The 143,841-nt window shown below is 49.0% G+C and overlaps 1 protein-coding gene across 4 annotated transcripts; it reads left to right on the top strand.

Annotated features, from left to right (window-relative positions):
* Positions 1 to 35,129: 35,129 nt before the first annotated feature.
* On the top strand, positions 35,130 to 138,414 carry SYNDIG1 (synapse differentiation inducing 1). Of its 4 annotated transcripts, none has more exons than XM_086331188.1 (4): positions 35,130 to 35,545; positions 84,901 to 85,458; positions 106,433 to 106,570; positions 137,261 to 138,414. In XM_086331188.1, the coding sequence occupies exons 2-4, from the start codon at positions 84,979 to 84,981 to the stop codon at positions 137,417 to 137,419; spliced, it is 777 nt and encodes a 258-aa protein (XP_086187314.1). In that variant the 5' UTR covers positions 35,130 to 35,545; positions 84,901 to 84,978; the 3' UTR covers positions 137,420 to 138,414. The 4 variants fall into 4 exon arrangements, with proteins under 4 accessions (XP_086187314.1, XP_086187316.1, XP_086187315.1 ...); XM_086331190.1 differs by lacking the exon at positions 35,130 to 35,545 and adding an exon at positions 35,674 to 36,014; XM_086331189.1 differs by lacking the exon at positions 35,130 to 35,545 and adding an exon at positions 35,674 to 36,035.
* Positions 138,415 to 143,841: the final 5,427 nt, after the last annotated feature.

The following is a 143,841-nucleotide window of genomic DNA, read 5'->3' as shown; positions in this document are numbered from 1 at the left end:
GCTGCATTCTGAGGCTCCTTCATTGTCGGTTTCCAGCCTGTGCAGGTCCGGAACTCCTCCAGCTCTGTGTCAACACAGCAAAGAATTGGGGGTCTACCAGCCCTGAACTGCCTGTTTAAGCAGACAGGTCTTTGGCTGTATCTACTCCTAAAACAGCTCACGTGAAAGATGGCTCTCGGGTTGGCCCTAAGTGCAAAGGCTCGCCCAGCCCCAGCCAGCAGCACTACCCTGGGCAGACAACCTGTCCTCTCCGAGCTGCAGGGTCCTCACTGGCAGATGGAGGGCACAGAGGATGATAGGGTTTACCTCATCGAGCGGTTGTGAGGATTCAATGGAAAGCAGCCTGGAAGGCACGTCTGCTGAGGAATCACATGAGGCCCGGAGCAGCCTCCAGCCTGGGCATCCACTCTCGCCTTACATAGCACCGGGATGCCCACGAGGCTCCTGCACATGGGCATCAAAGGGAAGCCCGGATGGCCTGATCCTGTTGTTCAGCTGCCGTCCAGCCACTCAGGCCAGAGGCTGGCTTGCCTCAGGAGGATGAGTCAAGTCCACTCCTGCTCGCCGTCAGGCTGATGACCAGCTCCAGAGAAGAGGACCCCAGCCCCTCAATCCTGGGTGCCACCTGCTGGCTGAGGCCCAGATGGGGCAGGTGCTTCGGGGATTGCAGGAGAAGAAAACCACTTCCTCCTGGAACCAAAAGCCTCCCTCTGAGCATCCACTGGGCCTGCGGGAAGCAGGAGGGCTCAGGGGCCACCTGCTCTGTGAGTTCTCCTTCCACACAGACGCCACTGGAAGAAAGTGGTTCTCACCCAAACGTGTTCATTAATAGAATGGAAGAGCTCTGACACAGGGCAGTGCTTTTAGACCGTGAGCACATGACTCATGCGGGAGGGGCTCCTGTAAAGTGCAGGTTCCGGTTCAGATGCAGATGAGGGTGGAGCTGAGGGGCTGCTCGTCCAACAAGCCCCCAGTCACTGCATCGAGGCAGGTCTGGGAACTGCACTATGACTATCGGAATTCCAAGACCCCAGAATCTAACACAGGCGAGATACTGCTATGGGTGAGGACTTAACCGGGAACTCTCTGGAAGCAAGATTCCAGAAAGATTGACAAAGCTGAGTGTGGTGGTGGTGGTTTAGTTGCTAAGTCATATTTGACTCTTTGTGACCCCATGGACAGTAGCCCACCAGGCTCCTCTGTCCATGGGATTTCCCAGGCAAGAACACTGGAGTGGGTTGCCATGCCCTTCTCCAGCGGATCTTCCCGACCCAGGGATCAAACCCCAGTCTAGGTTAACCAAAACGTTTGCTGGGGTTTTTCCAGTCAAAAACCGGAGAAGGACATGGCAACCCACTCCAGTACTCTTGCCTGGAGAATCCCATGGACAGAGGAGCGTGGTACGCTACAGTCCATGGGGTCGCAAAGTTGGACATGACTGAGAGACTAAGCACAGCACACAACCCAAGATTTTTAAAACCTAAGCTGGATTTGGGCTTCCCTGGTAGTTCAGCTGGTAAAGAATCCGCCTGCAATGCAGGAGACCCTGGTTCAATTCCTGGGTCAGAAAGATGACCTGGAGAAAGGATAGGCTACCCACTCCATGGGCTTCCCTGGCTTCTCAGATGGTAAAGAATCTGCCTGCAGTTTGGGAGACCTGGGCTTGATCCCTGGGTTGGAAGATCCCCTGGAGAAGGGCACGGCAGTCCACTGCAGTATTCCTGCCTGGAGAATCCCATGGACAGAGGAGCCTGGTGTGCTACAGTCCATGGGGTGGCAAAAGTTGGACATGACTGAGAGACTAAGCACAGCACACAAGCTGAATTTGGAGATGAGTTCAGAAAGAGAGACCAGTCGAAGCAGCATCCAGCCTTCAGAGAGAACCAAACCCTGAGGACTTACTATAGACCCTGGCAGCCCCGGGCACAGGAGTCTGGGAGTCTCTTAGCAAAGACTCCAGTTTGGCCTGGGAGGGGAGCTTCTGTCCAGAGGGAGTCTTGGATTTCTCCACTGTGTCTCTGGTGGGTGCTCTTCTGTTCAGTCCTGGAAGCAGGGCCAGGAAAGGCCTCTGACCTAGGAAAAGGCATCAACATGTGCCTTGGAAGGACAGGGTCAGGGGTCAGAGGTCAAGTGGAGTTCAGAATGAGGCTCTACAGAGGCTCAAATAAGAGATGACTAAACCTGCCAGGACCAGGAAATGGGGAGGACTTTAAAAGTGAGAGGAGAATGATGGGGGAATCTGCCAGAGAGGACGAAGCAGCGCATTACTCCACATCTGTCTTTCAGGTCTGAGTTCTGTCCCCCAGCCTTCCAGGGTTCATATTTCTCAGGAAAAAAAAGATGACTCGCTGTGCATTGCTTTTATAATAAATGAGGTATGAAAGTACTTCAATAACTTTAAAATATGATGCAAATGCCAAGTGGAGCTATTTTTATTTGCCTGCATGGAACTCACAGATTGTTTGTGTTCAGCAGGTAAGACAGATTAAAACGCATTCAGAAGAATTTGCACTTGTTCTTGCTAATACAGTCAATTGAGGACCTGGGTTTATCTCAGCACCTGAGGGTGAATAAATCTTTCATTGCAGTTGTTTTCATTCTCAAGCCAACAGTCACTAAATGCCTGCAGCAGTTGCTGCTGGTGACCTTTAACTGGGCTTGGGCAGCCAGGTCCTAGTTGCGTGAGCCTCTCTGTGGGGCGGCTCTGGGCTCAGGCAAACCTGGAGGGGCCCTGGGAGGCTGCCCCAGCCCCCACCAGAAGGGCCCCCAGCCCCCGACTGGTGATCTGGGGTTAGCAGTCCAGTCCCTTTCTCCGGGTGGATGAAGCTGCCTTGGAACCACTCACAGCCCAGAGCTCGGCAGGACCAGGCTGAGGTCACACTTCTCTCTCTCTTTTTTTTTTAATTTTCACGGGAGTATAGTTGATTTACAATGTCGTAATAGTTTCAGGTGTACAGTGAAGTGAGTCAGTTATACTGACACACATATCCATCTTTTTAAGATTCTTTTCCCATATAGGCCATTACAGACTATTGAATGGAGTTCCCCATGTTATACAGTAAGTAGATCCTTGTTAATTATCTATTTTATACATAGTAGTGTATGCACTGGAGAAGGAAATGGCAACCCAATCCAGCGTTCTTGCCTGGAGAATCCCAGGGACAGGGGAGCCTGGTGGGCTGCCGTCTATGGAGTCGCACAGAGTCGGACATGACTGAAGTGACTTAGCAGCAGCAGAAGCAGTGTATATATGTCAGTCCCAATTTCCCTATCACCTGATAACCATAAGATTATTTTTTACATTTGTGCCTCTACTTCTGTTTTGTGAATAAGCTCATTTGTGCTGTTTTAAAAAATATTCCACATATAAGCAATATCATGTGATACTTGTCTTTCTCTGTCCGACTTAACTTCACTCAGTATGACAATCTCTAGGTCCATCCATGTTGTTGAAAATGGCATTATTTAGATTTTTTAATTGCTGAGTAATATTCCATTGTGTTTCACATCTTCTTTATACATTCTTGTTGATGAACATTTAGGTGGCTTCCATGTCCTGGCCATTGTAAATAACGCTGCAGTGAACCCAGGGGGTATGCTTCTTTTTGAATTATGGTTTTCTCTGGATACATGTCCAGTAGTGGGATTGCTGGATCATATGGTAGTTTTATTCCTAGATTTTTAAGGAACCTGCATACTGTTCTCCATAGTGGCTGTACCAATTTACATTCCCATCCACAGTGCAGGAGGGTTCCCTTTGCCCTTCCTGCTTCCCTCCTCCTCTGCAGGCTTCTCCTAAGAGCCTGTGCTCCATAAATTACATGCGAAGGCTCTCCTTCTAGGGAACGACCTCTGCTGCTAAGTCGCTTCAGCCGTGTCCGACTCTGTGTGACCTCATAGATGGCAGCCCACCAGGCTCCCCGTCCCTGGGATTCTCCAGGCAAGAACACTGGAGTGGGCTGCCATTTCCTTCTCTAATTCAGGAAAGTGAAAAGTGAAAACTGAAAGTGAAGTCGCCAGTCGTGTCCGACTCTTCGTGACCCCATGGACTGTAGCCTACCAGACTCCTCCGTCCATGGAGTTTCCAGGCAAGAGTACTGGAGTGGGATGCCATTGCCTTCTCCGAGGGAACGACCTCAGACAATTCTAAAACACTTTACTGAAAGATCTCCTTTCATTGTGAAGTGCGTACATATACATAAGGTATACACACACATATGCGTGCTGTGCTGTGCTATGCTCAATCGCTCAGTCATGTCCAACTCTTTGCAACGCCATGAACTGTAGCCTTCCAGGCTCCTCTGTCCATGGGATTCTCCAGGCAAGAATACTGGAGTGGGTTGCCATTCCCTTCTCCAAGGGATCTTCCCAACCCAGGAGTCGAACCCATTGCAGGCAGGTCTCCTGCATTGCAGGCAGATTCTTTACCAGCTGAGAGACCAGGGAAGCCCCATTTCATATATATAAATATTTTAAATGGAATCTTGAATTTTAGGTTGAAAAAGATATCCTGCCTCCTCCATACAGTGTGCAGCATGGGGATTGGCTGGAAATGGTCCCACAGAATCAGAGAGCGTGAGGTAAACGGGCCCTGGACTCCTACAAGCCCCTTTGCTGACTCTGCTATTGTGGGAACTAGTGAACCTTCTCAGTGTTCGCCCAGCTGTTGGTACCACGATGCGATGCCTCCCACCCACAGCCCACCACTCACAGTGCTCCCCTCCCCCGCCGCCAGGGGGATCAGACCCGACAGAAGAGCTCCTCTCAAATCTCTGAAGCCTGTGCTTTAGGCCTTGCAAGCGACAGCAATGGAATTCCAAGCTCTCCATTTAAGTGAACGGTAACAGAATCACTGCTTGCTTTTCCTTGGGCTCCTTCGCAGTGCACTCGTTCAAGGACTCAGAAAAGGGGTCTCTTCCCTTTCTCCTCAATTCCCAGGCCACATCTGCAAACTTTGCCCCAATTCTCCTGACTTCACACATGACAGATTGTCCTCAAATCTTCCGAATGTGACTCCAGAAGTTGGATGGGGAGTCCACGTCTGGTCAGAGTGATCACAGGGACAGTGACTGTCTGAGCAACCCCAGGCTGCAGCCCCATTGCCTTTGGGAAAACCTTTGCCGCCTCCTCCCACTCAAGGGAGGCTTGCGGGAGTGCCCAGTCTTCAGTCTTGATGACCCTTTTGAGAGTTTAAGGCACCACCGGATAATGCTTCCAGCAACCGGACCAGCATCCTGGGTTTCCAGGATGGCGGTGGCAGACCACATTTCACTAGCCCATTAAAGCCGACCCCTTGAAGGAGAAACAGGACAACTCCCCAGGGGCAGCCAGAGGAAGGCCCTTTCAGGAGCTTCAAGCCAAATGGAAGGTGAGGACAGAATTTGGCAAAGTGGGGAGTCGCAGGCAGACCCGGGCCCTTTCTGACCCTGACATCTCACTCTGATTCTTCTTCCTTGGAAAGGCTCCTTGTAGACAGCAAACAGCACCTGCCCATGAGCAGTGGGGACATTGCAGAAGGTGCTGGCTGGTGCGTACCCGCCAAGGGAGGCTTGGCTTCCCCTCTAGGAGCTGAGAAACCTGAAAACAATGGCCTAGCATACAGTAGAAAATTATTAGATATGCAAAAAAGCAGGAAAACATGACTATAATCTAAGGGGGAAAGCAGTCAATATAAAACACCCTGAAAGCTAACACAGATGTAAAAATTAGCAATAAAAGCATTTAAGTAATGCTTATAAAAGCACTGAAACATTTAAAGGAAAAGTTGAATTGTAATGGTGGAACAGAGAATCTCAGTAGAAATGGAAATGTAAAAGAGAACCAAATGGAAATTCTAGAACTGATCATTACAATATATAAATTATAAATTCCCTTGGGTTATGGAAGCAGGTTATAGATTGCAAAAGATAAAGGTCATTGACTTCAACCAAGGATCAGCAGAAATTTTGTAATCTGAAGAACAGAGGAGAAAAAACTTTGAAAAAATATAAACGGAACACAAATGACCTGTGGCATAATATCATTTGGGTGATTGGAATTTCAGAAGGAGAATAGTGAGAATGAGGTAGAAAAATATTTGAAACCATAAGGACCAAAAAGTTCCTTAAATATGGAAAAAAACCCAATTTACAGATGAATGAATCTCAGCAAATTCCAGTCAGAACCAGAGCAAGGAAAACCATCAGACCTTAGGTACACCTTAAAAGCATCCAGAGGAAAAAGATGCATTATTTATGACCCTAGTGATGCAAATAATGATGACTTTTTATCATAGTCATAGATCAAAAGGCAATGCAATGACAGCTTTAAGGTGCTGAAAAAACTGCATCAATCTATACTCTGGTAGCTCAGTTGGTAAAGAATCCATCTGCAATGCAGGAGACCCTAGTTCGATTCCCGGGTCAGGAAAATCCGCTGAAGAAAGGATAGGCTACCTACTCCAGTACTCTTGGGCTTCCCTGGTAGCTCAACTGGTAAAGAATCCACTTGCAATGTGAGAGACTACCTACTCCAGTATTCTGGCCTAGAGAATTCCATGGACTGTATAGTTCATGGAGTCGTAAAGAGTCAGATACAACTGAGAACTTTCACTTTCATAGTATAGATAGATAGATAGCAAAAAATATTCTTAAATATGACAGTGAAATAAAAACATATGCATGTAATTAAAAATCTGGAAAAAGTTGTTAACCAACAGACTTTCACAATAATAAATAGTAAAGGAATTCATCACTTCCCTGGTGGCTCAGATGATAAAGAATCCACCTGCAATGCAGGAGACCTGGATTCGATCCCTGGGTTGGGAAGATCCCCTGAAGGAGGGCATGGCAACCCACTCAAGTATTCTTGCCTGGAGAATCCTCATGGACAGAGGAGCCTGGTGGGGCTGCAGTCCATGGGGTCACAAAGAATCAGACATGACTGAGTGACTAAGCACAAAGGAATTCTTCAGGCTGAAGGGAAATAATACCTAGTGAATAAATGACTCCAAAGGAAGGAAAGAAAGCATTTGAAATATTAAAGGATTAATTGCCTGGGAAGTCCCATGGATGGAGGAGCCTGGAAGGCTGCAGTCCATGGGGTCGCTGGGAGTCAGACACAACTGACCAGCTTCACTTTCACTTTTCACTTTCATGCATTGGAGAAGGAAATGGCAACCCACTCCAGTGTTCTTGCTTGGGGAATCCCAGGCAAGCGACTTAGCAGCAGCAGCAGCAATTTGAAGATTATATACTTTTTCTTCTTGCTGCTAAGTCACTTCAGTTGTGTCCGACTCTGTGCGACCCCATAGACGGCAGCCCACCAGGCTCCCCCGTCCCTGGGATTCTCCAGGCAAGAGTACTGGAATGGGGTGCCATTGCCTTCTCCGTTTTCTTCTTATAACTTTCTTAAAAGATACTTGAATGTGGGGAAGGTGCAGAATAAGTGAGGAAGAGATGCAAACTTCCAATTTAAAATAAATCAAGCTGTGGGAATGTAATATACTGCCTAAGGAATATGGTCAAGAAAATTATAATAACTTTGTAAGGGACAGATGGTTACTAAAATTATTGTGGTGATCATTTCATTAGGTATGCAAATGTCACATCACTGTAGCACCCTGGAGACTAACATAATATTGCATGTCAACTGTATTTCAACTAACAAAAGATACTTGAATATTTAAGGAAAATAGAATAACATGATCTAGGGGCTATAACATATTTAAACAGAAAAATGTAATAAAAATATGAATTATATTGTGTAACTGGAATTATTCTGCTGTAATATTTGAACATTTTCTATAAAATGATGCAAGGTTAATTATATGTAGACTGTGGCAAATGAAAATGTATAGTGAAATTTCTAGAAAAAACATTAAAAAATAAAAATTATAGTAGACAAAAAAAAATAAGATACTCATAATGTGATTAGCTCAAAGGAAACTGCCTAGGAAAGAAATAAGAAATAAAAAATGAGGACCCAATAGTAAAAACTCAATTAGTAAAAGTGGTTAAGGTGGATAAGTATAACATATATTTATAGTTATAAATATGTATATGAATATGATAGCTTACATCATATAGTTATATATACTTATATATAAACATAATGTGTATTATACATAAGAGAATTTATGAAATATAAGACTCTGTCACTCAAAGACACTGGGACGACCCAGAGGGATGGTATGGGGAGGGAGGAGGGAGGAGGGTTCAGGATGGGGAACACATGTATACCTGTGGCAGATTCATTTCGATATATGGCAAAACCAATACAATATTGTAAAATTAAATAAAATAAAATTAAAAAAAAAAAACAAAGACAGGAATCAAGTTTCATCCAATCAACCCACTGAAACTTAAATGTAGGGGAAATGCAGCCTAAAAATACTTCTCACTGGTGACCAGTGGTGAAACTAATAAAAGCACTGCATCCATAAAACAAGAACAGGCTGCTATAAATAAGATACATTCAGAGAATAGATAGCGGGCAGGAAAAGTTAAACCTCTATTGCTAGTAGTTTATATGCATGTACAGATGCGTGTGTGTGTGTGAAAAGCAGAACGGACAGTAGTAAACAGAGTCACACAAACACAACCAGGAAGTATTCTTCTAGAAAGAAGAATATAAAGGTGAAACTGTCCATTTTCCAAGGCCCTAGAGACAGAGCTCAGTTTAACTGAGATCACAGACTCCACCCCAGCCTGCATCCTGCCACCACCTAGGAAACTGTCTTCTTCTTTCCCCCCAGGACCCTTCCACTGGCTTTCCCTCCATGCAGATTTCCCATAAGCAAGGTGACAGCTCTGCCCACTGATTTCTGAATAGAAGTGCAGTTTACATCCTACTGAGATGCAGGGGGTGGAGGGCGTGCAGATAGGAGGATACCAGGGTAAAAACACCAAGGAACTCGTGACAGGGGAGTTCTTGATATTCTATTCAGATCTACAGCAAAACAATGCACTTCATGCTTTTTCTAATCACTTCCGAGACACGTAGAGACAGCCCAGACCCAAGGAAGGTCAGGACCCCTCCTCAAGAGCCCTGAGCTCCTGTGAACCCACGGAGAGACAGCCCTGAGCAACTGTCCTAGGAGGCTGGAGAGGCAGAAGCGGGGGCATTGGGATCCCTGAGCAGACAGAAGAGCATCCCCTCTGTCCCCTCCCTCCCTCACCAGATTCCCCTCCCTGTGGGGAGGCCCCAGCAGCCCCCCTCCCCTTCCCCACCTTCATTCTGTTTTCTCCTGGATAAATTGGGAGTGGGGTGAATGAACCTTCTTTGAAAGAAATTATTTAACTCTGCCTTTTTTCTTGACTGCGAAAAAGCCTTAGGGCAAAACTGTACGATGAAAAGAAAATGATTAACAACCATAATTTGTGCTTCTGAATTCTAACTCCAAATATTTGTCCACTTAAGAACTCCGCCAGAATCAACAGACCGAGTGGGGGGACTAATGAGGGCACCAAAGGCGGCTTGGTAACAACTCCACACAAAACCCAGCCAAGCTGCCACTGGCAACGATCAGGAGAAAAGGAGATGGCATTCAGGAGTGCAAACATAATAAAATACCCAGGAATAAACCAATTAAGAAATGCATAGACAGCAGGTTAAAAAAACCCATACATGCATGATTTGGTCTCCCTTTACAGAAGGACAAGGACGTGAGAACAAGAAACACGCTGATATGCCCAGTGCTATAAAAGTGGAAATACTTTTAAACCCATCAGTAAACTTACAAATTGCTATCAAAATCCTATGGTGATTTTTAATGAACCTTGGCAAGGTGTCTATAAAGTTCATATGGAAAAGAGAGTATAAAAGAAGAGTAAGAATTTTTAAAACATCAATATTAATGAGGTACCTGCCATACCAGATGTGAAAGCAGCTTCAGCAGTCTGAGTAGTGACATCTGGGTGGTGCTGACACAGGTCTAGACAAACGGATGAGCCAGAGAAGACAGATATTCCAGGAAGAGATCCCTATGTGATACAAATAGGATGCACAAAAATGGGGAAAAGATGGATCCTTCAGTACACTGCATTTTGGCAAATCCATTCTGTTTTGTGGTAAGCAGAATAATAGCCCCCATGCTACCCCCTGTACTTTATGACCTTTCATGGCAGAGGGAACTTCAACGATTCTATTAAGATCATGGACCTTGAAATGGAGAGCTGACCCCAGACCCCTGGGGCTCAAACCAAACCCGAGAACCTTTGAAAGCAAAACTGTCCTGGCTGATGTCAGCCACAGAGACACTGAAGGAGGAAGGGTCCTGAGATAGAGGAGCAGTGGTCCCTCCAGGGGCTGAAAAGGCAAGAGCCTGTCCTCCCCGAGGCCCCAGAAAGGAAAGGGGCCCCTCACGACCTCATCTTGGTCCATTGAGCCCTGTGGAACTCCTGGTCTACAGCGCTGTGACACAGTAATTCCAGTGATGTAAGCCACAAAGTCTTTGGTGACTTGTTACAGCAGCAACAGTAAACTAATACAACTTTGAAAAAGTACGGTTTCTATCGTTCTACATATAAAGATAAATTCTAGATTCATTATTGAGTCAAACATAAGGCTTCCTTGGTTAGCCCAGATGGTAGAGAATCTGCCTGCAGTGCAGGAGACCCAGGTTCAATCTCTGGGTTGGGAAGATCTCCTGGAGAAGGGAATGGCAACCCACTTCAGTATTCTTGCCTGGAGAATCCCACAGACAGAGGAGCCTGGTGGACTAGAGTCCACAGGGTCACAAAGAGTCAGACACAGCTGAGCGACTAACACTTTCCCTTTTCATAACAAAACATCTGGTTTGAGAGTTACAGACACACATGTCAGTGAGATGTGCACAGTGAGGCCGGAAGAGAATGTGTGTACACCCTTGAGGGAAGAGAAAGCCCTCTCAGCCACACAGGAAGCAAGATAACAAAAAGATGGATAAATTTGACTTTGAAAAAATTTTTAAATGTTCTCAGGGAGAAAACAAAATGAACAAGAGCAGCCTGGCATATATACTTGACAAAATGATTTCTAGCATATGTAATCGGCATAGGAATAGTATCTTTATTGCACACAAAAAAATTGTATAATCTTTATTTTCTTTATAGTACAAAAATATTGTACTACAATATTAAAGAAAAATAACAGTAACTGGATGGAAAAAATTATAGAGTATGAGAGTAGGTAATTCCCAAAATAAGCAATTTACATAGCTAGGAAATATATAGAAAAGAATGGAATCCAGGAAATAGTAATGAAATTGACAAAGAAAATCAAAAGTGCCATCAAATGGCAAAACTTTCAAATATTGATAACTGTTACTGATTGAACATTAAAGATTTTTCTTTTTTTTCATGGTGTGTAAATATATGAAAAGATATGAAAATGAAATACAGTAAAACATTTTTTTATCTAGCTTATGCTATGGTTGAGTCAACCCTAATTCTTTTCCTTCTATTATACCAGACAAACACATGTGCACGCGCACATACATGTCCGTGCACACACATGTGTGCACTGACAAACAGTACATGCATGTACAGACGTGCATGCAAAGGTCAGAGCTGCTGAGCTGAGTCTGCAGGATCTAAAATTCCGGAGGTGAGAAGTCAGATGCCCAAGGCTTAATTCTGCCATGTTTGCAAAGTGTGTAAGCCACCTACCTGGAGAGACCTCAGAGCACATCCAGGGGAGACCTGCTTTGATTCTTGCTGCCCACCTGCCCTTGCCCTGTGGCTGGTGGGTTCTTCCAGCCACCAGTGGTAACACTTTGCTTTTGTCCTTTTCCCTTGTGGAAAAGGGAACTTCGAAGGGACTTTGTGGGTGGGATAAAATAAAACTTGAAGTTTATTCAATTGAAACATTTCTTGTGAGATTCTCTGCCTGGGACACAGCACCTAAGTCTAATTAAAGGACTCAAAGTAAGAAAACCATAATTCAAAAAGACACATGCATCCCAATGTTCACTACAGCACTATTCACAATAGCCAGTATGTGGTAGCAACCTAGATGTCCATCAACAGATGAATGGATAAAGACCTTGTGGAACATATATAAAGTGGAATGTTACTCAGCGGTAAAAAGGGACAACATTGAGTCATTTGTGGTGATGGATGGACCTAGAGTCTGTCATACAGAGTGAAGTGAGTCGGAAGGAGAAAAACAAATATAGCATATTAATGCATACTATGTAATCTAGAAAAATGATGCTGATGAACCTGTTTATAAGGCAGGAATAGAGGCATAGACGTAGAGAATGGACTTGCAGACACAGTAGGGTAAGGAGAGGGCTGGACAAATTGAGAGGGTAGCATTGACATGTACACACTGCTGTGTGTGAAATAGCTAGCTTGTGGGAAGCTGCCGTGACAGCCTAGAAGGATGGGATGGGGTAGGTTGAGGGAGGGGATATATGTAAACTTTACAGCTTATTCATGTTGCTGTACAACAGAAACAAACACAATACTGTAAAGAAATCATACTCCAATTAAAGAAAGAAAATAATAAAAATAAAAAGGACTCAAAGTAAAACTTGAGAACCCAGGTTCCAGCCTCTCCACACTGAAAAGAGGGAGAAGTCAACTCCTTTGGGCAGTGTGAGTCCGCGCAGCATTTGGCAGAGTGACGGCGTCTCGGCTGTTCCTGCAGGAGAAGAGAGATGTCACTGCAGCTTGGTTTATCCCAAGAAGGAGGAAACTGGAAATAAGTCAAATGTTCATGGCGGCAGCGAAGGCTGAATACATGATGCTTCAGCAGTAGGTCCTACTTGGTGTGCATACACCGTGGGCCTCCTTCTACAGGCTGCCCACCCGCCGTGCAAGGACAGAGGCAGGGGGCCTCCACTACAGCCATTAAACATATCCAGTGCAGATGGCAGGGGCTTCAGCAGGTGCTGGCCCGGGGCACCCTCACCTGCCTGCAGGTAGTCCTTCCTCCTCAAGCAAAGCCATGCATCAGCAGGTGTGTGGGAGGAACAGACAGCAGAGTCCCTCTTACAAGAAATCATGAAGGGAGCTGCTGCATTCGTCACTTCCAAGGATGGGAAACAGGAATTTCCCCAAATGAGCAGAAGACGCAATGAAGCTTCAAGCTTTGGCTTTGCACTGTTTGCTAAGCTCGCGGCACTGGATGCTGTATGTGAGTCTCTGAACTGGCTGTCCATTTTACAGAAATGTGTAAGTGATCAAAGTGGGTAAATACATGTGAAATACCTGATGGTGCAGAACGTGGGACAAAAGCCTGCTGCCTCTTCTCCCCCGGAGTCCATCTCTGCAGTCAGCCATGGGCCAAATCCACCTACCACTTGTTTCTGTAAATATTTTATTGGAACACAGCCAACTCCCTTGTTATGCATTGTCCATGGCTGTTTTGAGCTATAAGGGCAGAACTGAGAGTTCACATCAGAGAACATCCGGCCCACCATTTCTTTTTTTTAATTAATTTTTATTCGTGTATAGTTGATTTACAATGTTGTATTGGTTTCTATTGTACAGCAAAGTGCATCCATTTTATATATATAGGTAAATAGATATATGTATATACACTCTTTTTTAGATTCTATTCACATCTAGGACTATGGAGTAGAGTTCCCTGTGCTATACAGTAGGTCTTTATTAGTAATCTATTTTATATATAGTAGGATGTATGTGTCAGCCCTAATCTCCCAGTTTATCCTCCCCCCACCCTTACCCTTTGATAACCATAGTTTGTTTTCTACATTATAACTCTGTTTGGTAAATATGTTCATTTGTACTATGCATTTAGATTCCACATATATGCGATATCATATGATATTTTTCTTTGTCTTACTTCACTCAACATGACAATATCTAGGTCCATCCATGTCGCTGCAAAAGGCACTATTTCATTTTTTATGGCTGAACAGTATTCCATTTATGTATTTCCACATGGATAAAGATCCATTCCTCCACCAATGGACTGGCCCATCACGTCTTAAAATCCACCCATATTTCTGGAAAGATCTAAGAGAAATTAGTGACATCATTTGCTTCCAGGAAAGAGAATTGGCTGGTCGGGGGCCACAGAGAGAGATTTTTAGGTGACTATCCCTTTGCATTTTTTATTGTTTTATGATTTACCTATTCATAAAGCCAGATAAAGTTTAAATTAAAGATTAAAAAAATATCTGGCCCCCAAGCCAAAGATATGCACTTCTTTCTCTAACTGAAAGAAAGTCCCTGGACCATCAGATGTTTTTGCCATCTCCCTGCCTTTCCTCAAGTTAGTGTCACAAAATGACTGCATAAGTATGAAAATATGGACTGTCCGTTTATGATATGGGCTTTCTTCATACTTTTACTGGTAATGGCACTTTCAACTTCAGCTAAGTCATTTTCTACTGGAGCTTGTCGGAATATGATAATAAACTGAATTTCCTTATGTTTTAGATTTCGTGCATCCTTTATTGAAAGAAGGCTCTAAACTCTTTCAATATATTCTCAAAAAGACAGTTTTAGTCAAGGCACATCTTGTCAAGTAGGATATGCTCGGCTGCGAGGAACAGAGCACGCCATCCAGAGTGCTTTACGAATGCAGTGCTGATTGACTTCAAAACCTGGGATGCCCAGGGGTCAGGGCTGTCTACATGTCCAGGGGTCCCGTGGTCTCATCGTTGTTAAATCCAAGTTCATGCACCCAACTCACAGTGAGGTAAAACAAACTTAAACATGGGAGTCTGGAGCAGAGCAAAGAAGGGAGAATGGACAGCTCAAGTCCTAAAAGTGGTTTGGGGGCAAGAGTTGTTATAGACACAGTTTGGGGGGAGGGCTACATGGTGTGTGACTATTCTCCTAGAAGAACTCAGAGAGAAACATCAAATTGTTTTATACATACCTGGAGGAGGAGCCAGCACCAGGCTCCATCCTACACTGCTATTTCTCTCTGTTTTCCTCAACTCTCCTAGCTAGTCACTGCTTGAATCTGCCGTTTGGAACTCAGGGAGGGTCTGGCAGGCTGAAACCTTCTTCCTTCTTACAAGAAACAAGGGACCTGGAGGGGCTTTTGTGCCCAGTATGGGGGGCCAGAGCCCTGCTTAGTTTCTTTATCAGTGATCTCAGTTCTTTTTATCCTGCTGCTCTGCCATCCTTGGCACTTTGGAAAGAAAGGCTAGTCACTCTGTCATGTCCGACTCTTTGTAACCCCATGGACTGTAGCTCACCAGGCTCCTCTGTCCATGGGATTCTCCAAGCAGGAATACTGGAGTCTGTTACCATTTCTTCCTCCAGGGGTATCTTCCCAACCCAGCAATTGAACCAGGGTCTCCTGCATTACAGGCAGACTCTTTACCATCTGAGCCACGGGGGAAGCCCTTGGGGCTTTGGATTATCATCCAAATACCTCTGTGCTTCATTGTCAGCTCTAGACACTCACGAACAAAGACAAGAAGCAGAATTGGGGAGGGATGGGGAAGCAGGAGCAAAAAAAGTCTTCCCCTTTTGCCCCTCTCCCGTTATTAGAGAGAAATTTCCCCCCAGAAATCCTGTAGCAGCCCTTCACCTCACCTCTCGTTGGTCGGAACCGAGCCACCTGATCTCCGCTGGCTGCAAAGGGTGCTGGAAATGGGTGTCTGGGTTGAGACAGGGACTTGCCTATTTAGACGAGGATTTACCTATTTAGACAGGTATTTGCCTATTCAGGAAGGTTTTTGAGTTTGATGCCCATCTGGGTTGAGGGAGGTACAGATGCCCCTGTGAGCAAATGAGAAGAGTCAGAGGTTGGGCAACACTACACAGGTGGACTCACATCCTGGGTTATCAGGCTGCTAACCCTCCTCTTGGTGGGTCCTAGCCTCCACTCCCCCATACTATCCGCATGCAGTCATTGGGTATTTTCGAAGGTGGTTTTTCAGAAATGGAACCAACTGTGATGGTCCGTCCTGTGCTCAGAAAACGGGAGCTCGTGGGTGTGCTCCATGTCCCTCCCCCTGCTTTTCCCCTGGTCCCCTGGAATGACGGGACTCCTCACCCAGTGACAGGGCCCCAACCAGAAGCCACCATGCTCTGTCCCCTCCTCATTGAGCCCAGCTTCTCCTCCAGGTCGAGGTGGACAAGTGTTTCCCCTTCCCGCTGAGCATCGGTCTCGTCCATAAGTGAGATTTTTATTGCTTTTGGCCAAAGGCCTGCTGCAAGATTTATTAGGAGCCATAGGCTTGTGCAGTCTTCAGAGCTGGAGGAAATTTCAGAGCTGGGAATTAGCTGTATTGCAGAAGTGGTGTTGACTCATACAAGGAAACTCTGAGGTCTGGGGCCCGACTTCCCCGAGGCAGCTGGTGCATCGTGTCAAGCTTGCAGTCCTGCTGTGTGAAGAGTCCTCATTATACTGAATGTCAAGTTCCCTTTGGAGTTCCCCAGTGGCTCAGTGGTAAAGAATCCACCTGCAGTGCAGGAGGGAGAAGGCAATGGCACCCCACTCCAGTAATCTTGCCTGGAAAATCCCATGGACGGAGGAGCCTGGTGGGACACGATTAAGAGTCGGACACGACTGAGCAACTTCGCTTTCACTTTTCACTTTCATGCATTGGAGAAGGAAATGGCAGCCCACTCCAGTGTTCTTGACTGGAGAATCCCAGGGACAGGGGAGCCTGATGGGCTGCCATCTATGGGGTTGCACAGAGTCGGACACAACTAAAGAGACGCAGCAGCAGCAGCAGTGCAGGAGACACAAGAGACACGGGTTCGATCTCTGGGTCGGGAAGATCCCCTGGAGGAAGCAATGGCTACCCGCTCCAGTATTCTTGCCTGGAGATTCCCATGGACAGAGGAGCCTGGCAGGCTGCAGTCCATGGGGTCACAAAGAGTTGGACGTGACTGAGCACGCACATACACACACAAGTTCCCTTCTGACCAGGTGGACATACAGACGAGGATGACAGCCGTGCCCCCACGTATGTCCACAAGGAGGAACCTGATGTGATGTCACAGTAACCTGACCTCTACCCAGGTCAAGGAAACACACAAGTTCAGAAAATGTTTTTTTCCAAAAAAGAGTCACAGAGCCTCCAGACTCCCAAACCACTGTTATTAGATGTTGATCCTTGCTGTGTGTTTCTTAAGAACATCGTATATGTATGTCTGGTATATATACATATGTTCAGTTCAGTCGCTCAGTCATGTCAGACTCTGTGACACCATGGACTGCAGCATGCCAGGCCTCCCTGTCCATCACCAACTCCAGGGGTTTACTCAAACTCATGTCCATTGAGTCGGTGGTGCCATCCAACCATCTCATCCTCTGTCATCCCCTTCTCCTCCCGCCTTCAACCTGTCCCAGCATCAGGGTCTTTTCAAATGAGTCAGCTCTTCGCATCAGGTGGCCAAAGTATTGGAGTTTCAGCTTCAGCATCATTCCTTCCAATGAATATTCAGGACTGATTTCCTCTAGGATGGGCTGGTTGGATCTCCTTGCAGTCCAAGGGACTCTCAAGAGTCTTCTCCAACACACAGTTCAAAAGCATCAATTCTTCGGCACTCAGCTTTCTGTATAGTCCAACTCTCACATCCATACATGACCACTGGAAAAACCATAGCCTTGACTAGACAGACCTTTGTTGGCAAAGTAAAGTCTCTTCTTTTTAATATGCTGTCTAGGTTGATCACAGCTTTCCTTCCAAGGAGTAAGCTTCTGTTACTTTCATGGCTGCAGTCACCATCTGCAGTGATTTTGCTGCCGCTGCTGCTGCTAAGTCGCTTCAGTCGTGTCCAACTCTGTGCGATCATAGAGACAGCAGCCCACCAGGCGCCCCCGTCCCTGGGATTCTCCAGTCAAGAACACTGGAGTGGGCTGCCATTTCCTTCTCCAATGCATGAAAGTGAAACATGAAAATGAAGTCGCTCAGTCGTGTCCAACTCTTAGCGACCCCATGGACTGCAGCCTACCAGGCTCCTCCGTCCATGGGATTTTCCAGGCAAGAGTACTGGAGCGGGTTGCCATTGCCTTCTCCGGCAGTGATTTTGGAGCCCCCCAAAATAAAGTCAGCCACTGTTTCCACTGTTTCCCCATCTATTTCCTATGAAGTCAGGAGACCAGATGCCATGATCTTAGTTTTCTGAATGTTGAGCTTTAAGCCAACTTTTTCACTCTCCTCTTTCACTTTCCTCAAGAGGCTCTTTAGTTCTTCTCACTTTCTGCCGTAAGGGTAGTGTCATCTGCATATCTGAGGTCATTGATATTTCTCTTGGCAATCTTCAGTCCATCTTGTGCTTCCTCCAGCCCAGCATTTCTCATGATACACTCTGCATATAAGTTGAATAAGCAGAGTGGCAATATACAGCCTTGATGTACTCCTTTTCCTATTTGGAACCAGTCTGTTGTTCCATGTCCAGTTCTAACTGTTGCTTCCTGACCTGCATACAGTATTGGATGCAAATTTTCTAAGTTGTTTTGCAGATGTGAAAACCCCTCACCCAATGAAAGATGTTAACTACTTGATGACCAGGAACAAACAGCCCCAGGCCTCCTGGAACCTAGTGAAGTGTGAAAGTCACTCAGTCCTCAGTCCTATCGGACTCTTTGTAACTCCATGGACTATAGCCTGCCAGGGTCCTCTGTCCATGGGGATTCTCCAGGAAAGAATACTGGAGTGGGTTGCCAGGCCCTCCTCCATCCTGAAGCCTAAGAACTGCCAATGTTCACCCCTGTAACACCTACCGGCTGCCTCACCATCAGCGAATCAGAACTGTACACAAGCTGATCACAGACCCTGCAACCCTCCCACACACACACAACAAAACACACACCTGGCTTTTAAAAATGCTTTGCCAAAACCCTTCTGAGAACTTGAGGCTTTTTAGGGCATAAGACGTCCCATCTACTTGCTGGCCCTGCAGTAAACCTTTCTCTGTTCCAAACTCCGAAGTTTCGGTTTGTTTAGCCTGAACACATGAACTTGTGTTTCCATCATTTTCTGATGTTGTGGTATTTATATTTGCTTGTTTGTGTGTTTTGGGTAATACCCATCTTCATGAGTTTAGAATATCTCACCGTGGTTTTCATTTACATTTCCTTAACTACTAGTGATGTTGAGCATGTGTGCTTATTGGCCATTTATTTATCTTTGGAGAAATGTCTTTCTTTGCCCATTTTTACTGGGTTATTTGTCTTCTCAATGAATTCTAGGGGCTCTTTAGGTATTCTGGATGCTAACCTCTTACCAAATATATGATTTTCAAATATTCTCTCTCTTTTGGGTAGCTGCTTTTTCACTTTGTTGATAGTGTCTTTTGATGCATGAAAGTGTTTAATTTTGGTAAAGCCCAGTGGATTTAATCTTTGTGGCTGTTGTTACCTGTGTTTTTAGTGCCATATCCACTGTACATTTTAGGTATTTGGAATGAAGTGCGTTTCCATCTGCAGTAAAAATATTGGCAAGCTTTGCCCCATTCTCTGTTTCTGTAGCACCCACAGTTAAGCCTTGGGAATCTCCTTTCTTTTTAATATTTGTTTATTATTTATTTAGATGTGTGAGGTCTTAGTTGCAGTATGTGAGCTCAGTAGTTGCGGCTCATGGGCTTAGTTGCCCCGGGAATGTTGGATTTTAGTTTCTCAACCAGGAATTGAATCTGCATTCCCTACACTGGAAGGGGGATTCTTCCCATGAACCACCAGGGAAGTCCCAGGTCTTTGGAATTTCTTGATTATCAAGTCGGTTGTGATTTTTAGCATTTCTGAGTTATCTTTCTTCTTATCATCTTTCTTCTTATTTGTCTCCCAACAAAAGGGTGCCTCTGATGAAAAGTAGCAACCTTTCAAATTTCTCTATGACATTTCCTGGGGAGATATCCCAGATCTCAGTATGTTTTAAAATTAATTGGATAAATTGAAACATTTATTTATTTTCATTGTGGTTTGTGATGCTTTTCCATGCGAATTAAATAGGCAAAATATTAGTGAAGTGTTACAAGGCGTGGATTCCTTCCAGTAAGTGGGGCTGTCCAGCCACTGTCAGCCCTGAGCTCCAGGAGTGGCCAAACATTCACGAGATTCCTCGTGGGACATGCCTGAAGGTCCCTGTAGAGGGTGTTTTACAGGCATCAAGCACCAAAAGTGACCTTACTGTCTGGTAAATGGGGCCACAATGGATGAAATAGAGTTACGATCAGACAACACAATGTAACCTGAGAGTAAAGCACACGGGGAACAAGAACCAGGCCAGTTTGAAAGGCCTGCAGTTTGAAAGGGACCCTGAGACACAGAGACAGGCCACGTGGACCTGCTGTCCTGCCCTCTGTCATCTCCCCCTCGGGCTGAACAGCCCAAGTCATGCCCCTTCCCACACGGTGCACCCTCCATCTGGACAGCCCTCCCCTGCCTGGCCTCATTTCTCAGGGTGTGATAATGTGATGTTCTGGGAAAAACAAAACTACAAGTATGAGTCTAATTTAACTTAAAAATATAAAGGCAAAAATTGTAAAGGTGCTAAGTGTGACTCTACCTGAATTTTACTTTCTTATAATTTTTCACGTTTCTATAGAAAATATATATGGCTATGCACTGATTTTCACATTAGAAACAGAAAATGTTTGTTATAAGAATGCACCCCGCTCCTCCCCTTCCTCCTTCACCATTCCCTCCCTTGAGTGTTGGAGCTCCGCAAGGGCCCTCCTGGCCTCCGCAGCCCCCCAACCCATAAGAAAGAGACAGAGGACCCTTTGTGCAGCCCTAGAAGCAGGTGCTGTCACATTGGCAGAGACACGGGAAATGCAGAGATCTCACCCAATTTCACCACGGAGTAATTGTAAAAGATATTTTAGGGGGACTTCCCTGGCAGTACAGTCATTAAAACTCCATGTTTCCAATGTGGGGGAGGTAGGTTCAATCCCTGGCCAAGGAACCAAGATTGCACATGCCATGAGGTGCAGAAAAAAAAATTATCTAATTGCCATAATGTATGTGCAGGTGCACTCAACCGCAGCAAAAAAAAAAAAGATACAGGTTGTAAGAATAACGTACAGAAGGCATTTCTTTCTTTGGGGGCCACTTATTTCCTCCAGAGGCTACCAGAAAGCTTACCTACATTTTCTTTTGTTCCCAGCCCTGACCTCCAAGTTCCCTTTTAACTACCGGAGGCTGAATAAATGCCCAGACACCTGCGGTTTTCAGACAAGAAATCTGTGTCCTTGGCCCCAAGCCACTCTCCTGCCCACCCCAGTTCACACCTCCTGTGACGTGACCCACTGACCCTGCGGTGTGCACAGGCCAGCACACCCACAGGGCCACACGGCCTCATTTCCTCCACGCAGGACACCTGTGCCCTCCAGCCTGTGGTCCCTGCCTCAGGGAGGGTGGGCCCCTCATCCTCCCAGTTAATACAAACAATTCTGGTCTCATTACTTTCCCAGAGACTGGTTTTTGCTCCAGAACCCACCACGGGTCTTCATTTCCCTGCCGTGTTTTCATGCCCTGGAATTTATGTACTGAAATGTGTGTGTGATTATCAGAGCTTCCCACCTGGTACCTCTCCCTCATATGATGATTAGGGTATTAAATCGATTTGAAATTTGAATTCTTTGAAATGATGCATGCATGTGAGTTGAATCATCTAGAAGCTTCATTTTACAAGGTTAGAGTGGATGTTAGTTATTTTTCCTAAAAGTGAGTTGAGGACCAGTGCTGTTACTGAATCTCTCTGACTGTCTGAATCAGCTCCCTTCCCTGGGTAAGAAGTATGAGGCCTCAACTCAGCTATCTTCTCTGGGTTTCGTTTACCCATAAAACGCTGAGATGCTATCCAACAGTTCAACCGGGGTATTAGTCAAAATGGTCCAGAAACCAGAAAACTGGGTCTTCAACCAGCCATGTGAACCAGGGTCATCAGACAGCTTGCAAGGCCAACAAAGAAGCCTTACCTGCAAAGAGGTAAGGTAAGGAAAGTCCAGCCACCCCCTTTCTCTTGTCTGCTATTGTGCCTGGTGGGGAGCGAAGACCCTGTCTGGAATTTTCATGGCCTCACTGTAACCAAGCTTTTCCTTCTCTCTGGCGACCTTCCCCTGAAAAAGTGCTAGAAATCACAGCCACGTCCTAGGAAGAGGAAATGGAGGCACAGAGAGGTTAAGCGACTTGTCCAGAGTCACAGAGCTTGGATGTGAACCCAAGTCTCTTACTGCATCCTGCTGAGGGTGCTTTTACAGGTTCTCTTTCCAGAATTCTGGCTTTCTTGCTGTGTTCAGGTGACAGTAAAGACTCTGCATGGAAGGGAAGCAGCACACTTGGCCCTCTGTCTTGCCCCGGAGTGTGTGTGTGTATGTGTGGAGTGGGGGCGGATTCTAGACCATAGGGGCTGAGGCAGCCCCTCCCTCAGGAGCTGTTCTCCCCTCATGTCAGGCACTTCTGACCCTACTGGAGACACAGAGACGGGTCATGAGGACCTGCTGTCCTGCCCTCTGTCGTCTCCCCCTCAGGCTGAACACCCCGAATCATGCCCCTTCCCCAGAGCCCACCTATCCATAGGTGCACCCTATCCATCTGGACAACCCTCCCCTGCCCAGCCTCACTTCTCAGGGTCCCTTTCAAACTGCGGCAGCCAGGGCCATCCTGCTAAATTTATTCTTCTCAGTTTGGGGCCAGCTCCTGGCTTTCCCAGGCCATTTGGAATCCTGCAAGTTTGTTCAGAGAATCAGCAATGTCTGTCTGTCCTTGCACGCCCAGAATGTGTGTTTGGGTCTGAATGTAACAGCAAGAGCCAAGCCGGCAGCACAAGGACAAAGATCCTCCCCCTTCCCCAGCTGATCCCCGCCCCCCACCACCTGCGCACTCACACTCACATTTACACACTTACACTTTCACACTCACACACTCACGCCACTCCCAGCACTGCCCGCCCCCCACTGCCCCTCCTGGACACACCCATTCCTCCATCCTCTCGGCCACCTCTGCTCTGTCTGCTGTTCCAGGTCCTCTGCCAGCCTCACTCAGATTTATCCTGAAAGAAGTCCAACACCTAACCCACTTTCCAAGGGCAGGTCTAGGAGGGAATAATTGCTGTTATATAGGGCGAGCCCTGGCGGCTCTCGGGAGATGCCCTGGTTTCTATAGAGCTGGTGCTCCTCTCACCCCCTGCATGGGTGCTCCAGCCCCACCCCCACCCAGAACCCACTGTTGAGAACAAAGATAGAGTCCTCCCAGCAGGAAAGGGGACCCTCCTGGCCAGCATCAATGTTCAGAGGGCAAAGTCTGCAGATGCTGCTCATTGGCTATGGGGCCCAAGCGCAGGGATTCTTGGCAAGTGTTGAAAAGTGAGGAAGTGTTGGAACTGGGCAGCACATTTGATGAAGCAGCCTTGGTTTTGGTGGGCACAGCACAGGAAGGTCTCAAAGGAGTCCTGAGAGCAGAGTCTCTGTTGGGACTCACCTCCTAGGAACAGGGTCCCCCCACACCCTGGGAGCAGGTGCCCTGGCTGTTGTTTTGTCTGGGAGTTTCTGTGCTTGATTCCAGCCTGGTGTAACACAGGGTCAGGAAATCCAATTGGTTTCAGTGCTCGGTATTAATCAGAAAGAAGGCAAGCTTGAATCCATGCAAAAGGAAGTCCATTTGGGAAGAGGTAGATGACAGTCCATACGTCCACAAGGAAAGAAGGGATCAAGGATCCAGTGGTTAAGACTCTGTCTGAGCTTCTAATGCTAGGGGCACAGGTTCAATCCCTGGCCAGGGAACTCAGGTCTCAGCCAAAGAAGCAAGAGGGTCAGACGAGAGAAACAGTGGCCTCCACGGTCACAAGGGAAGCAGACCAGAAAGCATCCTGCCCCTCCAAATTAGCTACTAATTTTTATTTTAATGTTAAACCATGGCATTATTTACCATCGAACTCCACCTGTTAAGCACAGTTTAATGAATCAATCCAATATTTTTACAACAAGTGAGACATATTAAGAATATGAATGTATTAGTGAATCAAACGATTTGTTCAAAATAATGCGACGTGTCGATGGTGCATCTAATTAGAAATTAAAATCAGGAAACTGATTAGAGGCAATTGTAAAAGTTTGTAGATTTTGTTAAACAAGTAGAAGGTGGTAGGCTAGGAGAAGACACACAAGCCATTCAGGACAGTGCTTCGCCAAAGGTGAGCAGAAGCAGAGGCGAACCTGAGGCTGAGAGCTTCACCTGTGGGCCTCACCTGGGCCTCAACCAGAAGGCTCAGCTGTGATGTCACAGCCCCAAGGTTGACCAGGAAGATGTTGATAAATGCTTTCTCCCAGTCTAGCCACCACAGCTAACTAACACCTCACTGAGTCTGAGCACCAAATCAAGCGTCTTAATTTCCATCCCTTCCTCTGCAGATTCATAAGGTCATAAAATAGAATCTTCTTTCTGGGGGAAAAAAACACTTTTGTATCATGAAAATATTTACACTGATCACAAAGTTATATGGAAATAAAATAAAAGGCTATGTCTGTAAGTACACCTAGTTTTCAAGTGTTTTAGATCAAATGTTTAATGTTCTTGTGAGGAGACCATTGGCCTCACCGCATGGGCCTGGAACAGCTGGCTGGGCCCCGAGGCCACCCCACTGGTGGGCAGGGCCCACCACACCACAGCTCATCTGTTCTGCAGAGCGCACCTCTCTTAGCTTTGCACATTCTTGGCCCTGTCTCCCCAGTCTCAGCCTCCTAGATTAGGAGCCCTCGCCAGGCAGAGGCTGAGTTGGAACCATGTCTGTATCCTCTGTAGCACCTAAGGAGACAAATGGAGAGGGAACCATGTCTCCCACTGCCCGCTGGCCTAGAGGAGGGAGGGTTCGGTGGATTCAGACCCACCTCCAGTCACAGCCCGGAGGTCGCTCAAGATGATGAGAACTCAGCCAGCCCTTCAGGAGGATGGCCTGACTACGGGCTAGGAAAGGAGACAGGAAAATATAGTAGAAAAGAGCCGTTGTCCCAGCCAATTGAAATTCAGCAGATCCCCTGGGGATTCATTTTCTAAATGGCTTCTAATTTCCCTAAGTGTTTTGTCCTTTTCTGTCTTATATTCGGGCATCCAATGAGCAGGCCTTGGTGCCATAAATTTCTGACATTCCATCCCTGGCGAAATCCGCTAATTATAAAACACCGCTCGCCACCGAGAGCCTGAGGGAAGAGTAAATGACTTCACTTTTGTTTTTACCATCGACTCCAGAGATGACTGTCTTCTCATCCCCGCAGAGCGAGGCCATCCTCATCCTTCCCTTTGTAGCCGGTGCTGGACACCTGCACTCAGCCCACAGCCCCGGTGATGGGAGGCCTGGAAACTGTCCGGCGTATCCCACTCCCGGTGACCCTCTGCAGAACATCAGACAGGGTCCCCCCAAGGGTGGGTCTCACCACCTTCTCCCAGCCCTGGGCAGCAGGAGAGGGGTCCTCCCTGACACAGGTACCCTCAGGGTCATGACCTCAGCAGGACAGGTATGAAGGACAGAGGGTTAAAGTGAGTTGAATGCCAGAGGGGGATGGTGGGGGGGCGGGGCAGGGCGCTCCAAGCATGTTTCACAAGGAGGCATTTAATCCTCCCAACAGAGAGGATTAAATGATGAAGAGACACTGTTACTGCCCCCATTTTACAGGTGAGAGCCAAGGCTTGGAGAGATTAAGTGTTCGCCCAGGATTTGTCTTTCTCTCTTTCACAGACACATATCTGTGCACACACAAACACATGCATACACACACACACATGCACACACATATATACAGTCGCTAAGTGCCAGCACCGCCTTCTGACTGGGTACCTTCCTCCTGTACGCAATGTCTTACCCCTCATAGCAGCCTCCTTTTGTGATCTTGGCCACAGAGCCTCAGGAAGTTAGAACTGATGGAAACTCTAGTTCAAGTGAGAAATCCAAGCCTGGGAGTGGGTGGACAGCACACCAGAGGTCACTTGGAAAAGGTTTGCCAGAGAGACAGTTGGAAAGGTGAGCAAGTCCTGAAACACAGCATCTCAGGTGGGTCTCACTGAATCAGCCTTGAGATGAGGCCCCATGGGCAAGTGACTGATTATAGCACAAGGCCCCGTTGGGGGTCAGGAAGGAAGCAGAAGAAGGGACAGGAAGGGAGGCAAGCCCGTCTCAGGGACGGGGAGGGCATCCTGCAGCAGGGAGCCTCATCGGGACCCCCAAGGCTCTGGAGGGTGGGCAGCACCTCGGGCTTCACCCCGTGTGGAAGTAGGGGAGCCAGACTGTGCCTCGTCCATCCTCACCAGCCTCCAGGGAGGACGTCGCCCTCAGGCATGTCCGGCTCTCTGAGTTCGCAAGGCAAGAAGTCCCTGTGACCTGAGTCTTCTGAAGACAGTACCCACGCTGGCTTTAGGAACGTGGTGTAGGGGGCTCTTTTTACGGCCATCTCAGCAGAGGATCTTCAGTTCAGTTCAGTCACTCAGTTGTGTCCAACTCTTTGCGACCCCATGGACTGCAGCTTGCCAGGCTTCCCTGTCCATCACCAACTCCCAGAGCTTGCTCAACCTCATGTCCATGGAGTCGGTGATGCCATCCAACCATCTCCAACCTCTGTCATTCCCTTCTCCTCCTGCTTTCAACCTTTGGAGGGTCTTCAGTGCCTGTCTTAGACCCCTCCCACTGGGAACAGTGGCAGTCATGAGAAGCCTTGCCGTGTGTGGCAGGAACACAGATGCCATCAGAGCCCAGAGCAAACAATGGAGGATCTACCAGGACTACTTGAAAGGAGAAGTGCAGGCCTAGGCCCAGTGGAGGGCAGCACTCAATGCTGCTCAGAGGGATTAAAACACTCGTCTGCTCGAGCAGAAGTCACGTTGAGTCAACGCAGTGGCGTGAAGGGTCCCCCCGAGGCACCCTGAGGATGGACTCTACTGCTTGTTTCTTCCAGCCATTGAAGAGGCACCTTGACCACTTCAGGGCCGTGTGGGTCCCAGGTCCATCATTCCTCCACTGTCCTGTGGGGACGGTGGGGGTGGGGGGGTCATAAGGCACAACCTGGAGACTAGCACCTCCACTTTATACAGAACCCGAGAAAGGATGGGATTCCCGTTTCTTGAATCCAGAGCACGAGCAGGTTTTGCGCCTGCTCCTCGCCTCCAGTCTCACGCTTCTGCTCCATGAGCCAAGTCTCCAGGGCGCTTCCCTCCTCTCCCTGCTCTGACTCTTTTCCCCTCAGACCCAGTCCTCCAAGGTCAGTGAGTCAAGGTGCAGACCATGGTCTGGAGAAAACCCAGAGTCAGGAAGTCCAGATGCAAGCATCAATCCTACCACTTGGTAAATGTGACCCAGGGGCCCGGCTGGGATATTAAAGGCCACAGGAAGCTCCAAGGGTGGCCCATCCCACTCCCAGGAAGAGCGCTGAGCCCCAAGTTTGCAGGCAGGATGGTTGAGGTCTGGCTCCAGACCTGCGGTGGGAGAAGCTGAGGTCTAAAGCCAGAATGTGGCTCGAGGCCAAAGACCAAGGAAAGGGGGAGATAAGTAGATGGGTGAGTTGCCAGGAAAGAGAGCAGCCAAAGGAATCAGAGGCCAAACCGGGCCTAGGGTTGTGATTCAAAGCCAGGTTCCTCCTCTTCGCTCCACACAACAACCCAGGAGCCGCGCCTCTGCACACAGGTCATGATGCCTGCAGAGGAGACGGCCTGAGTGTATAGCCCTGGAGCCCAGAGACCAGCCCAGTGCCCAGGGCAGCCCAGCGCCTTCTCCCAAAGTGGTCAGCAGATGTGCTCGTCCATGTGCCCAGAGTTCATCCACACCCCACAGCAATGCAGAGCCCGGGGAGGGGAGGGAAGGAGACACAATCCAGCTGATACTGCTCCCATGGCCGCTGGACCGCTGCCTTGGCCAGGGTCCATCTGCCCCTGGGACGGGGATGTTATCTCGGCCTCCTCCAAATGACGGTGGGAAGACACCGGGTAATTCTCAGGTCACCATCTCGGTTTGGTGAGCAGGCTATTTATAGGAAGATGAGGGCTCATGAGTCTGAAGCCTGGGGCTGGGAAAGAACTGAGGAAAGGCAGGGACGCACTGCTGGCCTGGCACCTAAACTCCCCGGGCGTTCAGCATGGAGGGGAGGGCCCACCCCCATCACCGTGGACACCGGAGGCACTGGACACACCTGGGCTCCTCCCTCTCCTCCCTACTTGAGCCCCTTGGAAGGGAAGCTGGCTGAGCTGAGGTGACCTGGGGCAGCCAGAGCCAGAGGCACCAGAGCAGAAATAACCAGAGAGGAGACTCCGGAGGGAGACGGACTAGAACAGACTGTCTCAGCACAAGCCACTGCTTGTTCAGGAAGGACGGCCCAGCCTGTCCCATGGAGACGGGGCCGCCCTCCTCTGCCAGGTGCCACCCCCACCTCTGGCCACCCTGGCTGTGCTGGGACATCTGTCCGTGAGAGTGTGGTGTCCAGTCAGTGGAAGCCACGTGACCCAGGAGCTGCTGCCAAAAGCCCACAGCAATTAAAAACCTCCACAGAATGTTTCAAAATTATTGTTATGGCTAATTTAAGTTTTTAATTATCAAATGCATTTGCGTGGGAGGGAAAAAGCCCTATAATACACATAAATTCTAGGACATGCGTAATTTTGCAGCAAGAACGCCCCATAGTATTCAAATTGTGTGCACCCTGCTCACTTCTGCTTCTCTGCTGCTACCATGGACAGCACCTGGGCAGCCGCAGCGGGGACCCTGGGGACAAACACAGGCCGAATAACCCCGTGCACACAATCCTCCCCTCCCCATAGAGGCCTTCCAGGCTTGCAAGCAGAGCAAGTGAGATGGATGAAGAACGGAATAGTGCTCCAGGCAGGAGGCAGTCTGGCAAACAGACACAGAGGAGAGGGACTCCCTTCCTGAAGGGAGGCCGAGGCCCCAAGGTTGTGTCCAGGAACTGGGGATGTCGGCAGTGGGCCTGCTTATGGGTGGACGCAGTGTAGGCCAGGGGCGGGTGGAGACGCACGCCCGACCCAGAGCACAGAAGCAGCCAAGGAACTTGAGATCTGTCCTGAACTAGGGGCTCGCTTCATGGCACCTGGTCCAGAAAACACTCTTTCCTTGTGCTGTCAGCCCCGAAGTGGGTTATTGTTGTGGCCACACTCAGCCCCGGCTGTGGGAGGAGACCCTCGTCTTCCTGCATGCCCTGATATCCAGCAAAGCATGTCCAAGGCACCCCAGGAATGATCAGCTGCTGATGTGTATGACAGTCACCCAGGGGAGCAGAGCCGGGCACAGAGGGCAGGTTCCAGCATTTGTCCGAATGAGTTCCTTTGTTCCAGAAAGGAACATTATTTTCTTGAAAAATGAGTGATAAACTGGGAATCACAAAGACAAAATTGCTTACCTTTGTGGGTTTTCCCCTCCAGTTCCACATCCTGCAAAATTACAGAAGTGGTTTTTTTGCCACAGAATTCACTTTTTTTTTTTTTTGCAGAAAAAAAAGCACAGACAGCAAATATATATAAATATATATTCTTGAGCCAAAAACGAGTTTGTAGGCCTTTTAGAAAATACCAGAAATCATGCTAATAATTAACAATGTGTTCAAGTGCTTAGTTCTGCACCAGCAATGTTTTCAAGGACCCCAACCTCTCAGCTTCTCGTTAGTTTAGATCGGTATACACAGTTCTTTCATTTGGCAAGAAAAACACAGTCTTCTTTCATCTGAGTGAAGGAGGTGCAGTGTCCACTTTGGTGCATGGATCGAAGTGGATTTACGAAGCCCCATTTTGAGGCTAGTGTTTCTGAACGCATTGATGTAAATTCTGGCCTCCCAGTCCATCCCAATAGTAAGGTTTTGTAAAGATCAGTTTTTCCTAATTATTTTTCTGTCCAACCATCCTGGAACCAATCCTATTTCCAACTTTCAGCTAAAATACATTTTATGAAAGATACCGATTATGCTGATACTATCCTCTGTCATGATAATAGATATGGGTTATGGACCATTAACTGGGTCATGGAAATGAGTCCCTAGATGAAGAAGTCACCTGCTAAGGCAGGTCAGGGGGAGCACAGAGGACCAGTGCTGCTGGCCACAAAGGTGTGACAGGCTGGGTCATCATCTGACACCACATATCCAGGAGAATGCGAGGCCAGATCTGTGCTCAAGTCAAGTGACAGTCCAGGAAGAAGAACTAAAGTGTCAAAATCAGGAGACAGAACGGGCGAGGGTGGGAGACTCTTAGTGGAAAGGGCCCACGATATCTGCCTAGAGAAGAGGCAGGCCCTTGAACTTGACCTTTCCCAGACGGTCTCTGGCTGCCGGGTGCATATGGGCTGTTTTCTGGGAAAGGTGTAGAATCGACCCCTGATGGACAGTGTCACCAGGCCTGCCCCTTCATGTCCCCCCATGAGTCCCGTGTGTGTCCGGTGGTCCTAGACCCACTGGGTCATCTCTCCAGGCTCTGGCTTTAAAGTCTGGAGCTGAGTGGAGCAGAAGCCCACAGGCTCACATTCTGATAGGAGAAATGAAGGCTGTCCCAGGAAAAGAGACTGAGACATATGCTGGTGTGAGTCCTGAGCAGCAAGGCCCACGGAGCTGCGGGCTGGCAGAGGGACCCGGGGGATCTGATAGGTGTCAGCTTCGCTCAGCCTCTGTCCCTTGAAACAAAGAGGCACTTGGATGAAAGAAAACATCAATCGCCCTCTCGTGTGGCATCTGAAGGCCTTCTAGCAGCAGCACGCTTTGTGCCGAGAATCTAGATTTTGCCATTCCCCTCGATTTCCTTGAGAAAAGTCCCCAGCAGCCCTGGCAGTCTTGCCAACTGCCTTTGCGAACAATAACCCACCGTCCCTGCCCAGGGAACAGCCGGTGCACAGGGCACACGCCCATCTGTACATGGCCGGGCAGCAGGTACAACAACCACAATCATTAAATGCGAGGAAACCTCAGGCTCCCTGCCTGAGGACAGGCAACAGCAGTGGCAGACACTTACTCCCAGGCTCGCTGAGCCCCTCACCGTGGTACGCCGTCAGCCCACTCTGAGGCACACCCTATGTGAAGGTTGGCTGTTCACAGAGCCAGAAACAGACCTGACCTGAGCTCCCTCTTCACTCCCTAGCCGTGAGACCACCGTGCCCAGCACTCAGCCTCTTCCTCTCCTGGGGTCAGTCCTGCCATCCCACCATGCTCTGATCAGGATACAACAGCAGCTGATTGCAAAAATAGCCCAGATGCCTCCCATTCTCATGCATCCGATCTCCAGTGGGAGCTCAAGGCCCCACCATCAAAGGCTTGAGGCTATCTCCCACCTCTCGACCTTGGGCCATGTGATGACTTTGGTCAGGGAGACCTCACTATATACAACGTGAGCTTGGAAGGCCGTGTGCACTGGGCCCGAGGTGCTGGGCGCCACCAGCCTGGGCCTATCACCCCAGTCTGCAGTCACCACCCCCAGACAGGTGAGGAAAGCCTGGCGGGCAGCAGACCACGGATGTCCGCGGGAGCCCAGGTGACACCATGGGAGTCAGAGGTGCCCAGCAGTTCAACCAGAACCACCACCCTCAGAGATGTGAGCAAACGAAGGGTTGCCATTTTCAACCACAATGTTTGGGCTGGTTTGTTTGCAGCAGTGGGTAACTGATCCACTGGATCACAGAGGTGGCTCACAATGTGTTAGCTTCCTGCCCTCCTTGACTCATTTCCAAGTGATGCAAGGAAATGGCACAGATAGAGTTGCTCAATGCAGAGCTTCCTCGAAGCTTCAGTTTGTAATAATAAAAAAAAATTTGTGAAGCACAATAAAGCTAAGCCCAATTTTTAAAAGTGATGTGAGGGATCCAGAGGCCAGACCACAGATCTGAAAGTTGGACCTGGGTTTCACACCCCACTCAGGCCGCCTGAGGACCAGAGGGCCATACTAGGTGAGTGCCAGGAACTCCACTGACTTCCATGTTCTGGAGTTCTGGTGCATCTTTTCCTGTTTTAAATGCCCACTTCGACGTTGCCTCATAATTTTTTCTAGGTTCAGAATCTCTCTCCCTTTATTTCTGATACCAAAATCATTTTTTCTTAGAGCCTTGCCCATCAATCCTACAATACTTTGGCCACCTGATGTGAAAAGCCAACCCATTGGAAAACACGCTGATACTAGGAAAAGATTGAAGGCAAAAGGAGAAGAGGGCAGCAGAGGATGAGATGGTTAGATAGCAGCATTGACTCAATGGACACGAATTTGAGCAAACTCTGGGAGATAGTGGAGAACAGGGGAGCCTAGTGTGCTGCAATCCAGGGAGTCGCAAAGAATCAGACATGACTTAGCAACTGAACACCTGACTGGTCATCTTTCTGTCCTTCTGAGTCCACAAGATTCTCCTGGGACAAGACATTTTCAATTCCTGGATGTCATCTATCAAGACAATTTATGTAATAACAGATTGGAGGGCTGGAACAAGATGAATGACACTGCCTTAAAATTGGATACACCTGCTCTATTGCTCTATCCTTAGTATTACAATCAGCACATAACAAGGCTGAGCACTTCACACGTTTGATCTAAAGGTGGTTTAAAAGGGGCCTGCTGAGCTGCAGGCACCATGCAGGGCACTTTGGAAGCTCTGCCTGGGGTCTGGATGCTTTCAGCTCAAGATGTGCTGAGGAATATCTCCTACCGGAGATCTCCAGTCCGTGCGTCCTTTCATCCTCCCGCCTGCCTCTGGGCACTAACAGCTTCTCCTGAAAGTCATGCAGAGCCTGACAGTGGCTGGCGCCTGAGCGACAGTTCACAGCACAGGAACTGGCCCCCGACCTCTCTTAGCTCTGCAAGTTCTGTAATCGCTCCTAAGAGATAAGCCTTGTCAAGAAGGTTACTTGACACCCAGGAGATCCGGTGACTTCTGCTGTGTCCCGCTGCTTGGTATATGACAGTCCCTCTTGTGTCTTCCTATCTCAACACTCATCACAGCGTTAACAGAGATGACGACATTCTGAGCAACACCTCGGGATCCAGGCCCAAGAGAAACTACCCTGTAGGTGTGGCTGCCTACCATTCCAGACCAGCCAGGTGCCCACCTGGCCCTTGGTGCCTTCCCCGAGTGGGCACATCTGCCCGGAGCAGGAGACACCCCTCTGGTCATCTGAGATTCCTGGCCCTGGCAGGTTGTTCATGCAGTGAATGCTGACACCCAATGGAAATGCAGACAGTAAAAGATGTCTGTGCACGTGTAGGGGTGGGATCTAGAAAAGAATATACTTCTAGAATCCTTGAAGCTATGTGAGTGGCCTGGGAGAAATGAACAATAATAATAACTCACCACATCGTGAACTTTCCCCTTTTCCTTCAAATTACCGTCTTTCCTCAGAGACATCTAATTTTACTTATGCCACCCCCATCTAGTGCAGTCAATCACTATTTGTTCAGGATCTGGGATGCTCTGGGACCAAGAGCCGTATGAGAATAAAACATAGTGATCTAAGGGGCCCACCATATTCATTCCACAATAGAAGACCATCAGACTGTTTAAATGCTAAACTGGGTGAAGTGTGTTATGAAAACGAAGCCTTAGAAAACGTTCAGAAATGCACCACACTGACCCCACATACCCACTCTCCACACGTTACCTGGAAGAGCTTGGGGACTGAGTTCCAAAGCACCGGCATGGAATGTTCCAAAGTACCAAGGACACGACACAGAGGCGAACCACAGAACTCCACACAGAAGGCCACTGAGAAGAGGCTCCCTTCCTTGCTCTCTGCACCCCTCACTTCTGGAGGGAGCACCACGCAGGCAGTCAGCACAGCCCGGGGTCACATGTTACACCACACTCACGAGGTACCTGCCTGCTCTATCCAGAAAAGGCCAGTGGAAAAGGTATGTCGTGCTCTGGAGACACGGGCAGGTGCAGCTGCGCCCCCATGCTGGTGTTCTCTGGAGCAGAAAACAAAACAGGCCCCCGAAGCCAAGGCAAAGCCTGGACAAGTACAAGTGCAATGAGAGCTGAGAACCCAGGTCAGCTGTATTTTGGTGGCTGCAAAACCCCCAGGTGATAAACAGGAGTCATGCCTGTCCACCTCCAATGAGTCTAACAGTATCTGCTCAGCCCAGTGGTTCAGATGACAGAACGTTCTAGTCAGGAAAGGATCCAGGGTCAGTGGCAAGTTCACTAGGGTAAGATGGCATCTTCCTCCCATCCGAGCAGTTCCTCTAGTGCCCTTTCCAGAAAGTTCCAGACCACACCCCTTTCAGGGACCTGGAGGAAGAAGCCTGGCTGCACTTTGCCACCTTGCAAAGATAGAGAGGGGTGGCTTTCGGGTGGATTAAGACAGAGCACAAATGGAGCCGGGTCTGCTGACCCATGCCCCCACCCCCGTGCCCACTTTGAGCCTTCTCTCTGGGCTGCCAGGCACCCAACAGGAGCCAGTCCCTCAAAGGGAACTCGGGGAGAGACCTATGTTCTGCCCCACCTCCCATCCCAGCCATCCAGAAACTCCACCCTAGGCTCCTGGCAGAGGAAGAGATGCCTTCTTGGGGGCAAAGGGTTGGGGTGACCAGGCAGGAACAGACAGTGCACCGTGGCAGGTCTCCTGGACGAAACAGACCATGACCGCCAGCGCGTGGCCAGTGCCTGCCCGCCTGGCACCTCTGTGCCTGGGACAGAAGTGGGCTCACAGATTCTTTCCCTAAATCACTCTTTCTGGTTATTTCTTTCGTCTTCTTTCTCTGTGAAATCCCAGCTGAAAACACCACTTCCCCCGCCTTCTTCAACCTTGGAAATGCAGACTATCTTGGGAGGTGCCCTCCCTCCCTCCTTCCCTCCCCACTACCCACTCTCTTCATCAGGATTATGCCCACCCACCCCCATCTCCTTCTTCACCCGCCCTAGTTTCCTCTCAATCCCCAAGGCCCAGGCAGACGCTGTGCCCGGGACCCGAGTCTGAGCCCCATGCCGGGTTTCGCGAGGATGGCTGGCTGGGCAAGACTCGGGCAGATCAGGCCTGTAAAGGGGGTCCTTAGAGACCTCAAAAAGAACGAACCAGAGCCTGGGGAGGCCTTTAGGACCGAGGGGAGCCATCTCTCCTCCCAGCCAGGAGGCAAATCCGCCCCACTAGTTTCCAGGGGCCTCCCCCTTCCCCCCCAGCCTCCGTCACCCACATTCCCAGACACCGGCCCGGGCCACCTGCCAGACGCGATCCCCCGCGGGGCCCGGCCGCCCGGGGCAAAGTTGGCGGAGCCTTCACGCGGAGCCGTTCCCTCCTTGCTCCTCCTCCTCCCTGCCGCCCCCCGCGCCCGTGGCCGCCGCCTCAGGCACGCGTGTCTCTAGGCTCTGCAGCCGAACCAAGCGGCGCGCCCCGGGTGCCCCTCGCCCACCCGCCCGCCGGGCGCGCGCCACGGGAGTCTCCCCGCACCCTCTTCTCCCGGGGACTGAGGGCCGGGCTCCGCCCCGCCGCCGCCGCTCGCTAGCTCAAGCCGCCCGGGCCGCCGCCGCTGCCCCGCGTCCCGGCGCTCCAGGACGCGCGGGGCAGCCGGGGGCGCGGGCGGCGAGCGCAGAGCCGAGCTGCACGGAGGGGACGGAGGGAAGGGCCGGGCGGCGGGGGAGGGAGCGGGAAGCAGAGGCGGGCGCAGGATCCCCGGCGCCCCGCGCGCTCGCTCGCTGTCTCCGGAGACGCGCGGGCCGCCGCCGAGCGCACTAGCGGGTCACCTTGTCCAGGAGGTAAGTCCCGACCGCCCCGGCCGCGCGGGCAGAGGAGGGGCCCGCGGCAGTGGGGCAGGGGCCGCGGGCGGGAGGCGGGGAGGCGGCCCCCGCGCGGGAGGGAGTCCTGGCTCCGCCTCGGAGAGCGCAGACCGGCGGCGGCGTGGCGCCGGGGTGAGTCCGGGCGGTCCGGGCGGCGGGACCAGGGAGGCGCGGGGTCGCCAGGCGCCTGGGAGAATCGGAGCAAGCGAAGAAGATGAGAAAGAAGGGGCTGGGCGCCGGCAGCCCGGGCTGCAGCCTGGCGCCTCGCCACCCTAGGCACCCGGGCGGCGCCGAGGGGCCGCTGTGAGAAGTCGGAGGGAGCTGCTGAGATCGAGACCCGGGAGCGCGGTGGAGCAGGGCTGCCCGGGCGGTGGAGGCGCGCGGCAGGCATTGGTTCTGCGGGTCCGGAGACCCCTTCGAGTGACTCACAGGAGACAGTCGGGGGCTGGTGAGCGGGGCCGCGGCGGAGGTGCGGACCGAGGTTCATATGGGACCGGGAAGGGAAGCGGGCTTCGCTTCATCAAGCGGAGGGAAAAGGGAAGGCAAGGGTGAGAGCGCCCTGGGGCCCGGGACCCGGGAGCCCCTCGCGGCCGCTACCGCCCGCAGCCCCGGGAGCTGCCAGCAACCGCGCGGAGAGGGCAGAGAGTGGATGCGTTTGGGGGTTCAAGTTGTGGTCACAATTTTCCTTGGTGCGATTTCTGTCTCTTCGTGCGCGCTCTCGGAGGTGAGGAGCGAGGGATTTGGGTTACAGGGAAAACTGGGCACTTTTCCTAGGGAAGGGGCTTTGATGGCAATGCGTTTGCGGCGGTTCCAGTGGAGTGGGCGCTTCGAGTCCTGCTTTGGGAAGGCTGCCAGTGGGGTCGCTCGGCTTTTCTGAAGGACTAGAGGAAGGGGTCGTCTGGTTGCCTTCCTTTCCTGGGGTGGTCCCCGTGCACGCAGAGCCTTAGGCGCCTGTCACCCAGACTCCAGGTGCGCACAACCCTTCTGCGGCGTCAGATGCTCTGGCGCCCGCCAGGCTCCTGGCCGGACTCCTGTCTGCGCCTTCTCGGCCGCGTCCTGGGTTCAGGTTCGGTGCGGCAGACACTGGCCGAGGGTTTGGCCGATTTAGGGGCCGGGAGTAGGTGGCTCCGTGCTTTAGTTAGAATCAGGCTCAGGCAGTGGGGTGAGCCCCCGGGTCTGTGGATCTTGTTGACCCCTCTCCTGCTGGCCAGTGTGTTTGGTCAGAGCCCAAAGGGAGCGGCTGCTGCGCTGCAAAGACCTGCAGCCCGTGGGGTGAGCCTCCGGTAACAAAACCGGGAGCCGGCCAACTTTTCCTTGCTGAGGAGAGATCGCCGGGCAGTCAGACTTGGTGCTGGGATGTGGTCTTTTGAGGGGCTTTGACTCGCTAAATGCTCCGGGCAACCAGACTGCAAAGCCAGCCGGGCGGTGGTCTGCTGTCCATTCTGGCTAGGACAGGAAGTGGCTGGAGCAGGTTTGGGATGAATTATTGCATGCTCTGTGCCTGGTGGTGGTGTGGAATGTCTTTCTGGAGATCAGACCACAGGTGCTGGCCTGTGAGCCGTTTGAGGACGAGTCCTCACCTCTCTCCCTCCCTCTCTTTCTGCAACACCCCGGGGTCCCTCTGCTCCCAGCAGAGGTTAGTTTATCACTCATCTGCTGCCCTCTCCCACCCTGCCCCCACCTACTGCATGGAAATGGAATCCCGGTCATCAAGAAGGCCTTATCAAATACAGAAAAAACTGGGGAAATCTCTGTCTGAAGTTTCTTACGATGGAGAATGTCAGTGCCCCTCCTCCAACCCTGTTGCCTTCCCTCCTGTTTACCACTCTCCTTCGAGTTGGAGGCCATGTCTGAGGAAGGGTTTGGAAATCCATTCGCAGCTCCCTTCACCGCAAAACACGGCCCCATGAATCTCCAGCCGATGACGTTTCATTTCATTTTCACTTAACTGGGGCAGAAACAACTTCTTCGAATGATTCTATGAGAAATAGGTGATGTTAAAATAGAAACAAAGATGCCCCCATGTCCATTTTGGGGTAGAAAAGAAACCTGCTAACCTCCTGGAGGCCCAAAGAGGGGAATTGAAGGAGGAGAGAGAAAAATTCAGATGCCGAAAAAAGAGATATGTGGAACAATTGCATTTGGCTCGTGCCAGTGGCCGTGCAAGGGGTAAACAGATCCCAGTTAAACCAGGATAAGCAAAAGAATACGTTTTGGTAAAAAAAAAAAACTTGAATCATTAAGCAATTTCTCCCACATTAAAAGTGCTGCACTGACTTGGCCTCAGCTCCTCATTAGCTCTAATGCATATTTTCTCAGGAGTGATTACCATTGTAATAGAATAAAAAGCTATTTTCTTATGTAAGTTTTCTATGAGAGACACTAGTCGGTGCTATTCTGAGGTTCGTGAGAGTGCTGACATTTCATCTCTCAATTAGAAAGCATGTGCTTGTCACCTGGCCACATCTGGAAACTACTTGCTCTGATGGGTTCCGAGTGTGGGGTCTGTGGGCTGGAGAGGGTCTCCTGGGGCCAGCCTCCAGAGACCGTGGGAGAGAGCCCCCACACCTGCACACCCTTCCCACTCCCCATGCCTCTGCACCTGGCTTTATAGAAAAGCTGCCCCTAAAAATTGCCAATAATGCGCTTGGAGGACTGGGCGGGCTTTCCGACACCTTGATAAGGTGCACTCTTGAACCAGATCCTCAGCCAACCTGCTCTGATGTGAATACAGCCTAGGCCAGCCCTTTATTCCTCTGCCCCCAGCAGACAAAACCTCTGCCCCCAGCGCCTTGCATTGGCCTTTTCGGGACCCACGCACAATGGGGATCCTCACAGCCAAAGGGGCTGGTTGAAACGCTGTGACCTGTAGTCACAGCAACATCCTCGGACTGGGCAGGCAAAGGTGAGAAGATTGAAGGATGGTGTGTTGGTTTGTCAACATCAACACAGTCTCGGGCTAATGAGAAGCAGAAATGCCTGGTCTTTCGGTGGGAAGTCACATGAGGCTGTTTGGAGGGAAAAGGCTGATCAGGGGTGACATTGGGGCCACAGCTTTGACCCAGCATCACAGAGCTGGAGGCCTCGTGCCAACACGTCAAAAATAAAAATAAAACATGAAAGGTATTCAAATATTAAATATTCCAAACATTGACCCAGTTCCTGCTCATGTCACCAGAACTGGAATAACACAGGTAGTTCCCAGTGGTTTAAACAAATGTGATTTTTCTACATTCTCTGTGCAAGATATTAGGACATTTCACATTTTTTTCAGAGAGCTTATGTTTTAAACAGGAACAGCTGTAACTCTTTCAGGCTGGACTATAGTTCAGTGCCCTCAGCCTGGCTTAGTTCAGGTCAGACAGCCTGAGGACTTGGTCTGGGAGGGAGGAGAAAGGAGGGAGGAGGAGGAAGGGGAAGGAGGGAGGAGGAGGAAGGGGAAGGAGGAGGGGGAGAAAGCTTGGTCTGCCCCAGGACACCTTCTGGAATTTCTGTGCCCAGACAGCCTCTGCTGTTTGCCCGTTGACTAAGCTGAGCTCACTTAACTTTCCTGAGATTCTGTTTCTCTCCCTCCGTGTTCTTCCCAGGGTTTTGAGAACAAAATTTTAAAGGCTGCTACCATTTTTTAAATGGGAATGACTCTGGTTTAGGAGCACTTCAATTAGAGTGTTAGGGTGTCTCTCTGGGTGAAGTTCTCATCCCTGTGGTTCTCAGGACATAGTGTGAGCCCCAGCCTGTCCATGCTCCTGCGCCCTCCAAATTCTTGTTGGCAGGAGTCAGGATAAGGTTTGGGAGGGGGCCACCGATCCACAGGGACATGTCCTCAAGTAGGAACCTCCTGAGCACTGTCAACATTGCTGCTGTGTGGGTTCAGAGGACGCACGTGGGAAAGGCTCATGAAAGATGCCTCTAACACAACTGTGTTTAGGCTCACATCAACTTAGAAAAGTTACCTTAGAAAAGTGAAGTTTGTTCTCTAGGATGAAACATTTTAAAGCAGATCATCAACCAACCACAAACATTGCTTATCATACTCCATGATTTAATTACAAATGTTTCGATCAAAAGTCCAAGTCATCTTCAACCGTGGTATGACAGACAACCTGTTAAATTGCATGAAATGAATAAAATCAAATACTAAAGGAAAAGAAAAACAAATAAGCCTTGGGACCCAAGAAAACCATTAGAACTAAAACCAGGAAACAATATGTGTGCCTAGAAAATAATAAACAAAAAGGTGCTTCTGAGAGACCAGCCCAGGGGACAACTCTGCACTTTGGCTTGCTTAAAAAGAACATACCACCGAGTTCAATTTACATTATCCCAGAGAGGTGGGAGTTTTGCTCTTGGGGGTCAAGTCAGCGTTCAATGTAAAACATTTTGAGTTTTTAGCTCCCAGCCGTATCTTGTGTTCATCACAGTCATTTTTAAACATTGGTCCTAACAATGCTACAGTGACATTCTGGGGCCGAGACTCTGAGGGAGAGAACGTGGGTGTTAACTGATTGCAATTGGAGTCTTTCATCAAGGGCCTGCTTAGCTTCAAGTCACATTTTTAAAACATATTACTTCTCAAACATTTGACCTGATTGAGTAATCACTTTTCAAACCTGCCTTCCATTCCTTCCTTGATTTTTTTTGTTGGGAGACATCAGTGCCCAAAACAAAAGCAAAAAGCAAACAAACGTTTCAGACAATTAGAGCCACAAAGGTTTTATTCCATTGCCTCAGTTTTAAATCAAAGATACTCCTGAAAGAAAAATACCTTACCTCAAATACGTTGAGGCTTTAGCCCTGCTCAGGAAAGCAGAGAAACAAACATATGACATAAACTTAACCTTTCTGCCCTGGTACAACATGCGGTTTTTATGTGACCCTCATGATTCTGGCCTTCTCACCTTGGTGTCATGGGCTCTCAACTCTGTAGTGTTTGAAATAAAAGGGTTTGCTTTTGAGGATTACAGTGTGATTAAGTCCTAGGTCGGGCCTGGGAAGGGCTTCCCAGGTGATGCTAGTGTTAAAGACCCCACCTGCTAAAGCAAAAGATGTAAGAGATACGGGTTTGATCCCTGGGTTGGGAAGATACCCTGGAAGAGGCCATGGCAACCCACTCCAGTGTTCTTGCCTGGAGAATCCCTTGGACAGAGGAACTGGAGGGCTACAGTCCAGGGTCTCAGAGTCAGACATGACTGAAGTGACAGCATACACGCATGCAGGGCTGGGAAACCCAGCACTAAGGGCTGGGCTTAAGCTCCCTTTAGCATCAGAAGGGCCCCACAGATGTCCAAGTCATGCCACCAAAGATTGCTACCTGTTCTTCTCTTGTTGGCAATGTCTCAGGTTGCCTTTAAATAAAATATTCACAGGGATTTGCCTAGTGCCCCAGCAGTTAAGATTCTGTGCTCCCAGTGCCAGGGGCACGGGTTCAATCCCTGGTTAGGAAACTAACATCCCACATGGCAAGTGATGTGGCCAAAATAAATGTTCCCCATAAAGAGTGGGGCAGAAATTTTTTAAAGATGTAATGGTAAAGGTAAAGTCTTTGCATTTCTGTAGCCAGTTTTAGTATCTGAAATTTCGGCCCTGGCTCTTTCCCTCGGGTTTCCTTTAGAGGGAACATTTCGGTGTCAGTTCGGGTAAGGCTGCTGTGTCCTGCAGGTCAGCAGCAAAGGTGAGCTGAGGTGGGTCAACAGTGTGCTTTGGGTCTGAGACACCATCTGAGCACAGGGGCTGGCCTGTGCCCATGGCTCAGCCGTTGGTAGACTCAAGAGCCAGGCGTCTGCTCCAGACTGTGCCCAGTGTGCGCAGAGACAGTGGAGAGGACCCCGCACTGGGCAAGCCCACCCCTCCTAGCCCAGCCTGGAAAGGCCTTCCAAGACCCCTGGCCTGCAAACAATCTCGTCCTGTCTTCTCTCTCCCACTCTCTTCCTCTCCCCTCATGTCCTCCCTGCAAGCAGCTGCAAAACGCAGGCTCCAAGCGGATGAATTAGCACGCTCACTGCCCACAGCTTTTCTTTTCTACACTGAACCCAGAGACACAGAATGCCCGGCTCAGGTCTCAGTGCAGGGCCATACCCCCAATGCCATCACTAAGAGGGATTCCTGTTAAACATTTAACTAAAGGAAAGTCATCTCTTTTGTTCTAAGTTCATTCTCTGCCTTTCACCCTTGATATTCTGTTGGCTGTGAATAGAAGGTCCCACCTGACATGTGGGGACCCTCTTCCTTGCCCCCTTTGCTCAGAATGAGATCTCAGGGCCCTTGCTGGCATCAGCCCTAACATCCCCTGCACTCAGCACAACACACCTGCCCAGCGGCTCAGAACACAAGGACCACCAATGTGACCATGTCCCAGACCCTGTCATCCCCCTTTAACCCCAGTGTTCTTGGCAGGATTGTTGATCTGAGTGTTTGGGGTGCAGGGTCCTTAGCTGTGAACAGGGCCACTGAGTTTATTTGGCCATCACAGTCTGTTCTGAAGCCACGAATGAAAATGGGCTGTGGCCGAATAATGCACTTTCCTTCTCCATTGCTGGACTCCAGCAGTGACTTTCCAAGTCCCTTTCTGGGAAGAACACGTACTTCAGGTTCTTGGGTGGTAGACATGAGTTCCTGCCCAGATTCTCATTGTCTCTGCTTGTGTGTAGGACAACCCCCGCCCCCCACCAAGGTGAGTGGCTCCAGTGCAGCTGTGACCACTTGGCTGTGCCCACTGCCCACAGGTACTTGATCCTGGTCCAAAGTAGAGAGGTTTTCATATGTTCAAGTCCCCAGCCCCCACGCTCCATCCACCAGGAGAGTGGACGCTTTGAACACACCACTGTCCCCTCTTCCTATTCCCTTCTTTGGTCCTTGACTTAGAAGCTCCTTGGTGGGTGCAGCTCGGGGGACTCTGAACTCATCCCGCCTGGAGCTGCTGTGCCTCCGCCAGCTGCTCTGTGGACAGACAGCAAGACAGTGGCAGCCAACCTCCCAGATGTGTGAGCAAAGGGCTTCCCAGTGACCTTGGTGAGGGTGGGCTCCGGAGCTATGGCCTGTCTAGACCTGCCCACACAACGCTGCAGCTGCCCCAGGTTCCTGGGCTCCTGCCCGGATGTCCAGTCACTTTCACATAGTCATCACCTAGTCCACTCTAGAGGTGCAGCCCCATCACACTGTGGACTGGAGAATGCTGCCCACTGGGAGTGCACCTGCTCCGTCTGCCGTCAGCTCTTCTGTTCTACTCGGGCGTTGGAACACCGTTGGCAGGCGGTGGCTGGGGGAGGAAGGGAAGGGGGCAGACAGCTGTCCCTTCACTGGAGCTCTGGGCATCCCCTCTCTGCTGTTGGGGAGGCACCACTGATCTGTCCCCAGGACCTTTCCAGGACACATCTCCCTCCCCCAGGATCAAGGGTCCCTGCTCCATCTGTAGAATGGGAGCACCAGCTGTAGAATGGTCTCCGCTCTTACAGCCACCCCGCCTCAGAATCCATGCTCCTGGCTTGTCCAGCTGGTCCCTGGGAAAAAGTGTGTGACTTCTAGGGAACATGAACCCAGCCAGACCTGTGGATGTCTCTCCATCTTCAGGCTGAGGGCCTGGGAGCCTGTGGACACGTGTGGGGGCTGAGGGCAGTGTGGGCCTGACATAAGGCTACTCCAGGTGGGGCTGAGCTTGAGAGGAGAGCAGTGATCAAGGTGCCCGGGGCCTTCTGGACTGTGAACCCTGATCCACCCACAGGCCAGGACAGTGAGTCCCACAGCCCTGCCCTCCTGGCTGCAGTGGATTCAAGACGCAGGGGAACTGGCAGCCCTTCAGTGGAAATGAGGGCTGGGGGTGGGGGTGGAGAGAGGAGGGAGGCGGGGTCCAAGGAGGCCAAGAGCCCCTGGAAGGGCCCCTCCTCCACTTCCCCTGACAGAGGCTCCCTGGGGGCGGGGTCTGGAACCACCGCAGGAACTCAGCCCTTGGCTTCCGCTCCCCACTTGGCAGCCCTTCTCTCTGTCTTTTCTCTGGTGGAGCTGCTGTGCCCACCTGAGCTATGGTGGACTGGTTGCACTAAGGGGGCCCCATGGCCCAGTTTCCTAGGGAAGTAAATTGAGTTCACGCACTTGGAGAAGAAGCATCAGCACACGTCTGAAGGGCCAGACAGAAGCTTTCACAGCACAGCACCTTCTTCGGGGCTTCTTCAGGGAAACCCACAGAAGCTTCTCCCGTTTGCCCCGTGTTGCATCTCCCTCCCAGGCCAGGAAGAGAGGGTGACCATGGAAAGTGTGTGTATCACACGGATTTATACAGATCCCCCTTCTCACACTTGGTGGGGTGAACCCCAGGGGGTTCCCCGCTGGCTGTCTGGCCCTCCAGTTGCCAGAGGATGGGCCCAGTGCATGGACCCTTCAGGGATCTGTTCCTTTGCTGTTTGTCTCAAGGTCACGTTTGCCCACCCCCACACTCAGGTTTCTTGGTGCTGCGCTTAGTGTAAAGCTCAGGACAGTTGCCTGTCCTGTGTCATCTTGGACTGACAGACACAGACAGTTCCATTTTGTGATAAAAGCCAAGTGGGGCAAACATCACTGGGTCGTCTGTCCCTCTGTGCTGGGTGGTGGTTTCCTGGGAGAAGAGTGTCCATGCAGGTGAGCAGATAGTGACCAGGGGTGAGGGGAAGGCCAGCTGTGGACCGTCCAAGGGGTGCGTGCCCACAGACGTCCCGGAGAACAGGTGTGTCCTGTACAACACACGACAGTCAGAGGGGAAGCTGCTTCCTCTATTGCTGCAGGCTCCAGATGACACAGAGAATGTCTGGAGACATAAAACAGTGTGGGAGGTGACCCAGCAAGACCTGCTTTCTGCTCTGGCACAAGGCTTTTCCCAGAAGTTAGAAATGTTCTTAGATGCTGCCCAAAAAGGCTGGTCTTCCTAGAATTTGTATTCAGAGCTTCAGATGTTTAAACAATGCATTTCAGTGAGATGGGACTCTGCTTGTTGCTTCCCTTTCGCCTTAAGACCAATTGTCCCTTTCTTGGAGAATAAAACCAAGCTGAGCTTAGTTGTTTCTCAGGGGCACAGATCAGAGGGCCATCGACTCTGCTGGAGTTCAGCTCAGCCTTAGAGGACATCTTGGGAGCACAGTCCTGATCTACACCTCTCTTTCCTCTGAATCCTCCTTCCCCACCTTGACCTCCTTAGATTCCCTGACCAGGTCCTCTGGGCCAAAACAGGTGAGACTGGCAGGAGCCCAGTGTTTGTACCCTCCTCATACTTTGAGCAGCAGAACTGTCCTGGAAACATCACACATCTTAATTTCAAACTATACTACAAAGCTATAGTAATCAAAACAGTATTTATTGACATAAAAACAGACATATAGATTGATGGGACAGAAGAGAGAGCCCAGAAATAAATACATGTGTATATGGTTAATCAGTGTATGACAGAGGAGACAAGAAAATGCAATGGGGAAAAGACAGTCTTTTCAATGAATGGTGTTGGGAAAACTAAATAGTCACATGCAAAAAATGAAACTGGACCACTATTTACACGACACATAAAAAGTAACTCAGTATGGGTTGAAGATTTGAATGTAAGACCTGAAACCATAAAACTCCTAGAAGAAAATGTACGTGCTAAGCTCCATGACATCGCTCTTAGTGATGGTTTTTTGGATTTGACACCAAAAGCAAAGGCAACAAAAGCAAAAATAAGCAAGTAGAACTCCACCGAAGTTAAAAACCTCCGCACAGCAAAGCAAATCATTCATTGACAACTGACCTACTGATTGGGGAAAATATTTGCAAATTATATATCGATAATTGGTCCATATCCAAAATGGATAAATACTCTACAATTCAATAGCAAATAATAATACTAATGACCTTATTAAAAATGGGCAGAGCATCTGAGTAAAGATTTTTCCAGAGAAGACCTGCAAATGGCCAGCAAGTACCTGAAAAGGTGCTCTACTCACCAGTCATCAGAGAAATGCAAAAGCTAATAGAGTTTTACCAAGAGAATGCACTGGTCATGGGAAACACCCTCTTCCAACAACACAAGAGAAGACTCTACACATGAACATCACCAGATGGTCAATACTGAAGTCAGATTGATTATATTCTTTGCAGCCAAAGATGGAGAAGCTCTATACAGTCAGCAAAAACAAGACTGGGAGCTGACTGTGGCTCAGATCATGAATTCCTTATTGCCAAATTCAGACTTAAATTGATGAAAGTTGGGGAAACCACTAGACGATTCAGTTATGACCTAAATCAAATCCCTTATGATTATACAGTGGAAGTGACAAATAGATTCAAGGGATTAGATCTGACAGACAGAGTGCCTGAAGAACTATAGATGGAGGTTCATGACATTGTACAGGAGGCGGTGATCAAGACCATCACCAAGAAACAGAAATGCGAAAAACCAATACGTCTGTCTGAAGAGGGCTTACAAATAGCTGTGAAAAGAAGAGAAGTGAAAAGCAAAGGAAAAAAGGGAGGATATACCCATTTGAATGTAGAGTTCCAGAGAACAGCAAGGAGAGATAAGAAAGCCTTCCTTAGTGATCAGTGCAAAGAAATAGAGGAAAACAATAGAATGGGAAAGACTAGACATCTCTTCAAGAAAATTTGAGATACCAAGGGAACATGTCATGCAAAGATGGGCTAAACAAAGGACAGAAATGGTATGGACCTTAGAGAAGCGGAAGATATTAAGAAGAAGTGGCAAGAATACACAGAAGAACTATACAAAGAAGATCTTCAAGACCCAGATCATCACAATGGTGTGATCACTTACCTAGAGCCAGACATCCTGGAATGCAAAGTCAAGTGGGCCTCAAGAAGCATTACTATGAACAAAGCTAGTGGAGATGGTGGAATTCCAGGTGAGCTATATCAAATCCTAAAAGATGATGCTGTGAAAGTGCTGCACTCAATATGCCAGCGAATTTGGAAAACTCAGCAGTGGCCATAGGACTGGAAAAGGTCAGTTTTCATTCCAATCCCAAAGAAGGCTCAAACTACCGCACAACTGTACTCATCTCACATGCTAATAAAGTAATGCTCAAAATTCTCCAAGCCAGGCTTCAAGAGTATGTGAACCATTACCTTCCAGATGTTCAAGCTGGATTTAGAAAAGGCAGAGGAACCAGAGATCAAATTGCCAACATCTGCTGGATCATCGAAAAAGCAAGAGAGTTCCAGAAAAACTTCTTTGCTTCATTGACTATGCAAAAGCCTTTGTGTGGAATACAACAAACTGTGGAAAATTCTAAAAGAGATGGGAATACCAGACTACCTGACCTGGCTCTTAAGAAATCTGTATGCAGGTCAGGAAGCAACAGTTAGAACCAGACATGGAACAACAGACTGGTTCCAAATAGGAAAAGGAGTATGTCAAGGCTGTATATTGCCACCCTGCTTATTTAACTTATATGCAGAGTACATCATGAGAAATGCTGGGCTGGATGAAGCACAAGCTGGAACCAAGATTTCCAGAAGAAATATCAATAACCTCGGATATGCAGATGACATCAATCTTATGGCAGAAAGTGAAGAGGAACTAAAAAGCCTCTTGATGAAAGTGAAAGAGGAGAGTGACAAAGTTGGCTTAAAGCTCAACATTCAGAAAACTAAGATCATGTCATCCGGTCCCATTGCTTCACAGCAAATAGATGGGGAAACAGCGGAAACAGTGGCAGAGTTCATTTTTAGGGGCTCCAAAATCACAGCAGGTGGTGACTGCAGCCATGAAATTAAAAGACGTTTGCTGCTTGCAAGAAAAGCTATGACCAACCTAGACACCATATTAAAAAGAAGAGACATTACTTTGCCAACAAAGGTCCATATAGTCAAAGCTATGGTTTTTCTAGTAGTCATGTATGGATGTGAGAGTTGGACTATAAAGAAAGCTGAGTGCCGAAGAATTCATGCTTTTGAACTGTGGTGTTGGAGGAGACTCTTGAGAGTCCCTTGGACTGTGAGGTGATCCAACCAGTCCATCCTAAAGGAAATCAGTCCTGAATATTCATTGGAGGAACTGATGCTGAAGCTGAAACTCTGATACTTTGGCCACCTGATGGGAAGAACTGACTCATTTGAGAAGACCCTGATGCTGGGAAAGTTTGAAGGTGGGAGAAGAAGGGGACGACAGAGGATGAGATGGTTGGATGGCATCACCGACTCAATGGACATGAGTTTGAGTAAGCTCCGGGAGTTGGTGATAGACAGAGAGGCCTGGCGTGCTGCAGTCCATGGGGTCGCAAAGAGTTGGACGTGACTGAGGACTGAACTGACTGATGAGGCATCACCTCACACCTATCAGAAAGGCTTTTATCAAAAGGACAACAAATCAGTTGTTGAAGAAAAGGGAACTGGTGCACTGATGGTGGAAATGTAAATTGGTACAGTTGCTATGGAAAACAGAATGGAGATTCCTAAAAACATAAAAATAGAACTACCATACAATCCAGCAATTTCACTTCTGGGTTTATCCAAAGAAAATGAACACAGTGGCTCAAAAAGATATATGCACCTTGTATTCACTACAGCATTATCTACCATAGCCAAGATATGGAAGCAATTGATAGACGGATAAAGAAGATGTGATATAGACATAGCTATAGACACATATATAGCTATAAATATGTGCACACATATATACAATGAAATATTATTTAGCTATAAAAAGAAGGAAATCCTGCCCCTTGCAGCAACTTGGGTGGAACTTGAGGGCACTGTGCTAAGTGAAATAAGACAGAGAAAGATAAATACCATAGGATCTCACTTGTATGTGGAATCTGAAAAAAAAAAGAAAAACCAAAATGAACAAACTCCAAACTCATAGGCAGGCAGTGGTGGAGGAGTGGAGAAAATGGGTGAAGAGGGTCAAAAGTTACAAATTCCAATTATAAGATGAATGTCATGGGATATGCTGTGCAGCATGGTGACCGTAGTTAACACTACTGCATTGCATATTTGAAACTTGCTCAGAGGGTAGATCTTAAAAGTTCTCATCACAAGAAAAACATTGTAATTATGCCTGTGACGTATGTCAGTTAGACCTATTGTGATCATTTCACAATACATACAAATGATCATATGCCACTCACCTGAAAGTGACATAATGTTATATGTCAATTATGCTTCAGTAAAACAAAGGCACAACCGTGGCAAGGGTTGCTTGGCTGCTTCTTGTACTCAGGAGAACCCGTCTCTGGGCACGAGTGGAGGTGGGTACCAGATGACCCGGAAGCCCAGGGGGTGTGGGTGAGGCCACCCGACTCTACCCCTGCTTTCACAGCTGTAAAATGAAGATGCTTCCCCACTGCCTTCTTGGAATTACTGTGAAAATGCAAATAAAGGATGAAGTGGAGAGAGAACTTAGGTAGGCAACTGGGGAGGTTTGGAACTGAGGACGTTCGATCCTAAAAAAAAAAAAAATTTTAAGTAGTTCTAGAGATCTGTTTGACAACAGTGAGAATACCCTTAGCACTACTGAACTGTACACTTGAAAATAGTCCAGATGGTAAATTTTATGTTGTGTATTTTTACCACAATAAAAAAAGACTCATTAATTGGAGCTCTAAGGTTCTAATTACTAGCAACTAATTGATGTGGACTCTTCTGATATAGCCTCAGGAGTAACTCCTGCCACATCTCATCAATTATGTGTGAGTCACAAGTCACATTGTTTCTCAAAAGTATCTTCTAGAATGTGATGCTATCTTAGGCCCATAATCAGAAACTGGGGCAAAGATTAATAGCAGCGATTTTGCACATTATGTGGGTGCATTCGTTATTATGTGATTGAATTCTTGGTCTTGGGGATTTTGTTCAATTCCATCATTCTCCAGAGATAAAAGGGACAGGTGAGAAAAACAGAAGTTTCATGTCCTCACAGGTCTAAAAACTTCTCCAAATTTACGCAGAAATCAGTGGCAACGCTGATTTGGATCCAACCTTTTGCCTTTACATGTCTTGTTTTCTCCTTTTCCTTATTTGTGTGCAAAATAAAAAGACCTGTTTGAAGAATTGTGTGAGTCCATAGGTTAGAAATGAAGCAGCAACAATAACAGAGAACCAGGGTCATGGGAGCTGAACTATAGGGGTTATTTTTCTGATGTGATATAAGCCAAGTGGGAGGTTGTGACTTGGCAACTCAGTGGAGTCAGGGCTATGTCTTTCCCACTTCTTGGTTCCCAGGTGGCTGCTTCAGCTCCAGACATCACATCTGAGATCAGGGCAAGAGGTGGGAAAGGTGGACACAGCCCCTCCAGAAGACATTTGCCCACAGCTGTCTTGGGCCTGAAGCTGTGTGTGTGACCACTCTCGGTTATAAGAAAGCCTGGGGTAAGGAGGAGGATTTAACTTTTCCAGCCTCCAGGTGAAGGTGGGCGAAGGTGATGTCCTGTGGCGGGTTCTCCATTCAGCCAGTGACTGTCATCCCCCTGTCAACAAGAAGAGTGCCGAGGGGTATTCTGGGATGCAGTGGGGTGGGAAGACCACACCGTGTGTACACACGAACAAGCTCCATTCCAAGAGTGCGGTTGTAAGTCCAATTTCTTCATAAGTTCAACAAACATAGCTTAGGTACCCAACTGACATAATCAGCGGCACAGTCCTGTACTGTAATAGTTTATGGTGCTTTTCACACAAATAATACATAAAAAAGACATTAAATCATGTTAAATCTTACAATACGATACCTTGAAAAGTACAGCAGTACCAGCTATATCATGCTTTCATGCTTGCTTTCAGACGTCCTGGACTTGAAATAAAGATATCGTATTACTGTGCTCTGTAACATACAGTAAAGCGCACACAAGCCCGACCACCTGTAGGGGATGCACGCACGCCACAATGTACACCAGACAGCATGAAGTAACTTCTGTGACTGGACATGCGAATGCACACTTGCTTCTTTGAAAGGGAGCGTTTTGAAGGTTCATGTGTAGGAGACTTACTGTACGTGTAAACACAAGGGACCACGGTGGTTTGCTGGTGACAACTCGCGTGTAGTGTGCAAGGGAGTGATGGCAGGCAGGTGGAGACAAGGGAGGTGACAAACCTTGGGCTTGAACCCAGCAGACAGGACCAAGGCTGAGCAGAGCTGGCTCAGCCCAAGTGACCACATGCATCTCCTGGGGGCTGGTAAACACAGGGTCTGGGGCAGCAGATCGGAGCAGGGGACCCTGTGTCCCCCCCAGGCACCGAGCTGATGCTGTTGCCTCCCTCTGAGTGGCCCAGGTCCAAGTGGTTCTCAGAGTTGGCGGCACAGTGGATTCACCAGGGGATGCTGAAAACTGGTTTATACACAAATAATGTACAGAATACAAATTGAGTTCAATAATGTTTAAAGGAGCAGCTGAGTCGGCTTTTCTTACCGAAACACCTGTTAAAGCCACACTCGCCAAACTCTAACGCACACGAAACCCTCAGGGATTTGCAGACGGGCCGAGCCGGGCTCAGCAAGTCTGGATCAGAGCCTGAAATCTGTGTTTCTAACAAGTGCCCTCTGATGCTGCTGCTGGTGGTCCCAGGTCCCCCTTTGCAAGCAGGTGATGAAGGGCTGAGAGGGTGGGAGAGGGTGGGGGCATAGAAGAGGCGGACCGTATCCCTTGTGCCTGGTGTGAGCTGAGGAAGAGTCCCAGCTGCGTAGTGGGTGAGGCCAGCATGCTGCTGACCCTTATGTGTGGGCTTATTCACTGTATGTAAACTTACATGGGGCTTTCCTGGTGGCTCCATGGTAAAGAATCCACCTGCCAAGGTAGGAGAAATGGGTTTGATCCTTGGGTCGGAGAAGGAAATGACAACCCACTCCAGGATTCTTGCCTGGAAAACCCCATGGACAGAGGAGCCTGGTGGGCTGCAGTCCCTGGGGTCGCAAAAGAGTCAGACAAAACTGAACAACTAAACAACAACAACAAACTTGCAGAGCCTGGATTTAGGGTCAAGAAGTAATATATATTTAAAATGTATCTTGTGTGATATTTTTTTAAAAACAAATGCTAGAGTTGGCAATTGTTGTGCCTCTGGGTTGACTGGGGTGAGTGTTGCAGGTCGCATGGCTATGGCCCAAGCCCAGGGGGGCTGTCCCCCCATCCTACAGTCTCTAACATCTGTGCTCTGCTCTCTCCACTTCCAAACCAGAGACCAGTGCTGTTGGTGCTAAGAACGTGATAGACCATCTCACAAAGGCTCCAGGGCACTCCTTGGCCGCAGGGGGGCTAAATAAACACAGTAATGCAAGTGTGTAGACACCCACAGTGGGTATGTGTTCACGTGTGCATATGTGCACATGTGTGAATCATGCATGTCTCCTTCCTTCCATAATATCTTGACCCGTGGGAGGTACAGTAGTTTGTTTGCAGACATGGGTTACAGCTTCCCGGTCCCAGTGGAGCCCCAGCGATCACAGCCTCCTGAGTGATCCCAGGAGAGACCAGCCAAGAACCAAGGAGCCTGGCTCAGCCCACCTGGTCACCCAGAGGACCTAGAGGCAAATAAAACAGCTGCCATTTTAACCTGCTAACTTTTGGGGTGTTTGTTACACAGTGAATAATGACTGATGCCCGTGGCTAGAAAAACCTGGGCTGGAAATATATCTGCATAAAAATATGTGTTTGAACTGCATTCAATACTGCAGCCCTGTTCTTTGTTTTTTAAATTTTGGCCATGTTGCACAACTTGCAGGATCCTGGGATTGAACCCAGGCCATGGCAGTGAAAAGGCTGAGTCCTAACACTGGACTGCCAGGAAGCTCCCAATACTGCAGCCCTTGAGCGAACATCAGATGGGAGTTCAGCATGCCACTCGCTACCCTGCAGAGAGGAAAGGTGGGAAGTGACACGGCCGGCACCCCTGAGCCCCTGCAGAGGACCTGCCCCACGTGAGCTGCTGCCTCCTCGGGGAACTGGACCTAGCATCCCAGGCAGACATCACTCCTTCTTCACCCCCACAAAGTGTTCAAAACAGTGCCGTGTGGACTGACCTCCCTGTCAGTGACCTAATTGTGGCTTCACTGCCCCGGGGTGGCTTGAGAACAGGTAGACCAGATGGATGAGTACTGGAGCGAGGTGGTGATAATCATCTAGGTTCTAGACTGTCCCCTGGGCTCCAGGACCAGCTAAGGGGGGACCAGTGTCTTCTGTGGCGTGACCCAAGGATGTGGGTGCAGGGAGCCCACCCCGTGGGCACACTGGCTCTGCCTAGAGAGTGGCATCCCCCTGTGTCGGCCTTCGCTGAGGACTCTGCCTCCTGGGCCCACATGCCTTACCGACAAGCTGAGTGGGACTAGGTGTGAGTGTCTGCAGAACAAGAGTTGAATACGGAGACACTCTCTCTGCCAGGATCCTCAGCTAGAAGCATGGGTCTGGGTCAGCCAGGACTGAGCCCGGGCTCTGCTGGCTCTGGGACAAAAGGGGGTGACATGTAAAAAGCCTCCTGGGTTGTCATCATTTCTCTGGTGGTGACTCAGCCCTGTCCATGGTCTTGGCAAGTCTGAGCTGCCTGTGGAGGCTGAGATTCCTGCCGGCGCCCTACCTAGAACTGGACGTCCAGCTCCTCGTAGAAGACAATATGTTTGGCAGACAAAGGTCACGTTCCTTCCCTGTTCCTTTACACACACACACACACTTGCATATGCACACACTGACATATTCACACACGTGTAGACACACACATAACATACCAACATAAACATGGGTACATTCACTCACAGAAACACACACTTACACCCTGAGCAGTAAACTCCACCATGTGAACATCACTGCTGGACAGAGCTGTTTTGAGGGGGCGAGCCAGAGGACAGTCCTGGGGGACACAGAGACGCCTCACGGGGCTACTCGATTTCTCATCAGGCAGCCCTCTCTCCAGGGCACCAGAGCTCCTGGCTCATCCGGCTGGCAGATCTGAACGTGGCCCCCAGGGGTGAGTGCCTGCAAACAACAGCAGAGGGATGGTAGGAGGGAGGGGGCAGTGGGAGCCTGAGCGCACATGTCAGGCAAGGATGTGGGTGGATCTGGGGCCCAGGTTTTTAGGTAAACAGATTCTCTCCGTTCTCCCCTCATGATGAGCAGCTGCAGGCAGAGTCTGCAAGGGGGTCTCTTCTGTTGTGCTTGGACCTCCTTGTAGCTGGTCTGTGTCCACATGGGATTGAGGTTGGGGTTGGGGGAAGAGTACAGTTCCCAGAGGAGTTTATGTAAGGCTTGTCTTTGCAGCTTCTTGATTTTTATAGAGAGAGTTATTGCACCCAAAATAGCAGTCATGCTTTGCCTGTGAGCTCTTGGGATGGGGCTTGCTTGGGGTGTTTGGAAACTGGAGAGAGGCTGGGCTGGAGGGGCGGTGGTGGGGAGGCGGGGGTGCACAGAGACTGTGCTGGGGGCTCTGCGGTCCACTTGCCCGGGGCTAAGCCCTGGCTTATCCCGTGCCCTTTGCAAAGGTATTCAACTTCTCTGTACCTCGGTCTTCCTATGAATGAAGAGGAGGCCCCAGTTGTCCTGCCTGGGGTTGTTACGTGAGCTGAGATGAGGCAGCACTCAGTGATGTCAGCTGACGTCAGGGCCAGCTCAAGGGGGCGTGCACTGCCTCATATGGGGCCTTGACCAAGGCTGGGCTTTGCACAGGGGGCCAGGCCATTCTGGAAACCTGGACAGCCAGGGCCCAGGTGGGCACAGAGGAAGGCAGGACAGATGCCCAATCAGCAGCCACTCCAGATGCTCTGTAAACTTGAACCATCTGTGTGGGGCTGAGCCAGGGAAAAGGCGAATCCCAGGGGATCCTGACCACCTCCCAGGCCTGGTAGGGGGTGCCCAGTACAGATGGCCCTGGACTTCCTCAGAGCCTGACTGCCATGAAGGTGAGGGTGGCTGTTGAGAGCAAGTGCCAGGAGAGGGCTTCTCAGGTGGCACTAGTGGTAAAGAATCCACCTGTCAATACAGGAGACAGACCTGGGTTCGATCCCTGGGTCAGGAAGATCCCCTGGAGAAGTGCACGGCAACCCACTCCAGCATTCTTGCCTGGAAAATCCCATGGGCAGAGGAGTCTGGTAGGCTACAATCCATAGGGTCACAAAAAAGTCGGACAGGACTGAAGCAACTTAGCACGCACACACGCCAGGAGAGGGCAGGTGGAGTCCTGTGTAACATGAGGCTATGGGAGCATAGTCCTCAGGAAAGTTAGGGAAACCCTGACTATTTTGTAAATATCGTTCCCTTTCCAGTTGCTGTGAAATCAGTTTTGTTGGAAGAATTAATTACACCAGCAAACCTGACCACACAGTCTTCCTTGCTCAGAAAGTCTGTACATTCATAATTATCTATAAACCTTGTTCAAGGTTAAATGAACTCACTTCCTAGGTCGAGTTCCCCTTGGGGCAGGAAGCCCACATGTGTACACACTTCTTGAAGTTTGGTTCCTAATTTTAGTGTATTTATTTTTGCTATATTTTCCTCCAAATCCAAACTATCCTTGAAGTGAAATGAAAGTCGCTCAGTTGTGTCTGACGCTTTGCAATGCCATGGACTGTAAAGTCCATGGAATTCTCCAGGCCAGAATTCTGGAGTGGGTAGCTGTCCCTTCTCCAGGGGATCTTTCTCCAGGGGATCTTCCCATGCAGAGATCGAACCCAGGTCTCCCACATGGCAGGCTGATTCTTTACCAGCTGAGCCACATCTCCTGTATTAATATAAGTTCTGGAGGTGTTCAGATGGCCTTTCCCTAGAGTCTCCATGTGGAGCTGTGGTTGGTCTGATTTCCTCAGGCTGCTCTGCTGACCAGGGACCCAGAGCTGGCACTATTTCCTAGTCACTGCTGAGTCTGATATCGTGGACAGGGTGAAGCCAGAGCCTGGCAGCAGAGGCACGTTGCCCACTCACAACCAGACCAGGTCAGAGCAGGCTGAGTGTGACCAGTGCCCTCTTTCAGGCCCAGCAGTGGCTGGTCTGGTGGTGAATCATGAACAAGCAGATTCAAGCAAATTCTCAGGTGTGAATGATCATGGACATGAAGCAGGCACGTGGGACAGTGTGGGCTGGAAGCTTCCAGAAAGACCACTTCTCTATCCTGTGGACCACTGAGCGTTTTTATGGGCCAGGCTATGATGTGAGCGACCAGAGAGTGAGGCTGGCGTCAGCCACTAGGCGGCGTGGGGCTGGATAAGCAGTGTAGACTGTGGAAGAAGTCTGCAGGTTCACATGACAGGTAGACAGGCCACTGTTCAGTTGCAAAGTTGCGTCTGACCCTTTGTGACCCCATGGACTGCAGCACGCCAGGCTTCCCTGTCCTTCACTATCAACCAGAGTTTGCTCATTCTCACGTCAGTGATGCCATCCAACCGTCTCGTCCTCTGTTGCCCCCTTCTCCTCCTGTCCTCAATCTTTGCCAGCATCAGGGTCTTTTCCAGTGAGTCAGCTCTTCACATCATGTGGCCAAAGTATTGGAGCTTCAGCTTCAGGATCAGTCCTTCCAATTAGTATTCAAGGTTGATTGCCCTTAGGATAGACTAGTTTGATCTCCTTGCAGTCCAAGGGACTTGAAAGAGTCTTCTCCAGCACCACAGACAGGCCATTGGAATGGTATCTATATAGTGGCCATGGATGGTATCTGTAAGAAAATGACTTTGGAGCTGAGAGCCTAAGGACAAGAAGGATCTGGCCAAAACCAGACATGTGTCGAGGGTGTTGGCACAGCAGATGAGACCGAGTGGACCTCACAGAGCTAGCCTCACTGATGAAGAGGTGGGATCACATGGCATCTCCAGGCGGAGGGGCCAGACCCAGGTTGTGTTCTGAGTCCATCAAGACCCTCATGGGCGATTGGAGCAGGAGAAAGAGGCTCTGGTTCCTGAGTGGTCCAACTCTGACCATGAAGGGGAAGCAGGTGGGTGGGGCAGGGCCAAGGATGCCTGGTTGGGATTGGGCTGCCGGTGTCACACAGGAAGAGGCAAGTGAAGGATGGCTCAGGTCTGGGACCACGAGACTTGGATGTCTATGAGACTTGGATGCCCTCGAGGCTGGGCTCCTGTCCTGTTTGCTCACTGCCCCATGTCCAGGGCCCGAAATTCAGAGGGTGTTCTGTGCTGTGCGGAGGTGGGGGAGGAATACAGGGAAGGCGGGCTGATCCCCTGAATTACCAGGGGGTACCCAGCTGGCTGCCAGCTCAGAAGGGACATGTTGCCTGCCAGTGTGGACACCACCAGCACCACCAGGCTCAGAGGAGGGTACTGAGCCCAAGGACTGGCTGAGCCTTCCCCGGAGGAGAGGGAAGAAAGGAAAGATGAAGGAAGGAGCTAGAGTTCTCCTGGCTTGTAGAGTCTGAATCCTGGAGACCCAGGATCAGCCCAGGAAACAGAAATCAGGAGCCACAGAGTCCTCAGGCTCCGCCCTTCGAGATCTCAGGCCACAGGGGCCCAGGCTGGGGGCTCAATCACCCCCTTCATTTACTGAGTATTGGGGCCAGGGAGGCTGGAGAGGAACAGAGGCTTCTCCAAGAAGGTGAGGGAATTGTGCGTGTGAGTGTGGTTTGTGATGGTGCATCAGAGATCACACTGTGGGGTTGGAGTGTGAGGTGATCAGACAGTAAGAGACGTCCGGTCCCTGGGTTGGAGTTCAGCGCTGGGGGCGGTGATGGAGGCTTGATGCTCTGGAGGGAGAATTCAGAGAGGGGAGGGAACCCCTTGAGAAGCCAGGAAGCTGGGTGAACCCTGAAACCACAGAACAGTGACATAAGGGGTAATTGGTGGCAGGTGTGACATCGCCCACTTGTGAGTGTTCCTGCAGGTGGGATGAGGGAGCGGGCAGGGAAGGGGCTGCCAGGACCGGCCACAGGGAGGACCCGGGGCTCCAGTGTGGTCACTGTTCCCTCTGCTGTGCAGAAGCCCAGAGTGGGTTGACAATTGCCCAGCGGAGCCCCTGCATGCTGGGGAGGGGACCCTGAGAGGGCACCACATGGTTCTGGCTCTCAGGAACCCCTAGGGTGGGAGGCACTTGGCAGCCCTCCTCCTCCTCCAAGGTGGACCCCCAGATGCCCTCTATCGCACAGGTGCATGTGAGGTCCCTCCCAGCACTCAGAGTGTCTCTGTAGGTGCCCCTGCTAGGAATGATTTATACTGCTCAATTCAAGGTCCCAGAAATGCCAGTTCTCATTTGTTACATAGCATCGGTCAGTTAGAAAGAATTTCTATTTATCGGGACAGTCACTCTTGTACCTACTATGATTGTGGTCATTGACACTGTACTTATTACACTTACCCTGAATAAGGTAAGGCAAGGATCTGGCCTGGCAAAGAACACATGTATCCGAGTTCCACTAAGACGGGATATGCCAGCTCAACTCTATGACCTGAGGCCAGGGAGAGCAGGTCTCTCTAAGCTACTTCAGGTGACAGGCCTGCCCTCCGTGGGCAGGAAGCATCTTTCACACCCACCTGCCTGCTGCCCCACCTTACTGGAGGTCAGCTACATGACCACCCTTTGGGGGTACCCTCTACATTGCTGCCTTTTGGGGAGATACAAACATTCATCCTTTGTTGCCCTCACCCCACTTATGTCTTGAGCTTAATCCAGTGTATAATCTGAACCCATGTCATTCCATTCCCCTGGTTACCTGGTTTATGAAGGGTGATGGCAAGGAAGCTGGGGTGTCACCTGGGTTGGGACGGGAGGCAGCTTGTGTGAGACTCACCTCACTGACAATCCTAGCCTCCGACAGTGTTGGTTAGGTTGGAACAAACACGGTGAAGAACTTTCCTTTATAACAAACCAGTGGGGTTTTACTCAGACCTAAGGTCAGATCCTAAAACTTGGCCTTCACTTTCTTCAGACTTAAAATGGGAGCGATTCTGAGTAATCCCAAACTTTTGAGGGCATTGAACAAGATCACCTGGGGGAAGTATATGAACCCCTAGCCTAACAGTGACTCTCCGGTAGGTGGGATTGTTACTGTTTTGTGTTCGGTAGCCATCAGGCTGCCCTACATTGCAGGAGCAGCAGGAGAGGAACCCTATGTCTTGCATTTCTGTGTGCATTTTCGGGTAAGTTTGTCACTTTCCGCCCAAAACCCTGCTTCATGCTGACAGGGTTGCCCAGAATCTGCTGGCTGACCTGCGGGCCCTTCCGACCATGCAGTTTGCAGTCCGTGAACACAGAGTGTCTCTGTCTTTACTTAGTTCTGTAATTGCTTTAATGGTGTCTCGAGAGTTTTGGGTGAACACATTTCAGCTTCTTTTGTTAAATGTATTTTATCCTTGATTCTCAAAGCATGGTGTTGTGTGTGATGGTATGAGGGTAGGCTTCCAACAGACCTGGGTGTAAGCTCTGCCCCTGTTCCTGACCAGCAGCTTGAGACAGCTTCTCTCACATCTTCTTCCTCCTCCATAAAGTGAGAGTCAGGTCCATTAGTAGTGGGGTCAGCAAGGTGATGACCCAGAGTAATGAACGCGAGAGTGCTCAGCACCGAACAAGTAAATTCTAGCTGTATCCTTCCTTTACTGAGTGTGCAGTAAAAATTATGATTTTTTTCCTACGTATGACATCTTGCCCCCATACGCTAAATTAAAAGCCCCAAATGAGTCAAAGAAAAAAAACATCTACTTGTACTTTAGATATTTTAAAACATTCTTTCATTTTTTCTTTTGAGTGATAAAGTTTTTATCTATTTCTAAGATTTGGTTTCTCTTTATCTCCCACTCCTGAAAAATCCCTTTGAGTTTTTTTTTTTAATTTTATTTTTGCCCTTGATCCAGCTTTTATGGGCTGATTAAAGAATTTTTTCTCTTCCAAGTAGCACGAATACAACTTCCTCTGTTTACTACCTCAGTGCTGGCTCACGTGTTCTCAGAAGCGTGGAATTTTTACAGGACGTAAAATCCAGGGCAGCACTCACATCCAGGCCCCGCAGGGCACTGTGTTTCCCGCATGGCTTTACCGTCTGACTCTGTGAGGCGCTTGGTTAAGCACGGCCTTAAAGATGCTGACACAGATCAGCGTGTCTATCTAACATCAGCGCTGCCCGGGGAGGAGCGCAGGACAGCGGCTTGGAAGCCACTGCTGGGGGAGATCCATTTCCCACAAAGCAGAATAAGCCACGCACAGTGGGGACCTGTGTTCAGGACCCCAGGGAGGCCCACGGGAACGTTTTTTAATTAGTGGAGAAAATTGAAAGCAGAAGCAGATGGCTTACCAACTCTACCATACAAACACTAAAAACACGGGGAAAAAATGAGATTTCCTCAAGCTAGCAAGCATCTGGAATAATCTGGCACAGCTTTTAAGAAAAGAAATATATCTAGGTCTCCTGATCTAGGTACTGAGGGTATTTGCATATTTCATATATTTAAGTATGTTATTTATTTTATACTTTAAATAGTCATATCTATCTTTGCTTTGGATATAGTTTTATAGATAATATACTAAAACTCTTGAACATTCCTACTTAATGGTGGTACAGGCTGAGTGTTTGTATCCCTCCCAAAATTCATGTTCGAAGCCTCTACTTCAGATGTGATAGTATTGGTGGGTGGGGCCTTGGGGAGGTAATCAGAGAGGGATGAGGTCTTCCCCAGTTGGGTCAGTGGGTAAAGAATCCACCTGCAGTGCAGGATTGCCAAGTTGCTTCAGTCGTGTCCAACTCTGCAACCCCATGGACTATAGCCTGCCAGGCTCCTCTGTCCATGGGATTCTCCAGGGAAGAATACTGGGGTGGTTTACCATTACCCTCCTCCAGGGAAATCTTCCAGACCCAGGGATCAAACCCAGGTCTCTTATGTCTCCTGCATTGGCAGGCAGGTTCTTTACCAGTAATGCCACCTGGGAGGCCCTCATGATGGGATTAGTGGCCTTAAAAGAAGAGGAGGAAGCAGGTCTCACCCTCTGTAGTACAGGCACCCAGGAAAAGACACGGGGAGGAAGAAGCCATGGCAGACAAGGAAGAGACCCTCGCTGGAAACCCACCACACTGGCCCCTTGATCTCAGATTCCAGCCTCCAGAACTGTGAGAGGATGCATGTCAGTCATGTAGGCCGCCCTGTCTCTGGTGCTTTAATGGCAGTTCAGCTGACTTTGTACCGCCCTTGACACCAGCCCTGGGTGACAGCTAAGATATCATCCAGCCTTCGTATTTGTTCCAGGCCCCAAACAAGTCTGTGCACAGCCCAGCCGGGTCCATGTCTGTGTCCAGCTGCCTTCCTGACATGGTATCTGCATGGAGAAGAGGATGAAGACAGGCTCTGAGGCCACATAGGCCATTTACAGGATGTCCAGGACAGATAGGCTGTAAGGAGCTTGCCCACTTCATCCCCCTGTTACCACCCACCACACTTCGGCTGTACCCATGGAGGTAAAGAAGACGACCACTCGAAGTCTCATCCAGGAGTCTCGTGTGCAGGTGCCTTTGAACCTTCAACTCTGGGAGTCCAGGCTCCTTAGAGCAAACACCTGCCACTTCCTAACTGTCCAGCAATAGAAGCCCTCAGCCTGCAGGCTCACAGGGCCAGGGAGCAAGGGCTGGAAGTGACCCTTGACCAGTGGTGGACCAGGGTCAGTGTGCAGAGGCCCCTCAGGTGGGATAACTCCACCTGCAGGTTTTGTACAATCCCTGGACTCCCTGGTGAGATGGGGTCCAGCTATCAGCGGCAGGAACAGTTTAACAATGCACACCTTCTTGCCCTCTGCGTTGCTCCCCTCTACCTGCTCCACATTTCTGGAACCTCCTCCCTGATAAACCCTTTACACGCCAGTCCTTGTTTCCAGCCTGCCCAGCAGACTTGGGCATCACTGTGGATGTGGAGTTATAGCCCTACTAAGATGGTGGTCCTGCCAAGATTGTGCTTCTCTGCTGCTCAGGAGGTAAGCTCTGTCCCGGGCCAGTGAGGGCAGGGCTGGTGTGTCACTGGAAGGCAGTGAGCCTTGGGAAGCAGCCTTGCTTGTGCACGGTGTTGTTGCTCTGATTCACAGAGCATCACAGCCTCTCAGGATGAATCATCTCCCGGGCACAGACGGGAGTAGATCTGGAGGAGACAGAACCTCTCCAGATCCCCACAAAGGAGCCTTCTCCTGCAGAGCCAACATGACTGTGAAACAACTATTCCCTGTCCTCTGCAGGCATTTCAGTGACTTTTAAGGGAAAGCATCAATCCATGGATGGCCCAGCCAGAATCCCTTAAGAACATGTAACTTGCATTTCCAGATCAAAACCACATCCCTACGTGCAGGACCATTTGTCCTCAGGTTAGGAAAGCATGAAGGCCTGCCAGGCTGTCCTCTACCATCCAAGGTGACAAAAACCAAAGGTCATAGAAGAAAGAAGAGAGTGCCAGCAACCGTGTTGCAAAGCATCAGCTTCCAACATGTCTGGAAAGCACCTCGGAGAGTTTTATCTGTATCTGTGTTTATTCCGCTTTCAATTCTGACTAGTTAAAGTCATCTCTGGATATTAACTCTGACAGATCCACTCTGCGCTGATTCAGAAGTCATGACATTGAGCATGACACCCTGTGCTCCAAGTTACCCATGGAGGTAAAGAAGACTACCACTTGAAGTCTCCTCCAGGATCCATTCTTTGCCCCAGATTCATAGCCGGGGTCCCAGAAGCTCTGTGGCCTTGAAGCAAAGCTGGTCAATGAAACACCCTCATCCCTCCTCTGAGTTGCTCCTCCCTGTGGGCCATGGAGTGGGGCTGGCTTTCCTGCTGCTGATGGCCAGGAATCTACCAGATGGGTCATGCATGTTATCAATCACCTGGGCATGACAAGGATGCTTGGCAGTTAACAAGACTGGTTAACCAACCATCCAGCTAATCCATAGGTGATACTAATGGGTAAAGAGAAAAGATTAGGAGAAAAAATGAGACAGAACCTGGAGAGAGGTCAACGCCCCACATCCTATCATGGTATCCAAAGTGACCGAGAGCTCACAGCCACAGTGCAAAGGAGGGAGACACTGTGAGCAGCATGACTCACAGTGTCCAAGTGGTAAAAATAGCCTGGACTCATGCGAGAATCGTCTATTTCTGCTCCTGAGTTGAGATGCAAAGTTGTCCTGGAAGCAACATCACACTGCGATGCACAGCATCTCCCAAACACCCTGGGTGCCTCCCCACCCCTCTCCCAGGCCCCCTGCCCTACTCCACACTGCCCACAGCTCACAGCCTCATCACTCAAGTCTGCCTCCCACCCTCAGGTAGAGCGTGGGTTTCACAAGAATGGGGCTTCCTCACTCGGCCCCCCATGTGGCCTTCAGCACCAAGGACAGCGTCTGCCGCTGTTACTGACTGACTGGATTGAAGAACTCCCCTTCCATCAGGTATGACCTTGCAAAGAAGATCCCAGGGTCTATCTGGAGCACTGTTCCCACAAACCCAGGAAGCCCCAAGCAGGACGGTCAACTGACCATGGTCCCTCATAAGAAGAGCCCTGGCCTGAAGGGGCCATTTAGGCATAACTAGAGAGAAGAGTCTGGGTCTCCTGAAGGCACATATGGGCTTAAAAACAAAGGCCAGAAATGAAGGAAAGAAAACCCCCTAAGAAGAGAAAGGGATAAAACAGACTACCGGACTTCCCTGATGGTCCAGTGGCTAAGACTCTGCACTCCCAATGCAGGGGGCCTGGGTTCAATCCCTGGTCAGGAAACCAGATCCCACATGCCACAACTAAAGAACTCAAGTGCCTCAATGAACATCAAAGATCCCAGATCCCACATATTGCAGCTAAGACTCGGCAGAGCCAAATCAATAAATATTTTTATTTATTTTTTTTTCCTTCTCTTTTTTTCTTTTTTTTTTTATTCTTTTTAATTTAAAAAAAATTATACATGTGTTCCCCATCCTGAACCCTCCTCCCTCCTCCCTCCCCATACCATCCCTCTGGGTCGTCCCAGTGCACGACGATAAATATTTTTAAAATAAATAAATCTACCTTTTGGGGAAATTAAAAAACAACAACAACAGACTAAGGAAATGGGAAGGAGGTTAAGGGTTGACTCAATATTAACAGTGGGGAAATGGAAAGTTAGAACCAGGGGTGATATTTAACTATCAGATAACTTAAAGCTCCAAGAAGGAAAAAAAAGGCAATGAGTTAAAAAAAATTGAAAATAGATGTGAAAACAAGCAAATAAAAAAAAATACAGGCACAAAACTAAGAGGAAAGCCAAAAGTTAAAGATTAAAATTTTAAATAAAAACAAAAAACAAATGAGCAAACATATGCTAAAGCAAGAATAGAAATTGAAAGCTAAATAGATACAGTTCTTCAAAACAACAAAAAATTTTTTAAAAGGACATGATTTTTCCAGCTCCCAACCCCTCCTCCCCGCACTCTGGAATGATTGTGAGAATTGAAGGGAAAAGAAAATAGAGGTAGAAATAAGGAACCTACAGATTAACTAAAGAGTACTGCTACCAGGCCAATAAGAAATAAAAACACAATTGCCAGGACACCGGGGCCTACAACAGAATGCATTCATTGTGATTTAAGAAAGTAACACAGCATAAAAAGACCATAAATAAAATATATGAAGGACAGCACAGCCTTGAGGAGTAAATCTCTCTCTGGAGTGAATATCAGTTTACTGTAAGATGTCACTGGGTCCCTGTAATTTTTGCAGAAACCCCTGGCACAGACACCAGTCACTCAGAATTTATGACCCACTGGGCTGCAGGCATGTTGTACTCAGTCCCAGAGGGACTCAGGGATTCAGTGAGTGCACGTGGGTGCACACACACAGACACACGCAACTTCAGCTCGTTGTCATTTTAAAGTAAATCTGGGTCTCTGGATTCTTGTGAACTGTTTATTCTTTTTTTTCTGCCCTCAACTTATTTAGAAGGTATACTTTTTATTCACATTGCTAGATGTGATTCTTAAAATGTTATGTGTACTCCTTAATTAGTGCTGCCATCATCCTGCTCCTTAATGATGTAAGTGAAAGTGAAGTGGCTCAGTCGTGTCTGACTCTTTTCGACCCCATGGACTGTAGCATCCGTCCATGGCTTCTCTGTCCATGGGATTTTCAAGACAAGAGTACTGGAGTGGGTTGCCATTTCCTTCTCCAGGGGATCTTCCCAACCCAGGGATCGAACCCGGGTCTCCCGCATTGTAGGCAGATGCTCTTACCGTCTGAGCCACCAGGGAAGTCCTTAATGATGTAAGGATTGTAGAATTCTCCTCCCATCTTACGTGATTGTTCAGAATTTCTGTTCCCTCTCACTCCTCTCAGAATTCGTCATTACTGCCGCATGGTTGCGGTCATCTTCTGTAGTCAATGCTTATTAACGATTGACCACATTTCTCCCTTCCTTACACCTTCATTTCATTTCTTCATTCTGTGATCAGTTTTCTTTGGCTGGAGGACATGCTGCAGTAGCCCTTTCAGTGAGGGTCTGTTGGTGGTTCTCAGTGTTTGGCCAAATGGAGTATGTTCTCATTTGTGAAGAATAGTTTAGGTATTGAGTTCTAGGTCCAGTGTGTTTTCTCACTTTCTCTGACATCTTGTTGATTTTTTTTTTTTTTATGATTTCTATGACTGTTGGTGAGACATCACCTCTTGGTTTGCCTTTTTCTTGGAGACAGTCTATACATTTTCCTCTGGTTAGGATCATCTTTCTGTGTAGTTTTTCTCTAAGATGTATAGGTGTGGAATCACCTGCATTATATGCTTCTTTCACTAGTTCTGTGAAAGTGAAAGTCACTCAGTCATGTCCGACCCTTGTGACCCCATGGACTGTACCCCTCCAGGCTCCTCTTGTCCATGGGATTCTCCAGGCAAGAACACTGGAGTGGGTTGCCATTTCCTTCTCCACCACTAGTTTTGAGAAAATCTCAAATCTCCTTAGACGTTGCCTCTTCCTTTCTCAGTGTTCCCTCATGCTGGAACCCCACCCTCTCCCTGCAGCGTTTCTATCAGTTGATTAAAGGACATTCTCATTTTATCTTCCTGCCTTCTCCTTGTGCCTCCCGTTTCCCACTGTATGCTGACTGCAGGCAGTGTCAGCACCGCCATGCTCCTGTGCTTTAATTCTCTCATCAGATACATTCAATTTGCTCATTAACTCATCTGTCTTATTTTAAACTCAGTGCATATTTTTACTTTAGGAAATTCCAATTTGCCTCATCTCTTTTGAAAGTGTGCTTCCCCCTTCATGATTTATTAATGCTTCCTCCTTGCATGCCTTGAACATCTTGAAAGAGACTTACCAAATCACTTCTTACTGTTCCTAAGTTCTTGGGAGGCAGCTCTGTCCACTGACATAGACACATGGTGGGTGGTTTCTTGGTAAATTGTAAATGTTTATACTGTGATCCTTCTCTGTGGAACTCTGAAAATTCTAGCTGAGAATTTCCTGATGGGAAGGTGTGTCTGGTGGGTGCCCCAGGGATCCCTGACTTGAGACCATGTTGTTTTTTTAATGTGAATCTCTCAACTTGAGAGATTTCCTGACCACATGCATATTAACATCTCAGACCTCAGTTCCACATGACATGAAATTTCCGGCAGAAAACATGCCCCAGTCTCAGGCCCAGAGGGTCACCCCCATTGTCCCCTTCCCTGTGCCAATGAACAGTGATTTTAGGCAACACTTTCACCGGACAAGTCATCCTTTGAGAGTCCCATCTTAATGAGGGGCATCCGTTCCTACTCCTCCTGGAGGGACCACTACAACCCAAGCCTCGTTTACTGAGACTGACCTCTCCACAGGGAGGCAGTAGCCTCAGCTCGGGTGTCAGGCTCTATATTTCGTGTCTGTCTTTAACATCTCTGCCCCGGAATGTTCCCCTTGCTCTCTCATGCGCTCAGCTCTGCCTTTGGCAGCATCTGCTGCTACGCAACCTGGTCAGAGGCTCTATCACAGGAGGTTACACGTCGCACACACGGTCTGTCTCAAAGCAGATTTCTCCCAAGAAAAACAGTGATCTGGTGACACCAGGACTGAAATAGGCAGAAACAGGGTGGGGCAAGTGCCCTGGGTTCAGCCTCTGGTTTATCACTCGGAATACATCCTGGTCTCCATGCTGGCGTCTGTGAGCCAGGCTCTTGTGGTGCCTGTTTTTCTAACTTTGAGGCTTACTATGTCCAGGCCCGCTAGCTAAGGCCAGAAGGAGCACAGCCTGGGATCAAATTAAATTGGCCATATTCAGCCACTGCCGCAAGTCAAGGGGGCTGCATAGACTGGTGGCGGCACCCTCAGAGGAGGAGGGTCCTGAGAACTGGGATCGGTGCTCAGTGATTCTCAGGAGCAATTGGGGAGGGGGCAGCAATGGGTGTGACTTTGCAGAGAAGCTCGGACTGTAATCTGTGTCCAGGCAGCCAGGTTGGGTGTGGGAGAGGGCGTCACTCAGAAGCAAAGCTTGAGGCAGGTTTTTGGTTTTTTTTAGATTACATTATTATATTTTTATTGAAGTATAATTGCTTTGCAATGTTTTGTTAGTTTCAGCTGTACAATGAAGTGAATCAGCTGTGTGTATATATACATCACCTCCCTCTTGGACCTCCCCCCAGTGCCACCCTATCCCACCCCTCTAGGTCACAGAGCACTGAGCTGAGCTCCCTGTGCTATATAGCAGCTTCCCATGAGCTATACATCTGACACATGGCAGTGTATATACGTCGATCTTTTTAAAATTTATTTAACTGGAGGATATACAATATTGTGATGGTTTTTGCCATACATCAACGTGAGTCAGCCATAGGCATACCTGTGTCCCCTCTCTCTGAACTACCCACCACACCTCCCTCCTCACCCCATCCCTCCAGGTTGTCAGAAGAGCTCAGGTTCCCTGCATCATACATCAAACTCCCACGGCTGTGTTTTACATATGATAATGTATATTGTTCAATGTTGTGTCTGCAGTGGATTTCTCATGCAGAAACAAGAATTTTTGCAGGATTTCTCCCTGTCCTGGTAGAAACATTGTTACCACCAGCAGGGCTGGTTTTTCCTTTTCTCCCTTCCTGGGACTTAGCTAGCCTTTCAGGGAAATGTTTTCAACAAAGAGAAACTCCTTGTTCTGAAGGAAAGCCCGGCTCTTCTGAATTCCTGGCCCTGACTGTGTCCCTGCCTCTCGTTCTTGCTACGTTCTGTGTGTGACCCACTGGGAGCTCTGCATCTTCGCTCCGTAAAGTCTCAGCCATCGAACTTTGAAGAATTCCCCTGGGAAATAGCTGGTTCTGCTCTGCTGAAAGCTAATGAGATTGACGAAGCAGCAGGTGACCTGCGATGAGGATGTCCCCCCCGCCGCCAGCCTCCTAAGGTCTTCACCTTCTGCCATTGGTCCAGACCGGTCCGTTACTCCAGTTGTGTTTGCCAGGTCTGTGAAGACGCCAGACTGGCAGAGAGGCTGAAAATACACGGCAGGGAAAAACCTGAGACGTCGCCTGGGAAGGCTGGGCTGAAAGGTGGCTCTCTATCTCTAAGGCATACTCTGGCAGGTGCACGTCAGCTACAGATGAGCTGGTCAGTGCTTCCCCCATGAAGGTCTAAGGTACCTGAATGTTTACTGTGTCCATTAATTAGAAGGTGGGCCAGAGACGCAGCATGAGATGGTGCTTCCGTTTCTGAATCTTTGTAATAAAGTGTGTTTCTGGGTTGAAGAAGCCCTTCCTTATGAGGAAAATGTGAGGGAATATCACTTTTAGTTTTTAGGCTCTTAGTGTACTTTAGCAAATCTGAGATTTAGGAAAACCTCGTTGTACAGGAAAAAGCAAACCCCATCTGTTTTCGTGGGTCCCTAAGATCGTATGCTGTCCTATAGGTGTCTTTTAGTAGCCAGTTTATGGTGTGAAGGAGGAGCTGGCCGTGTTCTCCTTCTGGATTTATTTCTGCGAACTTGGGAAGGTAAGAAGCATGTCATCGTTGCAGCCTTCTTTTTACCCTTTTCCATGAAATGGATCCTAGCAACAGCCAATCCACAGCCCACTTCAGTGCGTCTTTTCTGTGGATATGGATGGGCTGCTGTGCTGCTGCTTTGATCCTTTGGTAATTTTATTCCTCGTCAAACTCTGGTCTGCTGGGTGCATGGTCGAGTTCTCTCTCCCTCTGTCTGTCTCCCCTGTGTGCATGCTCTTACACACACACACACACACACACACACACACACCCCTGCCACCCCTCAAAGCACAAGCTGTAACTCCTGCAGGTGACGCCCATTTATTAACTGGCCAAGGTGGAAGGATTTTCTGGGAAGATGTTGCAGTTTGAGGTTCTGTTTAATATTTTATTTCTTCAGTTCTAGCATGCACAGTCTTCACACTTCAATGTTTTTCTGAAATTCTGAAATAGGGATGTGTTTTACAATCCATGGCTACTGAGACTTGCTGAGTTATGACAAGGATCTTCCCTGAGCATATCTTTATGTATGTGGGCAAATTTAAGTGAATATTGACCTCATTAAATAATAATAAAATAATTTAGGGTTTAAAATATATGTACTTCATATAACTATATGTTTTTAAAATAATATTTTGTATATATTATATATACACTTTAAAATAATGCAATCATAATACTAAATTGGGAGGTCATAATCAGAATTAACATGTTCTAGAATTCTTGTACTTTCCAGAAAATGATAAAAGAAATAATTTATTTTAAACTCAAATAACTTTAAATATACCATATCTTATTGGTTAGGACACCAAAGTCACTGCTTCTTGTTTTGAAGAAAGCAATTTTTTAAAGTTTTTTTTAATCTTCATTTATTTATTTGGGTGCACCAGATCTTCGTTGTAGCACACGGACTCTCTAGTTATGGCCTGCAGGCTCAGCAGTGGGAGGCGCACGAGACCACGGATGTCAGTGGACTCGTGGACTCTGCGGTGCCCAGACTCAGTAGTTGCAGGACAGGGCCTCTCTAGTTGTGGTGCACAGGCTTAGCTGCTCCACAGCTTGTGGGATCTTCGTTCCCCGACCAGAGATTGAACCCATGTGCCCCGTGCTGCAAGGGGCATTGGATGACCTAACCACTGGATGACCAGGGAAGTCCCCAAAGTCATTTTTTTTAATATGGTAAAATGCACATTACTTAAGATTTACCATTTTGACCATTTTTAGATATGGAGCTTCGTAATGTTAAGTATTTTCACACTGTTGTATAATCATCACCTCATCCATCTCCAGAACTTTCTCATCATCCCAAATTGAACTTATATTTATTAAATAATCATTCCTCATCCTTCTCCCCTAGCCCTTGGTAACCACCACCCTACTTTCTGTCTCAACGAGTTTGACCAAAAGGTATCTAATAAAAGTGGAATCATATGGTATTTGTCCTTTGGTGTCTGGCTTATTTCACTGGGCATGATGTTCTGAGGTCTCCTCTGTGTTATTAGAATTTCCTTCCTTTTGAAAGCTGAATAATATTCCACTGAATGAATGTAAAACATTTTGCTGATCCTTCATCTATTGATGGGCGCGTGGGTTGCTTCCCCCTTGTGCCTGTTGTGAATAATGCTCTTATGAACACAGTGTACAGATACCTCCTAGAGACCCTGCTCTCAGTTCTTCTGGGTAAATCCCACAAGTGGAACTGCTGGATCATCTGCTAGTTCTAGGTTTAATTTCTGAGGAACCACCAAACTGTTTCCACAGTGGCTACACAATTGTACACTGCCAGTACCCATGTACAAGGGTTCCAATTCCTCCACAATAAGTGACTTGAAAATTATTTTTGTGGTTGTTTTGACTTGGATAACAAAGATACAGCAAGATATTAAGTAGTAGACAAAGATAGCGGTGAAAAATTCAGACCTCTCACCTTGAGTCCTAATGTATCAGCCATATCCCCAACCTGCTCTCCAGAGGCCACCTGTTCCTCTCGACAGCCAGCACCATGTCTGGACTGCTGGGTGCATCTAGTTTTTTCTTATTCCATTGGCTTTATATTCTGTCCAGTAAACCTCTTGTTTTGAAAGGGGAGAGTTTCACTTACTTATGGCTAGAATGTAGATCACTAGAATTACTGCCCATCTCCTTCCCCCAAGCTTTCTGGTGTATAATTTTGAGTCCTTCCATCCATCACTATTGTATCTGTAAAAGGACTTGATTAAACCCCCATCTCCCATCTTCCTACCAGGCAAGAGAAGGCTGTGGGCAGTGCGCTTGCCCACTCCTCCTCCCTCATACCATGTGCCTTCCCATGAGCTCAGCTGTGTCCTGACTTTACACCAGAATGAATGAGTCTCACTTAATGGCTGTGAGTCAGACCCTGAAATCAGGCTTCCTGGATGTGATTCTGGCTCTGCTCCTAGGTGATGGCAGGAAGCAAGGTACTCATCCTCTTGGTCCTTGTCAGTGGAATGAAGATAATGGTAATACCTACCTCAAAAGGGTTATTTTGAAAATTAAACAGGATAATCCAGAGGACGACAGAGGATGAGATGGCTAGATGGCATCACTGACTCAATGGACATGGGTTTGGGTGAACTCTGGGAGTTGGTGATGGACAGGGAGGCCTGGCGTGCTGCAGTTCATGGGGTCGCAAAGAGTTAGACACGACTGAGTGACTGAGCTGACTGACTGACTGATCCTTATAAATACCTTAGCCCAGTGCCTGGTGTTTAGGAAATGCCCAGCACTTCTTGGCCAAAATGATGATGGTGATACTGCTGATGACAACTTTGTCAGGACTGGTAACCTTTCAAATCTGTTTTTTAATTATGTAGATTCCAAATGTGGAATTATAAAAGCTATCATCATAATTCTTTAAACATCGTTGACTGTAAACCCAAGGTGTAGTGATAAAATACTGTTTCCTTTACACTAGTTGCCAGTATCAGACCCCATGTACTGAGAGAAGAAATATTCTTAGTGTCCAGGTCAAACAGGATCTGCCTTTTTATATTCCATAGCTGCTTAAAATAATGGGAAGTTGAGGGGGAGTGGATTTTTGTATTTAGACTCACGGAACTCCGGCAGTCTTTCTGGCTGTGCGTTTCTCCTGGAGTTTCTGAATGACCTTCTTTTAACATTGAGGGAAGAAACCTGTGCCTTCTTCCAGCATCACTGACGCCTTCCAGTGCTCTGTTCTCTTTCCTGTTGTTGACGGAAACAATACAACGAACACAACTTGCCTTTGTGAAGCCCACAGATGTTCGTTATAAATTGGACAGATTGCTGCAGGCCAGCTGCTAGACAGGGATTTCTTTTTCTCATTTCTGGATAGTCACTGTTTCTTTTATCTCTGATTACCCGCTTCTTTGGTTTTCCACTGTCTGTTTTTTTTTTTTTTTTTTTTCTGGAGTAAATTTGTGAGCTACTTATTTAGAGCGGGTGTGAGTGAGATAAATTTTCTGAGTGCTGAAAATATTTACTGTTGTTGTTTGGCTTCCTTTTTATTTTTGCTCACTGAGTGATCGCTTGTGAGGTGCATAACTCAAAGTTTGTCTCCCAGCTTTGAAGGCACGACCCCACTGTTCAGCGTGTGCTGTATTAATGGAAAGTCAGATGTCAGCTTGTGTGCCTGTCTCCCCGGCCGCCACTCACCTCCTCTCAGATTCCAGGCTGGGGCCATCTCGTCCCTTCCAGTACTTTCCTTCTTTAGGAAAGAAGAGGAAATTTTGCTGTGGCTTTTCATCCTTTCAGTATTTGCTACTATTTTCTCTCCTACTACTATCCTCCTACTAGGATAGATTCTTCCGGGCACTTGTATGGTACTTCCAGGCCTTACTAAGGCCTTTCTTTTTTTTAATTAAATTTTTATTGGAGTGTAGTTAGTTTACAATGTTGCGTTAGTTTCTGCTGCATGGCAAAATTAGTCAGTTGTACATACACGTGTATCCTTTTTTAGATTCTGTTCCCATGTAGGTCATTACAGAGTATGGACTAGAGTTCCTTGTGCTATAACAGCAGGTCCATATTAGTTATCTGTTCTGTATATGTGTGTGCATATGTCAATTTCCCAGTTTATCCCTGCCTAGAAGATCTTTCTCATTCTTTCAGTAGTATTTTAATGAGGTTTTCAAGACACAGAAGACAATCAATGTGCCAAATCCTCCTCCCGGAGTCAGAAGCCCGGCTCCATCATAGCCTTTCATCCGGGCCACCAGAGGCTTGTTTTCCAAAGAACAGACTGGCTTTGCTGGTTCCCAGTGTCAAGTCTCTGCTTTCTGTTTCACTATTTTTGCTCTTATCTTTGTTTCTACCTGTCACATGTATCTTTTCCCTTCATTATTATTGTTTTGGCTAATTTATCAATTTGGATGTTGATTCATTTATGTTCTAACCTTTATTGTCCTAATATGTGCATGTAAAGCTGTTTTGTCTAAGTACCTCTTCACCTGCACGCCTAGGTTTTGGTATGTAGTTTGCTTTAATACATAGTTTTTTCAACAGGATTCAGTTCTAAATAATTTTATTCTTTGCTCCAATGATTATTAAGAAAGTGTTTGTTTTTTTCTTCACTTCTAACTGAGAGTGGCTTTTGCTAAATGTATTGATTTTTTTTTTTTTTTTTTTTTTTTTGCTGCACTTAGTTACCTGACCCGGGCCCTGAGCAGTAAAAACACAGAGTCCTAACCACTGGACCACCGTGCGTGCTTGTCCAGCTCTTTGCAACCCCCATGGACTGTAGCCCACCAGGCTCCTCTGTCAATGGAATTTTCCAGGCAAGAATACTGGAGTGGGTTGCCATTTCCTCCTCCAGGGGAATTTTCCCGACCCAGAGATCAAACCCGCATCTCCTGTGTCTCCCACATTGGCAGGTGGATTCTTTGCCACCAAGCCACCTGGGAAGTTTCCTAAACGTACTGACTTCTATATCAACTGTACTGTGGTTCCAAAACACAGTCTGTAAGATACAAAATGATATGAGATGTGTAGTTGCTTCATGGCTTAGTACTTGATCCACTTTTGGAAGGAAGAGAGGAAGGGAACGGAGAGAGAGAAGGAAGGAAAGATTAGGAGAAACAGAGAAAAAGACAGCATACAAGTGCCTGGAAGAATCTATTCTATAATTGCTGGATGCAGAATTTTCTATGTACGCATTGCTTAAAATTGCTACTGTTGCTTTTTGAATATTCCATATCTTTCTTATTCTTGGTCTATTTATTTCTTAACATGGTTTAGAGAGTGTTTTCAAGTTTCTTGTTCTGCTGGTGAAGATATTCCATTATTCCTGTAATTCTACCAGTTTTGCTTTGAGACCGTGATATGAATTGATTGTGTGCCGGGAAGTCAAGCAATGAGCTGGGTGGATTGAACCCCCTACTATGTAGCATCTATGTTACTAAGTGGTAGCTTTTTTACTCCTTGATGTCTACTTTGTTTTATTTATCTCTTTAAAGATTTTTTTGGACAGTGGACCATTTTTAAAGTCTTTATTGAATTTGCTACAATATTGCTTCTGTTTTACATTTTGGTTTTTTGGCCTTGAGGCATGTGAGATCTTGGCTCCCTGACTAGGGATAAACCTGTATCCTCTGCATTGAAAGGTGAAATCTTAGCCACTGAACCACCAGGGAAGCCCCTTCTACTTTGTTTTAGATTCATTAAGCTGTGCCAGCTTCATTTTCTGCCTAGGATTTTTCTTGTATACATGTTTTCCATTCTTCTGTTTTCAGAGCTTCCACTTCCTTATGCTTTAGGTATGTCTCTTATAAATAACATATGTCAGGATACTGTTTTAAACCCAGAGTGAAAATTAATTTTAACTAGCAATTTCAACTAATTAATGGCGATTGTGAGTGCTGATCTATTTTTACTTGTTACCTCAATTTTTATTTTTATTTTTGTCCTGCTCTATTTTTTTTTTCAGCCTTACTCCCTTTTTCTCTCTCCTAATTTGAAATGTGTATAGTATTTTTATTCATTTGGTAGTTATCCTTGAAATTTACCCAGGCATATTTAACCTAAGCCTAAAACTGAATAATTTAACACATTTCTAGAACACTGAAAAGATGTTAGTATCACCCACCTCCTGATTTACATACTATTGTTTTCCAGTGCTTAATTTTTTTAAATGAACCTCACAGTTTAGGGGCAGGGGTCATATAGCCTTGTTATTTGTTTGGATTCATGAACAAGGTGTTGGTTTCTCTGTTCACCAGTTCTTGCTCCCTAAGCTGCCCACCAGCATCGTTTCTCTTCCTCCTTTAGAATTGTGTTTGGCTCAAGTCTCTTCATTTCTTAGTCTATCTTATTTCACTTTGTTCTTGAAAGACAATTTTCTTGCGTTCAGAGTTGGCAACTAGAAATATGGATGGACCTAGAGACCATCATACGGAGTGGAGTAAGTCAGAAAGAAAAGCAAATGCTGTACATTGATGCATATATGTGGAATATGAAAATAAAAAACTGGTGTAGACAATCTTATTTACAAAGCAGAGACACAGGTGTAGAGAACAAATGTATGGACACCAAGGGGGAGAGAGAGGTGGGGTGGATCGGGAGACTGGGATCGACATGTACACACTATTGATTGATACTGTGTTTAACATAACTAATGTTTAACGTAACGTAGCATAACCCACTGTACAGCTCAGGGAACTCTACTCAGTGCTCTGTGGTGATCTAAATAGGAAGAAAATCCAAAAAAGGGGGAATATGTGCACACATATAAACAATTCACTTTGCCATGCAGTAGAAATGAAGGCAACACTGTAAAGCGACCATACTCCAATAAAATTTTTTTAAAGACACAAAAAAATTAAGTCGGCAGCTACTTTCTCTCGACACATTGTCATTCTGATGTTTGTTGCTGAGTAAATTATCTGCTTTTTTCCTCTGACTACTTATAAGGTCTCCATGAAGTTTACATTCATCAGCTTGACTACAGCATGTCCGTGAGGCATTCCTGTGTTTATCTCTCCATTCTTTCTGGAACTCTTACTAGAAATGGGTTGAACCTTCTTATTCTGTACTCCACACTCTTAACCAACCTTTTATATTTTCTGTCTCTTTTTCTTTTAATAGTGCAGTCTGGATATTTTCCTCAAAAGTACCTTCTAGTTAATTTTTTTTTCTTCAGCTGTGTCTATTTTGCTATTTTTAATTCTGTTGAGTTTTTCTAACAACTGAAATGTTTTCACTGTTTAAAACTCAAACTTTTTATTTTTTTCTGTTTATTTCTGATAGTCTCTTATTACTTGCTCATCTTTAAATATTTCTATTTCTTTTGTAAATATTTCACAAATTATTTCTATAAATATTTCCATAAATATTTTATAAACAATTGTTCTATATTCCTACTGTCTAATATCTGAAATCCTTGATTGTCCAAAGCTATTTTTTCTATTGGTTCTCACTCACAGGGACATGAAGTCTTTGTGTGGGAGGAACCTTAACTGTCAGCTTATTGCTTGATCTTATTTTTTTTAATATTTGTATTTTCTGGCTGTGTCAGGCCTTAGTTGTGGCACACAGGATCTTTTTGCATCATGCAGGCTCTTCTGTTGCCAGGTGACGACTTAGTTGCCCCAGGAAAAGTGGAATCTTGGTTCCCTGACCAGGAATCAAACCTGTGTCCCCTGCACTGCGGGGCAGTTTCTTCACCACTGGACCACCAGAGAAGTCCCTGTTTGACACTTTGTTGTTGTTGTTTAGTCACTAAGCCGTGTCCGACTCTTTGCAACCCCATGGCCTGCAGCACACCAGGCTTCCCTGTCCTTCACCATCTCCCTGAGTTTGCTCAAACTCATGTCCATTGAGTCAGTGATGCCATCCAAGCATCTCATCCTCTGTTGCCCCCTTATCCTCTTGCCCTCAGTCTTTCCCAGCATCAGGCCTTTTCCAAGCCGTTGGCTTTTCACATCAGGTGGTCAAAGTATTCGAGCTTCAGCATCAGTCCTTCCAATGAATATTCTGGGTTGATTTCCTTGAGAATTGCCCAGTTTAATCGCCTTGCTGTCCAAGAGACTCTCAAGAGTCTTCTCCAGCACCACAGTTCAAAAGCATTAATTCTTCAATGCTCAAACTTCTTTATGGTCCAACTCTCTTATATGCTTAAATTAGGAGAGCTTTCCATCCCAGAGCTTTGATTCTAGTTCTGCCTGGAGCCAGGGGTCATCACTTACTTGACACTATGTCAGAATCTATAGAACAGTGAGTATCAAAGTGTGGTCCACAGATCTGCATATCCATATCCCACTGGATAAGAAACTGCTGGGGGCCTGGGAATCTGTGCTTGGCGATGCTAGTCCTTACACTGAGGCCACTTCCATCGATTCTCAGCTGAGAATTAGGGGTCAGGGATCAACTTCACCATCTTATGTCTCTACCAAAGCTGCGTAACTCACCATCACTATTATAGTTGGCATCCTACGTCAGTGCAACTTGGCCCCTCCCAGTAGTTCTTCATGAAAAGGCAGTGGTCTTTGGTGATTTTCCTCCACAACCAGCATGTCTCCAGGTGTGTCCTAATCCTGGGTCTTATTTTGCAGTAAGAGAAACCCTTGGAGCATGTCGTCAACTTTAAAGTCAGAAGGGATGGTCTATCTGTTGAGATTTTAATTTCACAAATTAGTTTTTTCACTTTTAAGGTTCTAAGTCCTTCATTTTTAAATACAGTAAGCATGTTTGTCCTGTCCCTGTGTCTGACATGTGTGGCCCCAGTTCTGCAGTGTTCGCTCACCTCTGCTGAAAGTGAAAGTGAAAGTTACTCGGTCATGTCTGACTCTACAACACCATGGACTATACAGTCCATGGAATTCTTCAGGCAAGAATACTGGAGTGGGTAGCCATTCCCTTCTCCAGGGGATCTTCCCAACTCAGGGATCAAACCCAGGTCTCCTGCATTGCAGGCTGATTCTTTACCAACTGAGTCACCCACCCCTGATGACTAGGGCTTGTTTCCTCAAGTGCTTAATCCCAGACTCGAGGTCCACAGCATGATCTGTGGACATTTTCTGAGATCTGTCTTTTTTAGCACATTCTTCCAGAGGGGATTTTCGTTTACTCCTGCCAAGAATCAGAGCAGAGGTGAGTGGGATTTCCCAGCCCTGGACACTCCAAACTGAGTGATCCAGGCACACGAAGGGTGAGGGCTTGGGGTCCAAGTTCAGGCTTGTGGCTGCAGGTTCTCTGAGTTGAAGTCACCCCAAGCTACAGGTCACTTGCAAGATCTAAGGGACAAGAATATTTACTTGCAAGACTGCTGTCTCTGTCACTCACTGGTGAGGAGGAAGACTCCTGCTTGAGTCTGTGTCCTCACTCACAGCCCTCTCGAGGAACCCTTTGACCGCACAGGCGGCCTCCATACCTCTGAACCACAGAGTGGTGTGGGGTGAGGTGTCATTGCTATCGATGGTGGTGGTAGTGTCCACATCGCTTGTGCTGTTGGTGGTAGTGATGTTAGTGGTAGAGGTGGTGGTGGTATGGGAGGGATTATGGTCAGGAATCAGTCAGCTTTTCCTGTGAAGAGCAGATAAAAGCTATTTTAGGCTTTGCAGATCATATGGCCTCTTATTACAGGTGTTTAACTGCTCTTTTAGTGCAGAACAGTTAGAGGCATATGTGAATGAATGGATGTGGATGGGGTCCAATAAAACTGTATTTATGGATGCTGACAGGATTCCCTGATGACTCAGGTGGTAAAGAATCTGCCTGCAGTGCAGGATATCTGGGTTCAATCCCTGGGTTGGGAAGATCCCCTGGAGAAGGAAATGGCTACCCACTCTAGAATACTTGCCCAGAGAATCTCATGAACAGAGGAGTTTTTAATTTCTCAGTTTTCATGCATCATGGAATATACTTCTTATCTTCAGTCATTTAAAGATGTATAAAATCTTTCTTGCTTGTGGGTTGAATTTGTCTGATGGGGTATAGTTTGCCAATTCCTGGTGATGATAGTGGTGGTGGTAATGTGATGATGATGGTGAAAATGGTGATGATGTGATGGTGGTGGTGATGGTGATGATGGTAATGATGGTGGAGAGGGTGGTGGTGGTGATTGTGGTGATGATGGTAATGATGGTGGTGGTGGTGGTGATGGTGATGATGGTGATGATGGTGGAGATGGTGGAGATGGTGGTGGTGGTGATTGTGATGATGATGATGGTGGTGGTAGTGATGGTAATGATGGTGGTGGTGGTAATAGTGGTAATGATGGTGGAGATGGTGGTGATGGTGATGATGGTGATGATGGTGGAGATGGTGGTGATGGTGATGATGGTGGAGATGGTGGTGATGGTGATGATGGTGATGATGGTGGTGGTGATGGTGATGATGGTAATGATGGTGGAGATGGTGGTGGTGATGATGGTAATGATGGTGGAGATGGTGGTGGTGATGATGGTAATGATGGTGGAGATGGTGATTGTGGTGATGGTGATGATGGTGGAGATGGTGGTGATGGTAATGATGGTGGAGATGGTGGTGGTGGTGATTGTGGTGACGGTGGAGCTGGTGATGATAGTGGTGAGGGTGATGTTAATGATGGTAGTAATGGTGATGGTGGAGATGGTGGTGATGGTGATGATGGTGGAGATGGTGGTGGTGGTGATGATGGTGATGATGGTGGAGATGGTGGTGGTGGTGATTGTGGTGATGGTGGAGCTGGTGATGATAGTGGTGAGGGTGATGTTAATGATGGTAGTAATGGTGATGGTGGAGATGGTGGTGATTAAAAGCTAGAGGTGGTAAAGGTAGACATGATGGTACTATTGGAAAGGAAGACTCTTCCCACAACATCTTCCTTAAGACTGAGATAGAGACCCACAGAGCTAAAGGAAGTTAGCACAACTTTCACAGACAGCAGAGTCCTTGACACACAGGTTTACACACTTCCGATATCACAGCATTTCTTCTCCACAGTCATGAATCAGGCTCAGATTCCTGTGCTCTTCCCAGAGGTGCTGTGACAGAGCCTGGCTCCCCACAGGAGTCTGAATCAGCTGTGTGAGCAGAAAGTCCCCAGCCACCCGAAGTGATGAGTTGGGTGATGCAGCATTTTGCAATTGTAATGTGCCATTTAAACGTTAAATAACAATAACCGATCTGGTTCTAATGCTTCATTAACTTTCTCCACTGCCAAATCACAGGCTTTTCTGTATGTTTATGCTAAAGGCAGATTTTAATTGTTTTAATGAGGATTTGCAAGCAGATATCTTCTCTCGACACTTGGGCATATTGGTGAGAATGCATCTATTATTTACTTAGCAGGAGGGAAGTATTACTGTTGATACAAGAGGCGTCTGACAGAGTTGGGGTTTAGGGAAGACCCCGCACCTGGTGCCCTCCTAACACTTTGCTGATTGAGCCGTGTGAGGGCAGATTGTGTGAGGAGCAGTCCAGGCCTGTCACAGGGCCCAAGCGTCATGCTAAACGAATCTGCTAATTAGTTTTGTTTTCCCCATCGACTGCCTAGTTAGTTTGCTCTGTTCTCCTTTGATTCAAAGATGCTGCTCTAAAGGTAGTTTTACGTGTTAAATGTGACTCTTGCTGCACAAAATCTGGCACAGATAAGGGTCTTAATCAGCCACAGAGGCACAGATATCAAGTACTACTCTACAAAATTCCTTCCTCCCCCAGTAGACACACATTAACAGTGCAGATGCTTCTGTCTTCCAGGGGATGGGGGAGTGAGTGAGAGGAGGTGGGGAGATAGATTTTTTTTCAAAATCTAGAATTGTGTACAGGCTCAGAGAAAAGAACAACTCATAGGAAGACGGTTTAGTTCTTCACTTGCGTTTACTTCATTGCTCATATCTCTGGAAACTATTACACTTACAACTCTGGCTCCCAAAACTTTCTTTAGATTTTTTTTTCTGAGTTACTTCCTCAGAGCAAAACGTTTATGAAATATTGGAAACAAGGTTGAGAGAAACACAACCTGGAATACGTAATCCCAGTTTCTCCACAGAGAGGTCCATGTATGATTCTGCCATATTCATAATAAAGGGTCCTGGTGGTGCACGTGTGTGGCGGGGCCAGATGCAGACAGAGCTCAGCATCACTCAGACCCTGTTTCTGGTGAGGGAGATGGAGGCTGGGCTCGCAGTCCCGGCCGCCTTGTTCTGAAACCCCTGCTGCGTTGGGGCTGGAGCTTTCTGTCCAATGAGGAGGCAGGCTCAGCCCGCGGTGTGCCCTCTGTCAGCAGGTCACATGGCCTGTCTGTCCACGGGCTTTCTTTGGTCCAGCTGAGATCGGGGAGACCCTGCCTCTGCTCTCCACACTCCTAGGGCATCTGTCACTCCATGTTCCGGGGCCATACGTGAAATGCCTTTCCTGCACTCCAGAGGCACAGACTGAGAGTTCATTTTGCTTTGTTCTGTTTTGAAGACATTTCCGTTCTGACTTGGTTTCCCCTGTGGTTCAAATGGTCAAGAATCTGCCTGCAGTGCATGTAACCCAGGTTCAATCCCTGGGTCGGGAAGATCTGCTGGAGGAGGAAATGGCAAACTACTCCAGTATTCCTGCCTGGAAAACCCCATGGACGGAGGAACCTGGCGGGCTACAGTCCATGGGGTCACAAAGAGTCGGACACGACTAAGCAACTAACGCAGTCAACTCCATTCTGACTGTGCATTTGCCAGAAAAAGAAAGCTCTATTGTATTAACAACTCAAGAGGAGAGGTGCAGTCGTAATTAATCCAGTATTATATAGGATCTCAAGCAGAAAACCACTCCCTCCAACAAAATGCCGTGCAGCCACACAGAGGATGACCCCTCGGCCAGGAGGAACAAAGCGCTGACACGGACGCACCGGGCACCCTGAACACACGACACTCAGCGAGAGAAGCCCTGCGCAGAGACCACACGCATGATTCTTTTCATGTGGAACATCCAGAGTAATCAAACCCATACACGCAGCAGGCAGACTGTCAGCTGCCAGGGGCCGGGTGAGAGGGCAGTGCTTGCTGTGTAACAAGTGATGGGAATATTCTGGAATTGGATGGGAGGAAGACTGCACACTGCTGTGAGTATGCTACAGCCCTGGGAATTGTACACTTTAAAAGTCAGGCGGGGCCTTCCATGGTGGTTAGGAATCCACCTTGCAATGCAGGGGGTGTGGCTTCGATCGCTGGTCGGGGAACTGAGATTCCACAAGCTGCGGAGCAACTATGCCCATGTGCCGCAACTACTGAGCCCACACCCCGGAGCCTGTGCACCACAACTGGAGAGCCCGTGCACTGCAACGGAAGAGCCCACAAGACACAGCCAAGATCCCTCGGGCTGCAACTAAGACCTCGTGCAGCCGAATAAATAAATTAATATCTTAAAATTCATTTTAAAAATAAAAAAGTAAAAGTCAGGTGAACATTATGATGTTGGTGCATGTGCGCTGGGTCGTGTCCAACTCTCTGCAACCCCATGGGCTCCTCTGTCCATGGGATTTTCCCACCAAGAATACTGGGGCAGGTTGCCATTTCCTTCTCCAGGGGGTCTTCCTAACCCAGGGATCTTCCAGACCCAGGGATCAAACCTGTGTCTCTAGATTATATCCCAATAATGTTGTTATTTTTTAATGAATGAAATTACTAACTAAAACGAGAGAACAACAGAACTGGGATCTTCCTGAAACAGCACGCACCCCTCAGCTGTGAGGGCTGACGGTGAGGTCCGCAGTCCGACAAGCTTCCCCAGCTTTCCCCACGTGGGTGTCACTCCAGCTGAGAGAGGAGATGGTACACCTTGGAGTCAGACGTACCTGGTTCAAATCCCACCTGTTTCTCTTCCTGGCTGGAGCATCTTTTCTTTTTTTCTTTGCTTTTTAACACACTGTCTAGGTTTGTCCTCACTTTCCTGCCAGGAAGCAATCATCTCCTGATTTCATGGCTGCAGTCACCATCCACAGTGATTTTAGAGCCCAAGAAGAGGAAATCTGTCACTGCTTCCACCTTTCCCCACCCCCCCCTCCATTTGCCATGATCTTAGGTTTTTTTAATATTTAATTTTAGGTCAGTCTCTTCCTTTACCCTCATCAAGAGGTTCTTTAGTTCTCTTTGCTTTCTGCCATTAGAGTGGTATTATCCACATATCTGAGGTTGTTGATATTCCTCCCAGCAATTCACTAGAGAGCATTCTCTAAAAAGTTCAAAATAGCCCTTGTGGTGGTGTTTATTTGGATCTAAATCAGTAGCTCCAGGTGGTCAAGACTCCACCTTCCTGACTGAATCCCAGGAGGTGCTAATGCTGCAGGTTCTCAGTCAACTCTGGGTGGTAGAGATGTAAGCTGTGCCTGCCTCCAAATGCTACAATTTCAACCGACTTCAGGATTGGTGCAAGGCAAGGAGATCCCTAAGTAGCGTTAGTCCAATCCTGTAACCCTTCAGACTGTTACTTTTGACAGACATTCACTGAACACCGGCTGTATACCAGGGTGAGAACAGGGAGGAAACTGTGGTCCTTTTGTTTCAGACTCTGGGCAGGGCAGGGCTGAGGAGGCGGTGATGTTGAGTAGCTGTCACATTGGCAGAGAAGGATAAACCAGGAGCTGTAGGAGAAACCAGAGCCCAGCGGCCAGGAACGCACCAGAAAAGGGAGGGTCACACTGGCTGCGCTGGAACAAGGGACTCCATCCAAGAAGAGGAATTTAAACAAATGCAACTACATGTTATTTGTAAGATACTCACTGCAGATCCTGGCAGAAGGAGCTGAGTCTGAGAAGCAGATCTGAGCTTCAGGAAGGTTTTTCTGGGCTTGGTGGTACATCCAGCCCTACACAAGGGGCCCATCAGCTTCTCTGTGGAAGGATGAAGATCAGAAAGGCTGGATGTTTGGACCAGAAACACCTGGAGGAGCTGGGAAGGTGACCAGGTGTGGAGGTGACGCTCACATGCATGATGTGCTTCACAGGCACTCGGAATTCCTGGTTTTAGCTCTTGGTTGTTCCCGGGCCCCAGGGCTGAGGGCTTAGAGGCCCAGGAGCAAGAGCTGGCACTGTGTTCTGACCTCTCTCACATGTGTCATGGTGTCAAGCTGGTGACACCCACACCTCTCAGTGCATACCCTTCCCTCAACCAGTCTCTGTCAACGTGATTAAACTGCTATTTTCCCACTAATCGCAAGGGTGTCTTCTTTCTCTCCTCTGCTCGGTGTGAAATTTTAGATTCCTGTGTGTGTGCATGCTCAGTCGCTTCACTTGTATCCGACTCCTTGTGACCCTATGGACTGTAGCCCCTCAGGCTCCTCTGTCCCTGGGATTCTCCAGGCAAGAATACTGGAGCGGGTTGCCATTCCCTTCTCCAGGGGATCTTCCCGACCCAGGGATTGAACCCGAGTCTCTTATGTTTCCTGCATTGGCAGGCCACCTTAGATTCCTGTAGCTACCTCCAAACAAAGCAGTTATAATGTAAGACAATTCTTAAATCTCCTAGAAAGCCAGAACAGCAAAAGCCTCAAGATGGAATGTTGCTACATAATAGTTATTAACTTGCAAAGAGGAAAAGCTGTCTCCCCAAAATCGTAAACTCTGGTGTCTTCTTCTTAACATTTGAAACTCTAGAAAGGAACTAGGGGGAAATAGTTTAGAAGAATTCTTAATTGTATCCCAGATACACAGGTGTTTCTCTAAGCCAAGCACCCTTGAGGCAGGAAAATTTTCAGTCCACTTCCTGGGACCCTGCTGAAGGCTAGTGTGAATGTCAGACTAATTCTAACATGTGTGTAGAACATACTAAAATGTGTATGTAAGATTTTCTCAGCTGGGGAGCTTAGTCCATGTACAGCACTAACATGTAGGTCTTCTTATCACTTACCTTCTAAATCTGTGTGGGGCATTTTTATTTTTTGTTTTTATCATACAAAGGCATGTTATGATAAGTTATAAGCAAAAGCAACTTAGTTCTTCAGAAAAAAAAAATAGATCAATATTTAAGATATACTAGACAAAACATCTGAAAATATAAAGATAAAAATACATTACTCAAAAATTTTGAATTTATTAGTATATAAAGCTTTTAAACCCCTCTAGTTAAAATTTCATTCACAAGAGGTTGTAGGTTGGTTGCTTATTGAAAATCTATTTGAAAAGATCAAAAGCTAAAATAATTCTTTATTCCTTTGTTCCATCAGTACTAAGTCACAAGATCTTTGTAAGTCAGCCCTTGCTTCCTTGGTGCGAGTTTTTCTGCTGGGATGAGGAGCCTAGGAGAGTTGAATGAATGGCCCCACTTGCCCCGTGGTCGAGGCTGGTGTGAGTGGGCTTGCCTGTGGATTTCAGAAGTCAGCTGAAATCCTGGTGTTCTCTGGGGCAACAGTGGTCCTAACTCCTGCACAGCCTCCTTCATTGGGAAGCAGAGTCTGTCCAAAGATGTTCAGGGTCTATCTCTGCCTCCCTCTGGCCACTGCCCCCACCGAGCCTATCTAAACCATCAGGGTAAGTGGGCTCAGACCAGTGACTGTTCACCCCAGTGACCAGGACACACTGGGACAACCAGGGTCTGACTGATGAGCTTTTCAGGTGTGATTTCCTTGTCTCATCTCTGTTTCTTCCTCCTCCAGGAGAAATGGGCCCTGTGAGGCAAGTGTGACCCTCGAGTCCAGCCCGCCAGCCCGACGACCAGCCGGGAGGACAGCACCATGGCTGGAGTCGTGGAGCAGAAGAGCGGGCTGGTGCGCGACAAGCTCGGCGAGGCCAGCAAGAGGAACGGCCTCATCAACACGAGGAGCCTGGTGGCCGAGAGCCGGGATGGTCTGGTGTCCGTGTACCCCGCTCCCCAGTACCAGAGCTGCCGAGTGGTGGGCAGCGTGGCATCGGCCGGCCCAGACGGCGCCAGGAATGAACCACTCCAACAGCTGTTGGACCCCAGCACGCTCCAGCAGTCAGTGGAGTCCCGCTACCGACCCAACCTCATCCTATACTCGGAGAGTGTGCTGCGCCCCTGGGGGGACGGCGTGGCAGCTGATTGCTGTGAGACCACCTTCATCGAGGACCGCTCACCCACCAAGGAGAGCCTGGAGTACCCCGACGGCAAGTTCATTGACCTCTCGCCCGAAGACATCAAGATCCACACGCTATCCTACGACGTGGAGGAGGAGGAGGAGTTCCAGGAGCTGGAGGTCAGAGCATATGTTTGTCACAGGCCATCGGGAGTGGGATGTGGGGCTCTGGGGGGACGAGAGCCAGGCAGGTGCAAGTCAGGACATGAAGCCAGTGAGCAAAAGTGCAAGGAAACCACGCAGCCTCCTGGGTGCCCTTCACTCAGAATCTGTGTAAGAGATACAGGGATGGAGAAGGAGGTGAGGTCTGGGACCTAGGGCTTCAGCGGAGATTCTGCTTAGGGGACACAGGTCGAAGCCATCAGGATGGGACTAAGATGCATTTAAGGGTTGACCGTGCTGGCAGCTCAGGGGGCTGGGGGTTTCTGCTGACTGCCTGGCCACAGGGGAGAGTGCTGTGCTGTGCTCTGCTAAGTGGCTTAGTTGTGTACAATTCTATGGATGGTAGCCCACCAGGCTCCTCTGTCCAAGGGATTCTCCGGGAAAGAATACTGGAGTGGGTTGCCATGCCCTCATCCAGGGACTCTTCCTGACCCAGGGAACAGTGGCCACTGGCCAGAGCCCCCAGGGGAAGGAGGTTCCTCAAGAGCCTGGAAGTGTACACTTGGGGACAGTTGGGGATGTTTTGGCTGCCACATGTGGTTTCCTTAATTTGACATTCTGGAGTGTTTACTAAGGATTGTTGGAACAGCTGAAACCTAAAACCAGCTGGAAGAAATAGTTGAAATTGATAGCATAAGGGGCAGTCAAGCTGAATTACTGTGGAGTCCCGTCTCCCGTAGGGCGGGCACGGGCATAAGATCCCAGTCTTAGAAACATGCATGTTGGCCATGGTGTGCCACACTGTTGCCCCCATGGCGGGGTGAGGGCAACGCCATAGGGGTCTGAGCCCAGGAGACCAGCACCGAGGCTGGGGGGCAGTCGTTTCATGGCTGTGGGGATGGCTGGAAGAAGGCTGCCCCACTGGGCTTGCCAGGTTCCCCTACTGGCCTGAGCCTGAGAATGCCGGCTGGCCACTGGCCCCGGAGACAGGACCACACACCTGTCATCATGTGGCGGCCACATGAGTCCAGCAAGCCAGAGCTCTGCAAGCCTGTGTGTAGAGCATACGTTACATCTGACCACCCCAAGCAAGTCATGTGGCCAAGACCAAAGTTGGTGTGCAAGGGGCTGCTCAGGGTGACGGGACAGGAACATCTCAACTGGGGGCTAGGATGGCAGCAGCCCCCAATGAGCAAGGGTGCAGACCGCTCACCATCACTCTTTAATCATCAAACTGAATGGAATGAGAACAGTCGTGCTCCTATTGTGAATGAAACAAAAAACTCAGTCCACACTGACCTGAGGCTCTTCCCAGGAAGCAGCTATACTTCAGACAAGAGAGAAAACGTGGTTTTGCATCCTTGGGCAATGCCATAGCATCACTCGGTCTACAGCAGAGCGATTTCAAACAGGAAATCGCAGTTTACAGAGAGCTTTGCCCAGGTAGGAGCAGGGTCTGTCACAGGATCTTCCACTCTGCTCTCATTTCCTGCCTGATCGGGCTCGTCCTGCACTTGCAGCAGAGCGGTCCTAGTGCAGATAGGTCTGCTTGCCAGGCACGCGTCTGCTGAAGCTCATGTGGCTGCGTCCTCTGGGGTCTGGGGTTGGCGGTGTTAGCAAGCAGATCTGTAGCTGATTATAAGCATCTCGCAGAGGGACCTCAGCCATAGCATCTGCCCTGCACTGTTTCACAGCAGAGAGTTGTCCTGGGGGTTCTGGAGGCACACAGGGATGGAGGGTGGCTAAGCAGGCCACTGCGGGGGCCCTGGGGATTCTCCAGGTGCATGATCACCAGGCTGGGGCCCTGCAGCCCTGGGACCTCCTCCTGGTTCCCGGACACAACAGCTAAACCTCATCTCCAGGACCCCAACTGCTGGAAATCACATTTCCTTGTCACACAGACAAATTTAAACTGAGAGACTCAGGCACACCTAATAAAGCAGTTCTGCAAAATGTCAAATTCGGGTTTAAAGCTGTGAAAAGAAGTGGCTGCAGGTCAGGACTGGAGGGCCTCGCCACGTGTTGAAAGGCTGATTGCCGCCCCTTTGTGACAAAGCCAAGTCTGTGCATCCATCAGAGAGCCCGTGGAATGTCATCACTGGGAACCAGTGACGCAAGAGCAAAGGAGAAGGAGATGCACATTTTTGGAGCATCTTCCCTCCTCCCTCCTCTCACCAGCGCGTCTGACCCCAGAGCCTGAAGGTGGCAGGTTCTGTCCCTGCCACTGCATGTGGAAGGCGGAAGCTTGGAGGGCTCCCAGGTGCCTCTGCTGGCTCCATACGCTTATGTCCTGACGGCGATGCTGTGTGGTCCCCAAACGGCTGTTTTGGATACAGCCACCTCCTTACGTCTGAGCCCTCAGCTGGACCTCTCTCCCATGAAAAACCACAAGTCCCGGAAACCTGTCGGGAGAGAGAGGATTTCACACTACAGGTAGCACCTGCAGAGGCTTCTTCACACACAGGAGAACAGCTAGGAGGACGCGCAAACACTGGACGAGAACCCCAAAGCGAGAATGAGAAAGAACAACAAAAATAGAAGAGGGGACCCAGAGGAAACAGAAATCACTCAGAAAAAAAGCAGGCAGTGTTTTAAACACAATCTGACGTCCCGTGAGGCTGGGAGAGGCTGATCTGGGGTGGGGCGAGGAAGCAGGATGCAGTTTGGTTGGTTTGCCTGGCTGCCCCGGGCTAGACCCTCACACGCAGTGATGACAGAGGTGGTAAATGGGGGTCCTCCCTTCACTACTGGTTCAGGGGCAGTGCTCAGACTCTCAAATGAATGACCGAGCTCTTCAGGCTCTTTATCAGATGTAGAAAGTGGTCTTTGTCAAGATGTGGTTGAACAGAGTTTTTTAATATAAAAAACAGGTGTTTAACTTTGCCAAATGTCCATTCAGATCATCATGTGTGTTGTGGGGGTCGTCTTTATCCTATTGATATGACCTATTACATTAATTGATTTTCACATGTTGAACTATCCTTTCATATACTAAGCAATCCTGTATGTTTGGGGATAAATTGGCCATGGTGTTTGCGCCTCTTTAAATATTGCTGGATTTGACATGCTAACAACTTGGTAAGATTTTTATTTCTGTGTCCATGAGGACCCTTGGTCCTTGACAACTGCAGTTTTCTTTTCTTGTGTCTTCTGGTTTTGGTCTCAGGGTGACACTGGCCACAAAGGATGAATTGGGAAGTGTTCCTTCTTCTTCTGTCTGAAAGATGCTGCCCTGTGCTGGGACTTTTTCTTCTCAGATAGTCATTCACAGTGAAGCCACCATCTTCTTTGTGGGAAGATATTTTTTTTTTTTTTACTACTGATCAGACCTGATTTCCTTATGATTTGAAAGAAAATCTTTAGGTTTTCCTTTCATCTTGACTCAGCTTTAGTAATTTGTGCCACTCTAGGGATTTTCCCCTTTTATCTTAGTTACCTAACTTGTCAGCATAAGGTTGTCCATAATAGTGCACTTAAATCTTCTTGCTTTCTGCACAGTTGGTGATGTTTCCTCTTTTTCCTGCCTAATTTTGTGATTTTTCCATTTTTTCCTTGCTCAGCCTAGCCAAAGGTTTATAAATTCTGATGATCTTTTCAAATATCTGTTATCTGGTTCCACTGATTGGTCCTTCATTTCAGTTTTACATTTCAGTGATTTTCACTCAGATATTTATGATATTTTCCTCTCTGTTTTCTATAGTCTAAATTTGCTCTTCTTTATCTAATTTCTTTAGGCTGGAGCTTAGTTATCGCTTTGAGATTTTTCTTCCTGTATAATATATGTATTTAAAGCTATAACTTTCAAACACTATTTCAACTGCCTCCTATAAACTGTGATATGTTGTGTTTTCATTTCCTGTTTAGTTCAAACTAGGATGTGAGGAGAGCTTCCCAGGCGCTGTGGTCCTCTCCCTTCCAGGAGCTCCTGGTTAAATTCCTGGGTCATCCAGCTTTCTGCCACTTGGCCCAAACAGATTAGAGCCATAAGTTGGGAGAACTGCAAGGTTTCCCATTTGTGGCTGGGAATGGAGCTTCCACCCTGTGCTCCCCAGTCAACTCAGCTCCATCTAGCAGCAGAGAATCTGGTCTCCAAGAGGAGCCCCTCCCTAGCAGAAATACTTCATGGCCAAGCGGATGATGGGTCTGGATGAGCTCAGGGCAAGATCAACCAGACTCACACTATTCTTTTTTTTTTTTTTGTACTCCATGATTTTGTGTATAATATTCTTTTTTAAATTAATTTATTTATTTTAATTGGAGGCCAATTACTTTACAATATTGTAGTGGTTTTAGCCATACATTGACATGAATCAGCCGTGGGAGTACATGTGTCCCCCATCCCGAACCCTCCTCCAACTCACCTCCCCATCCCATCCCTCAGGGTTGTCCCAGTGCACCAGCTTTGAGTGCCCTGTTTCATGTATCGAACTTGGACTAGTCATCTATTTCATATATGGTAATATACATGTTTCAATGCTATTCTCTCAAATCATCCCACCCTCGCCTTCTCCCAGAGTCCATGTTCTTTATATCTGTGTCTCCTTTGCTGTCTCGCATACATTTACAGACTCACACTACTCTGACTCAGGATTCAGCAGTGGTTGTAAGCAAACACCCCTCCATTTATCACTGACCCAGGGTCATTGCTGAGCCCTCCAAGAAGGCTGTTTTGAAAATTCTCTTCAGTCATTTCTCAGGGACAGGATTTGCCTGCCTCCTGGCTCTGTCATACCAGAAGTCTTACAGGATATTATCTGAAGTGCTACATGCATTTTCCAGCAGGCACTAGATGTGGGCAAAGAATATGTCCACAGATGGCTTGTGCTTAGGTTAAGAATATTAATCAAGTTAATTATCTTTAAATAATCTGACATGTATCCACTTAAAACATTAGGAAATTTAATTACTCATTTTCCTCCCTTGAGACAGTATGTTTGGTTCAGTTCAGTCACTCAGTTGTGTCTGACTCTTTGCGACTGCAGCACGCCAGGCCTCCCTGTCCATCACCAACTCCTAGAGTTCACCCAAACTCATGCCAATTGAGTCAGTGATGCCATCCAGCCATCTCATCCTCTGTCGTCCCCTTCTCCATCTGCCTTCAATCTTTCCGTAAATAAAAAAAATATATTTGGACATCCCAGTTTCATATGGCTCTAAGTGCAGATCATTCACCCTTAGATGAATGATCTGAAAATCATTCAAAATGATCAGGAGATCTGTCTTAACTCTCCTTATAGTCACATCTGATCTAGTGCTATCCAACCTGCAGCAAACTCCTCTTTCTGTAAACAGGCCTATGTGAATAACTTCCTATCTGGAAATTAAATTTACCTTTATGGGATAAATATTTTGAGGGCATCCTACATACTGACAATTTCCAAAGACGAATTCAAAAATATCATGTGCAATGTAAGCATGATCGGAATAGTAGTGTGCCATTTACCGTTTTCATTTTCTGTGTCAAGGGAAACTCTCATTTAAATGTGGTACTCTCAGCATGTTTCTTAAAAAGTAAAAATCAATATCTTTATATTCTCATCTTACATTTGCCAGTAAAAGGCACTGGAGTGTGTAATTATAGCCGTTTGATGAGGGGAGAATCTCTGAGATAATAAATCCATCTGTCATAAGAACACAAGGAGATCGTTCATCATGTTCCTCTGAAATACTTTACGATAAGCAGAGGGATTGGGGCATCAGATTGAATTTGTATGCCAAGGAAATAAAACCTTTTTACTTTTTCAAGCCCACACTGATCAGATCTCTCATCCATGGCTTCTGAGCCCCTGCTCAGAATCACAGTTGGGAGAAAACTGTTTATCTGTTTTGACAAAGGAGAATGTTTCATCATTGTAAGACTACGGTTATTCTGGGACTTCCCTGGTGGTCCAGTGACTGAGGCTTCACACTCGCAACGCAGAGGCCCGGGTTTCATCCCTGGTCAGGGAATTAGATCCCGCATGCCGCGTCGGAGTTCAAAGATCCCGCATGCTGCAATTAAGACCTAGATCAGCCAAATAAAAATTTTTTAAAAAGACTACAGCTATTCTAAGATTGCCAGGAGTAATATCAGCAACTTCAGATATGCAGATGATACCACTCTAATGGCAGAAAGTGAAGAAGAACTAAAGAACCTCTTGATGAAGGTGAGACAAGGGAGTGAAAAACTGGCTTAAAACTCAATATTCAAAAAACTAAGATAATGGCATCCAGTCCCATCACTTCCTGGCAAATAGAAGGGGAAAAAGTAGAAGCAGAGACAAATTTTATTTTCTTGGGCTCCAAAATCACTGTGGATGGTGACTGCAGCCATGAAATTAAAAGACACTAGCTCATTGGAAGGAAAGCTATGACAAACTTAGCATGTTAAAAAGCAAAGACATCACTTTGCTGACAAAGGTCCATATGGTCAAAGCTACAGTTTTTCCAGTAGTCACTTATGAATATGAGAGTTGGATGACAAAGACAGCTAAGCACCAAAAAAGTGATGCTTTCTAATTGTGGTGTTCAAGAAGACTCCTGAGGATCCCTTGGACAGCAAGATCAAACCAGTCAATCCTAAAGGAAATCAACCCTGAATATTCATTGGAAGGACTGATGCTGAAGGTGAAACTCCAGAACTTTGGCTACCTGATGCGAAGAGCCAGCCTATTGGAAAAGACCCTGATGCTAGGAAAAATTGAAGGCAGGTGGAGAAGAGGGTGACAGAGGATGAGATGGTTAGATGGCATCACCAATTCAATGGACATGCATTTGAGCAAATCCCGGGATATGGTGAAGACAGGGAAACCTGGTGTGCTGCAGTCCATGGGGTCACAAAGAATCAGACACAACTTAGCGACTAAACAACAATTCTAATGAAATCAGCTTTCATAAGATTACAGATAGCTGTGAGTCAAACACTAACACAATAAATGTGATTTGAATGACAATGAAAGGAGAGTCCATGACTTTGGTGAATCTCTTTCATACTCAGTTTGAACAAACACCAGTAAAATTTGATTCTAAACCACATTGGAGTTTAATAAAATTTCTCCAAGCTTAACCAAAGGTCCACCTATTTTAAGCAATATTCATGTAACAAAACCCAGTACCAAGAGCATCCTTTGGGGGTCCCTGAGAGACAGATTTGCTCAATGCTTCATTAAACGTCTCTCCTCAATGCGTGCCCCTAACACCCATGTTCAGTAACCACCATGCATGCAGAAAACACTCGTCACAGCCTGGAGCCCTGGGGAGGCCATTTAACCTTGGCCCATGTTGATAAAAACCTCATCTTCCACTTACTACAGTATAATGTTTTCAGAAGAGGAAAGTGATCATAAACATTCAATTGTGTTAGAAGAAGCGCATCCTTTGAATTTAAAGTTTTGGTGATGACAGCATGCCCCGCCCTTTTTTGGCTGGATTGTGAGGCATGCAGAACTTCCCAGACGAGAGATCAAACCCATGCCTCCTGCAGTGGAAGCTCAGAGTCTTAAACCCGGACCACTAGGGAAGTCTGACAATGCCCTTAAGGGAATGATGTGAAGCATCACCCCTATATCATGGTCTGTTCAGCTGTTTGCCCATCGTGCTTCTGCGGAACAATGGGAGAATAACCAGAGAAATCAAGCATGAGCCCAGCTTCACAATTGCCAATATTTTTTTTTTCCCTTGGCAAGCCATTTCACAGCATTTCCTAAAAAGATAAGGAAAAGCTCACAGGGCTAACATGCAGATGGTTGTTCACAGGCATACTATGAATTCTGAGATGCAAAAAGAAACCAACACAGGGGAAATAGTGCAGGTGGCTGGCCCTCATGTGCTGGAGTTATGCTAGATTTCTGTAAGAAGAGGCATTTGGCCAGTGCAAGGATCATCAGATCATTCAGACTATTAGCAGGTGTGAGAGACTCCATCCTTATGGACAAAGAGCCTGCATGTTGTCCTTGTGGTCCCAGGCATTGGGTCCGTGGTACTCATACTCACCAGGAGGAAACAGACATAGAGAAGGCAAGAGAGAGGCCTCACTGTGCAAAGTGCTGAGGGTTCCTGTCTGGCTGGTCTCCAGGGAGGGTGCTGTCCCCATTCGGAATTGGGATGGTCCCACCTTGGCTGTCCTGGATGTCAGCTGAGGGTCCCAGAAGGAAGGATCTTTTCTCCTTGATAATGAAAACCACACCACATATCATGCCCCTGTCACTAGAGAAATGCGAAACTGAGTTAGGAAAACAGCCTCTGTTCAGTTAAAAAACAAATCCACACAGCAACAGGTGCATGCTGCTGATGGCGTGTAGGTAGGAAAACATAGGAAAATGTCCCCTTTGCATGGTTCACCCAAGGTGTCCATAAATATCCACCTGATATCTGTCAGCAAAACATCTGCCAGCCTGCAGTGGTGCTGAGCAGATGAGTCATCAGAAACCTCAAGCCTGGAAAAGTGAGAGCCACCAGGGGGTCTGGGGGATGGCCAGTGTCCTCCTCAAACAGGTTGAACCTGAGAAGTTGGAGGACACTCCTCAGAGTGGAGAGAAGTATATTTAGAAACAGAACATGTTGCTTGGAACAGTAACCTTACATAAGATGCTGCTCATGGAGGTCTACACCGTGAAATACAGATTCAAAAAGGATTTAGCAGAGAAAGCAGTGGTGTTTGGGGGAGGCTTGGTGGAGGAGGGTCAGTTTGTAAAGGGGGAGCAGCTGTAGCTTGAGGTCAGATCCCAGAGGACGGTGGTCTTTCCAGCACACCATCCAGTGCTCTGCTGGCCCAGGCTGGGTGAAGTCTACATATGTTTCAGCATGGCATTGGGTGGATTTTCCTCTTGTGTTTCTTCTAGGAAATAGGAGGAAGATCTAGGTTTCAATAGGGTAGCCAATTCCTGAGTCTCCTCTTCTAGTCCTTTTGCTTTTATCCCTTTTGAAATGTCAGTAAGCAGCAGATCACCCAAACCGAGTTAAATAAAGTGCAGACACTTAAGGGTCCTGTGAGCAGTCCCCTCCCCCATCACCTCACCTCTCATTCATTCCCCCAACCCCCGACTCCTGATCCCCTCAACTTCCCAGCCCCCCACCTGGCTTTGCAGCCCCTCCTGCACCCAGAATATTCTCTCCTCCCCTTCACTGAGCTAGTTTCTCGTCAGCATCCAGGTCACAGTGTTCGTGCCCCTGCTGACAAAGTCTATGTTTTGGCTTGTTTATTTTCTGTCACACTGGACACCGCCAAGCCAACTTAGGTTGAGTTTCCCAGAAGCGATCAGTGATGTGAGGACTGATGAGCACCTGATTTATTGGGAAATGCCCCCTGAAGACCAGCTGGTCAGCAGGGGGAGTAAGATGGGAGGCATCCAGGAGGGATGGGCTTCAAAGCACAGAGGCGCCCGGCCTGGCTGCAGGACCGGGGATGGGGGTGGTGTCCCCATGGACACCATGGATGGAGCAGGCCATGGGTGAGTCGAGTTTAGCCTCCAAAGTGAGGACCGGAGGCAAAGTTCCTGGATACATCCCCAACTCAGCACTGAGTAGGCGCCTGATGACCCGTTGCGGTGATGGGTCTATCAGTGAATAAACGACTCTGTCCAAGGGCCTCCAGGTCAATGTCATCCTTTTTTATAATCAAAATGCAGCCAGACTCTCCCTGTGTGAGCACCCAGGCTCCTTGAGCATTTATGCTCCTGGTGAGCATTTATGTGACCTGGACTTTGTTTAAGGGGATGCTTTAAAAAGTCTCCAAAGTCAAGTCCACGGGGCAGACGTGGGAACAGCGCTCCACAGGGCCTGTGGTGGCCCCAGGGCCTCCAGGCAGTGATTGGCTTGGTGCTGAGACACAAGAGCAGACTGTTTACCGCAAACCACAAAAACAGAGACAGGCTCCAAACAAGGAATAAGGAGAAAGCAGAACATGAAGACTGTTATTGGCATTTCATTAGAGAAGAGAGAAATCCCAAGGTCATTCTAGCTAATAGACCTTCCCCGTGACTGCAGAGAAAAGAGGAGAGAGTAGGGGGGCCCCACCAACTCCACTCAGCCCCCTGCCCATCCTTAGAGTGTCCATGGGATTGAGCAAGATCGAAGCTCCCAGGGACAGCCTTGTGGTCCCTCTGGAGAGGACGGAGTCAGAGGTGCGTGTGGACAAGCTCGGCATGGCCCCCAGGCCGCTGTCCCCTGCAGAAGTTTGTCCATCTTGGAACAAGATGAAGAGCCTCGTGGAAGCTGAAGAACCCAGGAGAACTGAGGACAGAGAACACAATGAGTGACTGTGGGCCTGTCATTGTTGTCGTTGCTGCCTATTTGCTGAAGCAGACGTTGGTCCGGAGGTAGGTATCAGGGCAGACAACTTGGGACAGTCCTGACATGTGACGGTGAAGAGACGCCCCCAAGACAGAATCCCCATGACTCCCCATCCAAACACCTCTCTTGAGCCCAGCAGTCTCTATGTAGGTAGGTCCCAGCTGTCTAGGGTGGGGCCTGGGCATCTACATCTCTGACAACTTCCAGCAAGGCCGATGCTGCTGCCCCTGGACTGCACTGTGAGCAGTGAGGGCAGAGAGCATCACTGTTCGGTGGTCCAGGCAGCTTCTAAGCCACTTCATGGAGAAGATACAAGAAGGTTTCTCTTGCTAAAGAGGGGCTGCCCCCAGTGCCCCCTTGGGATGCCTGAGGGCCCCTCTCTCCTTCTTCTAAGGAGGGCCCTTAACCCATCTACAAGGCTCACCCCTTGAGCTCCCTGCCCCAGGACCCTGTTCCCAGTAAGGCATCACTTGACCCTCCTCATCATCCTGGTTGCTCTGGATCCTTCTTGACATGAGGTGAGAAGTAGATCACCCAGAGGGATCTGTGCAGTGTGGGGCAGACTGGAGCTCCTGCCCCTCCTTCTAGAACCTCCATCCCCGAGGTCTGCTGGTGCTGCCAGGCCTTTGGCGTCCAGGTGGCACTGGCCTCACTCGCTGCCTCTGCCCAGGAACTTCCTCCCCAGGCTCTTTCCACGAGTCCTCGCTGCCCACACTTAGCCTCAGGGGGCAGTGAGGATGGCTAAGAATCCTCTCCATATGTCTTCTAGAAATGTAGCAACGAACTGGTGCAGCCTCACGGAGGAAGCAGGTGAGCTCCTTGCTGGGTGGATGCCGGTGGCTCGGGCAGGGTCCTGGCATCAGGCAGTGTCCACTGGAGGTCAGTGTGTTCCTAAGGGGCTCGCAGCTCTGCCCTCTGTTCCAGCTGGAACTGCCCACCGCCCTCCACGTAACCGCCCACGTCCTGTCTGCTGTCCTTAGCATGGGCTGGGGGTCAGGTGTGAGAATGTCAGACTCCTGGCAGACAGGAGAATGTCAGACAGGAGGCTGACCTCTAATCCACCAGCTCTGAGTGCCTTCTCACAGCACCCGGGTCCACCTGGCAGGCAGGACGTCTGCATTTGGGAGGCAAAAGCTAAGGGAAGGATGCCAAGGACTTGGAGGAGAGTGTGGAAGGAGCCAGCTGCCACATCAAAGAGAGAACAGATGCCTCCCCAAATAAGAGATACAAATGGCAAGTAAGCACGCAGAGATGTCCACATCACCACCTCCGGAGAAGCGCAAACTGAAGCCAGCACAAGTGAGCCCCGCACAGAGCGTCACAGGGCAGGCCGCCGGGAACCGATGACCACCGAGCACCGCGAGGATGCAGAAGCCAGCCGGCTTCCCCGGAAGACAGCTGATCGTTTTCCTGTAAAGTTAAACACCGTGTGACCCAGCAACCCCATTCCTGGTATTTAAAGACACGAATTCTATGTTCAAGCAGAAACTTGCATGAGTGCCTCACAGCCTTTATTAGTAAGAATGAAAAACTGAAAATAAAAAGCCTTCGGTGGACGAACGGATGGACACATAGCGGCACTTCCTTATCGTGGAAAATCACTCAGGAATAAAATGGAGTGAACTGCTGACACCCCCGGCAGCCTGGGTGACCTTTGGGGCCTGGTGCTGAGGGGGCTGGTCAGGGGTCTTGCCCTGGGCAGAGCTGTATCCTAGTGTAGGCTCTGGGCCACGCTTATGTAAGAGGTGCATTCACGGATGTGGGGATGCGTTCTATCTTTGCAGTCCCTACAAGAACTCTGTTCTAGTTTCGACACTTTTATGTGAGTCTAAAATTGTTTCAAAGGGTGTGTGTGTATGTCTGTTTGTGTGTGTATACACATATACATCTCTGTGACCTAGACTTAGTTGAAGAGTTTTTAGATGTGACCTCACACACAGACACAGCGAGTGAAATAATTTATTCATATACATACATACACATACTGTACAAGGCCATCTGTGATGAATTTTAATACTCTATAATCTTCAAACTAACTAAAATACAATTTAAATACATGCATTCCTTTCAATAAAATGAAGTATTTCAGAACAGTAAAGAAACTTGGGAAATGAGTGATTTTTTTTTTTATTTTTTAATTGAAGGATAATAGCTTTACAGAATTTTGTTGGTTTCTGCAAAACATCAACATGAGTCAGCCATTGTTGTTGTTCAGTCACTCAGTCATGTCCGACTCTTTGCGACCCTGTGGACTGCAGCACACCAGGCTTCCCTGTCCTTCACCATTTCGCAGAGCTTATTCTAACTCATGTCCATTGAGTTAGAGTAAGTTAGATGCCATCGGTGATGCCATCCAGCCATCTCGTCCTGTCGTCCCCTTCTCCTCCTGCCTTCAGTCTTTCCCAGCATCAGGGTCTGGGGAAGTATACATATGTCCCCTCCCTCTTGAACCTCCCTCTGGTAACTGATGACTTTGAACAGCCCAGCCAGTGACTTGATAAATGGCCATAGGTTTACTGTGATGGGATCTTGCACAGAGGCATCCCTTGGTTTAGAAAATGCTCTCATTTTACAAACTAGGGAGCCCACCTCTGCCACAGGTGCACACAGACATGCGGGGCGGTGGCCATGCTCAGTGGCAAGGGGTTGAGGTACACCAGGTAGGCAGGCCCTGGGGTCCCTGCTCCTAGACAGACGGCTTTCTCATTGCTGCAGAGGTGGGGCATGGGCTCTGAGGACCTCACCCTGCACAGGGGCTGGCAACCTTGGCCAGTCCCTGATGCTATGAGAGGATGAAGAAGGCATTGAACAGGCAAGAGGTCCACAGTCAGCCTGCTCCAGAGCATGACAGCTGTGGCCCCCACTCCAGCCAGAGAGGCTTCTGGAGCCTGGCCAGGTGGGGGGTCCAGGAGGGAGGGGGCGGCTGGGCTCTCAGAGGAAGGCCCTGTGGTTCTCATTGGCCCCTCCTGAGGCACAAGTAGCTCCTGCACTTCCTCAGGGTGCAGATCCTCTGTGGTGGGTGGGCAGACGGGTGAGGACAATTGAAAGGGTGCTGTGTCCCCAGTGCTCATTCCCAGGAGGTGTGCGCCCCACCTCTCTGGCAGACAGACGGGTAAGGATGGTTGGATGATGCTGTGTCCCCACAGCTCATTCCCAGGAGGTGTGCGCCCCACCTCTCTGGGCAGACAGACGGGTGAGGATAGCTGGATGGATGCATGTCCCCATAGCTCGTTCCCAGGAGATGTGCACCCCACCTCTCTGGGCAGACAGACAGGTGAGGATGGCTGGATGGATGCATGTCCCCACAGCTCGTTCCCAGGAGGTAAACGCTCCACCAGGGCCCCCGCTCCCTGCCTGCCCTCCTCGCCTCTTGGTCGAGGGTAGTGTCATCCTCACAGGCCCAGGTGAGCTGTCCGCCCCCAGGTTCACCTGGGAGCCCTTTGTCACTGGCCCCGGGGGTGGACGTGCAGCCACCCGTCGGCTCGGTGGCCGGGCTTTGTTCCAAGAGCCGCCTTGGGCTCCACGTGTCTCCGAGCTCCTGAGAGAGCAAGTGTGTGACACTGACACTAAGTGGCTTCTCTGCAGAAACACGAAAAGGACAAACTTGATGAAACGCCAAATCACAGTGTAAAATGAATTATTCATGTGTCATAAAAAGAGTGAATTCAATATTTTTTTCATTTCCCCCCCATAACTCTCACAGTGTTTCCATTAAAGTGTAATGAAAAAAGAGGGAAAAGTGAACGCAATGCCTAATCCCCAAAAGAAAGAATTCAATTTAAAGTATAATTTTTTTTCCTCCTAAAATGGCACGTGTGAGAGATTTTTTGACTTTTTATTTCCGAAATAATTTCAGACAGAAGAATTGCAAAAATGGTATGAAGAATCCCTATATGCTCGTCACCCGGTTTCCTTTGGTCTTAACCGTTTACCGTTGGGTACGTTACCTTCTCTCAATGTGCATATGTTTTCCCGAGTTCTTTGCAAGAAAGTATCAGACAAGATGGCCTTTTACCCCTAAATGGGCGAGGTATGTTTTCTAAAAACAAGTGCAATTGTAACAGTCAGGAAATTAAAGTCATTCCAGTACTGTCATCTCATCTACAGACCTTATGTACATTTTTCCAGTTCTTTCAATACTGTTCTTATAGCAAAAGGGGAAAACAATCAGACCCAGTTCAGGACCCAATCTTGCATTTTCTTGCTCTTCTCTTTTTGTTGTTGTTGTTTAGTTGCTAAGTCGTGTCTGACTCTGCAATGCCATGGACTGGCTCCCCTCTCCATGGGATTCTCCAGGCAAGAATACTGAGTGCGTTGCCATTCCCTTCTCCAGGGCATCTTCCCAACCCAGGGATCCAAGCCACGTCTCCTCCTTGGCAGGCGGGTTCTTCACCACTGAGCCACCAGGGAGCCCTGAGGCTGTTCTCTGATCACAGCCCTCTATAATCTGGAACCTTTCTTCTGCCATCAGCTTCATGTTCTTGACATGTTTCGAGAGTCCAGGTCGGTTGTTTGTCAGGGGAGCCCTCCTTCTGGGTCATCTGGTGATTCCTGCTGGTTGGATTCAGGTGATGATGCTGTGGGCAGGGCCCCCACGAGGAGACATCTGCCTCCACATGTCCTGTTACCAGCTTGGCATTTCCGTGGGACACCTGACAAGCGGTGATCCCATCCCCTTTTGCAAGTGGCATCTGCCAGGTGTCTCCCAGCCAAGCAGCATTTCTCTGGAATTAATAAACATCTTGTGAGGAGGTGCTATGCGAGGATGGAGCACCCCACTTAGTGCTAGCTGTTCACTTACTGGTTTTAACATTCTTTACAAGCTCCTAACCTCATGGCTCCTTTTGTATTCATTAGCTGGGCATTCATCCATGGGGTAGAGTTTTCCCTTCCCCCATATTTATTTATTTACACATTCATTGCTTCATACAGACTGGACCATTGATTGTTAGTTTATAGGTTCCTGTCCATCCTTACAGTGTTCATGGTGTGTTTATTCTCTTTGTTACAGATTAAACAGCAGGTGCCCCTTCTGGTTGGCTCTGTGTCCTTTTGACACAATTCATCATCTCTTACCCATTTTATCATCATTTCCTGTGCAGCGAGCTGTCCCAGCTCTGTTTTGGATTTGGCAGCCCTGACCCTGAAATCGGTCATTTCTTCAAAGTGCCCTGGTTCCACATATTGGAGAACCGTGTTTAGAAACCAGTGTCTAGGTACTGGGTCTGCTCATCACCTGGGAGTGGGTGTGTTGTCCCAGGCCCTTTCCACAGACTGAGCTGGAAGAAACATGTAGCACATACATACACAAGCACATCTGTGTAACCGTATGTGTACACAGTCCCTGTGTACACAGACATACTTATTTTTTTAATCTGTTTATAGATAGATGGAAACTAACATCCTCAGTCTAATCCAGTCTGCTCACATCAGTATCACACACTCTTTTTTCAGCTGCTCTTTATCCCATGGGCTGGACGCCTCACCGTTTATGTAACCACTGTCCTTCGAATGAGCGTTTAGGTCATTCCCAATATTTTGCAATTACATACAAGGCTGCAATGAATAACCTTGAGCATGTGTATTTTTCTATTATTGGAGGTGAATCTTCAGGATAAATAACCTAGAAATGAGATTATTGGGCCAAAATTCAGCACATATTTAATTGTGCTGCACATTAACAGATCTGCTTCCTAAGGTGGCACCAATTTGCATTCAGCCAGCCTGTGTCCCCACAGCCTAACAGACAGGATGGCTGGTTTAGGTAGAACACGGTATCTTCATGCGGTTTGGCTTCTCCTTTCTTCAAGCGAGGATGGACATCATTCCACTTGGATGAGACAAAACCATCAGAGCACCCAGGCCAGGAATTTCAGATGCTGACCCTGCACTCATGTGACTCTAAGAGTCAAGTCCTAGTTCAAACCAATCCCAACCCATGGTCCCAAAGCTACCTTGGACTTTCCACCTGCAAAGAATAGGGAACCCAGTGGGTAACATGTTATATCTCTCTGACAGGTGTAACATAAAGGGGAAGAATAAGATCTAAAAGGGATAAGCATTGCTTTATGCAATTACATGAAGCTCTTACGTGCAGAAAGTCACACACGAAGAAAATCACACTGGGCAGGAAACTATGACAAACCTAGAGAGCATATTGTTTTTTACTTACAAAAGTTATATTTATACATCTAGTAGGTAAAGCAAATTACACCCATTTCAAAATACATATTTAAACACACATCTGAGTACCTTTCAAAAGGCAAGAAGTTTTTAAGAGAACTTCAGTTTAGCAAACAAAGCTAAATGGGGAGAATTTAAGTTTGCACTTGACATGGTATTTAAACAAAACCAAAGGGCTAAAACTCAGTATTTAGACAAAGAATGCAGTTCACTAGTCACTAGGCAAAGAAAATGGCCCATAGCAGATGGCACACAGAATGTCTTCCAAAGAGATATCACTTTGCCAACAAAGGTCCATCTAGTCAAAGCTATGGTTTTTCCAGTAGTCATGTATGGATGTGAGAGTTGGATCATAAAGAAGGCTGAGCACTGAAGAATTGATGCTTTTGAACTGTGGGCTGGAAAACTCTTGAGAGTCCCTTGGACTGCAAGGAGATCAAACCTGCCAATCCTAAAGGAAACTAGTCCTGAATATTCATTGGAAGGACTGATGCTGAAGCTGAAACTCCAATACTTTGGCCACCTGATCTGACTCACTGGAAGAGACCCTGATGCTGGGAAAGATCGAAGGAAGGAAAAAGGGGACAACAGAGGATGAGATGGTTGGATGGCATCACCGACTCGATGGACGTGAGTTTGAGCAAGCTCCGGGAGATGGTGAAGGACAGAGAAATCTAGCATGCTGCAGTCCATGGGGTCGCAGAGTCAGACACGACTGAGTGACTGAATAACAGCAACAGTAGACTCGTGGGGCAGTGGTGCCATGCTGGTCAGTGTAGACCTGGGCACTGCGGCAGTCTTAACCCTCCGTGGCCTGGTGGGTCAGACCTGCGTCTCAAGGAGTTCCAGTGCTGTGCCGAGTTCTGATCTGCTCCACTGGCTGCTCTTTGGGCCCCCGATGCTGTGTCTCCAGGTGGACCATATCCCACCTGCTCCATGTGAGGATGAAGGACGGGGGAGCCCCACCTGTCAGCACATCGTCTCCTTTGTAAGTTTCATCACCAATAACCTTGCTTCTTGTAGGAAAAACTAGAAATGCAAAAAGAAAGAAAAAAAAACCACTGATGTGCCCCCTCGTCTGGAAGCAGCTTAATTTCTGACATTTTGGAGGAAATATGACTTGTTCCACGTTCTACCTCTTTCTTTCCCTCGGTTATTACAAGCATCTTTCCAGGGCAGTGAATAAGTACCTACATCACCATTTTCCATGACTGCGTAGAAAAGTCCACATGGAGTCCTCTGATTTTGCTGTTTTGAAGCAGTGCTGTCGGGAGCACCATGCAGACTTCACAGGAATTCCCGATTCCCAGTGTCTCCTGGCCTCTGCCTCCCAACCCAGGCCATGCAGAGATGCTCCCCCAAGCAGAGATGCTCCCCCCAGCAGAGATGCTTCTCCCCAGCAGAGAAGGCCAGGGGATGAGGGGGCAGTGGGGGCCCAGGGAGCTACTGTGGGGGTGAGGCCTTGAGAGAGATGAGTGACAAGGGGTGCAGCCCCCTGCACCCTTGCACCCTCGTGTCCATGCTCAAAGGGCTGATACGTGTCCAGCCGGGCTCTGTGATTATCCTATGAAATCTTCCCAAGGAAGAAACCTCAGGGGCAGAGAACCAGCTCTCTGCATGGAGGTCACGGCTGAAGGCGGACTGCCTGGCCACGGGGAGGGGGTCCAGACCCGCTCTGCCCACTTGAAGCATCTGTTCCTCCAGCCACATGGACGGTGAACGCCTTTGGATGCTTGCATCCTGCCTTGCACATACTCTAATCTAATGACCAGTGAAGAAGATTTTCAGAAACAGTTGCTGTGTGTGGCTCATGTCTTGGTGGTGGCAGTTGTGTGTTTTCTCTTCTTGGTTTGTGGGTGTCCCTGTCACCGCCCCAGACCCCCACCCCCGTCTGATGGCACAATGCCCAGGACCAATTGTATCTACAGCACTGCTGCTGATGGGAGGGAGAATGTACAGAGAGCTGGGCTGTTTTTGTCTGCCCTGTAATTTATCTGAGTTTTTAAAAACCAATTTTAATCAAAATTGACTAGTTGTTTTGACGCCATGTAGCCACAACTTTGTAGTTTACAGAAGTGGCTCCCTTATACTCTAAATAAAACTCTGGGAAGATTTTGAGGGGTGACCCTTTACATGGTCTTGTCATCAGAAGCTGTTTCCAGAGAGGGGAGTTGAGGCCCGGGCATCTCTGTGGGGTCTGTGGTCACAGCTTGCATTGCACTACTCTTTGATTGGAGGACTTCCCACTGACCCCTCTGGCCGCCGGCCTCCCCATCACCACCGTGAAACTGAGCAGTCAAGAAGTGGTCATCAGAATCCCAGGGCGGAAGGGTGTGGAGAAGACACCCCAGCTTCAGACAAGAAGCCACTGAGGCCAGTAGGGTTGGCAGATGACCAGACACTGCTGTTCAGACAGTGGAGAGCACAGAGGTCCAGGGTGACCTGGCCAGCTGGCCAGTTCTGTTGTTTAGGGACATTGTAACCTCCCAGAGGCCAGGGTGTCTTTTGCCAAATAGAAATAACCAGAAAAATAGCCACAGCTGCTATTTCCAGAGCTGCTGTGAGAATCCAGCCAGCCCACATATTTAAACTCATAGTAAACTAAAACAAAACCTAAAACCTCCAGGGAAGCCCAAAGCCTGAACAAGTACCCACAATCAGAGATGTCACGCAGGCACCAGGATTCCCACCTGCATAGACTGACCTGTCACGTGACGCGCATCCTCTCTGGATCTGTCCTTCGGCCCCATCCTCTGTGTCTCTCCTTGGCCCTCAGGTCCTGCCGACTGTGGGGTCCCTTCCCCAGACCCCATGCAGAGGCCCATCAAGGGCAGCGTGGCAGTTCCAGCCCAGTGCTGAGGTTCCTGGAGACCCCACCTGGCCTCCTCATCCCGGATGGAGGGTTCTGGCCTCCCTGCAGGGGGGCACATGTGCGTCTGCCCACAGCCCTCAGTCCCAGACCCCGCCACATGTGACGCCTCCGTGGGGCTGCTGGTTCCACCTCTGCAGGAGTGAGGATGGGTGTCCCCCCTTCCCTTTATTCTTTGGGAGGCGATGCTACAGAGGAAAGGCAGGAGCTCTGCAAACCTGGCCCAGCGGAGGGGAAAGGGAGGGGTACTGGGGATCCGAGGTGTGTGTGTGTGTGCATCTGGATGTGTGTCTGGGTGTGTTTGTGTATGTATGCATGCGTCTGTGTGTATCTGTATGTGTCTGCGTGTGTTTGTGTGTCTGTAACCGTGCGTATGTATTCGTGTGTGTGTGCATGTATCTGTGTGTGTGTGTGCATGTGCATGTGTCTGTGTCTGTATGTGTCTGCGTGTATGTCTGTCTACGTGTGTGTGTGTAACTGTGTGTGTCTCTGTGTGTTCAGATGTGTGTTTGTGTGTGTGCATGTGTCTGTGTGTGTCTGTATGTGTCCGTGTGTTTGCATGTGTAACTGTGTGTGTGTGTGCATGTGTCTGTGTGTATCTGTGTCTTTGTCTACATGTATGTGGGTAACTGTGTGTCTGTGTGTATCTGTGTCTTTGTCTACATGTATGTGGGTAACTGTGTGTCTGTGTGTATCTGTGTCTTTGTCTACATGTATGTGGGTAACTGTGTGTCTCTGTGTGTCTCTGTGTGTTTAGATGTGTGTGTGTGCGTGTGTCTTTGTATATCTTTATGTGTCTGTATGTGTGTCTGTGTGTGTAACTGTGTGTGTGTCTGTGTGTGTCTGTGTCTGTATGTGTCTGTGTGTGTCTCTGTGTGTTCAGATGTGTGTGTGCATGTGTCTGTGTGTATGTTTGTGTGTCTGTGTGTGTAACTGTGTGCATGTGTTTGTGTGTGTTTGGATGTGTGTTTGTGTGTGTGCTTGTGTCTGTGTATATCTCTGTGTGTGTTTGTGTCTATGTGTGTGTTTGTGTGTCTGTGTGTGCACATGTGTCTGTATGCGTGGAGGGCAGCTGGGTGCTGGGTGGACAATGTGTCACCCGCTCCCACCCTGGGGGCCCGAGAGAAGGTCAGTCCTTGCTCGGGGTGAGCCCCTCCCCGTGTGCCTGTTTCCCCCCCAGACAAGACACAAACAGTGCAGCAGGAAGCTTCCTACACAGGTGCAGTGGAGGCTCCGATTTGCAGTTTTATGTGCGTTTGATTAACCAAAACAGGAGGGACACCGGGGCTCAAGACCAGGCCCACGACATCCTTATTTAGGTCACAGTCTAAGGAAAGAAGGCATTCAAGGCAGTGTCCTGGCCCCAACACCAGTCCTGCCTCGTCCTGAAACCAGGTTGATGTCCTAGAACGAGGAGTGGACTCCACACCCCGCCTGTGTGCTCCCCCCAGCCCCAGTCTCCAGTGGACACCCCGCTGTCCACACCCCATCCCAGAGGTCCACTGGGCTGTGGGTTTAATCTCCCTGGAACAGCCCAGAGCCCATCCTTGGGTCTTTCTCTTCCTACGGGGGATGGCACTTGCCGGGCAGGCTTGCTGGGCCTGACCCCCACGTCAGTGATGGTGGGAGACCCATGCTGACCCTCGTCCTCCTGTCCGTCTCTCCCGGCAGAGTGACTACTCCAGCGACACGGAGAGCGAGGACAACTTCCTCGTGATGCCCCCGCGGGACCACCTGGGCCTCAGCGTCTTCTCCATGCTCTGCTGCTTCTGGCCGCTGGGCATCGCCGCCTTCTACCTGTCCCACGAGGTAAGGCCTCCCGTCGGCCACACGTATGCAGCCAGTGCGCCCAGGCTGGCGAGGACGGGGTGGGGTTGCTGCGGGGGAAACCTGGTCTCAGGGGCCCAGCCTCACCCCAGCAGACCCGGGCGCATCCTCAGAGGGCGGCCGGGGGGGAAGCGGCAGGTTGGGATCCGGGCCTCTGAGCAGACACTCGTGGGGTGCCAGCAGGACCGACCCTGTGTTGGGAGAGTCCGTTGGAGCACTGGAACAGAGGCAAAGTGGGTTCTGTTTTCTCTGTGAAAGGCTCACACATAAAATAGAGTCCCGTGGCATGGTGCCTGTGCACGCATCCCAAACAGCCTGTCTCAGCCAGTAACTGGGCCCTCTGTCCAGTGGCAAGGCTCTAAGAGAGTCAGTTCCTGGCCCTTTTTCATGGCCAACCTTCTCCTTGTGCCTTCATGGAGCCCAGGTTTTAAATACTTCCTCTGTGTTCCTGTCACTCAGAAACTATCTATATTCCCATTCTTATTAATCAAAGGAAGACATGTACTTGTCAATTAAAGAGGGAGTTTCAGCCTCACGCGTTATCCCCACCAGATGGGGAGAAAGGCAGCCCCTTCTGTTGCTCCAGAGCCCACAGCGTCCTCAGGGCACCTGGGGCTCCCTCTCCAGTGTCCGTGGCTCTGAGGCCGTCCACCCAGGCCTTATGCTGGAAACGTTCATTCCTCTTGCTTTGAGAAGGACCCTGGCCTCTCACTGCTTCTTGCCGTTGTCTGTCCCAATTCAGTGTGTTGGGTGAGAGTGCCTTTGTGTGCTCCTGTGTCCCCTACCCCGCTTCCCTGATCCTACAAGGAGTGAGGAGGGAGAGGAGAATCCACTAGTGGCCCCCAAGGGCAGCCCCTCTTTGCAAGGAAACCAAGAGGCCCCAGAGGCCCTTCCAGGGGAGCGTGGTGCGGCCGCTGCTCTGAGATCTTGGTCGCAGAGGATGGACGGATGTTGGGAAGGGTGATGGAGCCGTCCTACTTGGCCAGAGTTGTGCCCAGTGGTTGTTCCACATCCAGCTTTGGCCTGGAGGGTCTGTCTGAGCATCTCTTTGGTGAGTTGGTTCTACACACGCCAGAGGCCCCTACTCTGGGGTACACAAACCCAGGCTGTAGAACTAGACTCCCGGCCATCAGGGGCCTGGGGGTGGTGAGTGGAGTGAGTCTGGCAGCTCCTGGGCCCAAGCAGTGGCCATGGGTGCTGCGTGCACCCAGGATTGGGACACACAGTGGGACCTGGACAAAGGCACGTGGGCAGATGGGGCCTCCAGAAGACCTCAGGCTCAGAGCCCACCACTCCGTGTCAGTAGCACCCTGATCCTGTGTTCCTGCATTACAAACAGGCAAGAGGGTTCCACCAGGTGAGGGAAGGTCCAGGAGAGTGGAGCCAAGGGAAGCCAGGTGTGACGTCAGCGCCCTCTGCATCCAGTCCTGACACATCCAGGCCAGCCTCCTGTCCTGGCCTGCTGACTCACCCTATCCCCTGCAGAGGGTGCCCTCCACACTAGAGCTGTGTTTTAATTGTCAAATTGTAGAATGGGACCAATATTTTTACTCTGCAAGTGAACATTGGTGTCACCTGCTAGCAGGGGCTGGGTGAGCCCTGGGTAAGCAGAGGTAGGGTCCAGGACAGATCGCCTACAGACCAGGTCGTTCCTGATCTCGGCTTCTCTCGGACCCTGGGGGAGGCCTGTCTCTGGAGCAGGGCAAGGCAGGCATAGCATCTTTGTCTGAAAGATGGTAAATACAACAAAAATCCAGCCACAATTGTGGAGACTGGCATTAGATCCTTCTTCTCAGGTTGGGAAGATCTCCTGGAGAAGGAAATGGCACCCCACTCCAGTACTCTTGCCTGGAGAATCACATGGACAGAGGAGCCTAGTAGGCTACAGTCCATGGGGTCGCAAAGAGTCAGACACGACTGAGCGACTTCACTTTCACTTTCTCAGAGAGTAATGTTATCCTTCACACCTTAAGAACCTCCTAGACCCGGGCCTGACCAGTCAGGATGTTTAATACCTTCAGTGGAAAGGATTCTGATCATTTATTCACAGCAAATGTGCTGCCCACATTCTTGGAGTGAAGAGCAAGTGTTTGGAGGCCTGAGGGATTGTCTTCACTCTTGGAATAAGAGGAGGGGCTCCGAGGTCCCCCGCTCTCAGCCCCTCTTCTCTTTGTGCTGTGAGCGTGGATTGCCCCTCAAGGAACATGGTTCCATGGGAGCTTGTGGCTGAGACCCAGGCACTGCGGGCCCGGGAGGCAGGCAGCCCCAGGCACCCAGCGCTACAGCCCAGCCCTGAGGCCCCGGGCCTTCTGTCCCTAACTCTAAAGCCCTACTGCAGACACTGGAAATGGGAATTGTCAGCACACACCTGAGTCCCCAGGTGAAGGGGCAGCTGGACGGAGATGTGGGGTCTTTTCTCCAACAGATTTTATGATTTGATAAAGGCCATAAGAAGCAGTAGCAGCAAAGTATCAGTGAGGTGGGCAGCGTCTGCACCTGCCAGGTCCTGGTCCAGGTTAAACACCCTACACCTGCCTTCTCGGGCAGTCCTGGCCAACAGTGTTGACAGCCTCAGCTGGGTTAGAAAGTCGTGTTGTCTGGCTCCACCGACCTGCTCCATCAGAGCCACCAGGGTGGGGTGTGGAGCCTGCGTTTGAACAAGCCTCCCTCGCTCCTGATGCTGCTATAGTCTGAGCTGTTGCACACGCATGTTCTCTCGGGAAGTCCGTGACAGGGCACTGCCCTCACATCGCTTGGTGGCTATGGGATCAGGGAGGGTGATGGCATCCCAAGGCAAGACCTGGCTGGCAGTGGGCCTGGCCCAGAGCCACACCCGGAAGAGGCAGCGAATTGGAACTGACAGTGTGGAGGCCCAAGTGTAGTATCTGTCCACAACTTCATTTGCTCCAGTGCTAATCATTTGATCCAGCCCCCAGCGTAGGCACCAAGGAGAGAGGAGAATGTTATGTGTAGTTTTGGTGGGTTCACCAAGGAACCGATGCTCTGAGTGATGTTGAGGGTGGAGAGGAACCCAAATTTGCTGAGCGATGCTAGGACCTAGTTGATGTGCTCACTTTGTCTTATTTAATCTTTGCAATGAGTCTGAAAGCTGGGAATTTATTATCCCCATTTTATAGGTGAAAAAGCTGAAGTTTCAAGGGATTAAATAATTTCCTGAAATCAGAGATGTAGCAAGTATGGTACATGATGCATATATCAATGTTTCTAACCCTCAAAATCAAATTTCCTGCAATATAACTTTTTAAGACTTTTTTATTTTATTTTTTGGCCATGAGACATGCGGGTTACCCAGCCAGGGATGAAACCCACGCCCCTGAAGTAGAAGCGCAGAGTCTTAACCACTGGACCACCAGGGAAGCCCCCTCCTTCCCCTACCGCAGTATAACTTTGACTTTTATCTGCAAACAAAAAATAAAAGCACAGTTCTCATGTCTAAATCCATTGTCCCCACTTGCTTAGAGTGTGTTACAGTGAGGAAAAGAACCCTTCTAGAAGGGACTGGGCGTTTACCTAGGTGCCTTCACCTGTGTGGCAGGTTCGAGCTTGAGACTGGAGCTGGAAGACCCTTCCGTCCCCCCACCACCCAGAGGCCCTGAGTCTGGAGCCAAGGGACGCCTGAGGGCTCCGTGCGCTGTGTCTGCCTCAGGCATTGTCTACACTGAGCATCTATCATGTCCTGATTTCATTTCATTTCACAAAATGTTTCTTTCCTTTATTATCTGCACTATTATAACAATAATTAAATGAGAAAAGGGAATTAAGAGCCAGATTATGAATTTTATGAATAGCACCAGTGCTTAAAAGTATTATTTAATATTTCATAAAGAATCTGTAGCTGTCTTCCGCAGAAGACTTGTTGCATCAGCAGAAGCAGAAATCTGTATTTCTCTCTTCCCTTAATTACTTATGCAGAGAATGTGTTCCTCTTACAACAGGAATATTTTTAATTAGCAAACTGAAGGCTTGATTGAGGAACTTAGATTATCTGTCATCTGAGTTCCCATTCCTTCCGGCACCAATTGGAACTCGTCCTGGCTCTTCGGGCGAGTGGTCAAGTGCACTGGGACATACAGAACAAAGCCCATCAGAGCCTCATTCAGACTCAGAGAAGTGGCACCGCCATGTGAATAACGGGTGGAAAGCCCCAGGCCCGGCCCTTCGAGGGGCTCGCATGTGTGTCTGATACAAACACATGCACACCCATTTTTCTGTTTGGTCGTTTCCTAAAGATGAACCTCGTGGCTTACAAATGTGGTGTCTCCTGAGGGTGTCCAGACACAACCAGGAGGAGTATGCCATGACAAAGATCAAGTCAAGCCACCAAATACTCTGGGCACACGCCCTACTCAGGTCTGTGGGAGCCAACACAAACCCCCCACCTCGGGCCCCCTGGAGGCAGTGCCATCCTCTGAGCTACCCACAAGGAGAGGCTTCCATCAGTCATAGACTGAGGCTGGAGGAAGCCACAAAGACAGAGGTGATTTGAGGGACCCGGGAGGGCAGGGCAGGGCCCAAGAGCCCTGAACACATACTGCAGTCGGTCTGTTAACTGAGGGTTTTTGAACACACGCTGCAGTCGGCCTGTTAACTGAGGGTTTTAAACCAAAGGATAAAGATGGGAAATAAAACAGGTGTCAGAGGGCACCACCCAGAAGCAAAATGCTCTGGAATAGTCAACTCAGAGCAGAAAATCCTTCCACAAGAAAGCGAGCAGATGTGTCAGGCACTGTGGGCCTCTGTGGGTTTCTGCTTTGCACCCTGGGGGTCGCTGGAGACAGATGGAGGGAGACGGGGCCTTTCACCTCCCTCCACCCCCGCATCAGCCAGGAGCTTGGTTCCAGCAGAGTCTTGACTGGCAGATGCCGCAGGCGTTTTGAGGAGCTGTCACCTGTCCATCTCTAGCCATTCATCTCACCAGAGGGACCGGCATTTCCACGCTCTCCCAGCTAAACCCTGTCACAAACAAGGACAGGTTTTTGAAATGCTCTTGTTTGTTCAAAGCTGTGTGCTTGGAACAGGTGCATCACGTAAAACTGGACCCTTATGTCCTCCCTGCACTGAGTGCTGTGGTTTATTATCATCCACAGGTCTGGAGTTAATGCTTTATGTATGTCACCATGTCCCTTTTTTTGTCCTCAAGTTCGTTATTCCCAAATGCCTTCTGATTTATAGGAAGTTGAGTACCGCCGGTGACTGCATTGGTAAGTTCTAGCAGACTCGGAATTAGCACAAGACCCGGTTTCATATATGAGAGTCCCAGGTCCTCTAACAGAGCTACCATCTGGTTCAGCAAGGCAACAAAGCACTGGTAACTAAATACTAAAGCCATGAACCCTCTAGAGTCACAGGGAAGGACCTGGCAAGACCCCCTTCCAGTCTCAACAGGTGTGGAGAAGCAGGAGTGACCAGACCACCTGGGAAGGAAGGCAGAAGGGGTGGGAAGGATTTGGACAGACCAACCTCTTCCCCTCAACCACCAAGGTTATGGTAAAGGAACTACTGGGGCTGCAGGAGTCCCACCAGGCCCTGGATTGGTGTTGACTTTGCAAAAGTGGAGTGAAAACATGGCTAGAAAGATAGCCTAATATATCAGACGGATATATTTTAACCTGTATCTCCCCCTCCACCCCTCCCCCCATCCACCCCTCCACCCCTCCCCGTCCACCCCTTTCTCTCTCTTCCTCTCTCCCTCCCTCTCTTCCTCCCTCCTTCCCGAGCTCTCCTCCTCTGTCGCTATCTCCATCTCTGTATGTATATTTAATATGCTGATTGTAGCTTCCGAGAGCTGTTTTGCAACTTCTGGATCTAAACAATTCTTTATAAATATTAATGATCCGGTGCAGCCAAGACAAACCAGATTTCTGATCTATTTTTCTTCCTCCGGGATGCATGCTGGAGTTGAGTCACTGATCTCAGCTTGTTTTGGTGGATAAATGAACAAACGCTCTTGTCTGTTCCGTTCCCTGGAGTGGGTTAGCTGAATTTTTTTTTTTTTCAGTTATAGGATATGTACTGTCTCAGTAATTAGTGTCCTGATTTTGTGCTTATTTGTTCGGAGCAGAGAACCCCGTGTGTTGATTGTCCAAGGGCAGAGCGCCTGCAGTGCGCGGCAACCTGGAGTGAAGCGCACAGCGGGTGTTACATTCTTCCCTCTGGCCTCATGCTCACCTCCGATTACATTGCCGAATGCGTGATCTTTTTGCTTTGGGACTCTGGGATGGTGTGTCGAAAGCTCTGAGGACATAGCCTCTAAAAAGGCTGGTCTTTTCTTTCACCTCTCTTCTGAGATTGAGGCTCTGCATGTGTCCTGTGACAACTTGAGAAATAAACAAACCAAACAGCTGTGGTCTCAGGAGGTCTCGCCTCCGTGCAGTGGCCCGTGACCTCCATGGCCCAGCTTGTGAAGGCTGAGTCCAGTCCAGCCACATTCAGCCAAGAGGGCCCTGGTCTGTGACAGATGCCAGTCTCAGCACAGGCATCTCCAGGCCCAGCCACAGGGGTGGCTAGGCCACTGAGCCATCTCACAGTCCGTAGCACGAACGGACTGGACAGTACCTCCTGTGTCTGGACTCACGATACAGTGACGTCAGCAGGACATAGAAATCTGGGGGCCATTGTGATGACTCACTGCTCGGTGAAGTCCGCCGAGTGGACTCTAGTGGCAATCAGGGCCATTGTTGGTACATCTCTGACGCTGTGATGTTGCCATTAGTGGAATTTAGCCTTTTGCACTGAAAGACCCGTCACTGGGCTGCGTCACCCAGGAGGCCGGCTGTACGTGGATGTTAAAGGTCCTGATGACGTTACACGGGTACCTCGGGCGTAGGAATTGGTGCAGCGAGAGGACGGGACCTCGGCCCCTGACTCAGGGTTGGGCTGGGGCTGCTGCTCTCAGCAGGGCTCCTCTTTTCTTGCTTCCTTGATGAGCTTTGGCATTTTCTGGTGCTTGAGAGTTGCATGAATCCCAGACACAGAGCTTTAGAGGATGCTGAATTTAGAGCTGGAAAATTACCTTGAGCACAGCACGTACTGTGACCTGCAGAGCGTGTGTGGAGCCCTCCTCGTTCTTATTTTTCCTTCTCTCCTTTTAGATGGGGGATTCTTCATCCTTAACCTTTAATTTTATTTAAATTACAAATAAATAGGAAGGAGTCCTTGAAACAAAACTGCAGCCTGTGTTTACATGGGTCTAAGCTTTTTGCCTCACAGTCATGTCCATGCACATACAAGGGCGGGATCGAAGGAGCCCTGTGTGCCCAGCCCAAGCTGGTCGGGGAGAGCCGTGGGGCCAGCTGCTTTAAAAGTAAAGGAAAGATAAAGAAGCAGGGAGTTCTTAGGTGATGTGATGCAGATGGCTTAGGGGGTGCAAGACGCAGCAAGACGTGCAGGTGGAGAGTGTCCTTTAGAACTGGCCCTGCACTGGGGGCAGAGACATGCAGGTGGTGAATGTGGCCCTGGGCCCCTCCCATCCCCTCTCTGGCACAGCTGGGGTTCTTCAGGCAGCTCCATGGTCTGGGGCCACTTTGGCTCATCTCAGTCCCAGGTGGATAGTATCAAAGCCCCAGCAACTGCCCTTTCCATCCAAACTGAGTGAGGTGTTGAAAGCCAGCTTTAACCCCAAAGCTTCCCCACTACCCACATTCTGCCCTCACCCCACCCCCTCCTGCCACGACCTCTGCCCCGTCCCAGGCCTGCACTGCCCACCACCAGACCGGGTCTCTGGTGGTCCCCTTTTGGTCACTAAGAGCCTCAGAAGCTTCCAGGCTAGGTTTACGGGCACACAATTCTGAGAACAGGGACTTCCCTGATGGTCCAGTGGCTAAGACTCTGCGCTCCCAATGCAGGGAACCCGGGTTCCATCCCTGGTTTGATCCCACACGACACAGCTAAGACCCAGTGCAGTGAAACAAATAAAAATAAATAGATAAATATTTTAAAAGGGGAGAAAGTACTGAGAACAGACTGGCAGTACTTTGTGGTAATCCCAGGAATCTAAGCACAGTGAAGTCATGTTAAGTCCATCCTGAGACCCTCCCCCTGGAACTCAGTTCTAAAATCAGTCTCTGCCTTCCTGAGATGACTGCATCATCTTGCCCGGTCCTTAGAGGTGTATGAAGTGCCTTGCATTCCTCTGGAAATGACAGGCAGCCTTTCAGAACCACAGTGGAGCTCATAAGCAACGAATGTTCGTCCAGGGCCCTCCGTGTCCATGTAAGACGTCCTGGGCCTCGCCCGTCGGGGGCACTGGGAGTGCATCTGTGCCCGTCACGTCGCACAGGGAATGCGTACCGATCCAACTCAGAGAATACACCTGATTGCTCTGACCCTTAAGCTGGTTTTCAGATAACTGGCAGGTGTCTCACAAGGACGGCTCACTGTGAAAGTCAGTTTATTATGCATGAATTTCAGATCAGGAGATGGGGGGCCAGAATTCAGCTGACCCGCTGGAGTCTGAAGAAGGCTGGAGCCCCCGGGGCGACAGGTCCCCTCAGGGTGCGTGGCCTCTCTTCCCAAAGCTGTCCTGGGGCTTCCCCGGGGAGGCGGGTGCCCCGGGTGCAGGGAAGCGCCGTCCGCAGCCTGGCCTTCTGGAGGCACGTGTGTTCATCTGCGGCAGCAGGTGCAGGAGCAGGTGGCTTGGTTCCGTGGTCCGAGGGCTGTCTCTGCCCCAGGTCGGCTCCCATCACCAGTCCAGGAGGAGAGTTTGGAATCCGCTCGCAGGCCCAGACCCAGACCTGGAGGTGCTCAGGGTGCTCTGGATGCCAGCGGAGAGTGTTTTCTTTCCTCTGTGGATAGATGCAGCACTGGCCCACGTTCAAGGTTGCAAACAGCACACAGATGCCCAGGCCTCCCTGTCTGCCTCCTGTCCACTGCATTCACTGGGCTCTGACTCCTCGCACCCTCCGGGTACCAGCCTCGTCCTCACCACTCCCCTGTCAGCCCCTTCACCCGATTCCTGATCTCATGGCCCCTTTTCTGAGGCCTTCGCTGTCCCAGCTCAGGACCCTGTTTCCAGCGCCTCTCCTCTCGGGGCCCCATGTGCGGATGGGCCCAGGCTGGTCCCCAGCTCACAGGCCTCAGTGACTCCGCAGCCCACAGAATAGCAAGTGCCCCCCACCTGGAGCCCAGAGCCCCTTGGGCCCGGACTTAGGTGTCTGACCCCCAGGACCCCACAACCCACCCCTACAGCACCACCAGGCCCCAGCACCTCCCAGGAGGCCTCTCTTGGCCCAGAGGACCCCTCAGTGTTCACAGCTCTGTGCGGGCACACTGTGACCCTGATATGCAAGGGGGACCATCAGGGAAACGTGCCGGGCATTTCTGGCTGTTTTGTTCCATGGCTCCCACCTCATTGGTGTGGGGACCGGCTCTGAATGCAGGATTCACAGAGAATCAGGCCAGACCCACACTTCACCAGCATCTGAAGAAATACAGTCCAGGAAGAGAGGACTGTAACTCAGGAGTTCTGAGCTATAACCAGATGTACCTGTGGGTGCCCCTGCTTTGTCCGAGTCTGTCACATCTGTGCTGACAGCTGCAAGGCCGCTTGATATCAGTAACAAGGAAATACTGCCCCGTGAATATTACATCTGTTTATCATCAAGCTGATAAGCACCTGACTTTAAATGCAGACAAGTTCCACTTGCCTCCATTCTTGGCATAAGAGCCTTTCATGAGAAAGGCCAGTTCTTTCTGAAATTTCCCTGTTATATCATCACCCTGAGACCAGGGAGACCCAGAGTGACTGGGTTCATTTCCCTAGATAGCAAACACTTCCCCAGCAGACAGGAGCTGTCTGGCTCCAGCCAAGAGACTAGGGAGGGCTGCCTTTACTCAGGACAGAGGACTTAGCCCTTTGGTGCCAGGACAGGATCGGGTGTGCCCTAAACGCCCCAGCCATCTAATCGGGAAGACTTCGACCCCCACCAGAGCCCATCTGCTGCACTTGTCTCCCAGCAGAGAAATGGGACATCCCAGGCACAACGCGGGTGCCCCACAAGCCATAAAACTGAAGAACGGCCCGGGCGGCAGGACATAAAAGTGCTCTTGGCACAACCTTTATGAACCTGCAAGATGATTAACTTTATTTCCCAGGAACTTAACAGAATTCAAAATCCAGGGGAAGGCTTCAAGCAGAATCGGGCTTAGCTATATTTCTAAATTTATCTAAACTCAGAGCTCTTCCCCTTAGCTCCCAGGATAGAATTATAATGATAGTCTGTCGTCAGAAATCGTGGCAGAAGGGTTTCAGCTCACGATGGGCTGTGGACGGATGGGGGGCTGCCTCGCTGTCCAGTCAGCTGCATCTCCAGGGTGTGCTATTTGTGGTCTGTGGCCTAAATAGGAGTCTAGTAAACACACTCCAGTTGTCTGCCTGGTTGGTGTGAAGACAGAAACAGGGGAGCAGGTCCAGGAACAAGGGGCCTGAATGAGAGAGCTCTTCCCCAAGTCGCCCGCTCTCCTTAACTGAAATGAGTTCCTGAGCTGAGGCGATGCCCTGATGGGACAGTGAATTCATTGAGACCTTGGGAAACAGCTGGGAAACGGGATGAGAAGGGGCCACTGGCCTTCAGGAGACAGTCAGGCTTCCTCAGTCCTTCTTGGAGGCAGTCCATGAACAGATAAGACAGACACATGGTTAAAGTCCTCGCTGACAAGCTGTTGTCAAGGAGGAGTCCTGCTCACCATTTAAATGCTCGCAATAGAGTTATTTATTACAGGCAGATGAGTATAGCCCAACAGGCGTGTCAGGGAAAGAAATGAACAGAAGGTAACGATACCTTAAGAGAAAAGTCCTAGAAAGCATGGATGCTCAGACATTTCCACTGCAGCAGTACTGCCCCCAACGTCTTCTTCTGTCCCATAGAAGTCAGTGGCTTATTTTTTGAAGAAGTTCTTTCAGTGGCCTCTTTGTCGAAGTCTTAATGACATTAGTACCTTAAGTAGGTGAGCAGCGTCCTTGTGATATTTTAACATCCATTTAGTCAGCCCCCCTGGCTCTGTCCATCATGCTTCCCCACAGTCATGTGACGCTCCTTTAAACATGGACACCCTAACACCGGGGGATGTAGCCTGGGGGGACACTCCCATAGAGGCCGAGCACCGGGAACCCCCTGAGCCCGCTTGTCCTGTTCACGGACCCACAGATCGAGGTCCTCCGCTCCAGGGCCTCCCCTCATAGGTGGCTTTGCTGGGGACACAGGACGCTGTCATCCCCACACACCATCCCTGAGGTAGCACCCACTTTTGTCCCCACCACCTCCTCTCCCCAGAGTCCTGGACACCCTCTTTCAGCTCAGGAAGTATGGACAGCTGGGTGGTCTGCCCCTCCGCACCCTCCTCCCCTAGTGGAGGCATGCGCGTGTGTGCGTACACGCTACGTCACTTCAGTTGTGTCTGACTCTTTGTGACCTCATGGACTGTAGCCCTCCAGACTCCTCTGTCCATGGGATTTTTCAGGTAGGAATACTCGAGTGGGTTGCCATGCCCTCCTCCAGGGGATCTTCCTGACCCAGGAATCGAACCCATGTCCCTGTCATCTCCTGCATTGAATGGCGAGTTCTTTACCAGTAGTGTCACCTGGCGGGGGCAGGGGTTGGGGGCTGGTAGGTCCTAGATCCCACCAGGGCAGGCAGACAGGCCAGCAGGGTCATCCATGGGCTTGTGGGAAATGAGTTCATAGTGATGTTCACCAACTTCCAACTGAAAGTTAGCATTTCTCCCCACTGTGAAAATGGCCCCTAGCCCCAGATGGTCCTGGTGGAGCCCTGAAGGGGCTCCCAGAGGGGCCAGAAAGGTGGTCCTGCAGCATGGCTGCGGGTCAGAACCGGGACGACAGAATCGAGGGCTGAGCCTAAATGTCCTTTTCTTGCCAGGGTCACTTCTGGTCCATATAGTATGCTCCTTCCAGCCTGTTGTTCTGCCAGCCCAAAAGCCCCGAGGAGAGAAAGACATCATCCCATTATCTTCATATTTCGCTCTCATCTTTGAAGCTGGCAAAAGATGCTCTGTATGAAAATGTCCCTTCCCGCCGTGCGTAATGCTAATGTCTTCCACATAATAAAGCTAATGGAATATGTTACACGCTGGAAATAGCTGCAGTGACCTTTCTTCTTTGTAGAAGACGCTCTTACTTCTTTCCCTCTCTCTCCTTCCCCTCTTCCTTTGCTTCCACCCCGTACCCCCACCGGCGCCCAGCTTTTGCGTGTCAGCTTTCAGGAGCATCTTCCAGAAACAACAGCAAAGAGAGTCATCAAATGGCACGGAGGAAGCACTCCTTTCCTCCAGTTACGGCCTCTGCAAAGTCCCAGATTCTTCCAGGAGGAGGAGCAGACCTTGGGGGCATAGCTGGAGGTGGAGGTCACACCTGAGCCCTGGGGCCCTTGTTTGAAGCCCCTGTAACTTAGAACTGCCAGAGGGTCTACAGGGAGGCTGTGGTCTTAGGTTTATCACTTTTTCCAGCTTTATTGAGGTATAACTGACAAAAATTTAAGGTGTATAATATATCACTTACACTGCAAAAGTGGAAAAGTGTGTGTTTAGAGCAGGCATCTGAATTGTTGGAACCCTTAGCTGAACTTGACCATTCCTGGTGGCTGGGAAGGACCTGGACTGGCCGGGCCTCTCTGAGCTGGCACCCCGGGCCCCCCGGGGCCCACGGTCCCTTGTCAGGGTTCAGGCTATCCTCTCGGTGTAGCAGTCGTTAAGTGAACGGAAGGTGGCAGGTCCCTGCATGCACGCCATTCATCGGTGTCCTTTCCTCCTCGGCTTCTAGGAGGTGATGAGAAAAGCAAGACAGAGGTCAGCCAGTTTGTACCTGACCCAGAGGTGGGACCCAGCAAAAGGAATTGTCTGGAAGGGGTGGGCCCAGGGAAGAGTGACATTCAGACTAGCCTGTTGTTTCTGATTCCTCCGCCAGAAAGGCACTTTCCTCCAAAAGATTTTGCTTGTTTTTTACAATGGAGAGTGGAGAAGAGGGTGGCGAGACTATTGAAAAAGACTGCTTCCAAAAGGGGCAGACACACCAACGAAAGGAAAAGCAGAGGGACTTCCCTGGCAGTCCAGTGGTCAAGACTCTGCCTTCCAATGAAGAGGATGCAGGTCTGATCCCTGGTCAGGGAGCTAAGATCCTACATGCCTTGGGGCCAAAAAACCAAAACAAAAAGCAGAAGCAATATGTAACAAATTCAATAAAGACTTAAAAAGAAATAAAGTGAAAATATTTTTTTTAAAAAAAGGAGGAACAGAGAGAAAGTCTGTGGGCCCAAGACAGCTCTCCCCTCTCTCCTCTATCTGCCCTTCCTGTGCTCGTGTCCACCGACAGTCTCACAGGAACTGGCCTTTACGAGGCATAAATGGGGCCATACATGTGCACACACACACATGAGTTTAAGGACCTTACCCATATACTGTGCTTGCAAGGTTTGTAAAGTCAGAGAGATATCATATTGTCACTGTGTAATAGTCTAGCCTTTGTTGTCATTGTGTTGTTATTTAGCCGTGTCCGACTCTTGTGCGACACTATGGACTGTAACCCGTGTCTCCTGCATTGGCAGGAGGATTCTTTACCACTGACCCACCATGGAAGCCCCAGTCTAGCCCTTACTGGCTAACTTTTCTTATTTAATGAGCTTATCTGACTACAAAGCTCCAGAGATAAAAGGACCATATCCCGGGCAGTGACCAGAACACGCCTGACCCCGAATCCCTGCGGTGTGACCCAGCCACACTTTCATGTCTAAACTCACAGAGGGTGGAGTTTCCAGTGCTAGGGCAGAGGAGACGTGACCCTGAGCCTTCTGCAGGGTTTTAGACCCTGCAGGGACCACAGAACACTGGCAAGTTGAGGCCCCCATGTCTAAGTGGACTCATTAGACGTGCACCAAGAAATACGAGGTACAAACCCCAGCCTCCCCAGAGAAATGCCCCAAGACTTCTACAGAAGGGGTGAGTCCTGCTGCCTCAGGGAGGCTGGTGTGGTCTCCTCAAACACTCGCAGTCTCCATGCCCCCTGCCTGGTTCTGCAGTGAAAGTGTTTGACACACCACACCTGCCCCTGGTTTTCTGAGAAGCCTCTGCCTTTTATTTTGGGTGCCGATCCAGTCATTTCTGCAAAGCCAACCACCCTGCACCTCTAGGCATAAAACGACCTTATTTTGGGGGGCTCCAAAATCACTGCAGATGGTGATTGCAGCCATGAAATTAAAAGACGCTTACTCCTTGGAAGGAAAGTTATGACCAACCTAGATAGCATATTCACAAGCAGAGACATCACTTTGCCAACAAAGGTCCGTCTAGTCAAGGCTATGGTTTTTCCTGTGGTCATGTATGGATGTGAGAGTTGGACTGTGAAGAAGGCTGAGTGCCCAAGAATTGATGCTTTTGAACTGTGGTGTTGGAGAAGACTCTTGAGAGTCCCTTGGACTGCAAGGAGATCCAACCAGTCCATTCTGAAGGAGATCAGCCCTGGGATTTCTTTGGAGGGAATGACACTAAAGCTGAAACTCCAGTACTTTGGCCACCTCATGCAAAGAGTTGACTCATTGGAAAAGACTCTGATACTGGGAGGGACTGGGGACAGGAGGAGAAGGGGACGACAGAGGATGAGATGCTGGATGGCATCACTGACTCGATGGACATAAGTTTGAGTGAACTCCAGGAGTTGGTGATGGACAGGGAGGCCTGGCGTGCTGCGATTCATGGGGTCGCAAAGGATCGGGCACGACTGAGTGACGGAACTGAACTGAACACCATGCTCATGGTTGGAATCCAGGATGCACTATGGGAAGGCCTGTCTCTGCTCATTGTGTCTGGGGTCTCTCAAGGCCGGGACATCTGTGGCTTCGTCACACCCACGTCTGGGCACTGATGCTAGCTGTTGGCTGGGACTTCACATCTGTCCACAGGAGCACCCACTACACAGCCTTTCCATGTGTCCCTCCATGTTGGCTGATCTGACCTTCCTCATGGCGTGGCAGCTGGACTCCCAAAGTGAGTGTCCCACAATACCAGGACAGAGCACGACACCTTGGTAAGACCCAGTCTCCGAAGCCATGCCGCATCACCACCACCAGACGCTGCCGGCCGAGGCCTTGGTAATGGTCCACCCAGACTGGTGGGAGGGAACATAAGAGTCACAACTCTAGAAGATTGTGAGGAATGGAAAACATCGCAGCTACCACCCTGGGGAAAATACAGTCTGTCATAGCTGCACTGACAGGGATGGAAGAAAATTAGATACATAACACTGTGATACTCTTAGGTTCACAGGAAATGAAATGAAAAAGGATAGAACAGCTTTCTTTCCTAAATACTATATTCAGAAAGAACACATGAAATTAGCAAACCCTCTGAAACCTAAAATGCCTTCTAGTTTATGAGGTCATGGCATTATTACAGTAAAAAGTAAAGGGTATTTTTACTCCAACACAATTATACTTATCAAATGCAAGTTGGCACGCATGACACTGATGATAAACACTTTGCCTAGTGAAGACAGAAGGGCTGAGAATCTTGTGAATTTTCAATTAGCAAACAGCACTATGCTGGTAAGGCTAAATGACAGTATTAAATATGCTAAATGATTTCTTCTGGCTGTGCTGGGTCTTCACCGCTGCTCGCAGCGAGCAGGGGCTACTCTCGAGTTGTGGGCATGGGCTTCTCGGGGTGGTGGCTTCTCTTGTGTGAAGTACGGGCTCTAGAAGGCAGGCTCAGTAGTTGTGATACAGGGGCTTAATTGCTCTGTGGCACGTGAAATCTTCCCAGACCAGGAGCTGAACTCACATCCCCTGTTTTGCCAGGTGGATTTTTAACCACTGGACCACCAGGGAAGTCTCTACATGATTTTTAAAATAAGTTAACATATTTCTTCAGATATCTACAGCCTTCCAGTATGTGTGTGTAGGGAAAGAAATAGAAACTGTCTCAACAAAAGACACTCATGTTAAAGCGTTTATTTATCTTCAACATGCATCTCATTTGTGATTCTAAAAGCAGAGTACTAGGAAAGCTTGTTATATTTACTTTTTCACTTAAGTAAAGAATTTATTACATCATAAGTGCCTTGTGCTTCAAAGGTTTGAGCTTGGCTGAGCACACCAGTAAAACCGATTTGGTTCCCTTGTGCTGTTAAGTGGCCATTTACAAGATATATCCTCTCAGATTTACTCAAATACTGCATTTCTAAGTCGGCATCCTGCTTATTCATATTTTGAAATAACTCTTTTGTGATTTGGCTTCATTTCCCTTTGTTGGTGGGTCTGCTGGGATCTCATTACTTCCTTTGTAGTCATAGCTGATGCTGGGTGGTCTCTGGCAGGCTTTTGATGTGGGGAGCGATCTTACTCTGGAGGAGGGACAGAAAGATCATGGAATTCATTCCTCTTTGTGGAATACACCCTGACCAACTGTGTGCTCTAGTTACAAGACGAGTTCATCCCTCTTTGTGGAGTACACCCCTGACCAACTGCGTGCTCCAATTACAAGACTTAGTAGATCAGAGAGCTTTCCCTCCCCCACACCTTTCCATCTTGTGGATTTAAGCTTCCAGCATGATAACCATGGATGTGAGTGGGAGGCATGAGACATATACTCTGTTTAAGGAGCAGGACACAGGGAAGTCCCAAAGCCAAGAGGAAAGACAAAAATAAGGACATTAGGGTTTCCCTGGTTGTCCAGTAGCCAAGACACTGAGCTGCCAATGCAGGGGGCCCGCGTTTTATCCCTGTTTGGGGAACTAGATCTCATATGCCACAACTAAGACCTGATACGGTCAAACAAGTTAATCAAAAAATAAATAAACAATTTTAATAAGGACATTAGAAGACTGTGAAGGTTTGGGTACAACAAAATTCTGAGCTATGACAAACGTCAAACACGCTCCACGTCTGGCCAGATTAACATAAACACTCACTCAAAAGGCCTGTTTGCTTTAATATCTACTTCCCTATAAAGATGTCTATCAACAGAAGATCACAAGGCATACTGGATGTCCAGAAAAGTCTGAAGAGACAAAGCAATCATTAGAATCAAATTGATTATGGCTCAGATGTTAAAATTATCAAACAGAGGATTTGAAATAACTGTGTCCAATATGTTAAAGGGTCTAAAAGAAAAGGTAGACGACGCGTGAATATCTGTGTAATGTCAGCAGAGAGATAAAAGCTAAAAGAAGTGCTAGAAGTGAAAACCAGTAACAGAAATGAAAATGTTTTGTTGGTAGACTTGATGCAGTTGAGAAAAGAATCAGTGAATTTGAAGATGGGCCAAAAGAAATTACCCAAACTGAAACATACAGTGAAAAAAGAACATCCAAGAACTGTGGGCTGTGAGACCACAGGAAATGGTGTAACACGTGTAATTGGAATACCAAAAGAAGAAGAAGTATTTGAAGAAATAATACCAAGAGTTTTCCAATGTTAGTGACAAATCACTGTTCCAAGAGGCAGAGAGAGAGCATCAAGCAGAATTAAACAAACAAGCAAAAACCAACAACAACAAAACCTACATGTATTATATTTAAAGTGTAAGAAATTGAAAACAAAGGGAAATGTTTGAAGATTCCCAAAAAGGAGAATAAAACACCTTACCTACCAAGAAACAAGGATTAAAAATTGTGGCCAAAGGACTTCCCTAGTGGTCTAGTGGTTAAGACTCCGAAGTCTCAGTGCAGGGGGCCCATGTTCAGTCCTTGCTCAGGGAACTAGATCTCATAGCCCTCAACTAAGAGTTCTCCTGCTGCAACTGAAAATCCTGCTTGCTGCAATGACAATTGAAGATCCTGCCTGCCACAGCTAAGACCTGGCACAGCCATATAAATAAATAAGTAAAAATTGAAAAAATAAAATCCCTCCTTTAGAAAAAAAAGTTGTGGCTGGTTTCTCTTCAAAATCCGCATAACTAGGAATATGAACTCAATCTTGAAAGTGTTGAGAGAACAAAACAAATAAACAAAAACCTGCCAACCTGGGTGTATATCCAGGGAGAATATCCTTCAAAAGTCAAGGATAAATAAAAATGATTTCAAATAAACAACTGGGGGAATTCACTGCCAGCAGACCTGAGGTCTAGGAAAAACAGTCAAGGTCTTCAGGCATCAGGAAAACAACATGGGTCAGAAAACCGGATCTACATTGATTTAAAAAAGAACAGCAGAAAGTGAATAAATAAAAGTGAGATATAATTTTTATTTTTATTTTTCTTAATTTATCTAAAAGAGTGCTGCCTGTTTAAAGCAAGAATAGGAAAAAACGCAGTAATAGTAACCATGCTCTGGCAATTAGGGAACATGTAAAAGTTAAAAAGTGACAATGGTTTTGAGAGAGTGAGAGGAGTGATTTGGGGAATATTCCATCATAAGGTACCAGCACTATACTTGCAACAACATGGTGCTGTGTTTCAAATAGTAGGCTTAGCAGCTGAGATATGAATTTTAAAAGGAAGTATAAATGATAAGGCAATAGAGGAGGTAAAATGGAATCACAAAATGCTCAGTTAAAACCAGACAGGACTGAAAAGAATGAAAAAAGAAATAAAGCAATGCAAGAATATACAAAGATGATAAATTAATTCAATTATATTGTGTGTGTGTGTGTGTGTGTGCATATGCACTAAGTCACTTCAGTCATGTCCAACTCTTTGCAACCCTATAGACTGTAGCCCACCAGGCTCTTCTGTCCACGGGATTCTCCAGGCAAGAATACTGGAGTGGCGGCCATGCCCTCCTCCAGGGGATCTTCCCAACCCAGGGACCGAACCCGTGTCATCTGTGGCTCTTACATTGAGGCAGATTCTTTACCACTGAGCCACTGAGGAAGTCCTCAATTATATTAATAATCATTTATATGTTAAATGATTTGTCTAGTCTAAACACGCCAGTTAAAACACAGAGATTATCAGATTGGTTTTAAAAAAATGAGATCCAACTATATGCTGTCTACTTGTAAACTATATGCAGCCTACATTTAAAGAAACTTTTATATAAAGCCTAGACAGATTGAAAATACTAAACGCAATGATATGGGAAAAGGTATATACTATGCTAACAAAAATCAAGATAAATCTGGAGTATCTTATGTTAATGTCATACAAAGTTGACCTTAGAACAAGGCAGATTATTGAGAATAAACAGGTTATGTCGCATAATGATACAGGGATTGATTCTCCAAGAAGAAATAACAATTGTAAACTAAAGTGAATGCACTAACCACAGAGTTGAGATATGAGGCAAAACTACAGAACTGAGAGAAGAAATAGATACAATTATAGTTGGAGACTTCAGTCCCCTCTGTCAGTACTTGATAGATCAAGTAGACAGAAAATCAGTAAAGATATAGACAACTTGAACAGTTCTGTCAGTCAGCCAGCACCGCCAAACCCATATGCTTCTGAAGAGCATATGGGGCGTTCACCAGGATAAGCTGTACCCTGGACCAAAAAACAGTCCTTAAACATTGTTAAATATATATTAACACATACATATGGAGTCTAGAAAAATAATATAGATGATCTTATTTGCAAAGCAGAAGTAGAGACACAGATGTAGAGAACAAATGTATGGATTCCAAGGGGGAAAGGAAGGGAGGAGTGGGAGGAATTGGGAGATTGGAATTGACACATATACAGTACTGTGCATAAAACAGAAAACTAATGAGAACCTCCTTTAGAGCACAGGGAACTCTACTCTGCTCTGTCATGACCTAAATGGGAAGGAATCCAGAAAAGAGAGGTTATATGTACACATACAGCTGATTCACTTTTCTGTACAGTAGAAACTAACATAAAATTGTAAAGCAACTATTCTCTGATTAAAATTAATTTTTAAAAAACTTTAAAGAAAAAAATATAAAGTTCATTCTAGAACACACAGGAATTAAAATAGAAGTCAATAACAGAAAGGTAGCTGGGATTTCCTGAATACTTGGCACTTTAAAACTATGCTTCTCAGTAACCTGTGGGTCAAAGATATCTCAAGGGAAATTTAAAGATACTCTGAACTAAATGAAAATAAAACATTAAAATGTGTGGGATGTAGTTAAAACAGTATGTAGAGAGAAATTTGTAGCATTAAATACATATATTAGAAAAAGAGAGATCTAAAATCTATAACCTAAGGGGCCACCTTAAGAAGTTACAGAAATAAGAGTAAATTAAAGCAAACAGAATGAAGGAAATAGCTACAATTAGAGGAGAAATCAATTAACACTGAAAATGGGAAAACAGAGAAAATCAACAAAATCCAAACCCAGCTCTTTGAAAGAAATCAAAAAGGAAAAAAAAATCAATGCAATTTGAAAAAGTCAATAAAATTCATAAACTGCTGCTGCTGCTGCTGCTAAGTCGCTTCAGTCATGTCCGGCTCTGTGCAACCCCACGGACTGCAGCCTACCAGGCTCCTCCATCCATGGGATTTTCCAGGCAACAGTACTGGAGTGGGGTGCCATTGCCTTCTCCATAAACTGCTAGCCAGGCTAACCAATAGAGAAAGAACGAAATTACCTGTACCAGGAAAGAAAGGGTTGTCACTACTGATGCCCTGGACTTTAAGAGAAGAATAAGAGATTTCAACAGATTGAAGAGTTCTGTGCCCATAAATTCAGTAACCCAGATGAAATGACCAATTCCTTGAAAGCAAGGAGACTTGACTCCCCTTGAATTGCCATCTCTCTGTGCAAACAATGGTTCCCTCCTTGGCTGTATATTGGAATCACCTGGAAACCTTGACTAGCTCTCAGCGTCTGGGCCCGTCTTAGACATTTTTATGTATTTGGGATGGGGTCTACATGCGGCCAGGACACTCAGGCGTCTCCATATCCTGAAGTCTTTTGAGCAAGATGGTGTTTCCCTGCTCTTAGAAAGTCTTTCTCTTGGTCGGTCTTCCAACAGCTAAAAAGTGTGACGTCTCCCCCATCCCAGTGCCTGGAGCTGACACTGGTTTTCACCTTCATCCTTAGACATGGGAAAACTTTCAATTCTCAACAGCAAGATACTTTGCTCCCAAAGTAGAAGGGACCTTTGTGAGCTTGTGTTTGATGTCCAGGTGAAGGAATCGTAAGGAGGGGGCCCCTCAGGACTCCGGATCTTCCCCAGGAGCAGGACCCCAGTCGACAGTATACATGCTCACAGAGGATAAGGTGCTCCCATCACTGGGCATGGAGATCCTCCAGCCTCAGAGCAGAGGTGGAGAGGAAGAAACGGAAGAACAGCGCTCTCCGCTGTGGTGTGTCTCTAGATCTTTTATTCATGCCCTGGGTGTACAATGTGGATATTAAACCATTTTCGATCATTTGTACTTAACGCGCTCGGGTGAGAGGGGAGAGGTCCCCACTGGGAACCAGGGAAATGAGTGAAGGCGGTGGATGTGGGCGAATCATGGACACAGCTTCCCTGTTCCAGCTCCCGAGCCGTCCTTAGCTGCTCAGCCCCCTTCCGATGGAAAAAATCCCTTGTGGGGGAAAAAGGAGAGGAATTCGCCCCAGCCACCAGGGCTTGTGGGAAGCTTTTGGGGGTGGCCAGGGCTCTTCTGAAGCAAACACCAGCTGTGAACCTAGAGTCTGGGTGGGTTGGAGCATCTTCCCTGTGGAGCGCCACATGGCCCTTCTTCCCAGCCTGTGTGTTGATGAGGGCCATGAGTGGGGATCATCCCCCTTGTTCTGAGCCTTCGGGACCAGTTTTGAGCACCACCTACTCCTAGAACCACTCCTAGCACCCCTTGTTTCTAGAACCCCCAAGCTGTGGAATCTCCTGACCAGAAGGTAGGTGGTTCCGAAACAATCAGCTGCAGTGATTTTACTACTACACACACTGAATTCAAGTGAAAAGCCATAAAGAGCAACAAAGAATAAGACTCCACAGAGATAGAGGACAGCAAGATGGAGCAGTGAGCAAGATCTGGAAGAGTAATGACTGAGGCTTCTGATGAGTGGGGAGAAGGTTTACTGGGGAATGTCACAGTCACCCCCATGTCATCCATGGGGGTGAGGCTGAGAATTAAGGGCTGGCCTGGGGTCCTGTGTATGTGAAGTCAAGGAAGGCTGGAAACCCAGGAAGAGATGTAGTGGGCAATGGACTCAGCCTCTCTGTCATGTCCGATTCTGCAACCCCTTGGACTGTAGCCTTCCAAGCTCCTCTGTCTGTGGATTCTCCAGGCAAGAATACTGGAGTGGGTTGCCATTTCCTCCTCCAGGGGATCTTCCCAACCCAGGGATTGAACTCGAGTCTCCTGCTTTGGCAGGCGGATTCCTTACCACTAAGCCACCTGGGAAGCCCTTGAGATGTAGTGTGGTAGCTTCAAACTGACATTTGGAATGACCTGGGAAGAGCGGCGGGACGTTGCCCTTTCCTTTGGATAGTTCACGAGTGTTTGGGGGAAAGAACGCAGCAAACAGCAGCGCCTCCGGGAGGAAGCAGGTCTCCTGCAGCCGAGAGAGGACGAGGGTCTGGGAGAGATGAGCCGGCTTCCAGAGACAGGGGCTCACGACCACCTCCCCGCTTCTGGAATGAATCCATGAGAAACTATGGTATGTTGGAAGGTCCTGGAGTGTACACCATGACTCTTGTGAAGTTTCCTGTTTTCTTCTTGGTCAGTAAAGTTGCCATTGGCATCCACAGCTCAGAACAATCTTTCCCATCGTTTCTGGTGGTTCTTCGTATTTCTGCTCTGGTCCTCGTCCCCCAGGAAATCAGGAGTGAGGGATGGGCCAAGGTTAATGTGAACATGGTATGCTCGGGGGCCTGCAGCAAGCTCCTTGCCACTGTAAATATTCACCAAGGAGGCAGGCCTGGAAATGGTCTGTCTGGTGAGTTCACCTCCAGACAGAGCCAGCACACCTTTCCTTCAGTCTGGACAGATGTTGCAGCCCTACATACAAACCAGGGAAGCCCGCGATACCAGTTAAATATAAAGCAACATAAAACCCCTTCTGCCCAGAGCAGGGTTTTCCTGGAGTCCCCCCACGCTCCCTTCCTTTCACTCTAACAATCTCTCCCCTGAGACAAGCAACAATGCTGGCGAGATGGGTAAGGTGAGCCTGCCAGTTGAGAGAGGTCTGTCCTCGGGATCCCATCTGACCCTTGGATCCTCTTCGTGAACCCTCTTACTGACCTAGAAATCTCCACCATGATGTGGGCTCCGGCCACGGGGTGAGTCTTCTCCAGTGCTTACCTCCTAGATGTGGTACCAACCAAGTCACAAAGTTTCAAATCAAGGGAACGAGAAGCAGGTGTTCCAGAAACAAAACAAACCAGCAAAAAACAGAGCAGATATCCCCCCGGCAAGCACTGTCCAGAGATCCAGCAACCAGCAGGGCAGGGCTCACCAGCTGAGCACCTCTAGGACAGGCCAAGAGGGACAGGTTGTGACAGAGAGGCCGGGATGCAGTGGGACAAGCCAGCCATCCCATAGGAGGGGAAGGAGATGCAAGCCCTGCTACAGGCAGATGGGGAAGGCTGCGGACTGGGCAGAGAGGTGGACACGGGTCATTATGAAAAGACTCGGCCAAAGAGCTGGACGTGGAACCAGACTCCCAGTGCGACCACTCACCGGGAAGAGGGGACTTCGGGGGAGTTCGCTTCCTGAGTGAAAAGACAGAACGTGCCCTCCCTTCCCCTCCCGTGACCAGGAGGTGGAAGCCATTGCCAGCGTTCATCAAAGGGCTGAGAAACAGACCCTCCTGACCTGCCTTTGGAACACAGGCTCTACAAGGGAACAGCGATCCCAGTGGGACTGCAGAACTGCCCCCCCGCCCAAGGCCGAGGACTTTGCCCCCAGGGCCTCAGGACCCAGCTGGTAGCCCTCACCTCCAGCTGCAGATGCAAAAGTGGATTGTTTAAAGGAAGCACAATCACTGATAAACGTGCAGCTATGTTTAAAGCAGCAATATGGTGGAAGGTAAAAACAGAAGTGTATGTTTTTCTAATTCACCGCTGGATGAAAATCTGCAAAAGTGATGGCTGCTGAAAACAAACCAACCGACAGACCAGCCAAGGGAGCTAGAGGGCCAAGGGCAGCGTCAAGATAAACGGTGGTTTAGGTGTGAATCCAGAACTCCTGGCTCTGATGGTTTTGTTCTCAAGAATTGTTCTTGTCCCCAAGGGGTATGTAAAGAGAAAGGCCTGATTTTCCCCTCTTGGGTTTTAAAGATCTTTAATCTCCTCTGACCTGCCTACCCCCAGAAGACCATGCTCCCAGGGTCTGGCACTGGACTGAACTTCCCACAAGCTTTGGCCAAAGGAGGGGCTTTCTATGGCCCTGAGGGCCCCTGTCAGCAAGGTCATTTTGTAGGGAACACAACAAGAACATCAGCAGGAGCAACGGCCCCTGTGCCGTCTTGTGTGGACACCTGAGTGGCCTTGTCTCCATCCTCCATCCCTCAGCTGACCTCTTCCCTTTTCTGTGTGTTTGAACATCTTCATAATTCATTGTTGTATTAAAGGTATATTCATGGAAACCAATATTAACAACAGTCATTCTCTGTGGTGTCAGGAAGGAGGAAGTGAGACCAGGCAAGTAAATTGTCTGTGTGGCTCTTCCGCAGAGCAGTAAGTCAGGTTGTCCTGTGCTGACATCATCACATACCAACTAGACAGGTGTTATAACTCTGCTTTAGGGAAGAAGTAGAACCAGACACTCAGAGAAATGGTAACTAGTTCAAGGGCTGAGCAAGATCCCACCAGGGCTGGATTTGAGCAGGTATGTTTGTCCCAAGCTCCCCCTGCCTCCCCCAGGCTCTCAAGGATGGAGCCCAGGGAACGTGCACCTGTCAGGCCTCTCACCTGCCCCATCCATACCCTGCCTTTTAAATGAATGGCTTATCTTAGGCCAGTTTAGCTCTGCAGGAAATGGACGGAGGTGGTGCAGAACTGACGGCTTCCTCATCAGCATCTCACGTGGGGCTCGTCTGTCCCAGGTGATGACCGGTATTACCACATCATCGTACTCTAAGCGCCCTGTCCAGATCGCCTTAGCAGCTGCCTGGTGCCCTGTTTCTGCCCCAAGGTCCCATCCAGGATTCACCCAGCACTGGGTGGTCAGACCTCCTTGGGTTCCTCTGGGCTGTGACCATGTCTTAGGTGTCCCTTGTTTCTGATGACTGACAGCTGCGAGGAGACCTGGTTGGGTACAGCATGGGATGCTGTTGGATGCGCTCCTCCTGCTTAGACTGGGGTTACAGGTTTGGAGAGAAGCACAGAGGTGAAGGTCAGGGCTGTACCCCATCAACATGATCTGTCGCTGAAGATGCTGACCTTGGTCACCTGGTCGGGGTTGTGATTGTTGGGTTTCTCCACCTCGAGGTCACTCTTCCTCCCCTCTCTGTTTCATCCTCAGCCCTAGGAAGTCACTGTGCCACCCTCTGTCCACGGGTGGGGCTTGTGCTTTACTTCCCTGAAGGTAGAGGAACTACCTAGATGATTTGGAATTTGTCTGTATGGAAGATTTGTCTCTTCTCTCCAGTGAACTGATCCATCTGATCATTTATTTATCAGTATGGATCAACCATCCATACCAAATATCAGTATGGATGTTTATTTTACACTTTGACTTATAATCCAATACTACATTATTGGGTTGGCCAAAAAGTTCATTTGGGTTTTCCATACTACCTTACAGAAAAACCCAAGTGAACTTTTCAGCCAACCCAATGTTTTGTCCCTTGGCCATTAGGAGAATTTCCTATGTCCCCCTGACATGCCCCTCTCCTTTTGATCTTGGGGTATTTCTCCTTTTCTGTACTCTAAAATGCCGCCCCAGGCTCATCTCATGTATTTCCTGCCCAAGTTGTAAAATCAGCCACTTCCCCATGGAGGTCTAGTCCCTTCTCTTGGAAAAATGGTTTTAGAAACCGCAATCTAGGCACTGGGTGTGCTTATTGCTACTGGTGTGTCATTGGTTCTGGATTTTCTTGGTAACAGAGCTAGGAAATAGGAAATACACTTGTGTATACTCACATGTTATTAGTTCTATATGTAGAAATACATGTGTCTACCCCTAGAGAAGGAAATGGCAACCCATTCCATTATTCTTGCCTGGGAAATCCCATGGACAGAGGAGCCTGGCAGGCTGCAGTCTATGGGGTCACAAAAGAGTTGGACGCAGGCTGCAGTCTATGGGGTCACAAAAGAGTTGGACACAACTTACTGAGTGAACAGCGACAACATCTTTGTATATAGAAATAGTCTATTTGTAAAATTATTTTTGTATGTATCCATCTGTGCCTATATTAAGCTAAGCACGAGTTCATAATGATTCGTCATCAGGGAAAACCAAGGCGGGCTTCTGTCCGGCAGGGCCCGGTGACCAGCACGGGGAGAGGCCTGCAGGGAGGGAGGAGCAGCACAGGGAGGGGGTGCCTCTCAGGAGCCATGAGGTCTGGGACTCCTCCAAGCTCAGCTGAAGGATGGAGGATGGAGACAAGGCCACTCAGGCGTCCACATAAGACGGCACAGGGGCCATTGCTCCTGCTGATGTTTTTGTCGTTTTCCCTACAAAACGACCTTCCTGCCAGGGGCCCTCAGATGCCACCATAAGAAGCCCCTCCTTTGGCAAAAGCTTGTGGGAAATTCAGTCCAGTGCCAGACCCTGAAAGCATCGTCTCCCAGGGGTAGGGGCGTCGGGGGAGGTATCCCCCAGCAGGAATGGAGCTCTGGGCTTTGCCACATGTCACTGAGATGTGGAGCCCAGCATCAGCCCCTGAGAGATCCCATCTGTGAGCAAGGCCAGTGGGCCCCGGTCAGGATGCCCACTCCACGCCCTGGTCCTAAGGCCTGGGTTCCATCTGTGACCCAAGCCAAGGCCAGATTGGGGGGCTGTGCTCCCATCAGGTTTCATTCACTCATGGGGGATACATTTGTTTCATAGCTGATCTATCTGCCATTCAGACCTAACTAACAAGGTTTATTTTTCTTAATGGGTTAAAATAGAAAAGTTGCTTTATATGGATATATGGAGAAAGTAACATGGAAACAGACATTACCCTATGTAAAATAGATAGCCCATGGGAATCTGCTGTATGACTCAGGGAGTTCAAACCCGAGCTCTGTGGCAATCTAGAGGGGTGGGATGGGGAGGGAGGTGGGAGGGAGGTTCAAGAGGGTGGGGACATATGTCTACCTATGGCTGATTCAGGTTGATGAATGGCAGACACCAACACAATACTGTAAAGCAATTATCCTTTAATTTAAAATAAATAAAATTTTAAAAATAAATAAAAGCAGGAGAGAGGGGTCATAGCAATGCAAGTGGAACTGAACACACATAAGAAATGCACGTGTGGGGCTGAGTGAGACATGGCCGCAGAGGGTCTCCCTCCCCGAAGGAGCCTGTTAAACCGCCACACAATCACCTCCTCCCCCAACGCAGCTCCAAGTGCCCATTGGCGCACAGCGAGCAGGAGACAATAATAAATAAGGGAAATCAGCTTTGCGATAATGCAAAGAAATGTAATCCAGCCAGACAGATATTGGTGCTAGAGGAAAAATGAGCCATAAAGTGCCCAGAGTGCTCTAAATTTCCAGAGAGATGGCTGGGAGGCAGAGAGTGCGTCCCTCACGCTCCTTGGAGGTGGGAGTCTGGCACCAGCCTTGTCCTGCCCCAGCTGTGCCTGGACCTGGCCCCTCAACCCGAGCAGAGAGCCACATGGATGTGGACTCATCCAACCTTAGCAGTTCTTGCCCCTAAAATAAGAGACCATAGAAATAACATTAACAATAAAAATACAAAATACCATAAGAAAAACAAAACAATGGGAACTTCTTTGTGGTCCAGTGCTTAGGACTCCATGCTTTCATTTCCAGGGCCCAGGTTTGATCCCTGGTCGGGGAGCTAAGATCCCCCAACCCATGTGATCAAAAAAAGAAAGCAAGAAAATCAAAGCAGGGATATATTGCAGAGAAAGTCATGTTTTTCCTGAACCTCAAACAACAGTAGGTATTTTTTAGCCAAAGAAAATGAGGACTTTGGCAAAAGCTTATGGGAAAATCAATCCAGTGCCAGACCCTGGGAGCATCATCTCCCGGAGGGTAGGGAGCTCAGGGGAGGTATCCCCCAGCAGAGATGGAGCTCTGGGCTTTGCCATGTGTCACTGAGACCTGGAGACCAGCATCAGCCCCTGAGAGATTCCATCTGGGAGCAAGGCCAGTGGGCTCCGGCCAGCATGCTCACTCCACGCCCCAGTCCTAAGGCCCCCATCATCTGGAGATTTCATGGGCTTTCCCACCTCACAGGGTCACCCCAGCCTCCTTTATCTTGCCTCTGTTTCATTATCTCCACCTGACACTGAGCCACCAAAACAAATACACAGGTAAATGCAGAGGCAGATGTGTATGTGGAACAGTTTCTGGTTGCAGGGACACCCCACCCCCCACAGCTCCCCAGCACTGATGCCTGAACCAACCCTCCCGGGTTTCCACCTCCTTTGGGTTCATCCTGCCCCCTTCCTGTGGGCTTCCTCTCCTCCCTGCTCCCCGTGGGACCCTCCACTCATTTCTTCTGGGTGTCTGCTACCCAACATGGTGGCCTCTAACGTTTGGCTATTTACATTTTAATTAATTTAAATCGGATGATATTAAAAACTCACAGTCACACTCATCACAACCCCACTGCTCTGTAGCCGCAGGTGGCTCGTGGCCACCAGGCTGGGCGGCACAGACTTAACCACCTCCATCACTGTGGCCACCAGGCTGGGTGGCACAGACTTAAGCGCCTCCATCACAACAGAGCTCCCCTGCCTTGGTGGGCAGATTTTTTACCACTGAGCCACCTGGGAAGCCCCCTGCATCAGGTATCATTGCTATCTATTCTTCTGCTGTGGTTGGATGTTGGGATGACTTCCAGGTCAGGGCTATAACGGTCAGTATAGCTACAGACATTCTTGAAGGTGTCTTTGGTACACAAACGCCTCATTTCCCTTGCGCGCCTGCCGGGGAGGGCGGAGGAGGGGTAACGCTTGTGGCATGTGTGTGTCTATACATCCAGCTATAACAAGTGCTCCGTTTCCCAAGTAGTCTAATCAGCCCACAAGCCTACTCCTCCTTAATCAATTTAATGACAATAGCCTCAACTTCTCATTTGTTTTCTTCTCCATCTACAGGAATTCACACTTTCAACGGGATCAAATCAGAGTATGGGTTTCCGCTGTGTCTCTTTCCCTTGCAGCCATTCTACGGGTGGCATGTAGCTCTGTTTTTTTATGATGTACTCTGTGGGGCAAACCTGAGCCATTCCTGGGACAGTGGTCTGTCCCCACCCCCGGCCTGCCTCCGTGGGGTCTGCCCCTTTGGGGTGAGGCATGCCAGCAGGGATGGCTCGCCACCAAGAGTCCCAAGAGGGTCACTCTTGTCCTGGGAGCTTCCCTCCGTGTTTCCTTCCCTCCACTTCATCAAAGATCATCCACAGGGAGTCCTCAGGCTCACTTCCAAGACCCCAGATTGAGAACGAAGACATAAAATCTCAAGATCCAGAAGTTAGAGAAGGAAGGAGTCCTTTCTCCAGCCGACATCTCATTGAATGGGTGCGGGAGGACCACAGAGGACAGAAAGCCATTTCCTAGTGACCTCTGAGTCTGCCCTCTGACCACATCAAGTTTACTGTTTGAGTAAACAGTATGCCACCTCCCATCCTGCCCACAAAATGTAGACGTAGACGTACACGCAACACACACGGAAGTGTGATCTGGTGAGAGGCTGGTCTCTGGAGATGGGTCCTCAGGGAGTCGAGATGTCCCACCTGAGAAGCAGGCTCCACCTTTGCCTTGATGAGGACACTCCTGCCCCCTGCCTGGGGTCAGCCCTCCTGGCCATCCCCTGGGGCTCCAGGGGCACCTGCCCTGGGGGGCCTCCACCCTCACCTGCCATCACTCAGGGGGCTGGCCCTCCATGATGTCACAGTTGAATCATGTACAGTCCCCACAGCCCAGTGCCTCCCTGGTCAAGGGGACAAGGAGGATGGGGCTGGTGGTGGAGAGGTGGGCACCGCCACAAAGCACCAAATCCAACACAACACCCAAAGCCTCCATGCTCCCCTCCAACTCATGGCCCCGCAGAACGTGGATCTAGTGAAACCAACGTGTCGTTGTGCAACTGGGTGACCAGAAATAGAGGTGTTGGTCTCACCCAGAGTCATTTTTCTGGTGAGAGGGGGTGCCACCCCCTCCATGGCAGAAAGGGGGCTTGGGGTACACAGATCCCCGGACACTGGCTGAGGAGTGGACTGGACAATCTTAGATGGCAGATTCCCCTCCAGGTATAAGAACTACAGTTTTCTTCCCTGTGGGCCCCTATGCTGTAAGGACCAGAGGAGGTGAGTGTGAACACACTGTAGAACTATCATTCGAGTGTCTACCGGGCAGAAGGAGGCACCAACTTGTAACGTCCCCACCCTCCATCCTGGTGTCCGAGACCCAGGACTCCAGTGGCTGGTGCTCAGCTGACCACTGCCGGCCTGGGCATCCCTGGGGCTTCGCTTTCTTTCTTTTAAGCTTTGCCTGCCTTGCAGGGCAGGGGCGGAGTGTGGGGGGGCGGGGGTGGAACAGTGGTGAGTGACAGCACCTCTGCCTCCCCTCCCATAGGCTGGGAGCGCGCATGGCCTTCCATTGGCCAGTCTGCTCTCTGTTCCCCTCGCTCATCTTCGCTCCCTTTCTCTTCTCCCTCCTCCCTCTGCAGACGAACAAAGCCGTGGCCAAGGGGGACTTCCACCAGGCCAGCACCAGCTCCCGGCGGGCCCTCTTCCTGGCCGTGCTCTCCATCACCATAGGGACCGGCATCTACGTGGGCGTGGCCGTGGCCCTCATCGCCTACCTCTCCAAAAGCAACCACCTATGAGCTTCCCCGGGCACACGAGGAGCCTGGGCCAGTCGTGTGCGGGTGCAGAGGAGCAGGGCTGGCCAGGGTGGACACACAGGTGGATATACCTGTGTGAGGCTGTTACAGTGTAAGTCATCGCCAATGACGCCACGAAGCCCTGGGATTTATGGATTCCCTTTGTTTTCACCCTTTCATATCATTTTCACAGCACTGTGTAGAGCTTGGGACAGATGGGGCACCGCTGACCCATTCCCAGTGGATGCTCCGAAGATCCTGACCCTCAAGGCTGTCTTCGCATGGATCCTGGTGGATTAATGGCCAGTGCCCAGGATGCCAGAGCATTAGCAACAGACAAACAGGAACATGTGTTCATTTATTTATTTATTTATTTTGGAATATGGTGCAACAGGAAGAGGGCAGGGGACACATGCTCTTCTGCCGGTGGCCCTGCCTGACTCCACTGGCAGCACCGCCCCCTCCATCCACGCACCTTCCCTGCGGGAAGAAAATAGGCCCGGTAGGGGGAGAGACAGAGAAGCTGCTGGAAGGACCCCCAGCTGTCACAGATCTTCAGACGAGTCCAGCCCTGAGAATGCAAAACCAGAATCGCCCCCAGGCCCAGAACGTCGCTCCCTCCACGCTGTCCCCGGCCGAGGAATGTCAGGCCTCCTCTGGAACACGTCCCACCTCCGCAGCCACCATGCAGCAATATGCAGTCCTGGGGTCCTCGTTGATCTGGGGCCGGGGCAGGCCAGCCCCTCCCCAGACTTCTCCCTGGAGGACGCAGGTTTGCTCCAGGAACTCCAGGCCCAGGAGCCGCGGACACCCCGGGGTACGCTTCTCCCCACCTGCTGACACCTTGGTGACGACGGTGACACTAGTGATCTTACTGAGGACACGACTAAATGAATAGCTATTTTCTTGTCATTTTTTTAAGTGCAACTATTGCTTCCTGCTGCTTCAGTTATCAGATGAATGCTGAGAAATAAGTAATCACAGACATTTTAATACCATTTCATGGCTGTTTCACGAGTGTTCATTATTTAACAAAAATTATCTTCTAGGTTTTTTTGTTTTGCTTAGACCTTTTCTTTCTGATTAATATCAATCCTTGGGTTTCACCAAAGCTTCCTTGTTGTTAAAGTGACTGCAGAGCCACCAGCAGCAGCAGTGGGGCGTCCTGGGGGTTCCAGGAGGGTCACAGCATGAGGCGCTGAGGTTCCCACGTGAACATGTCCGTAAATATTTTTATCCTGAGACCTCAGCGCATGCGGAGGCCATCGCTCCAGGGCAGTGGTTCCAATCATGGTGCTTAGGAGGGCCCTGCTTCCTGGGTCCCAGCCCCAGAAATCTTGTGTGATTGATCAAGAGTGCAGCCTGGTGATTTCAGGGTGCAGTGGAAATTAAGAACCACGGTCCTGGGATAAGGGATCAGGTTTGATCCCCTCACCTGCTGCTCTTCTCGTCAACCTTAAACACTTCCTGGTGGCTCAATGGTAAAGAATCTGCCTGCAATGCAGGAGACACAGGTTCGATCCCTGGGTCAGGAAGATCCCCTGGAGAAGGAAATGGCAACCCACTCTAGTTATTCTTGCCTGGGAAATCCCATGGACAGAAAGCCAGGCAGGCTACAGTCCATAGCGTCACAGAGTCGGACATGACTGAAGCGACTTAGCATGCACCCATTCTGAAAATTATTAGCACTGCCTTTCTCGGTCAAAACTGAGCTCCATCAGGCATTTGAATCTATGGATGCTCCAGACACACACCCTAGTGATTTCCCTGGTGGTCCACCAGCCAGCGTGGACCAAACACAGGGGGCACAAGTTCAATCCCTGGTCGAGGAACTAAGATCCCATATGCCACACAGCGTGGCCAAAATAAATAAAAACCAACAGCAAACCAACCACACTCAAAACAGGATATATGGAAGAAGCCCAGAGATTTCTGGAAGAGTCAGAGTAGCCTGATGAGAGAGGCTGGATTTGGGACCGAACCAACCCAGGTTTCAGCCGTGATCCTGGGCAGGTGGGCACACTTCTTGGTCCTCATCTCTCAGTGAGGGTGATGAGAGAGGATGCTGGTGAACACAGGCTGGAGGCCACGTTCAGCCGCCGGGTGCAGAGATGGGTGGTCACAGGCCCTGAGGACCCGTCCCCAGGCTTGGTGCCACCCTCCCGTCCTTTTTACTTAGCCTCTCCAATTCATTCATCGTGAGCCATTGTGTGAAGCGTTCTTCTTTGTATTTGTCTTAAAATGCCCATTTTTCACTCAAGCAGTGCCCAAAGTTGCCTATCTTTGGATTTATGTCCCTCCCACCCACCTGCCCTGCCACCACTGGGGGCTCCATTCCCCTCAGGGCTATGCCGCACCTCTACCCTCTGTCCCCTCAGCCCTCTGTCTAAAACGCTCAGCCCTCCCCGTGCCCTCAGCTCCTCCAGGCCTTCCCAGGGCCAGCATCATGACCACACATGGTGCCTTGTAGCCTTGAGGGTGTGGGGGTCAGGGCCAAACCATCAGAGGACAACTGATGACCAGCCGCGTGTGGCCTGAAGCTCACTTAAGGGTGGCCCCCGTGGCCCCCTCGGCCTTGCTGGGGAGGGGACTGTGTCAGTTGCTGCTGCCCACACGCCATCTTCTAAAAGTATGAGGCCGCCATGCCTCCCTAGATCCAAGCTGACTTGCAATCACGGCAGCCTCCATAGGCACCGCCCAGGCAGGCCTCACCCCAGCCCTTGGGCCCTTTCCCCATGGAGTCCTGAGAGCGGCAGAGGATGGGAGTCAGAGCTGAGGGTCAGAGAAGGTGATGCGCCCGACACCACCTACGTGGCAGCTGTAGAGCGGGGACAGGCCCACCCCGGTGGCCCCTGCAGGCCACAAAGTGCCCGGTGGAAGCCACCTCCTCGGTCTCCCTGAGGGCACAGCCTCCCCTTGGCTAGTTCACTGCATTCTTGTCAAAACCCTTTCTGCAACAGAGACCAGCGCCTGTAATCTCCCCAAAGTTACACTCCCCGGAAACAGCAAAGTTAGGCTGCCCCCGAACAGCCAGATCCTAATCGGTCACCCCTCTTATGGCACGTGGCCTCAGCTGTGGTTTTCAAAGAGTGAAATCTCATCTGGGCCCAGATGTTAGTGGGTCAGGACTCTTAGGGATCCGAAAAGACTTTGGTTTATGTTCTCAGCATGTCTCTGGCAGTGGTGGTGGGGTGAGTGGGGCAGGGCGGGCAGGAGCCTAGGTGACCTCCATGGAAATGTCATCTTCGCATGAGTGAGGCCCTCCCACATCCTTGCAGACGCCTGTGGCCTGCTGGTCTCCTGCTGCCCCAGGCCCCTCTCTCCCTTGTTTCCCTGGTCATCCTGATTCACCAGGTGCCCCCACCTCACCAGGTGCCCCCACCTCACCAGGCTTCCCTGCTTGCCTAGTTATTCCAACTCTCTCCAGGGAACGAGCCTGGGTCCCAAGGAGAGCCTTATGGGGGAAGCCATGCCCCTCTGTCACTGTGCCGTTAGCACTTGCCAGAGACGCCACAGTGGGGCCACACAGCTGCCTGGGAACAGGGCCCACTGACACCAAGAGCTGGGCAGGTATCCCTCAGCCCTGCCAGTCATCCTGCACCTCTCCAGATGCCAGAGGCCACCTCTCATTTGGGGCAGACTCTGGGTTTAAAATCATCACCAACAGATGCTGTCCATTCCAGACATGAATGCCCAGTGGCCACTGCATTAAGCTGCCTTTCCGGGGCCCCTGAGACTTTGTAGGAGCCTTCAGGGGCCCTGCAGACTAGCTTTAGCACCAGCCCTGAGGACAGTTTCGTTTTATCCCCTCAAAGTCCACCTGCCTTTGTCGCCATGGATATTGACATCTGTTGGCCCACTTTGTCAATAAACAATTAAGTGTGGATTCAGACCCTGAGCTAAGGCTGACCTCTCCAAAAGGCAGCTGTCCCATCTCTGACCAAGTAGAGACCACGCTCACGTCGGTGCTCTGCTGTCGATGACCTTAGCGCCAGAAGTGGCGTGAGGCCTGGGCTGTGATGACTCCCCCTGACCTCTTGAGAGCCCCTCCCTGGTCTTCAGGATCAGCTGAGCTTCCCCCCAGGGGTCAGGGGTCTCACCTCCTGGGATTCTCACCCCCTGAAGATTCTGCTTCTGGTAGCAAAGCAAAGGCAGATGCCAAACCCACAGACACCTGGGCCTGCAGACAGCTGGCTCCCCACTAGACACGGGTGCAACTCAAGTAAAGAATTTGTCATCTCACTGACCCATGGGAAGGGGCCGGAGTTCCACATGGGTGAGGATGCACAGGGCATTTGAGGAACGACAGGTGGGGTCTGCCTGCCGCAGCTCAACACAGGCTCCAAGGTGGATGACAAAGGCAGATGCCCCGCACAGCAGGATGTGGTGACCCCTGGGAGTGGGGCTCCCTGCAGGTGTCTTGAGTGAGTCACAGGGCAGGGAAGCCCCTCAGGCTCTAAAGATTTGACCGAATCTGCTGGATGGAGAAGATAACATGGGAATCAGGAAGTGTGGTTGGGGTGATAGGAGCGGAATGTGGGGACCTCCAAGGAGAAGCCCCAGGTGGACACCCCCAGAGGTGGGGGTAGGGGGTGGCCCGGGCTCTCCAGGGGGCAGGTATACTGATCTGAAATGGCTCTGGCTTCCCGCCCCCTCCCAATTCAGCAGCAAGCAGCCTCCAGATTGCTCCTGCCTTGGGCCGCAATTCCTCTTTGCCTCTGCACCAGCCCCCAGCCACCAAGATGACTGTCCCTTTAACTGAGCACAGACCAGCATCCTCGTCACCCAGGGGTGAACTTCCTGCCAGCAGTCAGTGAGGGGGGCTGCGAGTCCCTGCCAGAGAGAGAGAGAGGTTCATGCGTCTGAATTCCGCCTCCGCCAGGCACCCTACTGACCAGCAGAGACTGATTGAATTCAAGGTGCTCGATGGAGGCCATGGAAATGCCAGAGAAGGTATTCACTGCCCCATGGCCTCTAGGGGACCTGAATTTCCACTGGAGCCAGGTCATCTGGGGCCAGTTTAACGACAGGTAGATAGACGATACATAAAATACCTGCAAGTCTTTGGTGGGGGGCGGTCCCACAAAATCCTAGCATGACACGCGGCTCTCCATTCCCTCAGGCCTTCGGTTGTGACTCCTCAGGTCACCAAAGTCCAGCTTATGACTCAGCTGAACAGCGTACAGTGATCGGGCTGCTGTCTGTCTACCGCCACCAGAGAATCCATATTTGGGCTCCAGCTCCTCGCAGGTGGGACAAGTTGGGGAAGACTGAGCACCTTCTCAGTCACCTAGTGTGACGTTTTTGTTCCCTGGATGTGGCCGCAGCACTTTCTATAAGGTGTGTGTTTTCTGGCCTTGGGAGCAGAGTTTCCTAGTGGATGGAGCTCTTGCCCCAGGAATGAGGTGAGTGAAGGCTATAAAACCTCCCAGCTCAGCCACATTTTCTCACTCATAGGGGCCTGTGAAAGAGGAGCTGGAAATGATCAGTGTCCAACAACAGTGTCAGATTTAGAAACAGATTCAGGCCACTTCAGCCTCCGTAGCCCTCACATTGGCCCATACGGGAGAAATGTTAGGACCCCACGGCGGAGCTCCCCAGGCCCAAAGAGAAGCCCAGCTGGTCCCGTTCCCAAAGCAGCCCTCCATCTGGCATTTTGGGGGCTCTCAGATCCCAGGTCTTTTAAAAATCACACGACCCTTACATTTGAAGAGGGCGTGGCAAGTAGACTCAACTTTGTACCCACAGCAGTCCTGTGCCAGGCCCGTCAGATCCACAGTTTCAGACGGAAATGGAGATCACGGAGGCTGTTGGCCTCAATGTCACCTGTGGGGAGGGGACAGACCTGGCCTCGGGCTCAGGCAGGTGGCCTGGGGCCACACTCCTCCACCCCTAGCTCATAGCTGGGATGTCAGATCCCATGACCAGAGCTGGCCCTGATGGAGTGCCATCCCTTCCCCACTCCAGGAAGAGTGGGGAGGGGTTTGAAAACCAGGTTGGATGCGGGTCAGCAGGTCAGCACAGGACGTATCTATTCTGGGTCCTTCCACATCGCTTCAGCACCGAACCCGAGGTGTGGCATCTCAGGGCTGCCAGACAGGAGTTTGTTGAGCACCTACCACGTACAAGGACGGCGAGGGGCCCTCAGGGGACCAAGGCAGAAGGAGGTCAGATCTAGGGATATGCTTGGTCTAGCTGGACCAGGCCCACTGCAGTTTTTGTCCATCTGTATCTGGTGGACATGCATCCTGGAAAGGTCTTAGATGGGAAGAGGCCGAGGACCTGGACACGACCCAGGCCAAGCAGACAGCCAGACGAGCCCCACCTAGAAATGCTGTGATCCAGCGATGCGGAGCTCACTGAGGGGAGTGGGCATGGGCAGTTCAGCCCTTACTCCGGGTGGAGGCCTCCTCTGAGGATGAGAG

This window comes from Bos grunniens, chromosome 13 (assembly GCF_055505025.1).
Source record: "Bos grunniens cultivar Pamir isolate PY7600 chromosome 13, Bosgru_T2T1.0, whole genome shotgun sequence".
In the NCBI taxonomy this organism is placed as follows: Eukaryota; Metazoa; Chordata; class Mammalia; order Artiodactyla; family Bovidae; genus Bos; species Bos grunniens.
Note: the sequence above shows the minus strand (reverse complement) of the source record. Positions and strands in the feature narration are given on the sequence as shown.

Coding starts and splice junctions, on each gene's coding strand:
- SYNDIG1 (XM_086331188.1), top strand. CDS start 84,979: ATGGCTGGAGTCGTGGAGCAGAAGAGCGGGCTGGTGCGCGACAAGCTC. Junction 85,459..106,432: donor AGGAGTTCCAGGAGCTGGAG/GTCAGAGCATAT, acceptor CTCTCCCGGCAG/AGTGACTACTCCAGCGACAC. Junction 106,571..137,260: donor CCTTCTACCTGTCCCACGAG/GTAAGGCCTCCC, acceptor CTCCCTCTGCAG/ACGAACAAAGCCGTGGCCAA.